Here is a 104,992-nt window from a genome sequence, read left to right as displayed (position 1 = left end):
ACATCCACAAGCTCCTTTAGTACCCATGGGTGCAGCTCCTCAGGCCCCCATCAGATTTTAATCCATTTAAAGTAGCTAGCTGTTCCTTTACCACCTCTTTTCCTATCTGAGGCTGCAGCTCCATCCTGGCGTTGTTTATTCTGTGATGACCAGGTTGGACAATGCTTTCCTTTTGGGTGAAGACAATTGCTATATAAACTATTATTTGCTGTCCAAAATGAATGTTAATTGAATATTGTTAGGAGTTTGTTGTGGGGGGGCAGACTTCCAAAAAAGAAAAAAAGGTCGCTGCCTTTGTCAGCACAAAGGAAACACATGAGCAGATCACTAATATCTGCTGAAACAGAGGTCAGGGGATTGAACCTCAAACCTCTGAGGAAACCTGAGGGAAATGACCTTTGAAGTGATGCAGGATGCAACCTCTGAGCTTCCAAAGGTTTGGGGGATGTTTGTCCATCAAGTCAGAACCTGGCTGCCACTGAAGATAATTAAACAGAGGTCGGGTGGCTACCTGTCAGGGATTCTTTAGCTGTGGTTCCTGCATCGCAGGGGGTTGGACTAGATGACCCTCGGGGTTCCTTCCAGCTGCAGAATTACAATGGTACCTCGGGTTAACAACTTAATTCGTTCCGGAGGTCCGTTCTTAACCTGAAACTGTTCTTAACCTGGAGCACCACTTTAGCTAATGGGGCCTCCCGTTGCTGCCGCACCGCCAGAGCACAATTTCTGTTCTCATCCTGAAGCAAAGTTCTTAACTCGAGGTACTATTTCTGGGTTAGCAGAGTCTGTAACCTGAAGCGCCTGTAACCCGAGGTACCACTGTATTTGGAAAAGAGTAAGGTCATGGGCATCTGCCTCTAGCACCTGTGGTAACACCATCCTACCCCCCCCCCCCGACAATTAAACACTGGAGAATTGTCAGAAATGCTTCCATGCGCCCCTCTCCCGCATTTTATCTGGTATTAGGTTTCAAATTCTCCAGCTCCTTACAAGCCATGAGAGTTGTGTTTATCTAGCCTGAGGCCACAGCAGGGTGGAATCATGGAATCAGAGAACTGAAGACTTGGAAGGGATCCTCAAGGGTCATCTAGCCCAACCCCCTGCAATGCAGGAATCACAGCTAAAGAGTCCCTGACAGATGACCATCCAACCTCTGTTCAAAAACTTCCAATGCAGGAGAGTCTGCGACTGTCTGTTCCACTTCTGAACAGCTCTTACCATCAGAAAACTCTTCCAGATGTTTAGTCAGAATCTCCTTTCTTGCCATCTGAATCCATTGGAAGAGTTATTAACCTGTGCATGGGCTATTAAGCCTGGTCTATGCTGTTATAATGAACCCCAAACTGGCACAGACTAGGGGACAGGGCTACATGATCCTTCCGGGTCCCTTCCTTACCTACAGTTCTCTGATTCTATTAAAAACAGTCCCCACTTTCGCAGCCTGTCTCACATCTCCTTTCCCTTCCCTCACTGTGAACCTTTTCCTGATGCCTCCCCAGCAAAAAGATAAGAGGCAGTTAAATTTATCTTCAAAGATCCCCCTCCCTGACCTGCATCTCAAAAAAATGTGGGTCTTTAACCCCCTGCCCGCTGCCTCCTTCCTCTGCGTATAAATCTTGTCCTTATCGCACCCTGCAAAGAAAAAAACGGGAACGAGGGTGGGGAAGGGAGAACCAGTGGGAGGAAATGCAGCAGGATTTTCTGAGCCAAAGAAAATTTCTGGTTTGTATTAAGGAGGAAGGATGAAAGAGTGCAAAGGGCCCCATGGAGAGCATAAATTAGGCAGGATGGGCCACGGGAGAAGATTTACAGGAAGGCCCTCCCCACTCTCGGAGAAACAACAATGAGACGCACACACAAAAATCCTGCAGTCACAGCCAGGAAGGCACCAAACTGGGCCTTAAAGAATTGTAGAGCTGGGAGGGACATCAGGGGTCATCTAGCCCAACCCCTTTCAATACATGAATCACAACTAAATTCAGGAATCACCACTAGCTTGTCTCCTTCACACCGGCATCACTACCTTGCACGAGAGCTGGCTGGATGCAGAAGGTGTTGTTAGGGATGGGATTTAGAATAAATCTGCCAATATCATCATGCAGTTATAGAAATCTATGGCATGGCTGCATTTGGAATATACTGCGCACAGTCCTGCTCACCTCACCTGAAAAAAAGAGGTTGCAGAGTTGGAAAGGGTTCACAAAAGGGCAAGCAAAACGACCACCTTCCAAGGTAGTCCCTTCCACCGTCAGAAAGCTCTTCCTAATGTTTAGTGGTAATCTCCTTTCTTGTCTTTTCAGCCTGCTGGTTCATGCCCAACAGAAAACTAGCTTGCTCAACTTCCCTGTAGCAGCCCTCTAGGTATTTTATAGAATCATAGAATCATAAGTCGGAAGGGCCCCCCAAGGATCATCTAGCTCAACCCCCTGCAATGCAGCAATCACAGCGAAAGAATCCCTGACAGATGATGGCCATCGGACTTCTGTTTCAAAGAAAAGAAAACTGAGTCTGCCACCTTCCAGCTGAATGGCTCAGGAAGTTGTTCCTAATGTTCAGTCAGAACCTCCTTCCTTGCAACTTGGATCATCAGTTCAGCATTGAACTGAGTCATGACTGGACTGAGTTGCATTAATTATTCTAACATTCTTTGCTGCATTTACCTATCATTGTGTTTTATATTGCGGCAGAGACACAACGTATGTGTTCCCTCCTTCAGTGTTACCAGGATTACTGTGAGCTGTATTGAGCTCAACATTTGCTGTTGGAAATGCAGAACACATATCAAAATCAAATCAAATCAAAATTAACACTTCTGGATGCGAGTCTTGGCAGATATATGCAATGTGTGGAAACAGTACAATTTTTGCAGAGTTATGGTGACATTTTTCATGCACCCCAGTTTTTCCTTTCTTTCAGCTCATTTGCTGTGGTTGCATTCCTTTTGTGAAGGCACACCAGTCATTTATACTTTCTATATTTTCCCGCACTGTAGAAGTTAGGACTAGATGGCCTTTGGGGTCCCTCCCAGCTCTACCAGTCTAGGATTCTATTATTCTTTATATCCTCTGTCCACCAAAATGTGATTCGCCATTTCTTCCCCATTGTTTCTTTTTTTCTCTTCTAAACTATGTGTCAAATTAATAAAGTTTTTTAAAATAAAAATATACTACTAATAAAAACTGAATCCACCCAAAATTGCTCCCCAGTAGGTTTCTAAGGGAAGAGGCAACGCTGCAGCTTTAGTTTAGATTCTGATTCTCTGCATTCTTGCCCAGACTGCAACGATGGCATCTTCTCTGGGTTATCAGTACCTGGGTTGGTAGGACCTTGGTGAGTTTGCATATGAGGCCAGAGGTCACCTTATCTCTTGATTATTTTAAATCCAGCCTCTCTGTTAGGATTCTCCAGGGCCTTGACCCCAAGCAGAACAGCACCTAGTGCTCCTTGACTCAGTCATTCCCCTTTCCAGACAGGTACACAAAGAAACAAGAAATAAGATTCTTGCTGGGTCAGAATCTTGCTCAGCATCCTGTTCTCTCAGTTGTCCACTAGATGTCTCACTCAGAAACCAATAAGCAGGACCTGAGTGCAAACTTCACTCACACTCACATTTTCTTTTATTGTGGAGAACCCTACTTGGCTCTCTCCCCCACAAAATCATCCATGCAATCATTGTTCAGCCTGGGGGTTCAGGGAGGATAAGGAGGTCGGGGAAGGGGTTAGCACTCCCCAGCTCTGTGTCCAATTTCCTCCAATCCCCTGCTTTATTTGTTAAGGAAATGTTGATCCTGCCCTCTGTCATTCTTGACCCCAGGTCAAGAATGACAGTGCATATCAGTATACTAATGCCAGAAGTTAGAGATAATCTCAATACCCAATAAAGTGCTTAAGAGATTGGAAAAATAAATAGTGCTACAGAAGTTGGGTGCCACCCCCAGTGTCTGCTGAGTGGTAGCAAGATTCCAGGGGGTTCCAGGAACTGACCCAGGATCTGTGTTTCCTTTGGAGAATTGAGACATGGCAGAGACTGTCGTAACTTTGAGAAATACGGTTTATTCACCTAGTCACACCTTCAGTCTGCAGTGGAGGGTGACCAGATCTTACGGCATGGTCATCTCAAGCAGAACTTGTCCCCACAGCAGTGCAGCCCTGAAGTCCAAGGCATCCTTCCCAGCCAGCCTTCAGCCAGTCTGCCCAAGATGGATCCCAGTCTTTCTTCTCTCCCTTCTTCTTCCCAGCACACCTTGCCCCAAAGACTCTCTTTTCCTGTCACCTCAAAAGCATACCCCATCACCATGGCAACCTCTGTCTGCCCAGGCCCAAGATTCCTCTTTGATAGGCCATCAACGCCTTTTAACACCTCTGTTCCAGGTGAGGCCCTGGCTTGGCCTGCCGTTTTCCCTTCAAATAATCCAAATAATCGAAAACCTACCATTTATTAATTTCTAGGATTTAGGGGAGGGTCCCCCTCCATTCTATAGCATCATGTTTTAAGCTGATGTCAAAGGGCACCTTTGTAGCCCTGGCCAAACATATGGAGGGAGAGCATCCCATCTCTAGGGCACCAGGCCACTCTAGGGCACTGTGCAAGGCAATTCTTGGGATTCCATGGAACACACCAACCCTGCAGGCAGGACACTGAGATGGGTCCCTTCTAACACTAGACCTGGTAGGCATTCAGTGAAGCTGAATGTTGGAGGAATCAGGACAGATAAAATGAAGTACTTCTTTACACAGCACACAGTTAAACTGTAGAACTCACTGCCACAGGAGGCAGTGATGGGAGGACAAGAGGACCATCAGTAAATGATGATTATGCTCTGCCTCCCTGGTTGCAGGCAGCAACATTGCTGAATACCAATTGCTGGGAACCGTCAGAAGGCAAAGGGCTCTTGTGCTTGGGTCCTGCTTGCTGGATTCTCTATAAGGCACCTGGTTAGCCAACAGGATGTCATTGTCCTTATCCAGTAGGGCTCTTTGTACATTCTTCTGTTCTTAGCAGGTAGGCCGTTGGTGACAGAGAATTGGTAAAACAAGTGTCCCATCTTGCAGGCTGGAAGCCTGAAGACACAGCCTTCTGTTTGCACAGCTGAGGAGGTGGCTGCGCCAAGAAGCCTCCCGGGTGGACAAGGAGGTCTGGGGTGAGGCAAGCATTTTGGGGACAGACCTGCCAAATTAAACTTCTGCTCAGCATTGGTTGCTGGGTGGTCTTATGGACACATCTTTCTTTCCTTTCTTCTGCCTGTTTCTTTCTCTTTCTCTTCTTCTTGTTTCTTTTTCTCTCCTCTTCATTTTATTCTTTTTCTTTATTAGACTCCAGAGATTGTACACTGTTGGGCTGGTGGCTGAGAGCAGCCACCAGGACCATGTAACACTGGTCCTAAAGGATGTACACTGGCTGTTTGTACGTTTCTGAGTGCAATTCAAAGTGTTGGTGCTGACCTTGAAAGCCCCAAACAGCCTCGGCCCTGTATACCTCCATCATTCAGCCTGGACACTGAGATCCAGCTCCGAGGGCCTTCTGGCAGTTCTCTCATTGTGAGAGGAAAAGTTACAGGGAACCAGGCAGCGGGCCTTCTCGGTAGTGGTGCCCATCCTGTGGAATGCCCTCCTGTCAGATGTCAAGGAAATAAACATCTGTCTGACTTTTAGAAGACATCTGAAGGCAGCTCTGTTTAGGGAAGCTTTTAATGTTTGATGTTTTATTGTGTTTTTAATATTCTGTTGGGAGCCACCCAGAGTGGCTGGGGCAACCCAGTCAGATGGGCGTTATACAAACAATAAACTGATGATGATGATGATGATATGATTGATGGAGGGATCCTGGTGGGGGGCAGGGAAAGGTTGGTCTCCCAGGGTGAGAGGCTGGGAGGAGAAAGAAAAGGTCCAATAGCCAAAGCAGCTAGCCATGTCCTGTTTAACTCTGGCCCAGTAAACCAGCCTTGTTTATAGACTACAGTGGTACCTCGGGTTAAGTACTTAATTTGTTCCAGAGGTCCATTCTTAACCTGAAACTGTTCTTAACCTGAAGCACCATTTTAGCTAATGGGATCTCCTGCTGCAGCTGCACCGCCGCAGCACGATTTCTGTTCTCATCCTGAAGCAAAGTTCTTAACCTGAAGCACTATTTCTGGGTTAGCGGAGTCTGTAATCTGAAGCGTATGTAACCTGAAGCGTATGTAACCTGAGGTACTACTGTACTTGGCTGAGTTTTGACAGCAGAATTTCTTTCTTTTTTAAAAAATTAACCAGTGCCATTTGCATACTCTCCAACATTCCTTAGATGAAAATAGGGACAATATCCAACCTCCAGAGACATGCCCATCCTGGTACTCAAGCATCAACAAAGATGAGTGAGAAGAAAGTGGTTTGCTGCGCACATGCGGCTCCTCAGTGCAATTGCAGGGAGACGAGATGATGACCTTTGGTTCTTCCTTGCATGCCTGCCTAGACACCATGCCTGCTCATTCCTGGCCCAGACCATGAAGAAAGTTTCTTCTGGCTGAGGCACTGCTTCAGAAAGTCTGCCCCTGCGACATGCAGCTCCTCTTCTCTCACTCTCTTTTGCAAGCAATTGTCAAGTGACATCCCAAGCCCCGCTGAGCAGTGGATGGGACAGGACTGGGAATTGTTCACAGGAAAAGTCCCCAGAAGGGTGGCCAGCTCCATGAACAATCCTTAAGGTGGAAGGACTTTTTTGGGGGAATCTTAAAAGCAAAGATGGTGGGGAGCAAGCTCTTTTGATGTTCTTGTAGAACCTCCAGGCCCAGAGGAAGTCTATCTCAATTCCTAGGTTCTCAAAGCCATGTGAGAACAGGGTGCTGGATTGGATGGGCCCTTGGCCTGATCCAGTAGGGCTCCTATGTTCTGAGAGCCCCAACTCTCCCAGGGCTGCCGCTGCCCTTTTTACCACAGGCCTGGGAGTTGGAAAGGAAGCCTCCGCTCTTTGCCTCTTTGTTCCCTGAGTGACAGGCCCCTCCTGATGCCGACACCCTTTCTCACAGCAACACCCCACAACATTCCTGTCTTCCTGCCTGCGGTCGCCAGGAGGGCCCCCCCCTCCTTGCTCCACCCTACAGGCAGCTTTGAAGCGGTTCCAGCTCCCAGGCTTGGATCCTGTTCCCAGGCACCTGGAGTGGCAGTCCCTGGGCCTGGAGGGGAGGGCTTGGCATGGCAGGTTGCTTGCTGGGACAGACCCCCCCCATGAGTTTCTGCATGCAGCAGTTGCATGCACGCACCTGACTCCCTCCACTCACGCAATCTGTTAGAACTGAGCACATGGGCATAGCCAGGGGGTGTAAATCAAGTAAATAAATAAAAACACTTAACTAACTGACCAATTGCATCACAAATAACTTGGTTCTGCCCCCCCATCATAAAGCCTCCCCCCAAAAACAAAATCCTGGCTATGCCCATGACTGAGTATGGGATCATCCAGAAAGGAAAATTGATGGAGGAGAGGGCTATTGATGACTGGACAGCTATGCTCTGCCTCCACAGTTGGAAGCAGTGAATGCTTCTGAACACCAGCAGCTGGAAAATGCTTTTGTGCACCAATCCTGATCGTGGGTTTCCCTTTGGGGCATTTGCTTGGCCACTGTGAGAACAGGATTTTGGATTACATGAGGCACTGGTCTGATCCAGCAAGGTTCTTCTTATGTTATTTCCTAAGCTGCAGGGTTGTATCCTGGCACAATGTTGTTCAACATCTCTATAAATGACTTGATTGAAGGAACTGAGGGGATGCTCAACAAATCCGCAGATGGCACCAAACTGGGAGGGGGAGCTAATGAGCCTGAAGACAGAATTGGGATTCAATTTGACCTTACTAGAACGGAGGACCACGCCCAAACTCACCAAATGAACAGTTGAGGTAGTCGGGATGTTTAGCCTGGAGAAGAGGAGACTGAGAGGTGACATGATAGCGATCTTCAGATATCTGAAGGGCTGCCACATGAAAGGAAAACCTGTCAGGAATTCTTTAGCTGTGACTCCTGCGTTGCCAATTATGCTCTGTCAGAAGAGGTTGGAGGGGAAACTGCCTGGGCGTCCCTTTGACTGTCAGCCTAGAGGGTTCATATCAGGTTAAATCTTCTTCTGATGTGCTCCCGTTTGGCTCAGGACCCAAAGACATGTGGGTAGGTGGGGGGGGGACTTGTGTGTCATTTTCAATTAGAGTGTTTTCTTTTTTTCTTTTTCCAAATTAGCTGATGCAGAATTTGGCGGCCAGGTTGCTCACCAGGGCAAGATGGTTTGAACATATTACACCAATCCTGGCCTGATTGCACCAGGTGCCAATTAGTTTCAAGTGCTGCTTTTGACCTATAAAGCCTTAAATGGCTCAGGACCGCAATACCACTGGGACAGTCTAGAGGTGGCATCATGCTTGTGGAATGCTCTCTCATGTGTGTTGTTTCCCATTGGTGTTGTGGCAGGAGCACTCGCCCTTCTTCTGATGGGAAATGCTCTATCAGGGTGAGGGGAGGCAAAAAAATGGGGGTCGAGGAGGGACAGTTGTTGGGAGAGTGAGAAATGTCCCTATTTTCACCTGAGGAATGCTGAAGGGTATGTTTCCAGCAACTGGTATCCAGAAGCCTCTGACCATGGAGGCAGACAAGATCCATCCTGGCTAGTAGCCAGCAATAGCCCTCTCCTCCTCCATGAGGTCTGGGTCCATGAATTTGTCCAATCCTCTTTTAAAGCCATCTAAGTTGGTGGCCACCACTGCCTCCTGTGGAAGGGAATTCCATAGATTACCATATTTTTTGCTCTATAAGATGCACTTTTTCCCTCCTAAAAAGTAAGGGGAAATGCGTGTGCGTCTTATAGAGCGAATGCAGGCTGCGCTGCTATCCCAGAAGCCAGAACAGTGAGAGGGATCGCTGTGCAGCTCTCCCTCTTGCTGTTCTAGCTTCTGGCTTAGCCCCTCAGTCCCTTCCCCCCAGTGGCGTAGCGTGGAGGGTGCAGGGGGGGCCGGGCGCACCGGGCGCAACATCTGGGGGTTAGGGTTAGGGGGCGCAAATCCACGGGTTAGGGGGCGCAAATCCACGGGTTAGGGGGCACAAATTACTTGCCTTGCCCCGGGTCTGACAACCCACACTACGCCACTGCTTCCCCCACCTCCCGGAAAAGCCCCCAAGAGCCACGCTCCCTTTAAAGAGCCGCATGGAGCATGTGTGTGGCTCTTGGGGGCTTTTCCCTGAGGAGGGAGAAGGGCAGCCGGTCAGTGACGGACTGCCTTTCTTCCTCCTCGGGGAAAAGCCCGCAAGCGCCGCACACACGCTCCACTCACCTCGTGAAAGGGAGCGCTGAGCAGAGCCTGTGATGCATACAGGCTCTGCTCAGTGCTCTCTTTAAAGAATTTTTTTTTCTTGCATTCCCCCTCTAAAAAATAGGTGTGTCTTATGGTCAGGTACGTCTTATGGAGCAAAAAATACGGTAACTATGCGATGTGGGAAGAAGTATTTTCTGTTGGGAAAGAGGGAGGAAAACTGACCCTTCTCATTTCATAAGCTTCTATCATGGCCCCTCCCACCCACCTTTTCTCTAAACTCAAACGTCTCAAATGCTGCAGCCTTTCTTCACATGCTTCCTTGTATGGAAAATTGCTCCAGCCTCCTGAACTTTCTGGTTGCCCTTTTCTGAACTGGTTCTTTTATCCCCAACTCTTCCGTATGCTTTAGGAGGGGAGTCTTTCCCCTTCCAGCTTCCTGCCTGGATCTGGGTCTGCTGCCAGTTCTGCCTCTGTTGTTCCTTCGCCTGCCCCAACCTTATCATTACGGGTGTTGGGACCTGCCCAGGAAGAAAGAACAAAAGAGAACTCTGTCTTGCATGGGAGTGACTGGCCGGGCATGGCAGCCTGTGGTCTCTCGTCACCACCAGAAAGTGTTTATATATATATAATTTAATGAAGAACAAACAAGACTAGCCAAATATCTCAGCAATTCACAGTGTGATAGAAAGAAAGAAAAAACAATTGAGCATGTAAAGTAACACAGCACATGGTTATGCTCTGCCTCCATGGTTGGAGGCAGCAATGCTTTGGAGTACCAGTTGATGGAAGCCACAGGTAGGGAGAGCTTTTATTGTGCTTGGATCCTGCTTGCCGGTTTCCCACTGGGGTATCTGGTTGGCCCCTGTGAGAAAGACTGGGAGAGCTCCGTCAATAGAGCATGACTCTTAATCTCAGGGTTTTGGGGGTTGAGTCCCACCTTCCTGCCTTACAGAATATTGGACTAGACGTCCCTCGTGGTCCCTTCCCGCTCTACAATTCTATGAATCTATGATCATAGATTCATTATAGATATGAATCTATAATCAGGATGTTGGGGTAGATGGGCCATTGGCCTGATCCACCTGATCCTCATGTTATTATTACATTCTTGTGACAGCAATGCTTCTGAATATCAGAAACCACAAAGGGGGGGGGGTGATTGCTCTTGTGCTACAACCCTCAATTTCCCACTGGGGCAACTGGCAGCGCATAGTGGTTAGAGTACCACAGGAGGGAAGAGTGCTTTTTTGCTCAGTTCCTGCTAGTGGGTTTCTCTCTGGCTGGCCACTGTGAGAACTGGATACAGTGGTACTTCTGGTTAAGAACTTAATTCGTTCTGGAGGCCCGTTCTTAACCTGAAACTGTTCTTAACCTGAGGTACCACTTTAGCTAATGGGGCCTCCCGCTGCTGCCACACGATTTCTGTTCTCACCCTGAAGCAAAGTTCTTAACCCGAGGTACTATTTCTGGGTTGGCGGAGTCTGTAACCTGAAGTGTATGTAACCTGAGGTACCACTGTACTGGTCTTGATGGGCCATTGGCCCTGATCCAGCAGGGCTCTTCTTATGTGTTCATATTGTTATACAGAGATGCCGTAGATCCCAAAGGGGCCACGGTGGAGCTTTCAGGCCAGGCCTCCCCTCACTGAGAACCTTCCTTTCCTAAACCCTGGATAGCCCTGATCCTGCTTGGCCAAAATGCTGCAGCACTACAGAGGTGGGTGGTGATTCCTGCATTGCAAAAGGCTGGACTAGAGGACCCTTGAGGTTCCTTCCAACCCTACAATTCTGTGATTCTATGATTCATTGCAGGTTTTTAAGCTAAGGTTGGATGGCCATTCACCAGAGATTCTTTCGCTGTGATTTCTTCATTGCAGGGTGTTGGCCTGTTAGCCCTTGGGGCTACCTCTCAACCCTACAATTTTAGGATTCTATGACTACTATGGGGGGGGGGAGCCCATTACATAATCCTGCTGCCTTCTCTGGTCCTCCAGACTCAGCTGCTACATATTGGCCCCGTGACATGCTTGTGGGAATCCTAGCGCATATGAGGTTTCTGCAAATGCAGCCCCCACAGATGTTTATTGGGGAGGGAGAAGATCAGACCAGCATCGAAGGAACTTAGGTGTTTCCCCCTCCCCCTTTTTTATCTTGGATGTTTATGAGGTGGCCAGACCTTGCCTGGTCTGTTTGAACTTGTTGTGAAGCCTGGCTGGGTTTTATGACTTGCTTCCCGAAATGTTTGACGTTGGCAAGGCTGGGCCTGTCTGGGTCGCTCTGAGCCAGTCTCTGTGCTGAGGATCCCAGAGTGGGGGCGGGCGGACAGATTGGCTAATGGATGGACGGGGGGCCAGCGAGGTGCCTTTGAGTCCTCCTAGGCTGTGTGCACAAAGAGATAGAATCAAAGTATTGTGGAGTTGGAAGAAACCCCCTAGCACAACCCCTGAAATCCAGGCATCACAGCTGAAGAACCCCTGACAGGTGTCTATCTGGCCTCTGTTTCAAAACCTCCAAGGAAGGAAAGCCCACCACTTTCCAAAGATGTATGTCTTACTCTCAGATAGATTTTACTGCCAATTCTTCCCAATATTTAGTTGGAATCTCCCTTCTTGTAACTTAAATCCATTGGTTTGAGTCCTAGCCCCCGGAGCAGGAGAAAATAAACTTGCTCCATCCTTGTTTGTTTATTTGTTATCTGCTCCTTGATTGCAACAACAACAACCTTCAGAGCAGGTTACAAAAGATAAGACAAATAAAATCCAGAAAGATCCACAACCCTACTTTAAAACGTACAAAAGTTAAAATACTAAAACAGGTTAAAATTGCTTCAACTTCCTAAGCATCTGGGAATGTTTTTAGCCTGCACCAAAAAGAGTACAGGTAAGGCACCTGTACAGCTGCACAGGTAAGCCATGCATCTCAACACCAGTTGCTGGAAGCCACTGGATGGGAGAGGGCTCTTATGCTCAGATCCTGCTTGTGTGTTTCCCATTGGAGCATCTGGTTGACCCCTGTGAGATCAAGATGCTGGACAAGATGGGCCATTGCCCTGTTCCAGGAGGCTCTTCTGAGGTCACAGAATCTGGCGATTTTACTCTTATCCAAATGAGGGATATATATATATAGGATTACCCAATCAGCTTTTCATCCATTTTATCTCCTCCATCCCAGGGTGGAAGACTTCTCAACTCCTGGCAGCTCAGTCCCATCCATTGACTTCAATGTTTCTACTCTGAGTAGGATTAGCATTGGACACATCCCCTTTGACTGTTATTTAATTATTTGGTTATGTATTATTTAGTTATTTTTCTTATTTATTGTTTACATACTATTAACTTACTAGTAAATAAGTAAGTAAATAAGTAATCGTAAGTCAATAGTAAGTACCAGTAAGTAAGCAAGTAAATAAATAAATAGTAAGGCAGTAAATAAATAGTAAGGAAGTAAATATTAAGGAAGCATTGCTATTTATTTACTTACTATTTACTTACGATTACTTATTTACTTACTTACTATTGATTTACTAAGTACAAGGCTAGCATGGGACATTGCATTCACCAGAATAAATGGTAAAGCAGGTTATCTGGATATTTGTGATGAGATGCAGACAGTGGAGGGTACCATCACAAGAAATGAGAGAGCAAGAGGTGTGATGCACACAACTTAAAAGATATACAGAAACATAAACCTATACCTGAAACCATCACAGACACAAACAGCACCAAGAATAAAAAAGTCTGTATTACATAGATTCCTGCATGGACTAGATGGTTCTTGGGGTGCCTTTCAACAATTCTATGATTCTACATCAAGAAACATTGTCAACCAATTTTTAGATGTTGCTTATCACTAATTTTTCAAGAAGTTTGCGGAAGAGACATATGGCAATATTCTTTTTCTAATGTATTCAATAATTCACTTATTTTGCTATACGGGAGGGAATTGGGGCAGGGTGTGTATTACCCCGGCGCTTTTAAACTGTCGTTTTTATAAGATGTTACAAACTTGTATCTTTTTACCATTACAAGAAATAGATACAAACAAAGGGAGAAAAAAGTGGCTGCCTTTGTTTTTTCTTTCAAAAAATGAGTGTACCAGGCAAGCTTTTCATGTCATGATTTCCCCTATATTCTTTGGAGCAATCAATAGACATGCGGCAGCAAGAAGGTAATTTGACAAGTATTTTTGTTTTATATTTTGATTCTTTCCATGGTTTTTATGAATGACTCACCTGAAGGGGGAGCAGGAGTGAAGCCAGCAGTGGCTGTTCCTGGCCACGAGAGGGAGGTATTGGTTCATTTTTGAGGAGTGCCATTGGCTTCCCTTTAGATAATCCCACTAACAATAATTTTTTTTGGGGGGGGGGATGAATTTCTAGACTCCCTTTAAATGGGACATCCCTGATACAAATGCAAGCAACAAGGCACTGAAAATCTTTACTTTTACATGTTAAAATTGCCCTCAAAAAAGTTATTCACTGAAGAAAAACATAATTCGGGGCTTCAGAGTAGTGTAGTTCTGCAGGGGAGAAGCCATTCTGTAGTGTGGTGCAGTGGTTAGAGTGTCGGACTAGGACCTGGGAGAGACCGGGGTTCAAATTGTCACTTGGCAATGAAGCTCACTGGGCGACCTTGGGCCAGATACTCACTCTCAGCCTCTCCTACCTCACAGGATTGTTGTGGGGATTGAATGAGGAGGGAAAAGACCACATACACCCTTTCACAGAAATAGCGCAAAATAAATGCAATAAAATAAAATAAATAAGAATACAAACCTCAAATGTAAAAAACCAGAGTAAAGAGGTGCTATTATAAAGGTGCTAAATGAAGGCAGGATGGAAATGCAATAAACAAGCAAGCTTGCTCAGAAAGAGGCAAAATCCAAAATTTAAGGGAATGCGGGTCTGGAACAGGCAACCCCCCCCCCAATTTCACCACTGAATTTGATCAGTACTGTGTATGTATAATCCAGGTTGTTCCAGGCATGGAAAGGATTTTTTTTTTCCAGGCTCCCCCCCTCATTGGGAGTCTCCTTGCAAAGAGAAAAAAGGCAGCTCAGGTTTTGTCCAAGCAGAGGCCTCTGTGGACTACAGGTCACGTCATCTGGTTGGGTGGACACCTGTCAGGGAGTCTTTAGTTGTGATTCCTGCATTGAAGGGGTTGTATCAGATGACCCTTGTGCGTCCCTCCCAAGCTGACAAGTTTATGATTCTATGCTGTGTGATCTGGACTGGCAAACTTGGGACATCCAAGGGGTGGTGGTGGTGGGAATGTAGAGGAGGGAGGGGCATGTTGTACCAAGAGACCTGGCCCGGTGGGCAGAGGGCTGCATCTGAACTGGGACTTAGCCCCTGCACCCATTGAGAAAACCCCAGCTCACCCCTAAAAACGTGATTATGAATAAAGTGGAGGCAGTGTGTTCTAGCCAGGTGGGAGCAGAACAGGCTTCTTGTCTCTTCAGGAAAGCATCCTGAAAGGAACCAGGTGAGCTGTGATTCCTGCATTGCAGAGGGATGGGTTACATGACACCTGTGGGGGTCCCTCCCAACCGTACCATTCTATGACTCTAGGCCCATTTGGAAGAGGAGACAGACAGACCACCTTTTTCAGGAGGCCCTGAGCTCAATCTCTCCCCCCCCCACAGCACCATCTTCAGGTGGGCCTGGGCCTGCGCCCCCTACCTCTGAAGCCTTGGAGAGCCCCCAGGTAGCAAAGGCTACTCAAGGGAGGGGAAAAGAAAGAAGCAGGGAGTACGAGCCCCCCCTTCCCTAAAGCAGGAAAGTCTCCACTCTGGCCTGGCAGGCTGCTACATCTGTCGAAGCACCTTGGTGCCGCCGCCAGCCTACCTTGCAGAGCAAGCGTGAGGGAAGCCGAGGAAATGTTTCCTCCTTTATGGTTGGAAGTTGTTTTATTTTTTTTAAAAAAATATTGTGTTTTAATGCTGCAGTCTCCTCTGGGACCAAGGGACGCGGGTGGCGCTGTGGGTAAAACCTCAGTGCCTAGGACTTGCCGATCGCATGGTCAGCGGTTCGAATCCCCGCGGCAGGGTGAGCTTCCGTCTTTCGGTCCCAGCTCCTGCCCACCTAGCAGTTCGAAAGCACCCCTAAGTGCAAGTGGATAAAAAGGTACCGCTTATAGTGGGAAGGTAAACGGCGTTTCCGTGTGCGGCGCTGGTGCTGGCTCGCCAGAGTAGCTTCGTCACGCTGGCCACGTGACCCGGAAGTGTCTCCGGACAGCGCTGGCCCCCGGCCTCTTAAATGAGATGAGCGCACAACCCTAGAGTCGGACACGACTGGCCCGTACGGACAGGGGTACCTTTACCTCTGGGACCATGACAGTGAAGGGTGGGCAGTAAATAAATTAACAATACATCAATACTATACGGAATCTTTTAAACATTTTATCAATATTAATATATTCACAAATGCTTAGTATAGACACTATTATTGCTTAATAAATAACAATATATTGACACCAATAATAAAATCTATAATAAAACAATAGATATCAAAATTAATTAGTATTGCTATATTAATCCCACTGACATAATACCACTAATAAATTATTAACAGTAATAATGATATTAAAGCTCGGCTGCCTCCCTTCCCGTTATCCTGTGAGATAACGGGTCAAGCTCCTGTGAGAGCAGCAGCAGCTGTCAGGACTCGGAGTAGGAATAGGTCTCCTCGTGAGCCGGCCCGTGCAGCGCGCGAGTCAGCGCCGACGCGGCAGAAGCGGTAGCAGCTGCAGCAGGCGCGGGATCGGTCCCCGGGAGCGTCTGCCGCGGCCGCGCCTCCCCGAGCTGGGCGTGGCCTCCGGCTCCTCCCGCCTTCTCCTGAAGCCGTCACTCACGGCAGGACCCGTTCTCCGCCGCGCCGCCATTGGCCGACGCACGGGGGCTGTCCTCGGTGACCGCCTGCTCGCGGGTGTAGAGCGCGGCAAGGGGTGCGCGGCGCGCCAGTCGGGGTTTGGCGGCCGGAGAGTGCGCGGCGTTGGAGCGCAGCGAGCAGGAGGAGCAGCCCGGGAGGGATTGCTTAGCCTGGCCGGAGGAAGAGGGATCGCAGCCGGCTATAGGAGCTGCCTGAAGCCGCCGCAGGAGGCGCCGTGGAGGATCGGGGATTTACTTTTCGCTCGTGGTGTGGATTTAACAGGGGGAGTCGGAAGCGCAGGCGCCGGAAAGCCGGCGGCGGAGGCGGCGGAGGAGGAGGATGGGCCGCCCGGAGGGGACCCACGACGGCCGCCGCCTCCTCTGCCGTCGGCTGCTGCTGGGACTGCTGCTCGCCCTGTGCCGCCTGGCGCCGCCACTGCTGGCCAAGAGCCTCGAGCCCGTCGCCTGGAGCGCCGCCAACCCAAAGTACGTGCAGCCTCGACGGGGACGGAGGGCGGGCTGGGGAGGCTGCCGGCCGAGGCCGGAGCGGGGAGCACCGGCTGCATCTTCAGTCCCAACTCGGGAGCGGCTCCGTCGGGCTCTTCTGTCCAGGAATCCCTTCTGCCGGGGCTGGGTTGGACAGGGCGGGCGCTGGAGTCCCCTTCTCCCCTCCCCGCGTTGTTCCTTCGCCCTTGACCGGCCTCGGAGGGCGAAGCGGGCGCTCCCGCTCGTCTGAAAGGCGCCGGCGTGTCCCGAGTCCGGTTTCGGGTTTTTTTCCCGGGGAGGAGAAAGGGCACTTAGTGGGTGGTTGCATTTCTCTCTTAATTTTTTAACCCTCTCCCCAATTTTCATTTATTGTCTTTGGGGGAGAATGGCACTTCTTTGTTGCTGAAATAGAAAACCAAGTGAGTCCGAATTGCCTGTGTGTTCTTTAAAAATGTATTTTTAATTGATTTTCAATCGCTTAATGAGCAAACAGGAAATATCAAGGCAGCACTGTCCAGATTGTGGAAGACAAAGGAGTCTCCTGGTGTGTGTTGGAAGGGGGGGGGGCGCCTCCTCTTTTCCATCTATTTTTTCTCTGCCAGTCGGGAGTTTCTTTCTCTTAATAGGCGACGGATTAATTCTTTCCCCTCCAAGGACTTGTCTAACTTTCACCCCTGTTAAATGCTACACTCAGGGAACCCCTTCTTCACCCATTCCTCTCCGCTTTAAAACTAGGCTTCTTGAGTTGAATGGTACCCCCAAGGGTCACCCAGTCCAACCCCCTGTGATGCAGGGGTCAAATTGGGTGACGGGTTCTTTTGTTGCAGAAAAGTGGATTTTGGCTTGGCGTATGTGTGCGTGCAGAGAGCTGAGTTAAAGGTGGGGGGCATAAGTGCCACACTCTTAAGGTGTTTGAGGGTTTTTGTAAGGGACCTGCTTCCTTCCTTGGCTTCTGTTTGGGCCCTGAGCACTTCACCTGGGGGGAGTGTCATCTCAGGTTGCACCCAAACTGGATGCTGGCGCCCACTCTTGGGTGTGGCTGGGAAGGTAGTTGTTCCTGGTGAATGCTGTTGAATAGGGCGCCCAAAATTGACCCACTCTGATAATGGAAATTGACCCACTGCAAATGGAATATTTCTTCCTCCCCTCGTCTGGCACCAAGCGACACCTGGGGTCAGGTTTATCCCCTGCCCCTCTGTGGTTTGTGGGGCTACCCCTCAACCTGGCTTGTTGAGAATAGCTGAACCCCAAAACCCAGACTTTGAGTTTTTAGTGAGTTGAAGCAAAAAAGACTATTACTGGCTGCGCCCTGGAAAAACCACTGAGACACCCAGGAATAGATGGTAAACATTGGTGCCAGCATAGTGTTGATTTGTCCAGCAGGCCTTCTGCATGCCGCCTTGGCAGGCCTCTGTCTGTCAGACCCAGCTGCAGAAATGTTTGCCAGGCGTTTGCAGACACAAAGCATCACCCACTTCTCTTTACTGGGCTGTGGGGTTTCCTGAGTTTGACTTTGCAGAAAGTCTCACTAAGTGCCTGGTTTCCAGTCTTCCCGGTTCTCCTTTTCCCCATTAATTTTAACCTGAGATACCTATTGTACTAGCTTGTGCTGGGCAAGGAGGACAGGTTTTGGATTCAGCCCTTCCACTTCTCCCTCATCAAAATGCAAATTGGAACCTCCCTGGGGCAGAGACTTGTCTGTCCCCATAATACAATGTTCCATGGAGTGTCCTGCACATGGCAGCATAATGAAAAAAAACTTTAATAGTGGCAAGAAGCATCCTTGGATGTAGAGAAAAGTTTGTGGGTCCTCCCTCCATGTGATATTTATTTTTTATTTATTTCATAAAAATTACACACTGCTCGATTGTAAAAGAAATAAAAATCCTCAAAATGGCTTACAAAAAAGATAACAAAATGATCTCTGAGTAAAAAGGAGGACGATAGTTTAAGACTGATGAAAAGTTGAAATAACAATAAAACAGATTAAAATTCCCATCAACTTTCTAAACATCTCGAGAGGCTTGTCTATACAGTAATGTTTTTGACAGGCACCGAAAACAGGACAGCGGAGGATAGGCAGGGAGTTCCGAAGTGTAGGTGCTGCCACATTAAATCTAATAATGTAAATAATAATATATGTGGTCAGGCGGCTTGATTTCCAAAAAGCAAAGTGGTTTCCTAAAATGATCACTAAGAAAAATTACCAACAACAATGCAAGACGTACAAAAAATTAAAAACTAAGTGATAATGATAGGAAGTGCATCTTTTTGCACCCACGCTAATGGAAGTTAAGTGGGGGGGGGGTTGGCCCAGCAACTTGGGAGCGCTTAAAAAAGCTGTGCTGTTGCTTATCTTTATATTGTTGTCAATAGCTTTGATAATGTAGCTGTATTAAATAAATAAATAACATAGTTTCTGGGTTCCTGTAAGTCCACTGTTGGGACCTCACATTTTTCCTTTTTATTAAAATAATTGCAGTGCAATTCCAGGCCTGCCTCTGTACTTGGTTTGTGCAAAAGAAATGTTAACAATGGCAGATGTTTCTTTCCAAACAGTCCTCTCAACTGCGAGAGTAAAAAAAAAAAAAGTCCTCTGAGAGATGTTTAGATTCCCGGTTGGAGTGCTAATTATCCAGAGACGTTTGGAGACTGATTTCATCAGGATGTTTTGGGAGCGGCTATCCTTTATCTTATAAGTCTGTTTATCTCTTTTAGGGTGGGGGAAAAAAATCAAGGGTGAACTAACCCTCTGGAGGGCACCCCGACTTTGTCCGTCAGGGAATAAAGCCCGGAAGGTGGAGGGAAGGAGAGGTGGTGGAGGGGGTCATATTCTTTTCAAGTCACATAGTTGGGAAAGGACCCCTTTTCTCCAGCCTTCAAAATCATCATGAGCATTTATTAAATTTATTAGCTGCTACTTTTCTCTGAGCGCGACAAAAAGAATTATTCTGCATCAAGTTGTTGGAAGACATATTTAGATATCCCTGAAAAGAGGAAACTTTTTGATGAAATTGAAGACCCCCCCCCAAGTAATCCAACAGATCAGTTTTTAAGGGTGGAACTGGAATTCGTGAGCAGGATTCTGGAAGAGCCTGAAATCTTCACGCTTTCTCGTGGGGGGGTGTCTCTGTTGGGGAGTGGAGGGTTTCTTTTCTTTGGGGTAGGTGTGCATCTGTAGATACAGTGGTACCTCGGGTTAAGAACTTAATTCGTTCTGGAGGTCCGTTCTTAACCTGAAACTGTTCTTAATGTGAGGTACCACTTTAGCTAATAGGACCTGCCGCTGCGCCACCGCCACACGATTTCTCTTCTCATCCTGAAGCAAAGTTCTTAACCCGAGGTACTATTTCTGGGTTAGCGGAGTCTGTAACCTGAAGCGTCTGTAACCCGAGGTACCACTGTACAACTGGACCGATGTGGGTCTTGAAGTTTCGAGACCCTTTGTGGGATGATTGGTCATCGCTTCCAAATAAAAAAGGGATAGCATGCCAAATAACAGCTAGAAAGTGTCTCTGTGATAGGAGACCTTCTCTGCCAAATATTTTCTTTTCTTTACTTATTCATTCAACATAAGAGCATAAGAAGAGCTTGCTGTTATCAGTGTCGCTCGCCAGATTTCCATTATGAGAAGCTTGCAAGCAGAATTCGAACACAGGAGCAACTCTCCCCTCCTGTGGTTTCCAGCAACTGGGATTCAGAATTGTCGCTGCCCCCTGACCATGGAGGCACAGCTTAGCCATCGTGGCTAGTAGCCATTGATAGCTGTGTCCTCCTCTATGAATTTGTCTCACCCTTTTTTCCAAACCATCTAGGTTCGTGACCATCACTGCCTCCTGTGCCAAGCGAGTCCCACAATTTAACTAAGAAGTTCTTTCTTTGATCTATCCTGAATCTTCCTGCATTCAGCTTCACTGGGCATCCATGAGTTCCAGGTGTTATTTGCACTTTCTCCAGATCACGCATAATTTTATAAACTTCCATCAGTATTCAACAATGTGCCCCCCCCCCCAAACCTGGAGACCAAATGCCTATTTAATTGCATTTGATTTTAAGTCCTTTTTAAAAACAAAGGTATAGTTTGGTAAATGTATTTAGAAGCCTGTGACTTTTGAATGCTTTTGGACTAGATTGCCCTTGAACCCCTTCCAATGCAATTCTAGGATTCTGTGTTCTGTCGATATTGCATATGTAATAAACCAAGACCAGGTTTATTGAAAAGTCGGGGGTTTTTAGGCTGTTCGACTCTCTCGGGACGTTGGGTTGTCAGTTTGTCCAGTTAATATGAAGTCCCAGAGTTGCGAGATCTGGTTCTCAAAGCAAGCCCGCATTTAGGATCTCCCAACAGATGGAGAACTTTTTGCCATGATCGTTTAGGTTGGTGGCCATCAGTGCCTCCTGTCCCATAGTTTAACTAGGTACTTAAAAGAAGCGCTTTCTTTTTTGTCTGCTGAATTTTTCAGCATTCAGTTTTGTTGGATGCCCATGAGCTACAGTGTTAGGACCGAGGAAGGAAAACTTTCCTTTAGCCAGGCATAATTCTTTAAATTTCAGTCATGTCACCTTTTTTCCTCTACGCTTAAAAAATCCCGAATTCTGCAACTTTTCTTCGTAGGGGAGCCGCTGCATCCCTACGGTCATTTCGGTTTGCCCTTCTCCGAACCTTTCCCAACTCTGCAGTATATTTTTAGAGGCGAGGTGGCTGGCACTGTACTCAGTGGCACGTTGCATTCACCATGCTTTCCCACTTTTGGATTTGGGGTGGCTGGAGGATGTGGCAGCAGCAGTCTGTGGTTGTATTGCAGAGCAGGTCGGCAAGGCAGAGAATACCTTGCAGGGGAACATCCTACCCTTCCGTGTGTTTGGAGATCTTGTTAAGTTCCCAGCAAAATAATACGGTCAGAGACTTCAGCTGAGGAAGTCTGTGTACTAAAAGCAAGCAAACTGCTTACGTTTTAAAGACCAGCTTTTCCACACTTACTTCGCTGTAAAGTCTCTCTCTTTCCCCCCACTCTTTTTGTTTGTTTGTTCTGGAGCTTCCTCTGTGAAAACCTGCTGTTCGAAGCTGAATTGGAGCAAACAGCAATTCGGGTTTTCTGTGGATTGCTGTTTGCTCTGATTGAGCTTTCAAAGAGCGGGGTTTTCACAGCGAGAGCTCTGGAGAAAACAAAAAGCATTAAAGTGGACTATGCGTGGAAAGCATGGGGGAAAGGAAGTGTGGATAAGCCTGGAGTTTGGATTCCACCCCCCTTCCCAGATGCCTTGAGAATACCGTCATGAAAACATGGGGGGTTGGGCTAGATGACCCTTGGGGATCCCTTCGAACTCTGCAATTCTACAATTCTATGGAGGTTTGTTTATTGTAAAGCTTTCCGTTTTATTCCATAAAACAGAGAACAGTTATAACGACAGGTGAAGATTGACAGACAAAAAGTGAAGCTATAAAATAGGCACATAGAATGAGACTGGTTGCGCTTGGGTGAAAATAACAATGTCCAATTAAAGAATATCCCCTTTATTTGATTATTCCAGTTTTGTCAGGCTTGAGACAAGGGTTGTTCAGGAAATGATGCTTCTGTTGTATATGTCATATAGAAATGCCAAATCATACAAAAAAAGGCCTGGAGGTTCTAGCCCTTGTTGAAATATCAAATTATGTGCATTTTTCTCCACTATAGCTCTATTACAGAGCAAGTGCTAGCTACTAAGCGTCCAGTGTTAAGATTTTGGGCTGCTTTCCATAGAATTGTAATGACCGTTTGAGCTGCCAAGATCATATATAAAAGCTGTTCTGTTGATACTGGTATCATCGAAAATAATCAGTAGCATTCATTCTGGACAAGAAATAGCAGCTTCTTTAGAAATATTGATCACTTCTGTCAAAATCAAATTCCAAAAAAACCTTGCACTAACTTGCTTTTATTGGCAGTTTTTAAGCAGAGTTTGGATGGTCGCCTGTAGGAGATTCTTTAGCTGTGCAATTTGTGCATTGCCAGGGTTGGACTAGATTACCCTCGGGGGGGGGGGCCTTCCAACCCTTTGATTCTGTGCTTCATTTCAGGAGATTCTCTGGAGCACATAATGGTGGTTCTGCCTTCTCTGCCCCCACCTAACTGGCCTCCACAAGTGCTTTGATTTAATATTTGTTTTCAGAACAAATTGCCTATATCCTTTAAAAAGAAAAACAAGAAGTGTGGAGTTTTCCAACCTGATAGAAATGGTGTTGCACTTTGCGGTGTTGAGAAAATGACTTGAAATGGTTCAAAATTTCATATGATTTAACAGAATGTAGAAAAGATGGATACTAACACCTTAAATAATCTATTTCTATTGTAACCAGCGGACGGAAAACCAGAAGTGTTCTTCCTTTATCTTTAATGTTTCTTATCTCTCTGTTCTTTTCTTCTTTTCCGTTCTTGTTCCTGTCTTGTTCCCTTTCTCTATCCTCTTTCTTGTCTTTTTGATTCTGTGTGTTCCAAATAGTATTTTATTGTATTGTGAAAACTGTAATAAAAATCATTTTAAAAAATGAAATCGTTTCAAATTTCTGTGCACTACTCCTGCCTCCAGTTTTCTTTTCCTCGCTCCGACATAACTTCTGCTACTCTAAAACAGTAGTTTATAACTATCTGAATGCCACCCAATCCAGGATTGTGGGGGAACCTTTAGCTTTTCTTAAAACATCCCTTTGGCTAACATTCTTGAGTTAAATATCTGAAGGAAGGAACAAACACCGCTTTACCAGATTTTACTACCTGTTTTTAAATCTTCAGTTTTATAGAATTGTAGAGTTGGAAGGGGACATCTAGCATTGCTTCTAGGTAAGCAGGCAATCATTTGTTTTGTATTTTGGTAGAGATAATGGAATCGGAGTTCTCTACCTTTTCATAATATTTAAACATTTATTTCTTTGTAGTTGCAGGGCGAAGATGTCTCGAATAATTCATGAAATGCTTACGATTCGTTCTGCGTTTCAAATTCGCTATTGATTCTTGATCGTCTGTTGGAATTTTCCTTCCAGGAAAAGTCCCTGTATATATGCGCGTGTCTGTGAGTGTGTCAGACAGACAGACAGACAGACGCTGGTCTGGTTTTAATTTTATCCCCTCGTGCCTGAAGGGGGAAGTCTGCGTAGCAAATATCTTTCCGGGGAAAGGAGAACAATGGCCTTGCTTGGGTGATTTCAGTCATCCTTTTTTCTGCAAAGCCAGACGGCCGGGGTTGCTCGATTCGGGGTAACGGGGTAACATCTCGGAGCCAAGGGGTGAAATTTTGTGGAGAAGTCATAAGGACGTCTGAAGAACCTGCTGGATAAGGTTCCATCCTTCCATTCCAGCATCCTGTCCACACAATGGCCAATCAGATGTCTCTTGCAGTAAACCAGCAAGCAGGATCCGAGCAACAAGAGTCCTCTTTCCTCCTGCAGTTTCTACCAGCTGATACCCAGAAGGTGCCTCCAACTGGAGGCAGAGCATAGCCATTCTGGCTAGTAGCCATTGATAGTCTTCTCCTCCATGAATTTGTGCATTCGTCTTTTAAAACCATCCCAGTTGGTGGCCATCGCTGCCTCCTGGGGGAGCAAGTTCTGTAGTTTGCACTGAGTGAAAAAGGACTTTCTTTCATCTGCCCTGAATCTTCCAACATTCAGCTTCACCGAATTGCCCACGAATTCTAGTGTTAGACAGGGAGGAAAACTTCTCCCTCTCCACTTTCTCCGTGCCCTGCAAAATTTTTGAAACATCTGTCATGTTACCTTTTACTCACCTTTTCTCCAAACTGTAAAGCCCCAATCACAGCAACCTTTCCTCAAAGGGGAGATACTCCATCCCCTTGCTCGTTTGATTTTCTGAACATTTTTCATCTTTGCGATTTTGAGGTGAGCAGAACTGTGCACAGGATGTTCCAAATGAGGACAGACCATAGGTTTTTTTTTTAAAAAAATGATGTGGCATTTTTGTTTTCAGCTCCTTTCCTAAGGATCTTCCTCAAAAGCCCTTCACTGTTTTCATCGGGTAAATGTTGATCCACATGGGCTTCCATGTGTCCCTTCTTAGAAGTAAAGACTCCAAACAAAGAATAGGTTTCAGGCTGGTTCAGAAAAGGGCAACTGAAATGATCAAGGGGAACTATGGAACTCACTGCCACAGGAGGCAGTGATGGCCACAAAATGGGATAGCTTTGAAAGAGGATTGGGCAAATTTGTGGAGCAGGAGAGGGTTATTGATGGCTTTTAGCCACAATGGCTATGCTCTGCCTCCGGAGGCAGCAATGCTTCTGAACCCCAGTTGCTGGAAACCACAGGAGAGAGGACTCTTGTGCTCGGGTCCTATTAGCTGGTTTCACGCAGGGATTGTTCCCCACCTGACTGGCCTCACTATTCACAAAAATTCAAAGTTCCTTCTTGCCATTTTAGTCAGTAAACCTAGTGTATTCAGTTAGGCGCAGCATAGAGAAAATCTGTTTGGCCAATGTGAGAACAGGATACTGTTTCGGATGGGCCCCTTGGCCTGATCCAGTCAGCCTCATCCTGTGTTCTTATGGAAACCTCGGGAGGGGGAGTTCATTTGTACTCGAATCCTCCTTGCAGGCTTCCCAGAAGACGGCATAAGGTCTACCACTGAGAGAACAGGATGCTTGGCTACATGGGATCTCATTGTGTGCTTACAAGGCCTGATGCTTCTGAATGGCACAGCGGGAGAGTAGCTACCTTGCTGCTTTCACCCTGGTGTATCTGGTTGGCCTCTATGAGACCAGGATGCCTCCCTCATCCAACAGCCATGACGGCCTCTCATTTCCTCAGGTGCTGAGAGGAGTGCAGGGCTTCATGTCGGCCTTGCTCCACTTTAGAAAAGAGGCTGGTGGAGGAGGAGCTGGACAGGAGCCAAGGGCTCCCGGGCCTGGGATCGGGAAAAGGGAAGGCAATAGGTGTTGTTTCACCTGAGACCTGAGACATCAGGTGTACCTGGGCCATACCATTGTCAGGTTGCAGGCAGAGGGGTGGGTGGGATTGCAGGATTGGCTGCTCCCCCTATATCCCTCTATATGGGCTTTCCTTGTGCTGAATCCGTAATGCTGTGGTGCGATTATTGAAAGAAGCGAGGCCTTGTCAGCATAGAACCAGAATTTTAGGGGTGGAGGGGACCCTGAGGGTCATCCAGCCCAACCCCCTACAGTGAAGGAATCACAGCTAAAGAATCCTCAACAGGTGGCCACCCGACCTTTCCCCATATCAGGGAGACAAGAGACGGCAGGTCCTTAAAGTTTCTGCCTCCAGGTTGAGGTGTTGCAGCTTGGGGAAACCATTATTATATTATTACATTACATTACATTTTGTTTTCATTTCATTTATTCAGAGCATTTTCATCCCCTCCCACCAGCCAAAAAGGCTCCCAGAGCAGCTTCAGTGAAAAATGAAAATGAGACATTCTCTGCCCATGGAGGCTAAGAATCTTACAAACAAACAAACAAACACAGCACACAAGGAAAACGGGACGAGGAGGGACCAAAAATATCAGAACTCAGACAGCAGTTTCTAAACTGTTGTTGCTGCAGTGGGCAGCTGCCACAGTTCAGGGGCTGATGGGTCTGCATTTTTTACAGAAATGATGGAATGAGCCTTCTCCCCATCTCTCCCACTGAGGCAGCCTGGTGTACGGGCAACTCAAAGTGATTTACAATATTTTAAGCAAAAACAACAACAACCCAACCCCCCCATACATACATGATAACCAGCAGTGTGTGTGTGTGTATAGGTGTGTGTGTGTGCGTGTGTGAGAGAGAGAGAGAGAGAGAGAGAGAAAGAAAGAAAGAAAGAAAGAAAGAAAGGTGTGTCTTTTCCTTAAAAAAAACCCTATGTTAAAACATCTCACCCACGCAAAAAGGCGATAGATGATTAAAAGCCAAGGTGTGGCAAAAAAGGAATTTTTTGCCTGGCACCTAAAGATGAGTAATGGTGGTGCCAGGCAAGCCAAAATAAACTTGGCCATGATTCCTGAATTTTTTTGAGGGCGGGGAAACAGGGATTGGACTAAATGGCCCTTGGATCCCCTTCCCCATTCTCCCCACTTCCCAATTGTATTGCAAGCTAGTTGAGTAGCCACAGCGTACCTTCCATGGGCTGGAAAATTCTACCTCTAAATGCCATGGGCTTGGAAGCTGGCAAGTGGTTGGGGGTAGAATTCTTCCTTATTTCCTTCTTCCTCCTGCCTGCTGTGGAAAGTAGAATATTGTGGGCTGGATGGATTTTTGCTTCCATCCGAAGTTCTTGAGCAATCATGGAGGGCTGATATGCAGTGGAGTGGACTCCCTCAGAAGATGGTGGATGCCATTCCTTGAAAGCAGGATGGCTACCTGTGAAGGGATTATTGGGCCAGATGTCTCTTAGGCTGCCTTCCAACTCTAAAGTTCTACAACCTGCTTCTTCCTCCCCTGTTTGTCGTTGCTGAACATCCCGCACCTCCTGCCGGCCAGTAGCCTGAGGGCGGACAACTGAGCCCCCTCAGGACTGAGGTCAGATTTGCTCTCCGCCATTTGCCAGAGGCCCTTGACAAAGGTCTATTTACAGTAATGGGCACAACCCTGCACAGCTGAATGCTGTCGGTGCACGATATCTCAATGGGCAACCAGAGTTGGGAAGCTGCCCAGCTTGGCTTTTTATAGATGAAGAGGACAAGAGAGAGCCCCCCCTTATGTCAGTAAGCCCCTTCCCCCATGTGTTGATGCAGAATTAAGAGCCTCCCATTCGCTGCAAGGTGCTCCTTAATCATAGTTGTGTATAGTACAGTTGGAAGGGATCCCAAGGGTCATCTAGCCCAACCCCTGGCAGGTGACTATCCAACCTCTGTTGGATGGAGCGGCTCCCCTGTGCCCCTGTGAGGAAAGGTTGCAGAGTTTGGGACTTTTTGGTTTAGATAAAAGGTGAGGAAAAGAGAAGGCATGATGGAAGTTTATAAAATGACGTGTTGCCTGGAGAAAGCAGAGAGAGAAACGTTTTTCTTCCGCTCTCATAACACGAGAACTCAGTGGGGACATCCCACGAAGCTGAACGTTGGAAGATTCAGGGCAGATAAAAGAAAGTACTTATACACACATAAACTATGGAACTCACTCCCGCAGTAGGCAGTGATGGCCGCCAACTTGGATGCCTTTAAGAGAAGATGAGAGAAACTCCTGGAGGAGAGGGCTGTTGATGGCAACTAGCCAGGAGAATGGCCATCCTCTGTCTCTGCAGCTAGAAGCAGCCATGCTTCTGAATCTCAGTTGCTGGAGACCACAGGAGGGGAGAGAGCTCTTGCACTTCAATCCTGCTTGGGGGTTTTCCATTTGGGCAACTGGCTGGCCTGATCCAGCAGGCTCTTCTTATGTTTCTCTGTTTAATATCTGTAGGAAAGGAGGCTGAGAAAGTGAAGCATGTAATGGCAGGAAGAGATAGAATTCCATAGATTTCCTTTAACAAATCACCTTCTTTTGTTCTTGCACTCAAACCCATAATGGGCATCTGGTCAGCCACTGTGGGAACAGGAGGCTGGACTAGATGGGCCATTGGCCTGATCCAGCAGAGCTCTTCTGATGCTCTCTGCTCCAGCCGGGTCCTGTCCTGCCTTTGCAAGCCTTTCTGAACATTTGCATTCTTCTTTCTCGCTCTGCAAAACTGCCGTCTCTGCCTGGGCCCCAAAGAGGCAGGGCTGCGAGGGAACTGCTTGGTGCGCTCTCCCTTTCCTTTGATTAAAAACATGGTCTCTTAAGCAAGCAGCCCCTGAAATGGCTGAGACAGGGCAAGTGTGTGTGTGTGTGTGTGTGTGTGTGTGTGGAGATGCAGGAGTGGGAGCTATTGGTCTTCACTTGGAACAGGAAGGCAGTTTGCAAATGTGAGTGCTAATTAAAAGAAAGAGTGTGCAATTGCCTGCAGGCCTGCCTGCAAACTCAGCTTGGCTTTTGTGAGGAGTGCGATTCCTTTGTTTAGTTTTGCCACCAACATGATCTAGGTCTCCTGTGAGAGGGAAGCAGGGAGTCCATTTCAGGCCGCCTTCCTCCCAGGAGAGAAGTGTGTTTTTAAGATGTTGCTCACTCTGTGTATGCCCAGACGATCTTCCTTCCTTCCTTTCTTTCTTTCTTTCTTTCTTTCTTTCTTTCTTTCTTTCTTTCTTTCTTTTCGGAGCAAGGTTTGCCTCCCAGTTAAGAGAGCTTGATGGCTGTACATCAGGAAAGGAATTGAAAATAAAACTACCGGTAACCTAATTCCATTAGATAAATCTCTTGGTGCCAACCACACTTGCAATATACTGTGTACGGTTCTGGTTGCCTCACTTGAAAAAGGATAATGCATGGTTGGAAAAGGGCAACCAAAATTATCAAGGGGACGGAGCAACTCTCCCGTGAAGAAACATTGCCATATTTGGGATTTTTGTAGCCCAGAGAAAAGGCAAGTAAGTGGTGACATGCCTGGCATTGAGAAAGTGGGTAGGGAAAAGTTCTTCTCCCTCTCACAGAACACCAGAATTCATTGGCATCCCATGAAGATGAATGTTGGAAGATAAAATGAAGGATTTCTTCACTTAGTACGTAGTTAAAGAACGTCACTCGCTCCCACGGGAGGCAATGAAGGCCACCAACTTGGGTGGCTTTAAAAGAGGATTGGACAAATTCAAGAACAGTGTTATTGGTGGCTACTAGCCAGGATATCTACGTATTCTGCCTGCACTGTTGGAGGCAGCAAATGCTGTTGAAAGCCACAAGAGCAGAGTGTGAATCTTGTGCTCAAATCCTGTTTGTGGGTTTTGCACGAGGGGCATCTATTTGGCCACTGTGAGAAGAGGACACTGGAGTAGGTGGGCCGCTGGCCTGATCCAGTAAGCTCTTTTGTACAAGCTTGTCTTAGCCTCCCCCAGGCCAAGACTTTGCCCTGCAGAAATAGCTTGACCAGAGGCCACCGAAAGGCGCACAGATGCCTGACTTGTCAGCGAGGCAGCACTGAAAAGCTGCCCTTAACTCAGGAGTCCCCATAATTTGCTTATGCTCCTGAAAATGTGCAAGCAGCTAAAAGTGGTAGGAGGAAAGTGTGATCCTGGAGGCTGGTTTCTCTTTTCCTAAAAAGGATCTTAGAATTGTCCAAACCCCTGCAATTCAGCAATCACAGCTAAAGGAATCCCTGACAGATGATCAGCTGACCTCTGTTTAAAAATCTCCAGTGAAGGATAGTCCAGTATTTTCCAAGGGACTGTGTTCCTCTGTGGAAAAGCTCCTACCTTCAGAAAGTTTTTTCCTAATGTTCAGTTGGAATCTCCTTGTTTTTGAATCTGGGTCCTCCCGTCCGATGCTTCAGAAAACAAGCTTGTTCCATCTTCAGGTGGCTTATATCTACAGTTTATGTCCAGGCTACCTGGAAGACTGTATTCCTGCATATGAATCTGCCTGGGCTTTGAGATCTTTGGAGGAGGCCCTTCTCTCAGTTCCACCACCCTCAACTTGGTGGCGTTGCAGGAAAGGGCCTTCTCGCTGGTGGCTCCTCTCAGACAGCTTAGGAACTCCCTCCCCAGAGAAGCCAGACTGACTCCCTCCTTGCTATCCTTCTCCCAGCAGGTGAAAACCTTGTTTCAACAGCCTGCTTGGGGACTGGCTGTTTTAGTGAAACGCCTGGTGCTGTGCTGCTTTTATTGTGATTATATGTTTTTAATAGAGCTTTATTTATATCTATATTAGATGCAATACGGTTTATTCCAAATTATATATGTCATTTTAATTATATTAATGTTTAAGTGTTTTTAAATTATTGCTTCTCCTTCCCTGTGTTTTTAGCTATTCTTATTTTATTTGTAAGCCGCCTTGAGTTCCTTTCAGGAAAAAGGGCAGGGGATAAAGAAATAGATGATGATGATGATGATGATGATGATGATGATGATGATATCACCTCTCAGCTCTTCTCTGAGCTAAAGTGCTGAAATTGTATGATATTGGCTATCTGTAATCCTAACGACTCCTCTACAGGGTAGGACACTGTTTCTGGGCTATTGAAATGAATCTGCATCTGGTCGCCCCCCCCCCCCCCGGCAACTCCTGCTTTCAGAGTCCTTTTTTTGTCTGCCAGTAAAATATATCTGGAAGGAAGAAATGGGAGACTGAACCAGTAACTTGAAAGAAAGCTCACCCAATTAAAAATGTAAGAAACCCCCCTGCAAAGGGTAAAAAGCATAAAATTACTTTTGTTACGAAAAATATATATGCAGTTACAGTGATTCATAGGAAATGCAATAAAGGTTGTATCTCTGCGTAACTGTTGCCAAATACTTCAAAGTAGGCAGACGCACTTAGGGTGAGTGTCAGTGAAATGATCTTGGAGGCGAAGTCCAGGATAAAACCAGTTATAGATTTCCTACCCAGCTGTGATGGGGGGCGGGGAGAGAAAGTTCAGAAACCCCTAATCCGATCTGTGAGTTACTGTGCACAGTACTGGGCAACTCACCTCAAAAAAGACATAGAATTGTGGAGTTTGAGGGGAACCCAAGGCTCATCTAGTCCAACCCCCTGCAACGTAGGAATTCGCAACTGCACTGCAGAGTTGGAGAAGGTTCAGAAAAGGGCAGCTGAGATGATCAAGGGGTTGGAGTGATGCCCTGATGAAGAAAGATTGCAGCGTTTGGGACTTTTCGGTTCAGAGGAAAAGCAGGGAAGTGGCAATATGGCGGCAGTTTATAAAATTATTCATGGCCTGGAGAAAGTTGGAGAGTGAAATGTTTTATTCCTCTCATGACGCCAGAACTCGTGGACATCCAGCGAAACTGAATGTTGGCAGATTCAGGACGGATAAAAGAAATTCTTCCTTAGTTACGCTCCTGCAGGAGGGCAGTGACGGCCACCGACTTGGATGGCTTTAAAAGAGGATTAGACAAATTCATGGAGGAAGAGAGGGCTATCAATAGCCACAATGGCTGTGCTCTGCCTCCAAAGATGGAGACAGCGTATTGTTGGAAACCCCAGGAGGGGAGAGCGCTGCTGTGCTCAAATCCTGCTTGTGGGTTTCCCATTAAGGGCATCTGTCTGGTTAGGCGCTGTGGGATGAAGGCGCTAGCCGAGATAGCCCTTTGGTCTGATCCAGCAGACTCTAAATCAGAGGGCATCTCCACCTGCCTTCCAGCCCCTACCTGAATACTGGCATGTTGGAATTTGAACTGTTTTTCCACAAGGGGTTGCCAGCCTGCTGTGGCCCCGCTCTTTGCTGGGAGCCTGCCGCTGGCATCCCCATATACCTTCTGGGATCCCCTCCAGCCCCTCTAAACCTGTAGAGCATCCCTGATCCATTCCTGCCTTCAGACTCTTTCTCTCTGAGCAGGACTTTGGTTCCAGAGAGACGACTGGAATAATTATTGCAGATCATTTCCCACTTTAACAGGGTCCTGCTGGATTGCTTAGTCTGCTGAACGCATTGCTCATTCTCCCCTCTCAATTTCTGAAGCCTTCCTCATTCCAGCAATTATTATTTTTTTCCACCCAGTGGGATCGTATTTCTGCTTTAAGAGCTTTAAACCCCCTGCAAAGAAACACTCTAGAATTGTTGCACAGAATCAAAGAATTTTAGGGTTGGAAACGACCCCCAAGGGTCATCTAGTCCAACCAACTGCAGACAACGAAGCGTTAGGCAGAACCTTCTGAGGGCAATAGCCATTGGGCAGTGGAACAGGCTCCTTTGGAACAGGGTCCTTTGGAAGGTGGTGCACCTTCCTTCGCTGGAAGTTCTTAAGCAGAAGTTGGATGGCTACCTGTCATGGATGCTTTAGTTGATATTCCTGCATTGCAGGAGAGTGGACTTAGATGACCATTGCAGGTTACCTTCCAACTCTACAATTCTACATTCTAGGTTAGGGTGGTCCACATTTTCATAACAACTAGGCCACAAGAGTACTTCATCAAGAGAGCCAGTGTGGTGTAGTGGTTAAGAACGGTAGTCTAGAACCCGGGGAACCAGGTTCGCTTCCCCGCTCCTCCACATGCAGCTGCTGGGTGACCTTGGGCCAGTCACACTTCTTTGAAGTCTCTCAGCCCCACTCACCTCACAGAGTGTTTGTTGTGGGGGAGGAAGGGAAAGGAGAATGTTAGCCGCTTTGAGACTCCTTAAAGGGAGTGAAAGGTGGGATATCAAATCCAAACTCTTATTCTTCATCATCATCATAGAACCTGCGGGCTGCACACTGCCTTGTTGCACCATGGTGGTGCGGGTGGTGCTGGAGAGTGGCCAGAATTTGACACTCTTCCACCTCCTTTCCAAAGCCCAGAGCCTGCCCCACTTACCAGGCTTTGGGGAAGGCAGTTTGAAGGAGGGAGGGGGGCATCAAATGTTGCGGAAGGCTGCACGTCGGACCACCCTGATTTACATGGTTTGGGCCATTCTCCCTCGAGGCCCACCAGAATATGTTTTGCCCTGCGAGCCTGGATCTGTATCTGCACTCTGAGCATCCCCACTCCCAGCTGTCAAGGCTGGCAGGGTGGTGTGTTTTCTGCAAAGGCCTCCTCTCTCTCACCTCCCTGCCCCCCAGCTCTGGGTGATGGATTGGCCCTTGAAAAGGGGGCCCTCCCACATTCCACCCCATTGAAAAGGGCTTGACAAGTAATGAACTCCCTTTCCTTTTCAGAGGCTCCGAGCTTGTGTGACCTCGTTTCTTTGTCTATGAGGCAAATGTGATTGGATGAGGCCTGCTCCCTCTTCCTTCCTCCCCCCACTCCAGGTGCTGCTGCCCTCCCTCCCCAAAACCTGGAGATAATAGGGCAACTCCGGGTCCCCTTTATTTGATGGGCGCAAACTCCCTGGTGCTAGGGGTCATTAGGAAAGGAATTGAAAATAAAGCTTCCAGTATCGCAATGCATTATACAAATATTTGGTGTGTTTGGAATATTTGGCCATGTCACCTCAAAATGGATATTTGGAAAAGTTTCAGGAAAGGGCAACCAAAACTGTCAAGGGGACGGAGTGACTCCCCTGTGACAGACAGCCACCCAACCTCTGCTTAAAAACTTCCAAAAAAGAAGAGTTGCAGTGCATGAAGAAAGGTTGCATTGTTTGGGACTTTTTAGTTTAGAGGCCATATGAGTAAGAGGCAAACATGATAGAGGCTTATGAAATTATCCGTGGCCTAGAGAAAGTGGACACCCATCAAAGCTGAATGTTGGGAGATTCAGGAGAGTTAGAAGGAAAGACTTCTTAGTTAAACTGTGGAACTCACTTCTGCAGGAGCTCATGACGGCCTCAGACTTGGACGGCTTTAAAGCAGGATTAGACTTCATGGGGGAGAAGGCTATTAATTTCTATTGGCCACAGTGGCTATACTCTGCCTCCACAGTTGGAGGCAGGAATGCTTCTGAATACTCGATAATTCTGAATATCCTTAACACGCCATTTTCAGAATGATTTTACCATCAAGAAAGTTCTTCTTGTTTAGTCTGAATCTCCTTTATTTTAACTTGAATCCATTGGTTTGCGTCTTCTACCCTGGAGCATCAGAAAACAAACTGGAAGGGACTCTGAGGGTCATCTTAGTCCAATGCTTTGCAATGCAGGAATCACAGCTTAACCGTCTAAGTCTTGGTTTCCAGATCCTTGATCATCTTGGTTGCCTTCTGCTGCACACAATCAACCTTGCCAACGTGCTTCTAGAATATCCTCCTTGTAACTTGAACCCATGGATTCCTAATTATAAGAAGGGAAATTCCAACTGTACATCAGGGGGAACTTTCTGACAGTAAGAGCCGCTTGACAGTGGAATGGACTCCGTTGGGAGGTGGTGGACTCCTCTTCCATGGAGCATTTAAAGCAGAGGTTGGGTGGCCATCTGTCAAGGATGCTTTAATTGAGATTCCTGCATTGCAGGGAGTTGGACTAGATGACCCTCAGGTCCCTTCCAACTCTACAATTCTACGATACTTAGAATTTTGGGTGCCCAGAACCAGCACTCCCAGTGGGGTCTGATCAAAGCAGTATAGAGTAGTGCTGTGATTTTTCTTGATCGGGACACTTGAGATCAGTTAATACAGCCTATAATTGCATGAGCCTTTTTTTGCTGTTGGCTTGTGTTAAGCCTGTGGTCCCCCAAGACATCACCTTCCTTTTCACATGTCCTGCTATAAAGCCGGGTGCGCCCCCCCCCCATATTTTGGCATCTGATTATTCCTGACTAAATGCAGAACCTAGCATTTGCCCCTATTGAAATCACCATATTTTTCCACGCATAAGACGCCCCCATGTATAAGACATCCCCCTATTTTTGGGTACTCCAAATTAAGAAAACACCCCTCAGCACTACCTGTGTATAAGACGAGCCCCAATTTTAAACCTATTTTTTTATAAAAAGAAACCTTGTTTATACACAGAAAAATACGGTAATTGGGTGAGCTGTAGCCCAGTTCTCTGGTCTGGGACTCCTTCGCTCCATTTGGGCTTGGAGGTCCCTGTGGGTCATTCTGACCTGGGTATCTCCACTTAGAAATTTATCCCCACATTGCTTATGCTGAATCTGCAACTCTCTGATTTGCTTAATGAATGTTTCGTGCCAGTACAAGCCTGGAATTCGCTTTGAGCGTTGCACATGGCCAATGAGTCACTTATTTTAGAATGAGGAATAAAAATTGGAAACTACATTGAAGCAGGAGGAGGCTGTCTCAGCTCAATGCATCAGCAAGCAGCCTGTTCCTTGAGGAGCCACAGATCCCAGGGGAGGGTCATTCTCACTAAGGGCCCCCAGGAGTGGGTTTGGGCCCGAGTGAATTCCCCCCAGGTCCCCCAACAAATGCAGACCAACTAAAAACCCTTACGTGGGATTTGTAGCAACCACTCCAAGCAACTATGCCCTGCTTATTATACAAATGAAACATGGAATAGGAAAAGAAAACAATTAGCCAGGAAGTGCATATAAAAAATATAAACGTTTAAAAGAAACTTTTTTGTTCTGTTTGCGGTTTTTTCCACAATAGGTTTGTGATGATCCATGTTAAGCATTGGAAAGGCATAAAAAAGTTCTCTAAATTGGCTCCATATTCCGTGTGACAGCCCTTCAGATATTTGAAGGTGGCTCTCATATCCCCTCTCTGCCAGCTCTTCCCCAGAATAAACATGTCCAGCTCTCTCTTTCATGGAATTATAGAATTGGATGGGGCCACAAGAGTTATCTAGTAGTCCAACCCCCTACAATGCAGAACCCACAGATAAACCATTCCTCATAGGGCTTGGCTCCCAGACCCTTGATCGTCATGCTTGCCCTCCTCTGCACACCTTCCAGCTTATCAATATCCTTCTTGTTTTAACACTGTAAGTATTTGCACATGGATATCTGTATTTGCTTGGAACTGTTTGGAACCTCTCCAAATGCTTTTGGTTTGGGTTGGTTAGGCGAGAACTGTGTTAACCTCTAATTTCTGCTGTCTCTCTGAGGGCGAGTCTTGTCTTTGTCTTTTACAAGCTCAGCAATCCCATTTTCCTGTTCCCTGGAGATCTGCTGAACCCACTCAGGTAGAAAGGACATCTGAGGTTTAAAAATAGACCCCACAGAGGTAGAGGCAGGTTAGAGACCTCTCCCGCTGAAAGAAACTGAGCAGATGCAGTCGGAGCCAATAATAGCTCTCATCGTCGTGATTGCCAATTAAATGTATTCCTTTCCATAAAATTTAAGCCCCGCTTGATTGTAGAAAACCTCAAAGCGGTTTGCAAAAAGACTAAAAATCAATAGGATGATTGGTAAAAATGGTTGAAACATTCAATTAAACTAAAAACACACACATCAGCATTCCAGGTAACAGGGTAAGGTTTGTCTTAAACAAAAAATGTTTTTAGCAGGCGTTGAAAAGTGTATAGCGAAGGTGCCTGCCTGATATCAATAGGCAGGGAGTTCCAAAGTTTGGCTGCTTCCACGCTAAAATATTGATTTATTATTACCATTACTATTATTACTATTACTATTAATACCAGTCCGGGATTCAAGATAAAATAGAAGAAGCTCAAAATGCAGGAAATTACATTAAAATGTAATTGCACACTATTAGAAATTAAAATGATATTGAGAAAAATCCATTAGAAACATGGGCAACAACAATAGAAACAGTAAATGGTATAGTGAAGGCATCAAAAGGCAGGGAGTCCCACAGTGTAGGTGGCAGCACAATAAAAGAGTTGAGTTATTACAAATGCAGAATGGGGATTATGTGGTACCTGTAAAGGTCTGCAGCAGTTGTGTGGGCTCCTGTGGGGTAAGGCAATCTCATAGGTAAATCGGTCTTAAATTATTAAGGGCTTTGTATATAGGCAGCGACCATTTTATGCGTGTCCAATTGATATGCAATCACACACTTGTTGCTGCTGACAAGGTAGTGGACCGAAAATAGGGTAGGGCGGAACATGGGTGTGTGTGTGGCTTATGTGTCTTCCACGGATGCGCACTGGGGTCAGGAACAGAACCCCCATGCATAATGGCCGCCACCTGTACCACTTGAACTCATCCTAGTAGCAAATGGAGAACCAGTGCAGATCTTTTGAGTACTATATAGGGATTATATATACAACAAGGCCTTGCAGCAACTGGGCTTCAGAATCCTGCTCTGGCTGCAGCTTCTGGATCCAGCATGACAGAAGCCCCACCAAGAGCCCATTGCAGTGCAGTGGTACCTCCGGTTATGGACTGGATCCGTTCCGGAGGCATGGCCGTATCCTGAAAAGTGCGTAACCGGAGGCGCCCTTCTGCGCACGTATGCACGCGGCACAATTGAGCGCTTCTGCGCATGCGCACGTGGCGAAACCTGGAAGTATACACTTCCGGGTTTGCCGCATTTGCAACCCGAAGTTTACATATCTAGAGGGATACGTAAGCAGAGGTATTCCAGTCTTGAAGGAGCTGATTTTAAAGGGAATGTAAGGATCTTAGCTAAGGGCCAGCAGCGGCGCCTGCAAGGACCGGAAGGAGCCTCTTGCTCGCTGGGGATCAGGTTTTGCAAACGGCAAGCTCAGAATGGTCACGGCCTCCACTTCACAAGGCCTCTCCTGGGAAATGGTTGCCATGGAGAAAATCCTCCCAGTTCACGGCTGCGACAGAAGGCTGGGTTTGTTGACATGCAAAGTTGTTTTCTGCGTGGTGGCGGACATTTTGGGAAACCTCTTTTCTCTCTTTCTCTTTTCCCCTCCTTTCTTCCTCTTTCTCTTTGTCTCCCACTTTCTCTTTCCCCCCTCCCTTCCCTCTCTCCCTCCCACTCACTATCTCTGGTTGAATACAGCCTAGGAAGCACTTCAAATTAAACTTTGGAACTCTCTCCCACAGGAGGCGGGGGTGGCCACCAATTTGTAGGGCTTTAAAAAAGGATTAGGCAATTTTGTGGGGAGAGGGCTATTGTTGGCTTCTAGCCAGGATAGCTATTCTCTGCCTCCATGGTCAGAGGCAGTAAATACTTCCAAATACCAGTTGCTAATATGTAGATTCCTAGAGGTTTTGGCTACTGTAAGAACAGGATGCCGGACTCGATGGGGAAAATGGGCAAGAGACCTGAGCTCTAAGTGCCCAGTATATTTAATAGCATTGATTTGAGGACCACTGTCTGTAACTCATGTGGACGGACTCTTTGCATTGCAATTATATCCCACCTTTTTTCCTCCCAAGGAGCTCATGGTGGCATACGTAGTTCTCTCCCTACAACAGCTCCTTGAGGGAGGTTAGGCAGAGAAGGGCAGTGATTTGGCCCCTAAGGTCAGTCACCCAAGTGAGCTTCATGGCTGAGTGGGGATTTAAACCCTGGTCTTTCCCAGGTCCTAGTCCAATGCTTTAACCACTATAACACACTGGCTTAAAAGGTGCTTGCCCAGATGTGAGGATTTCACAAAAAGAAAAACAACCCTGTTTATGTTTGCCTCAAGAGAATGCAGAACAGAAATGCGACCTGAGGTTTTTCCCCTGCTTCCTTCCTTAAATTCGGCTACACGGGGAAGCAGAATAGTCCGCAATAACGCCCTGAAACAAAGTGCTTTTTAAATTTATTGCATGTTTTTATTTCTTACACATATATCGAGGCACATGGTTACTCAGCGCCTCCATAGAATTCTAGAATTGTAGAGTCAGAAGGGATTCCCCAAGGGTCATGTGGCCTAAAGTCCTGCAGTGCAGGAATCACAGCTCAAGAATCCCTGACAGGTGGCCATCAGGGTTCAGCATTGCAGATGGGGAGAGTGATTCACTATCTGGACAGTCCATTTCACGAGCCTTCAAAGCCGTTTGCTGTTTTTCCCTTTGACTGTCCTTTAATCTGTATTTATGGCTGGATTTATTGAGCTTTTGAATGGTTGCAGGTGCAGCAACTGTTGCCTTACAGAGGTTATAGGAATACTTGCTTGTTTTATTTTGAACTGTGAGAGTCAGTTTTAAAATCTGTTGCTGCGCACTAAAATGAAAGGAAAGAAAGAAAAGAAATCCCCTATAGCTGAATGGGCAGCCCCTTGGTTGGATCACATATGAAGAACTTTGATTTTTCTCTTCTCTTCCCTTGTGTGTCTTTTTGATTGTAAGCCTGTTTTGATGGCATGTAAGGCCCTCTGGGAGCCTTCTTGGCTGAAGAGTGGGGCACAACTGCTGTAAGAAACAAAAATTGGAGAGCTGGAAGGAGATCCCATGGGTCATCCAGACCAACTCCCTGCCATGCAGGAATCACAGCTAACATAAGGCAAACCTTCCTGGATCAGGTCACTAGGCCATCTAGTCTAGCATCCTGTTCTCACACTTATCCCTGTGCGACGCCCACAAGCAGGACCCAAATGAAGAGCCCTTTCCCTCTCCTGTGGTTTCCAGCAACTGATACTTTGAAGCATTGCTGCCTCCAACTGTGGAGGCTGAGCACAGTCATCATGGACAGCAGCCATCAATAGCCCTCTCCTCTGTCCTCTTTGCTGCTGCATCACACTGTTGACTCATGTTAAGTTTTTTGGTCTACCAGAAGACCCACAAATCCTTTCCATATGGAGTGATGTCAATCCAGGAACCCCCAGTGAATGAATGAAACAAGCAATGAATGGAACCTGGTAACCGAACAGGACTGCCCAAAGATCAAGCCAAATGGCTGGGAGGGGTTGATGGCACACCCAGATATGATTTGCAATTGCTCAGTGCTGCCATGTGGTCATGTTGCTGTAGCTGTGATACCTGCAAGGTAGGGGGTTGGACTAGATGATCCTTGGGGTGCCTTCCACATGTAGAACCCTATGATACTGTCACATGATCACAAATCGCAGTGAGTGAAACAAAAGACGTACAGGAGGCTGAAATCTGAAGCCACGGGTGCATCGCCAAAAAAATTGATTGTACGAATAATCTTTGCTAAGTGAAAAAGGCTGTATTTATTTCCTTGCCAGTTCAGTGTATCCTTGAGGAATCAAGCCCTTTTCTGCTGCAGGAGAAAGGTTTTGGGGTTTTTTTTTTGCAATTGGGGATGTCTGGCCACCCTCCAGGAAGACGGGTGACCCCTGTTTTCTGAGGGAGCTCAGTATGAATTTATAGGTGTGCTGGGAAGGCCAAAATGGTGACTAGATCAGCAGCTTGTGTGCCTCCTGCCTGTCTCTGCCAAAACAAACAAGAAGGTTTTTGGCCTCCTCCAGAGTTCCCAACACTTGCTTGGGGAGACAGAGGGAACAGCAGCTAGGAAATCTGGAGGTTTGTAGTCCTCTCTGGTAAGAACCTGCCACTTGCGATGTGTCACTTCACTGTTTCTAAGGTTTCCATGCACTTGAGATGTGTGCAAAACCCAGAACCAGATTTCCTGGCTTCTTGTGAACCTGCACTTTGGGTGGCTTTAACCTCCAAGTCTTTAAAGAGTCCTGTGTTCAGTTCTGGTCACTCCAGTTTAAGAACCATAGAATTGTGGAGGGACACCAAGGGTCATCTAGTCCAACCCTCTTCATTGCAGAATTTACAGCTAAAGAATCTGACAGGTGGCCACCCAACTTCTGCTTAGAAGGATATTGACAAGCTACAAGGTGGTTAGAGAAAGGAGACAGTGTTAGAAACACAGGTACATAAACTAATCACCAAATGCCACTTTAAGCCTAAGTTATGGTCACTACAATGGAATGTCTAGGCATCCTTTCCCCATGGATGAAAATTCTTCTTTCATTTATATATCACTTTATATACTTTTAAAAAAATCTCAAAGCAGTTTGCAACACATTAAAACATCAAACAAAACGATCCAGAATGAAACAAATTCAAGCTTCAAGGAGCATATTTGAGATCCTTCTGTAAGTGACAATTTGCTTTCCCTTATTTATTAACTACTTAATTTATATAGTTGCCACATAGCAGAAGTACTCCAGGAAGCCAGTGTGGTTTAGTGATTTGATTTTGGACCAGAACCTTGGGAGTTCAGTGTTCAAGTCCCTACCCAGTCATGAAGCTCGCTGGGTAACCTTGGGCCACTCCCAACATCCTAACCTCCCTCACAGGGTCTTTGTAGGGAGAGGCTTGAACCATGTAGTCCTTGGAGAAAGAGGTGGGAGAGGAATGCAATAAGCAACCTCTTCTGCTTACCTGGTTAAGAAAATTGGAGGGGCCTGCCAAATGCAGATGTCAGTCACCATCCTGGCACTCAGAGATCTCCATGAGGTCACAGTTGGACCCATGCCAATCGCAAAATGCACCTGGCACTTGGGAAATTTCTAACACCGGAGGGAGATCGAGATGATCTAGGGGGTCTTAGTGGAATGCAAGCCTAACTTTCGTCGGCAGTGTGATGCAGAAGCAAAAAAAGGTTTCTGCCCCATTTTCCCATTGAGGTTCTGAGAGGCCTCAGAACTGGGGAGGACTCTTTGGCATGCCAAAAAAAACCCAAACCACTCTCCCCTGTGTTGGAATAATTCTCATTTCTCCTATCTGAATTCTGCACTACTCCTTCCCTTCTCTCCTCCCTCCTTTCTCAAATCAGAAGCCATAAGCTACTTCAGGGAGGGGACAAAAAGGGGTATTATGGTCTGCTCTTAGAGAGGGAGTTGTTCATCCTGCCGCTTTCTCCCACCTGTTGAATTGCAAGGAGATTTTTTGGGGTGGGGTGCCCACACTTGGATCTCCTCCCCAGTGTTTGAAGTTAGCCAGGCACCAGGTGCATTTTGCTCCTGGTGCAGGTTCAATTGCGACCACGTGGAGATCTCTGGATGCCGGATTGGTGACTGACATCTCCATCTAGCCTTCCCCCTCCAGCTTTCTTAAGCAGGTAAGCAGAAGAGCTTGTTTATTGCATTTATACCCCACCATTTTCTCCAATAAGTAAAGGGTTCAACCCCCCACCCCACCCCACCCCACCCCACCCCAGGTTAATCCCCACAATGACCCTCTGAGGTAGGGTAAAAGGCTGTGACCGACTCATTCCAAAGTCACCCAGTGAGCTTCATGACTGGGGATTTGAACCCTGATCTCCCAGGTCCTAGGCTAACACACTAACCACTACACCACAGTGACTCCCTAGGGTACTTCTGCTATGGGGCAGCTCTATAAATTAATTAGGTAAATCAATATAGAGAAAGTAAAATGACATTTAGAGAAGGAACTGAAATATTTAACTTGAAATATTCTGAATGGTTTGATTTGGTGTTTTAATGTGTTATAAACCACTTTGAGATTTTTTCTTTATAGTGGTATAGAAATGAAATGAACAAAAACTAATTTCACCAGGGGAAAAATGGCACCAAGACATCTCATTCTGGCAGCTGTAACACATAGATTTAAGGTGCCATTTGGCAATTAGCTTAAATATATTGAGTTTCTAACACTGCTCTCCCCCCCCCCCCGCAGCTGGCTGTTGGAGGTTTTTTTTTGTAAATGACTCCAGTGAATTTTGTCACCCTGCTACATTAAATGTTTCATGGCAGTGCAGCATTAAAAGTAGTTTAAAATAGCATACAACAACAAGAGGTAAAATGAGAGAGTGTGTGGTATAGTGGTCAGAGTTTTGGACTAGGTCGGACATTGGAGATCAGGGTTCAAATCCCCAGTTGGACATGAAGCTTACTAGGTATGAACTTGGGGCAAGTTACTGCCTCCCAACCTAACCTACCTTGCAGGGTTGTGGGGATTGGATGAGGAAGGGGAGGACTATGTTGGACATCTTAGCTTGGAGGCAGCAATGCTAATTGTTGGAAACCACAGGAGGGGAGAGTTCTTTTCTGCTCAATTCCTGCTTGGCCATGGTGAGAATAGGATGCCCTATTCTGCAGGTCTCTTACGATGCTGTAGTTCAGGGGTCGGCAAGGTTCACTCCAGCGGAGATCCCTCTGGGGGCCGAATAGTGCACGTGCCCGCAGTTTTCGGCGTCTGCACATGCACAGATGCAATTGCCGTGGGGACTCGCCAAACAGGTGGCTCAGGGGTTGGTTAAACGACCCCCATGGGCCGCTTGTGGCCCATGGGCCTTAGGTTGCTGACCCCTGCTGTAGTGGAATCTCCAGTCCCATAGATTCCTAGGTCGCTTGGGGTATTTGGCCACTGTGACAAGAGTATGCTGGACCAGATGAGCCACTGGCCAGTTCCTACTGGGTCAGTTCTTACTGTACGATTCTATGTTCTTACAATACTCTTTGGAGACTAGACTCCTAATCAAGTTCCCCAACTACTTTTGCTGCCGAGACTCACCCCATCTTCCAAACCAGGCGCTCAGCTGCCAATGCTGACATTAGATGCCAAAGAAATTCTTTGCTTTGGAAGCTGGATGTGTGTGTGTGTGTGTGTGTGTGTGTGTGTGTGTGTGTTTGTGTGTGCTGCCTTCCTCTTTGGCTTTCTCTTGGGGGTCAAGTAAGGAGTGGGAATCATGCTGGGTCGAGCCACCTTCCCATCTAACCTTCCCTTCCCCCCCTCCCGAAAATCATTGGAGAAGGGGCTCCATAGGCCTTCATAAGCCAAATGCAAACAGAGGAACCTGATCCCCTTCTGTCAGATCATTTAACTGGTGTTTGGAGCCCTGCTGCTTTGCAAAGGAATCTATGCTCATTTGGAATTTTGGGTGGTGGGACGGGGAAAGGTTTTCTCTGGCGGGGAGCCTGCAAGAAGAGCCAGAACATGTGTGCGTGTGCGTAAAGCACATTCTCCTTTGTGCTTTCTGAAAGCATAACCAGGGAGCTTGGGAAGCTTTGTGCTTTTGGATGCAGTTTAGGGTGGAGAGAGAAGAGGACTTCTGGTTTCCCTTATAGAATATAGAGTCATGGAATTGTAGAGTTGGGAGGGAGTTCCAACAGTCATCTAGAGAAGCCCCCTACAATGCAGGGATCACAGCTCATGAATCTCTCTGACAGGTGGCCACCCAACCTCTGTTTTAAAGCTTCCAATGAAGGAGAGTTATTGTTATTAACTGTTAAGGTCATCCTGAGTCCTCATTCTATCTTCTGCAGTATTGGTTACCCCTCCCAGATTGGTGTCCCCTGAAAATTTGATGAGCCTGCTGTCAATTCCTTTGGGACAGTAATAGCCAGATTTTGGAATCATCAGATTTTTCTTCTACTACTACTACTATTTCTGTTGGACTTTATTGCCTTTAATCTGGACAGTGCACTTCTGATGATACAGCCTAGAATTGCACTAGCCTTTTTTTTTTTTTTTTGCTGATACAACACACTATTGAATCATATTGACCTTGTGGCCTAATAGGGCCCCTGAATCTTTTCCACATGTGCTTCCTTCAAGCCAGGTGGCCCCGCATCTTATATTTGTGCATCTGATTTATTCCTGCCCAGGTGCAAAAACCCTTCTGTGCTTGCTTTTTCCTTTCCTTCCCAGTCTGGGGTAGGGAATCTCCTTTCTTCAGCAAGTTCCCATTTGCAGGGGAGAAATGTTGTTTATTTATTTATTTCATAAAATTATGCACTGCATAATTAAAAGAAGATTAAAAGAAGAAGAAGAAACACTTCAAAGTGGTTTACAGAAAACTATAAAACAATAGAATTATCAATAAGACAAATCAACAACAATAATTTAATTCTCATTAAGTTAAAGTAACAATAGACTGAGAACAGCTTACGACATGCATCAACTTTGTAAGCAAGGCTTACTTGTAAACTTTGTAAGCAAAGACAAGCAGGCTTGTCCATAAACAGGAGTGTTTTTGCATGCGCTGAAAAGAGTGCAGCCTACCTGATATGAATAGGCAGGGAGTTCCAAAGCGTAGGAGCTACTGCACTAAAGGATCAAGTCTTTACAGAAGCAGAGTGAGGATTACGTAGCACCTGTACCGTCGCCAGTTCCACTGGTTGAAGCAGTTGAGGGAGCACATATGGGATCAGGCAATCGCGCAGGTGTAATCTGGTCCCAAGTTGTTAAGGGCTTTATAAACTAACAGTAGCACCTTGAACTTGGCCTGGTAGCCAGTGGTCAAGTGGAGCACAGGTGTCATATGTTGACAAGGCCTCACTCCTGTCAGCAATCACCCTGCAGCATCCTGAAGGGAAGCCCCACATAGAGCACTTTGCAGTAATCCAGTCTTTTGTGTATTTGGGTAGGGGGCTCCCTCCCTCCTTGTCGATCTCAGCAGAGCCCTGGGGTCTTTTCTCCCATCCCCACCCCCACCTCCTCCTTGGGCAGGCTGGGACTTTAAAACCAGGCCCAGCGCCTCATTGTCTCACTTTTCCAATTATCGCCCCATGTCGGCATTCAGCTGCCTTACGGGTTTTGTTCAGGCGGTTTTTGTTCAGGCTTCCGTCAGTTCTCATCAGCCTCTTTTGTTCTCCCCCCCATTAAACCCCACACCCCACAAAACCTCTTAACAAAGGCCTCTCTTTTGAATTGCCTGTTACCTCATTCTCAGCATGGGGGACCCATTGATGGAGATAATCACATTGACATGCCCATTTTATATTTTTGTGTGTGAGGGGGTTGCTGGATGTGGTAGGGGGTGAGCCAGACGGACACTCTCCACTTCTCCCCCACTTTCCCGTTGGGAGGAAAGTCAGGATGGGGTGGGGTGGGAAGCCGGCTCCAGTCTTAATTGGGCTGTACTCCATGCAGGGTCGTTGTGCAGCCAGCTCCTTGGGGGGGGGGAGATCGGGAGGGGGAGAGAATTACCTGAGATAGGTGGAATGGAGAGGTCATACTCCTGTTATAGGATTGTATGGTTGGGAAGCGCCCCCCCCCATTAAGTCTAGTCCTCTGCAATGCAGGAGTCACAGCTGAAGAATCCCTGACAGACGGCCATCCAACCTCTGTTGAATAACCTACAATTAATCGTAGAATCCGAGAATTGTAGAGTTGGAAGGGACCCAATGGTCATCCAGTCCAACCTCTTTCAGTGCAGGAATCGCATCTCAGGAATCCCTGACAGGTGGCCATCCAATGTCTATTTAAAAGCCTCCAAGAAAGGAGAGCATGCCACCTTCTTCTGAGGTGCTGCTAAAAACTTTGGACCAGTTTCAGGAGGCGAAGCTCTTTGTTTGGAGCCGGAAAATAATTAACTGCTGGGTTATTTGGAGGCCGAGGACTGAACAAACGGAATCTGGGGATCCGGAGTGGACAATGGTGGTCATTAGCCCTTGGTAGCTGGGCCAGGAAATTAGCCTGGTAGGTGCTGGAAAGGGACCCAGTCTTTATTTGGGAGGCGGATTGCGCTCTGGAATTTCACTTGGGGAGGAAAGGGAAAGTAGTGGGGCTGCTGGCCAGAAGTTGTTAAAGAGCAACTGCACAGCTTGGAGGTCTAAGAAAAAGTGTGTTTGACGGCGTGCCAGGAACCTTGGGATTCAAGTGGATCTCCGTCAAGTGTTGCTGTTGCTGTTGAATTATTAACCTACGCTTCACCAGCAGGGCCCCAGGGTGGGTTGCAAGAATTTTTAATACAGAATTAAAAGCTGTTAAACCGCATTATGTTCACAAGAATTGGGTGGGTTCTGAAAACACACATATCGGGTGTCAATGGCTACTAGCCAGAGTGGCTATGCTCTGCCTCCAGGGCTGGAGGCGGCGATGCTTCTGAATGCCAGTTGCTGGAAACTACAGGAGGGGGCAGTTGCTTTTACACTCAGGTGTTTCTTGTGTGTTTCCCATAATGTGCATCTGGTTGGCTGCTGTGAGAACAGGGTGCTGGACTAGATGGGCCCCCTTTAGCCTGATCCAGTGGCTCTTCTTAGGATCTTTAAAGACCAGGGTAAAGAGGTGCCTCTTCATCTTTCTCCGGAAGCTGTACAATGATGGTGCCTGATGCATCTCTGTGGGAAAGGTGTTCCACAGCTCAGGGGCCGCCACAAGGAAGGCCCCTGGCCAGCCCTCCCACCCAAAGTGGAGGGATACCAAGACTAGCTCTGCCAATCTCAGCATCTGAGAGGTACTTTAGGGAATACTTTCAGGTATTTAGGATTCAAGCCAAATTTAGAGGCTGATAAGGGAGAGAGATGTTTTGTTGCAGCTGGGGCAGATGAAGGCATCTGGTTTCACCATTAGAGATGCACCATGGAGTTTCTTCTGTCTGTGCTCCTTCCAGTGGTCATTCCTCCTTTGGTCACTGCTGCAGATACATGACCTGTCTGTCTCTAGGCACTGTGGTTGTCTGCAAGGGATTCCCAAATGGTGGGGTTGATGTTGCCAGCCTTCATATTTCGCTTTCAGACATCTATGTAACACAGAGGTTAACTGCCAATGGTCCTGGTGCCTGAAGCAAGCTCCCCATAGAACATCTTCCATTTGGACATGACCAAGCCAGCATAGACGTTACTGAGACAGGAGTGTAAACATGCTGGGATTGTGGGCTTGGGAGAGCACATCTTTGTTTGAAACCCTGTCCTGCTATGCGATACCCCAAATCTTGGGGAAGGTGTTGAGGTATCGCTCCTGATGGTTGCCCTCCACTTATTTCCATAAAGCAGCGTGCTCAACACACAAGCCTGGTAGACCTTCATCTAGGTATTGGTCATTAGCATCACATTCTCCGATACCCTTTTGGAGAGGTGAGCCATTGCCAGAGCTGCCTTGCTAGTACTCTTGTCCAGCTAAGCATCAATGGAGAGGCTGCTGATTGTGGTGGAGCCCAGAAGCACAAAATCATTTATCATCTCAAGCATGTCGTCACCAATGCTGATGCATGGAGCGCTAACGACGATGTTGGTCTTTGTCAGGCTGATGGTAAAGCCAAACTCTCTGTAGGCTTAGTCAAAATGGTTGACAAGCCTCCGTAGAGCTTCCTTGGAGTATGCTGTCAAGGCTGCTTCATCTGCAAACATTTCTCAGAAAAGGACCAGCCATATGTTTGTCTTGATGCAGCGATGTGCCAGGTTGAACAAACCTCTTTGAATAGATGTACACACTGTCTTCTGTCAAGCTGAAGGCATATTGAGAGCAACAGGGAGAAGAAAATCCTGCAGAGGGTTTGCCTGAGAACATGGCCCTGTTTCACACTGCTCTTTACAGGGAAGGTGGATGAGGATGGGCTGTCATATTGGCACATGTTTTTGTGGAAGCTTAGGTGGGTACCCTATCTTGCTGAGTAGTGTCTTGGCTGATAAGGTCAAAGGCCTTCATCAGGTCTATGAAGATGATGTACAAAGGGCGCCTCTGCTCTCGGCATTTCTCCTGCAGCTGATGCAGTGAGAAAATAATGTTGACTGTTGACCTCAAACCCACTGAAGTTCCTGAGTCGTCTTCAAGGGCAGCTCCACATAGAGTGCATTGCAGCAATCCAGTCTGGAAGCACATTTCAGGTGGTTTAAAAATCCTGTGAATGATCTCACTCTTACACAAGGCACTTAGAGTGATGGTTATTTATGTCTGGGTATCCGATGTGTTGTTGAGCTTACGTTGGAGTAAGCACTTTCACTGATACTGGGCGGTTGTGGGACCAGTTCCAGGCTGCTCTTTCCCCTGTACTCATGAGTCTGGATGCAGATGAGAACTTGCTAAAGAAGGGAGAGTCCCCTCTCCAGACTGGGATGTAAAGGAAAAAACAAGCACCGAAGGAGGATTCCACAAGTAGGCAGGAGTAACCAGATGCGCAAATGTAGGATGGGTGATTCTCAGCTTGACAGCATGACATGCAGAAACGATCTCAGGGTCTTAGGAGACCACAAGCTCCACATGAGTCAACAGTGTAATGCAGCAGCAAAAAAGGCTAATGCTATTCTAGGCTGTATCCACAGAAGTCTAGTGTCCCTCTCTCATAGCACTAGAACTCGTGGACATCCATTGCAGCTGAATGTTAGAAGATTCAGGATGGATAAAAGGAAGTCCTTCTTTATGAAGCACATAGTCAAACTGTGGAACTCACTCCCACAGGAGGAAGTGATGGCTAGCAACTTGGATGGCTTCAAAAGACCATTGGACAAATTCATGGAGGAGAGGGCTATGAAATGGCTACTAGTTCTGCTTCCACTGTTGGAGGCAGCAGTGCTTCTGAATATCAGTTGCTGGAAACGACAGGAGGGGAAAGTGTTGCTGTTGGGCTCAAATCCTGCTTGCAGCTTCCCCACAGTTATGTATTCAGCCACTGTGAGAAGAGGATGCCGGATGAGGTGGGCCGTTGGCCTGATCCAACGAGCTCTTCTTCAGTAATATTCAGTAATGTGCACATACACCATCACTTTCTCCAAACCTCCAGTCAAGTATACTGCTGTTCTTTCCAGCTTTCCCCCCTTGTTCTTTGACTCCATTGGGGAGAACAGCATTCCAACTTAGGCTTTGCTAAGGCTGAGTACAGATCTTTGTCGGAACCAGCCCCAAGGGAGTGTGAGTTTGCAAGCCTGCACTGGTCCTCTCTTGGTCTTGATCCAGCTTCAGGCGGCTTACTCAACGCTTGTCTGGAAAAGGAGACACACAGCCAATCAAGTTCACACTGCTTTATTTTTAAACCTGTTTCCAGTCCTCCATCAAATGGCCCTTCAGCACTTTGAAGACTTGTGCATGCTGTTGCCAAACCCTTGCAGTAATATATGCGTTGCGTGCTCACACCCTGTTTGCAAAGTTCAAAGTGCTGCCTCGTCAAACCCAAACCCTTCCCCACACCCAGGACACCCACACAGCTCTAAGAGGCCCATGGGAAGACGGAAGCACCTGCCCTTAATGCTGCCACTGTGTGCAACTGAATGAAGCTCTACAATTCTGTGATACAATTGGAGGTTTTCAAACAGAGGTTGGACGGCAACCTGCCAGGGACTAAAATTTCTAATCCACATTCAGAGGTCTCCAACACTTGGCTCTACTATGTCATTAAAAAAATTATGTTTCTTAAATTCTGTGCATCATTTTCAAAGCAGAGTTGCTTTCAGTTCAAAAACAGCCTCTTGGAAGATAATCTTGTGAAGTTTCTTGGAATATTTTCAACCTTCATCTCTCCTTCATTGGTGGTTTTTTTCCTTCTGAAGGAAGGTGATCTGTCAGGGATTCTTTAGTTGTGATTTCTGCATTAAAGGGCCCCTTTGGTCTGATCCAGTAGCTCTCTTCTGGTGCTGCTATGGAACCTCCAGGCCCAGAAGCCTTCTACCCAGATATGTAAATTGCTGTGGCATTTGGCCACTGTGAGAAGAGAATTCTGGATTACATGGGCAGCTGGATTGATCTAGAGGGCTCTTTTTATGTCCTTGCCTTATACAAAGATCCAGAGGAACAGGCCTTATTGAAGCAGCTGCTGGTCTCTCCTCCCTGGTCCCAGTCCCCAGGGAGGTTCTGTGTTACCCAGAGGCTTTGACTGGCTTGTGGCGTGAGGGTGTGATCCTGGCCTGGGAATCCTCTCTCGCTCTGCGTCTCAGCCCCGGTCCTTTGCAGAAGAAAGCCCTTAAGGCTTAATTTTAATTTTTTTTTACTGAGTGTGTGTTCTGGAATGACATCGGGAACTGCCTGGATTTGCTTAGGAAGGATGTGTTTGCATGTGTCTATGTTATATCTATGTCATCTGCAATGTGGTTGCCTCTCTGAACGTGTGAATTTTACTGAAGTGGTTGGTGGTGTCTGCAAAACAATGCAAAGCCCAGAAACAAGATTTGCCACCACCCTGGAAATAGAACTCCCGGTTAGCTTCATGGCTGAGTGGGGATTTGAACCCTGGTCTCTCCCAGGTTCCATTCCTCATTTTATCTTTGTGAGAACCCAGCTTTAACCACTGCATCCCTTTTGTCATTTTTTCTCCAATAATGTGATCTGCCCCTTTCTCTCCTAGGTCCTTGGTCTCCCTGCCCTTGCTGAGATAGATAGTCTTTCCCCTCTTCCATCTGATGGCCCTCTACTTATGTGAAGGGTGCAATCCTGCCACCACTTCCAAATCTTCTGTCCCATAGGCCAGTTCCCCTCCAACTCTAGGATTCTGTAATTCTTGAGCTGGTATTCCCCTCTCTGCATTGCAGGGGGTTGGACTAGATGACCCTAGGGGTCCCTTCCAAGTCTAGGATTCTATGAAATGGCTTTACAAGTCAGCCCTTGGGCCCTAATTCCAAACCCTTGTTCCACATGGGTGTTCCACTTGGGAACTTTCTGTGTATCATGGAATTTTAGAACTAGAAGGGACCCCCAAGGGTCTTCTAGTCCAACCCCCACCAATGGAGGAATCACTGCTATATGTTGCTGCAGCTTCTTGTGCGTCCACTTCCACTGCTGTTATCCCTCTTACTGAAGCTCTTATGGAGGTCTTCATGCTCTTTCTTTCTTTCTTTCCCAGAATTCTCTTGCTTGGGCATCCAGGGGGAGGGCAGAGACGAGGACAATCCTGGAACCCCAATGCCTATTTTTTTCCTTTTAAATGAGGTGCCTTTCAAGCACACAAAGGGGACCCCAATGTGATTGGGGATGGAGAGCATTGTTGGTTTAATCAAGTAACAAAATGGCAGCTGCTTATTGGGGGGGGGAGGTTTCTGGGGTTAACCAAAGCATCAGGTTTTCCTTAACCACCGAGGGATTTTCCTCCTCCCAGATTTCCAAACATCTCTGTGTTTGGGGCTGAGAAGAGGAGGGGAGCTGAGTTTGGGTGTAGGGGGGAGCTTAGGGGTTGCCAAGGGAACCTCTTTTCTGCCCCATTGATGCATCTTGTAAATCCATTTAGGGAGGACGTGGAGGTGGGCCCCTTTTGTCTCTGAGCCTCGTTAAAAGTGAAAAAACATGGAGGGGGAAGAAAGGCCTCAAAGTGTGTCTCTGAGGGGTCCAGGGGTCCAGGTCGAGTAGAGAGGGCAGCAGGGGACAAAGGCAGCCCCATAGCCTCTCCTTAGCTCCCTGGACTTTATTAATAGAGGAGTATTTAACCACCACCCTTGCTCCCCAGACAATTGGAGCATTGGGGTTGGAGGGCTGGGTTTGGAGCAGGGTGTCTGTGTCTTGCCACACCTAGCAGCATTTCACCTAAAATTGGAGAATTGGAATTGTCCCCGTGGGCCATTTAATCCAGCCCCGTGCAATGCAGGGAGCACAGCTAAAGGATCCCGGACAGATGGTCACCCAGCCTCTGTTTAAAAACCTCAAATGAATCATAGCACTGTAGATTGGGACCCCCAAGGGTCTTCCAGTCCAACCCTCTGCAGTACACAAATCACAGCTCAAGAATCCCTGAGAGACAGGCATTTGAGCTCTGTTGAAAAGCTTCCAAGGAAGGAGAATCCTCTACCTTCCAAAGCCTGTCTTTCTTTCTTTCTCTTTCTTTCTTTCTTTCTTTCTTTCTTTCTTTCTTTCTTTCTTTCTTTTTTTCCAAACCTCCCTTCATCTGAAGATCGCGGAGCTGTATAAAAATACATACCATAGTAACAAACAAAAGTTCTCCCTTTCCATCGCATTCTAAAGGCTATAGCCAAAAACCTTGGAGAAGAGGAATGTTTTTGCCTGGTGTCTAAAGATATGTCGTGAAGGTGCCAGACAAGCCTCGTTGGGGAGAGCATCCCACAAATGGGGAGCCACCACAGGAAAGGCCTGTTCTTGTGTTGCCATTCTCCAAACCTCTCCCAGAGGAGGCACACAGAGACGGACCTCAGATGATAAATGCAGAATCTAGGTTGGTTCAAATGGGGGAAGACAGTCGTATGATTGTATGGTTGGAAGGAACCGCAAGGGCCATCTCTCAGAAATAATGTGTTGAAGCCTTTAGTTCAGAAGGCATTTGCTGCTGTGATTTAACCCTTTTTTGCAATGCAGGAGAATGGATGGGAGAAGCCTTTCAGCTCTTTGTGTTCAAATCAGGTGCTGATGAAATGCTGAGAGAAGCTCTTTACAGTGCCGTATAAAATATGAGGCTGCCTCTGGAGACATTATTTCCTGTTGGATGAGCTTGATTCAACATCTCCCCCCGCCCCGCCCTTTATAAAACTCATTCCCATTAGGAAATATATTCCCAAGACGTACAGTTATGCTAATAGGCCAGTGAATATTCATGAGCTGATTACAAACACATGGTCACCTGCTGGGTGATTGTGGTTGCTTTTGTGGGAGGTTTAGCACCCTAAAATAAGCAAGACTGAGGATTAATGTTGAGTCGGTGGAGGAAGATGGAAAATCAGCGGGTGAGGTAGCAATTCCAAAAATTTTTTTAATGCCATTGTTGTTTGTGACTCAGAGGAGGAAGAAGGTGGCAGGAAAGGGGGATAAGAAGGTTTTTTTTTAGGTAGATCCTGAACTTGGAGCCAGCAAGCTGCCTGAAGAGGAAGTCAAAAAATTAAACAGTGTTGCTGTTCTGATTCATTCTGGTGGTTCCCAAACCCAGCATCCTGGACCCAAGGACAGGCAGAAGCATTGGAATAATTCTATAGAAATAGGATGCTTTTAAGAGCAGCTGCTCTCCAGATTCATAACAATGTAAGAAGAGGCTGCTGGAATAGACCAATGGCCCATCAAGCCCAGCATCTGGTTTTCACAGTAGTGAAATGCTCCAAACAACCTAGGAACAGAGAGAGAGCCTCTGGCCTGGAGGATCCGTAAGAACATATGAAATGGGGCAAAATAAACAAAACAAATTTCGGTTGGGACAAATGTAAGATTCTGCACTTAGGCAGGAAGAACCAGTTGCACAAATATAAGATGGGGGACACCTGGCTTGCCAGTAGGACATGTGAAAATAATCTTGGGGTTTTAATAGGCCACAAGCTGAACACAAGTCAACAGTGTGATGCAGCTGGGGGAAGGGGGAAGCTAATGCTATTCTAGGCTGTATTGACAGAAGTCTTGTGTCCTGATCAAGGTCATAGTAAAGGACCCCTGACCATTAGGTCCAGTCGTGGCTGACTCTGGGGCTGCAGCGCTCATCTCGCTTTATTGGCTGAGGGAGCCGGTGTACAGCTTCTGGGTCATGTGGCCCCCATGACTAAGCTGCTTCTGGCAAACCAAAGCAGCACACGGAAATGCCGTTTACCTTCCCGCTGGAGTGGTACCTATTTATCTACTTGCACTTTGACGTGCTTTCAAACTGCTAGATTGGCAGGAGCAGGGACCGAGCAATGGGAGCTCACCCCGTTGAACCGCTTACCTTCTGATCGGCAAGTCCTAGGCTCTGTAGTTTAACCCACAGCGCCACCTGTGTCCCAAGGTCATAGTACGGCTCTAATCTGCATTGGTCAGACCCCCACCAGGAGTCCTGGGTCCAGTTCTGGGTGTCACAATTTAAGAAGGATATTGACAAGCTGGAAGTTGTGCAGAGGAAGGCAACCAAGATGATCAAGTGTCTGGAAACCAAGCCTTATAAGGAATGATTTAAGGAGCTGTGCACGCTTAACCTGGAAAAGAGGAGAAAGAAAGGATATATGATAACCATCTTCACTTATCCAAAGTGATTTCACATGGAAGATGGAGCAAGCTTGTTTTCTCCTGCTCCAGAGGGTAGGACCCAAACCAATGGCATCAAGTTATGAGAAAGGAGATTCTGACTAAACACCAGGAAGACCTTTCTGACAGCACGAGCTGTTTGACAGTGGAACAGACTCCCTCGGGAGGTGGTGGGCTCTCCTTCCTTGGAGGTTTTAAAGCAGAAGTTGGATGACCATCTGTCATGCATGATTTAGCTGAGATTCCTGCGTTGCAGGGGGTTGGACTTGATGACCCTTGGGGTCACTTCCATCTCTACAATCCTGTGATTCTATTAATGGAGACAGGATTGTCCCAGCGCAATCTGTTAACGTATATCCTTGGGAGTCCCCAGATTATCAAGCCAGATGCAGCACTTAGGCTGTGAGATCGAATTCCGCTTAAGCCCCTTCTGGGAATCCATAAACCACTGTGTGGAGTGAGTGGGGATTAAAGCTGAATTGCTCAGCGCTCTTCAGAGATTTCATCCTGAGCCCCCATGAGAAGCTGATGGTCATAAGCCATTAGCTGTTGGGCCCCATTTGCTATCTTTAGGGCAGTAGGCCCTCTGTTTTTCAAAAGCCAAGCTATGGACCCCCTACTTTTTAAAATGCTATTATCTCTGCGGTAGTTTTTATGTGAATGGTGCCACCATACCCTCCAACAAATGCAAGTGTAAAAATTGAGATGCACAACTTTTGGGCTGCGCTCCCACATCCCCTGTGATTGCACGGTGCCCAAAACTGCACAAGTTGCACTTTTTTGGCACCCCGAGTTGCATGGACCCACTATGGAAAACCATTGCCTTAAGGTATAGATCTTCAAGCAGAGGAGTCATAGAGTTGGCAGGGACTCCCAAGGGCCATCTAGTCCAACTCTCTCCAATGCAAGAACCACAGCTAAATAATCTGTGAATTTCTGTGCTTTTATAGAATCATAGAAACATAGGGTTGGAAGGGAACCTGAGGGTCATCTAGTCCAGCCCCATGCGATGCAGGGATGATTCTATTATCCACTTGGTTGGGTTGCCCGTGGTGAGCTTCAGGCTCTCCATTGCCCTTAACGCTCCCCCCTATTCTCTGCAAGAGTGTCTGCTTCCTGCCCCCCAAGGCCCCTTGGCCAACAGAGCTTTCTTTGTTTACTCAACTCAGTGGTCTCAGAAGGGGCACTTTCACTTTAACCACCAGAAAACACCTCTAAGAACAACTTAGAAAATCCTCACCTGGCACCTGAAACCTCTTTCCAAGGTGAAAGAGGCTTCCATATCTGTCCCCCGCCCCCCAAGTTTGAGCACAAAGGAGTCTTTGGAGAAAGGAGGGCTCTTGGTCTTGAGCACAAGCACTGGCCAAAAGCAATAGCAAGGAGCCCCCTTCCACACCTTTTTTTTTTGGAGAGGGGGGACACAAGCATATAGGGGAATTTTGCTAGTAGGCAGCTTGATGAATATGTTGACCCAGTAAGATCCATTGGACTTTGGAACAGACAACCTTTGAAGAAGGAGGCACACCTTCCTCCTTTGGAGAATTTTAAGCAAAGGTTAAGGGCTGTCTTTCCAAGATATTTTAGCTGGGATTCCTGCGTTGAAGGGGGTGGGATTTGATGTCCGGAAGCCTGAGTGGACTTTTCCCAGTTAGTTTAAGTCAGTCTACATTCCCTTCATTTCTGCCAGAGTTTTATCACCTGGAGCAAAGATTTTGGGACACAGAAACATAGAATTGTAGAGTTGGAAGGGACCCCAAGGGTCATCTCGTCCAAGCATCTGCAATGCTGGAATCTCTGTTAAAGCATCCCTGGCAGGTGGCCCATACAACCTCTGCTTAAAAACCCCCAAGGAAGGAGAGCCCACCACCTGTTATGAGAGTCTGTTCCACTGTCAGAAAGCTCTTACCCTTAGGAGGTTCTTCCTAGTATTTGGCCAGAATCTCCTTTCTTGTCATTTGAATCTGTTGGTTCAGATCCTCCCAGAGCAGCAGAAAACAAGCTTGCTCCATCTTCCATGGGGCAGCCATTCATATATTTGAAGATGGCTGTAATTCCGTCTCTCCTCTTCTCCAGGCTGATCATCGTCAGCTCTCTCAACTGTTCCTCTTCTTAAGGCTTGGTTTCCAGACCCTTTATCATCTTGGTTGCTCTCAATTCCTCCTTTCAGGTTGGGCCCAGGACAGAACCCTGGTGTTAATCACGCAGGATTGTGATGCATAAAGTCAGAAGACAAATACTGTAGTGTTGGAAGCAACCTTAAGGCTCATCTAGTCCAACCTGATGCGATGCAGGAATCCCAGCTAAAAAATCCTTTATAGGACCCACCCTTGGGTGGGTGGGCAAAGAATCCTCTCCTTCCTTGTGTTCCAGCCCCACGGGTTTGGGTCAAGGGGTGGGGCTGTGGATTTGTGTAATATAATCCCTGCAGAGTATAACTTTCCACAATTACTTTTAATTTGTCTTAATTTTTGTGGATGTGAGTGTTGCAATTCCTGCATTTGGCATTCTAGATTGAGTTTTTTGAATATCCAGTGTGTTTCATCTACATGCACGGGTTAACAAAGCATTTTTAATCTGTTTTTTCAGAGCATTTGCACCCTGCTCTTCATTTTACATGCAGTCAGTGAAAATGAGACAGTCTCTGCCCACGCAGGCTTACAGTCTTTTTTTTTTAACCACACGCAAGAAAAAGGGAGGAGGAGGGAAGAGGAAAAATAAAAATTCTGGCCTTGATTTCTAAACTATTCAGCGGCTGATAGAGCTGGGATTTCAGCAAAGCTGATGGAAAGAGGCTCCTGCTTCCCATCTCTCCCACTGCTGGGTTTTTGTTTCTTTCGTTTCTTTGGACGGAGGAGTGTTCAGTCTTGTGAGCTGGGGCAGAACACTTACGCACCTTATCAGCTGCTTCTGAGAAACAGGCCTCAGTCCCATGATCTGTGGGGTGGTTTCGTGGGTGAGTCACCAGGCTGCCAAAAGGCATGGAAGGGGACCTTTGTACATGGGTGGGGTTTGTCGGAAGGCAGTGAGGAGGGGACACTCTGAATAACTTCCTTTTAAAAGCTCTGGGCAGCGCTGCGGGCTCCGTGTCATAGTTACCTGCAACATAGCATACTTAGACCTTATTTTCTCTTGCCCTCTCTGCAATTGGCTGTGATTCCTGCACTACAGGGGGTTGGGCTAGATGACCCTGGGGGTCCCTTCCAACTCTACAGTTATAAGATTCCTACATCCCCTTTCAGACATTCTGAACATATTCTGAATCACAGGCTAGAGGAGCAGAAATACAAACACAGCCCAGCTCCAAACAGATAATAAATATTTACCTTATAGAAGTGATCCTGAAGTCCAGTTTCTGGAAACTGATGTGGGGAGAAGGCTTTTTTACTCAGACCCTGCTTTCTGGTTTCCCATAATGAGCATCTCACGAGCCACCTTGAAAAGAGAATGCTGGACTGGATGGTCCCCCTTTTGGCCTTATCCAGCAGGAATCTTCTCAAGCTCCTATGGAACCTCCAGCTGCAGAGGCAGTCTATCTCAGTTCCTAAGATGTTAGGGGCATTTGGCCCCTGTGAGAACTGGACTAGATGGACCAATGGCATGATCCAGAAGGCTATTCTTACATTCAACCATTCTTAAGTTCTGCATCCTTGTTGTGCATTTGTGGAAAGTGTTTTCTCTTCACCTCCTCTCCATTTCTCCCCCATCCCCCCTGCTTTAGGAAAGAGGTCATGCCTCACAGCCTGACTGGGAGGGTGCATCCAGCAGTCTGGGCCCACGCCACTATCCCTCCCACCCTCCTGGAGCCCCCTGTTTATGCTCTGCAGCAGTCAGGATAATTTTGCCTTCACATCTGTTCCTGAGTTATCTTTCACCAGGAGCAGATTATGGTCGTTAGCCTAAGTCTGTGTTCTCCAAACTTTTTTTTCCCCTCTGGACCACACTTTCAGAATAAAAATTTGCTTGTGCCACACCCATTTTTTTATCGATAAGAAATGCATTGGAAAGCAAAAAAGAAACAGCTCCTAGCAGTTCTTGATTATACCATAGAACAGGATTACTTTATAATATGATCATGGGATATGCAGCAAGCATAAAACAATGTGGCGACATAAGAACATGAATCATTCCCAAAATGTAATTATAAATGAGCCTCTTCCATATGTACCTTAAATACGTCTACAAACTCCATGAGAGTTGTGAACTTGAATTTGCCAGGTAATCTCGTTTATATTAGGTCTAATTTGACGCAGACAAATTTTCATCTCCTCTTCAACACAAAGAAGCCTTCCTCTCTTCTGAGCAAGTCCACCATAAATGATCATCTGCACCAAGTTTATTGCAGCCCCTATGACAATTAGGTTATCTATACCCAGATATGTACATATGAGCACAACATTAGAAGCAGTCCCCCCCGTAACATTTTGGACATTTATAAAAACTGCTTTTAATGTTTTGTTTTAATGATGTTACCTGCCCTGGGACCTTAAGGCGGAAAGTGGGACAACAACAACAACAATTGTGATTTCTGTATTGTAGGATGTTGGGTTGCAACCATCATAATCATCATTGCTCTAATATCTTTCCTTCTCCTTTCTCAGGTTTGTGTCTGGAAAGGGACTGATCATCTACCCAGAAATTGGGGACAAGCTGGACATTATCTGCCCGAAGGCTGAGTCCTCCAGGCCCTATGAGTACTACAAGCTTTACCTGGTGAAGCGCAGCCAGGCAGACGCCTGCAGCACCATCATGGACCCCAACGTGTTGGTGACCTGCAACCGGCCTGACCAGGAGATCCGCTTCACCATCAAGTTCCAGGAGTTCAGCCCCAACTACATGGGCCTGGAGTTCAAGAGACACCAGGACTACTTCATCACCTGTGAGTCTCCCTGGCTGCACTGTTTGCCCTCTGGTCTTATTTTGCCCGACTACTTTTCATTAGTATATTCATATTTATATCCCACCTTTTCCCACTGACAGGGACTCAAGGTGGCTTTATAGCTAAAAGAGAAACAGCTAGAAACAGAGAGGGGGAAAGGAACCATTAAAAAAGCAATCAAACATTAGTATAATTTTTTTATATACAGGCGTCCCCCCACTTACGCGGGGGTTACATTCAGGGACTCCGCGCGTATATGGGAAATTTGTGTAATGTGGGGAGGGGTGCTTTTGAGAGAGGCTGGGAAGCAGCACTCTTTCAGCTGATAACCGTCCATCCCATTCGCCTTCACCCGGGCTGCAGTGTGCCCTTGCCTGCTTCTGATGATCAGAAACTGGATCCGGGGGTTTGTAGCTGGGTGGCTCCAGGTGCCCAGCGCCACTACAGGGCCTCTCAGTGATCTCCCTGTTAGTCTCTGAAGTTGCTGGAGACGGGTTTCTTTTCATTTTGTTTCTCCCCCACCCTCAAGAAATAATGTTGCTGCCCTTCTTGTGAGGCGGCGAGAGAGAGGGCAAGGGAGGGCGGAGGGACTTTCGAACCCTGCCCAAGGAACACAATTGATACGAGCAAGGGAGGGAGGGGCTTGTGAAGGCATGGAGCATGCCCCCCCCCCGCAAGAGAACCCTGATAGCCGGGAAGAAGAAGGCCAAAGAGAGTGAGTGAGTGGGGGGGCCGGCAATGAGACACTTGGAGCGGCCGTGCAAGCTGTTTTCCCTGCTCCCCTGCTCTCTCCTGCTCTTTCGGCACCATTTCCTGGTTCAAATCATTTATTTATTTCTTAGTGATGCATGTAAATGCAGTTTCACTTGAGTGGAATGCACATAATGGTGTGTGTGTGTGCGTGCGCGCCTGTATCTCTTGTCTGTCTATCTATCAAATATTTTTTAAAACACACACGTATTGTTACAATAAAAATATCACAGCACTAGCCCTTTCTTTAAAAACATTCTGTTCCCAAAATCCTGGTAAGCCCCAGCTCTGGCCTTAAACCTGTCCCAGCCCCAAACCAAATTCCAGTCCTAATCCTAAATCAGATGTAACACCACCCCTATTCACAAGCTGAAATGTGTGTTTGTGTCCCGTGCTTGCAGGCAGGGTCCAGAGTGAGTCTCTAGGCTGGGCCCCTCAAAGGTCCCTGTCGTCCCCGTGCGGTCTCCCCCCCACCCCATGCGCAGGTTGAATGTGGCTGGTCTTTGGCTATCAAGACCACCCAGAATGCAAAAATCACTGACTTTCAATGGCCTCTCAGCCTTTCCGCTCAGATTCAGCATAAAACACACACCATATCATTGCTTTGTGTTCTGTAGCAACACTAAGGGGTGCTGCTCCGTCTTGTCACAATTTTGGCATGACCAGTGTGCATTGTTAGTATTAATCAAAAGTCAAAATGTAAAAGTGGGTTTCGTGTTGCAGGCTGTGGGTCTGAGGCAGGTTTTTGGTGTGGACCAGTGAAAGCCCATTGGTCTAGAGCAGTGTTCCCCAACCTTGGGCCTCCAGCTGTTTTTGGACTACAACTCCCATCATCCCTCGCTAGCAAGACCAGTGGTCAAGGATGATGGGAATTGTAGTCCAAAAACAGCTGGAGGCCCAAGGTTGGGGAACACTGGTCTAGAGGACTGAATGCTGGCTTTTCTTCCATAAGAACAGCCCTGTTGGACAAGGCCAAAAGAGGCCATCCTCTTTTTTCTGTGGCTAACCAGATGCCTCAATGGATGCTTTAGTTGAGATTTTTGCATTTCAGTGGGTTGGACTAGATGACCCCCGGGATCCCTTCCAGCTCTACAATTCTATGACTCTATGAAACCTTCAGGCAGGGTTTGAGCACAAGAGCCCTTTCCCCTCCTGTGGTTCCCAGCAACTGTTATTAGGATGGTTGCTGCCTCTGGCAGCAGAGCAGAGACTCTGTCATGGCTGCTGGCCATCAGTGGCCCTCTCCTCCTCTGTGAATTTGCCCAATCTTTTAAAGCCATCCAAATTGGTGGCCATCACTGCTTCCTGGGGGAGTGAGTGCCATAGTTTAACTGCACTGTGTGAAGAAGGACTTTCTTTTATCTGTCCTGAATTTTCCAACACAAGCTTCATGGGATGTCCACAAGTTCCAGTGTTAGAAAAGAGGGAGCAAAACATTTCTCTATCCCCTTCCTCCATGCTTTGCATCCATTTATAAACGTCTACCACGTCTCTTCTATTGTCTTTTCTCCAAACTGAAAAGCCCCAAACGCTGCAACTGTTCCTCATAGGGGAGTCCATGTCATTTCCTTTTGGTGAAATGTCTCCACATATTCAGCAGGGGTAACTTGGGAGAGAATTGAATATGTGTTTGATAGAGAACAGTTGCAACATTTGGGACTTTGTAGTTTGGAGAAAAGGTGTCATGATAGAACTCCCACCCTTCCTTGAAAAGCTTAGTTTCCAGGTCCTTCATCCTCTTGGCTGCCTTCCTCTTGCACACCTTCCAGCCGGTCATTATCCTCCTCCAGAACCAGACACAATATCTCTATCGTGCTGCCTCTGCTCCAAACCAAAAAGTCTGCTGCGTTGAGCCATCCCAGGCCGTCGTGAGGTCTAGAACAGACCCGAGCCTTGTGTTGCTCCTTGGGGTTTGCACAGCTGCCATGCCGTTCAGCCCCCGCCACCTGCTCCAGTTATATGGCCGAGGGATGCTTTTCCGGAGAGAGTCTCACCCTCCCCCCCCGCCCCCACCCCACCCCCACTTCTGCTTGCCGGCTTCCCCACAGCTGCCATTGCTTCTCAAGAGCAAAGAGTCCCATCGTGCAACATCTCTCTCAAGGGCTCCTTTATACGGGAGGAACAAGGACTTGTTAGATCTGGGATTTCCCTCCTAGCGAGGAAGCCAGCCTGGGGACTTGAGAGCATCTTAGGCGGGAGCAAAGACACAGCCTGCTGCTCGGTCACTTTTAGTTTGGAGGAAAGGTGTGGAAGAGGCAGCACAATAGATGTTTATGAAATTATGCATGGCCTAGAGAAAGTGGAGAGAGAAAAAGCCCCCTCTCCCCCTCAAATGCTGGAACTCATGGAGATTCACTGAGGCGGAGTGTTGGGAGATACAGGACAGACAGAAGGAAGGACTTCGTAGCACAGTGCATATTTAATTTGTGGAACTTGCTCCCCTAGGAAGCCCCAATAGCCACCAATGTGGATGGCTTTGAAAGAAGATTAGACATGGGGGAGAGGGCTGTCGATGGCATCCTCTTCTCAGTGGCCCATCCAGATGCCTATAGGAAATTCACAAGCAGGATTCGAGCACAATAACACTCTCCCCTCCTGCAGCTCCCAGCATCTGGCACTGAAGCATCATCACCTCTGATTGCGGAGGCAGAACATTGCCATTGTTTCTAGTTAGTCATCAGCTGCCCTCTCCTCTGTGAATTCGTTCAGTCCTCTTTTAGAGCCAAGCAAGTTGGTGGCCATCACTGCCTCCTGCGTGAGGGAGTACCACAGGTTAACTATGTGCTGTGTTAGGACTTCCTGAATCTTCCAGATTTCTTTGTTTGCTGCTTTTCAAAGCAGCAGAGAAAAACAGGAATGCATCTCAGAATCAAACATTGCAAATGCAATTTCATAATAGCACCATGGGAAAACAACACAGTAGCAAATATATAACACATTGTAAACGAACAACATTTCAGCAGTGTAAATATAACAAGATTGCATTAACAACATAACACTTTCTGGCGGTCGTGAAAATGAAAAGCGGGCCTGTCAGTTTCACCTATATCTTGGGGTGAAGCCTAATGGGATGCTTGTTTGGGGTGGAGAGCAGCACCAGGGGGCTCAATGTGACGAGCCTGATTGCGATGTGGGGGGGGGGCAAGGATGTGGGACTTAATGGCCATAGAGGTATGTGGGTAGAACAATCAGAACAGCTTCCGTGGAGGCAAGCAGGGCATCACCTGCCCCTTTCATTTTGGGCCCCACATCCCAGGATTTGACTATTTGGAGGATTTAGGACACCTAAAAAGAAATCCATTCTTTACTCAGAGCTTAGTTAATCTCTGGAACTCCCTCCCACAGGAGGCAGGGATGGCCACCAATTTGGATGTCTTTGAAAGAGGATTTGAGAAATCTGTGGAGGAGAGGGCTGTTGAGATGGAGGCAGCAATGCTTCTGAATGCCGCAAGTTGCTGGAAGCCACAGGAGGGGAGAGCATTGTCTCTCCTGCTCGGATCCTGCTTGCTGGTTTCCCATTGGAGCATCTGGCTGTTTAGGACAGAATGCTGAACTGTGTGGGCCATTGGCCTGATCCAGCACTTACGTTCAGATATTCATTGCTGAGGATTCTCTATTGTCAGCTGTTGTATCTCTTCTCCCCACACCTGTGGGTGATTGGTGGCCTGTTGTCTCTGTCTGTCTGCTCCAAGTAGAACGATGCCCTTTCTGCTGTGAGTAGGTCACTTCCTCACAAAGGGCAGGTGGATCCTCAGGCAGAGGGGGAGCAGTGAAAGGTGAAGGGTCTGATGTGAAAGGTTGGGAAGCTGGCCTTTTGGATCCCTGTCAAATGCCTCCTCTCCAGTCTCCACCATATCAAGAGTTGCAGCAAGATCAGAAAAGGGCACCCTCAAACAATCAGATGACTCCCCCAAGAGGAAAGGTTGCAGCATTTGGGACCTTTTAGCGCAGGGAAAAAGCGATGAAGAGGCGGCACAATAAAAGTTTAAGAAATCATGCATAGCCTGAGGAAGGCGGGCAGAGAAAAGCTGTTCTCCTTTTCTCGTGACTCCAGAATTTGTGGACTTCCGGTGAGGCTGAATGTTGGAAGACTTAGGACAGACAAAAGAAAGTCCTCCTTTGTTAACCTATGGGACTCGCTGCTGCAGGAGGCAGGGATAGCCACCAACTTGGATGGTTTTAAAAGAGGATTGGATAAATTAATGGAAGAGGGGGCTACTGATGGCTACCAGCCACAATGGCTCTGCTCTGCTTCTATGGTTGGTGGCAGTAAGGCTTCTGATTATCAGTTGCTGGAAACCGCAGGAAGGGAGGGGCTCTTGTTCTCAAATCTTGCTTGCAGGAGTAGCTCAATCCCTTTAGCTTAACTTGTGTAATGTCAGGCTTTCTGTTCAAGACCAGTAGAAATCTGGAACAAATCTGGAGCCAGCGGTTCCTGCCTTCTGCAGGGCTAAGTGGAGGCAACGGACAGCGAGGGGCTTAGGAGATGGGAAGGAGTCTGAAGCTTGAATGGAACCCCTGCAACACTTTCTGTAGAGCTATAGCACCTGCCTTGCAAGCAGAAACTCCCATCTTCTATCCCTGCTGGCATCTCCAGTTGGGGCTGGGAGAGAGACCCCTGCCTGAAATCCTGGAGCACCATCGCTGCCAGTCAGTATAGACAGTACCGAACTAGATGGACCAATGGTCTGACTTAGTACGAGGAAACTTCCTATCTTCCTTTGCTATCTTAAAGGCAGCAAAAACTACTTAACATATAATGTACACCCAGAACAGCAGAAATGCTGTTTTGGGAGCTGAAGGCAGCCAGGCCAAAATCTGAAATGCTCCAAATCTTACTGGAGAAAACCTGTCTTTTCATAACTTGTTCCTTTACAACTGCAAGGGGCTGGACATTTCCAGGAATTTCCAGGCCTTTTGCTTTGCAGGAATCCTGCATCATGGTGTTTGTAGGCTGAAATCTCACCCTGCGTTGTGGTGTTTATCGGGTGAAATCTGTTAAGCTGAGCTGCTGTTTTGAAGGCTCTGTATACTTTTGTATACAGGTGTCCCCTGCTTACATGGGGTTTATGTTCCGAGCCTCTGCGTGCATCACTGAAATTGCATAAAGGGGGGAGCCCCCCCACTTTAATAGAGAGCATGTGTGGGGAGGAGAGAGACTTATGTGCGCCGCTGGGGCTGCTGTCTGGAAGTTGCTTGAGGCCTCTGCCCAGCATGCCTTCCCTCCATTCAGTGCCATCGCAGCAAGCGAGTGGCCAAGAGCGACTTCCAGGCAGCTGACCTGAGCAAGGGAAAGCATGCCGTGTCATTCAAATTCTTTACTTACTTTGCGGCGACCCTTGTAAAAGCAGTCATGTGCAAGTAGAATGCGCGTTAAGTGGGGGAATGCCTGTATATTCTTTCCTCTAAGGGCAACCCAAGAATTTAAGCAGCCCTGCAAAAGGGAAGCAGGGTGAGTGGATCCTCCATGGCAGTGCTTGCCCAACAAAGGCCCCCATAGCTCAGTGATAGAGCATCGATCTTGAAGGCAGAAAAATCCCTTTCCCAATGGCATCTCCAGGTAGGGCTATAATAGACTTCTGCCTGAGTCCCTGGCAAGCTATTGCTGCCAGTTAGTGTAGACAAGAGAAGCAAGGGTCTGACTCAGTATAAGGGAGCTTCCCATGTTCCTATTCAGCTGAGCCTGCTATTGAGAAGCATGAGGACTGGAATCTTACTTTATTCCTAGCAGAAGGGTCGCAGCTCAGTGATAGAGCATCTGCCTTGCAAGTTCAATCCCCAGTGGCATCTGCAGATAGGGCCAGGAGAGAGACCCCTTAACTGAAAACCTGGAGGGCCATTGCTGCCAGAAAGCATAGACAGTGCTGAGCAAGATAGACCAAGTACTCAATATAAGGCTGCTTCCTGTGTTCCTTTGTCTCTCGTCCTGTCTCATGCCTGACCTTAATCTTCCTTGACTTCTCCTCCTTGCATCCACTGAGCACTGATCCTCAGCCTCTGGGTGGGCCAAAGATCTTCGTCTGATCTCGGATCCCCCGCGAGTCCCAAGACCTCTCTGCTGCCAACTTCCAGAGATCGCCGTAAAAAGCAAGTCTGGACCACCCACGTTTTTGTCTTCCCCTGAAACCTCAAGAGATGTAAGCTCCTCTCCCCTTGCCTTTTCTATTACTGGCAGGATTTAAGCCCAGAGGAAGCTTAAAAGGAGGGTGGGCGGGGGCTGTTCTCTTCCGCTGTGCCCCCCGCCCCTGGTTTCCAAAACCCAGGTGGAGAATCTGCTGCATTTTCTGGACCATGGCAGTTTCCTGGGGCTCATCATTCTCTCACCTGCTGCCAGACACCCTGGGCACAGCTGTTACCCCTCTTCTCCTGCCGGGAACGTCAAAAAGGATATTGTGGAGTTGGAAAAGGTTCAGAAGAGGGCAACCAAAACTATCAAGGGGATGGAGAGACTCTCCGATGAAGAATAGTTGCAGCATTTGAAAACAGGTTGTAGTGCAAATAAAAAACCGGTTGCGACATATGAAGAAATCTTGCAGTTTTTCGGATTTTTTAACTTAAAGAAAAGGTGAGGAAGAGGGGACACAATAGATGTTTATAAAATCATGCATAGAAGTTTTAAAAATGCTCCTCTCTCATAGAATCATAGAATATTGCAGAGTTGAAAGGGATCACCAAGGGCCATCTAGTCCAGCCCCCTGCAATGCAGGAATCAACAAGCCCTGACAGATGGCCATCCAACCTCTGCTTAAAAGCTCCAATGAAGGAGAGCCCACCACATCTTGAGGGAGTGCGTTCCACTATCAAACAGCTCCCATTACACTAGAACTGGTGGACATCCCATGAAGCTGAATATGGGAAGATTCTGGACAGATAGAGGAATGTCCCTTCTCAATGCAGCACAGAGTTAAACTCTGGAATTCCTAACCTCAGGAGGCAGTGATGTCCACCAGCATAGATGGCTTTAAAAGAGGATTAGGCAAATTCATGGAGGAGGAGAGGGCTATAGACCACAATGCTTCTGAATCCTAGTGGCTGGAAGCCACAGGAGGGGAGAGGGCTGTTGTGCTCATGTCCTGCTTGTTGGTCTACCTTTGGAGCATCTGTTTGGGCACTAAGAATGGGATGTTGGACTGGATGGGCTATTGGCCTGATCAAGCAGACAAGTTCTTCCCTGTGTTCTTCCAGAACCTCCAGTCCCAGAGGCAGTCTATCTAGATTTCGAGGCTCCTAGGGGCATCTGGCCACTGTGGGAACAGTTTGCTAGACTAGTTGTCCTCATCCAGCAGGCCCTTTTTAAGTTCTCATGTTTGGGGCCGCATCTTCCTCTTTCTTCTTCTTTCATTGCTCGGAGCTTGGATTTCCAAACAACCGGCAAGGCCTGCAAAAGCCTCATGTGACATTTTCTCCCCATCCTCTTGGAGTCCCTGAAACATCAAGCTTCTGAATGCTAAACGGCTTTCATTAAAAGGCTTCCTTTCTCCAAGGTGTTAGGCAAGGGAGAGGATTTTTCTTTTTAATTTGCTTCCTTGAAAAGAAACGTGAAGGTCCTGGCAAGTTGCAGTGAGCGCACGGGCCAAGTGGTTCGACGGAGCCAAGACGATCAAGTGAGAGAGGATGCTTGATTTGGACGTCTGTCCAGTGGTCAGTTCCTGAAAGAGAACCACGAAGCTTAAGCCTGCCGGCAAGGTGGTGCTCTTTCCTTCCTTGGAGGTTTCTAAATAGAGGTCGGAAGGCCATCTGTCAGGATTTTTGAGCTGGGATTCCTGCATTGTGTGTGGAGGGGTTCAACTAGAGGACCCTTGGAGATCCCTTCCCACGCTTCAGTTCTGTTATTCTTTCCCAGTTCCCTGCCCTTCTGAACATGGCCCCAAACAATGCACCCTGCAACGAGATGTTCTGGCTGACACCACCTTGAACTTCTGCGAAGGTTTTGCTTTGCGAGATACCGAGGTTTTTGAGGAAAAGCACTCCCTCTCACCCCGGTTTTTAGTTTATTTTGGATCCCCTCCCCTTCAAGAGGTTCCCGGCATAGCTTTCCAGAAGTGAAAATTACCGGAAAACAAATAAGCATTCAGATACAAAATAAGATAAAAGCAAACTGCAGGATTTTAAGACTTTGGAAAGTTGCCCCCTTCTTCTTTTTAAAGGTCTCTGTCTTCAGATATCTGAAGGGCTGTCATGTGGAAGGCGGAGCAAACCTGTTTTCTGCTGCTCTAAAGGGGAGGACCAAAACCAATGGATTTAAATTGCAAGAAAGGAGATTCTGACTAAATACTAGGAAGAACTTTTTGAGGGTAAGAGCTGTTCAATAGCAGAACACACAAGCTCAGGAGGTCATGGACTCTCCTCCTTAGAGGATTTTAAGCAGACGTCAGATGGCCGGCCACCTGTCAGGTATTCATGAGATGTGATTTCTGCATTGCAGGGGATTGGGCTAGATGACTCTTGGGGTCCTTTCCAACTCTTGGCTGCCCTCCTCTGCACAGCTTGTCAGTAACCTCCTTAAATCGGGGTGCCCAGAACTGTGCATAGGACTCCAGGTGGTGTGGGGCCAAGGCAGAATAGGTTGCTATTTGTTCCCTTCATATGGACACTAAACTTTTGTTAATCAAGCCTAGGATTGCATGAGCCTTTTTTGCTGCTGCATCACACTGTTGACTCATGTGAAGCTTGTGGTCTCTACTAAGACCACCAGATCCTTCCCACCTGTGCTGCTGTCAAGGGAGGTATCCCCCATCATATAGTTGTTCATCTGATTATTTCTGCCTAAGGGGAAGAACCTGACATTTGTCTGTGCCAAAATGCATTTTGAGCATCTCTGGTTCCTAAGCTGAGAGGCCACGATCCTTTCAAAATGGACTGCAATGTTGCAAGTCTAATGTTGAAAATTATTTTACACATTTGCAATTAACTGTGACTCCTGCATTGCCTAGATGACCCTTGGAGTCCCTTCCAACTCTACTGTTCTGTGAGTGTGTGTTCTAAGGGATTCATCCCATGCCTTTTGGTAAAACTCCCAGGGTGCCTTGCAGACTGTAGAAACGCAATTGGAACTGATGCAGAACATGGAAATGAAAAATTTGCTAAATCACCAAGAAAAAGTATTTGCTTGCACGCACCCCCCCTTAAATATTCAGTTGGATGAGATAAAGGATGAAGGCTCCTGAAGGCAGATGCAAATGTCAGTGCCCATCAGGGTGTTTGAAGTCCAACTGGTGAGGAAATGTAGTGTATTTATATTTAATTAAATTGCTTGCAGGCTGATGTTCTATGAAAACGGTCAGCATGGCATTTAAACTATCAAATGTCTGAATCTAGCCCAGGAAATGAGTTGTTGAACACGCTTTAAAATGGGCAAAGCAGAAGACACTGCTTAAAGGAAGAGCCCTCTGGGTCAGGCTTATCTGGTCCAGCATCCTGTCCTCACAGTGGCCAACCAGATGCCTCAAGAGGAAACCCACAAGCAGGATTTGAGCACAAGAACCCTCTCCCCTCCTGTGGTTTCCAGCAACTGGTATTCAGAAACATTTATTTTCTCTCTGACTTTGGAGGCAGAGCATAGCCATCCTGGCTAGTAGCCACTGATAGTGTGATTCTCCTCCATGAATTTGCCCAATCCTCTTGGTTGGTAGCCATCACTGCCTCCTGTGGAAGTGAGTTCCATACATTAACTCAGAAGGACTTCCTTTTATCTGTCCTGAATCTTCCAATATTCGGCTTCATTAGATGCCATGATTTCTAGTGTTTGCATCCTGCTTGTGGAGTTCCCACTGGGGCATCTAGTTGGCCACTGTGAGAAGAGGATGCTGGACTTGATGGACCATTGGCCTGATCCAGCAGGCTCTTCCTTTCTTTTTATGGATCTTCCAGGTCCAGTGGCAGTCTACCTAGATTCCTTGGGGCATTTGGCCATTGTGAGAACAGGTTGGATGGGCCATTGGCTTGATCCAGCAATCTCTTCTTATTTTCTTGGGTCCGGGAGCCCAAAGGATTTTCCTGTCTGAAATACCTTTCCCCCCAGCTGTTTTGGTACAGATTTCTTGTAGGACCTAAACTCAGAAAGAATTTCATATGATTTACTTAATGATTTTGTTGGGTTTGATCTGAATGCAAAGGAAAGGGAAAGATGTGTGGAGTTTTGCCTCTGCTCTACCTGCGCCTTTAAAAGTACCCAGACAGCTTGCACAGCTGCAAGAGTCATTTAGCCCCATAAAAAGGCCAGCAGCTTGGATTTTGCTGCAGCCACGGCACGTTAATGGTGCGCTGGAGCCCAAATCATAACAGAGACCTGCTAAAGGGAACCTGGGAGGCAGCTCAGAATGCTTAATTTTGTCCAAAGCTTACTGTTTAAGAGCCCCCTTACATTTTATCTTTCGCCAAGCATTCTACGTTCCAAATCTTCCAACCTGCCCAGATCACATTTTGCTTTGAAAGATGGAAATAACACACGCAAACCCCACCCCAAAGTTATAGTTTCGCTGAGTGTGTGGGGAGGAGAGACTGTGCAAGTTTGCACTGATGCACTCATGGAATGGCACCATTGTAGAGTTGGAAGGGACCCAAGTGTCACTTAGCCCAACCTCATGCAATGCAGGAATCAGTTAATAATCCAGACAGATGGCCATCCAACCTCTTGTATTTTTATAGAAACCATAGGAGAGGAGTTGGGCTCTTATGCTCAGATCCTGATTGTAGGTTTCCCATTGGGGCATCTGGCTGGCCACTGTGAGAACAGGGTGTTGGACTAGATGGGCCATTCAGGCTCTTCTGATGTGCTTATGTGGTACCCAAGTGGTGTAGTACTTAGAGTGTCCGGCTTGAACCTGGGAGAGACCAGGGTACCAATCCCCACTCCGCCATGAAGCTCACTGAGTGTGACCTTGGGGGCAAGTCTCTGCCTCTCGGCCTAAGCTACTTCTCAGGATTGTTGTGTGGATGAAAGGAGGAAGAGAAACATGTGCACCACCTTGAGCTCCTTGGAGGAAAAAATGAGGGCTACATAAAAGGCAAAGGGACCCCTGACCATTAGGTCTAGACGTGGCCGACTCTGGGGTTGTGGCGCTCATCTCGCTTTATTGGCCGAGGGAGCTGGCGTACAGCTTCCATGTCATGTGGCCAGCATGACTAAGCCGCTTCTGGTGAACCAGAGCAGCGCACGGAAACGCTGTTTACCTTCCTGCCTGAGCGGTACCTATTTATCTACTTGCACTTCGTGCTTTCGAACTGCTAGGTTGGCAGGAGCAGGGACCGAGCAACGGGAGCTCACACCGTTGTGGAGATTCGAACTGCCGACCTTCTGATCGGCAAGTCCTAGGCTCTGTGGTTTAACCCACAACGCCACCCACGTCCCTGGAGGGCTACATACATTTGCAATAAAATAAAACAGGTAGTATGTTCTTACTCGTTACTGTTGTTCTCGGGAGGCAAAAGTGGTTCTGTGGACGATAGCATGATGCTTACTTAGCAGGCTTTTTTGTGAGAACATAAGGAGTGTCTGCTGGATCAGCCCAATAGCCTATCTTGCCCAGAACTCTCTTCTCACAGGGGCCAGCCAGATGCTCCAATGGGAAACCTACAAGCAGGATCTGAGCCCAAGAGTACCCTCTCCCTTCCTGCAGTTTCCAGCAACCCGTGTTCAGAAGCATTGTTGCCTCTGACCATGGAGGCAGAGCATAGCAACTGTGGCTAGGAGCCATTGATAGCCCTCCCCTCCTCCATGAATTTGTCTAATCCTCTATTCAAGACATCCGGCTTGGTGGCCACCACTGCCTCTTGCGGGAGCAACTTCCATAGTTTATGCACGAATAAGTGATTTCTTTTCTCTGTCCTGAATCTTCCGACATTCAGCTTCATTGGATGTCCATGAGTTGCAGTTTTAGGAAGCGGCTGCATGAGGGTGGGCGGGTGGGCGGGCTTCTCTCCCTCCACTTTATCCAGGCCGGTCATCATTGTATAAGCTTCTGTCATGTCGCCTCTCCAGCACCTTTTCTCTAAACTGAAAAGCCCCATACGCTGTAGTCTTTCTTCACATGCTGCAACCTTCCCCCCACATGGGCATTGTTCCATCCTCTCTATCATCTCGGTTGCCCTTTTCCGAACCTTTTCCTGCTCTGCGAGTTCAGGCATCAACAATGCTGATGTCCATGCTTTGTGTGGCCCAGCGCACTCCCTCCCGCTTCTGCCTCTGCCCTGTGCGCTTTCCGTGTCTAGAAGAATTATCACCCCGGTGCTTCCAAGCAGGGAAAGTGAAGAGAAGTGACCCATGTGATTTGGCTAGAATTCATTTCATGCCTTGCGCTGTAGCCTTAAAAAAAAGAAGAAGAATGCCCTACCTGCCTTCGGGAGCCTTCGTCCTTTATCTCAACCTCTAACTTAAAAGTGTGTTCTCTAACAGAAGTGTCTAGCAAGAAGAGCTGCCTTTTTCTGCCACCAGGAAAAGCGTCCAGCAAAAAAGCTAAACTGTGAAGCTCTAGCAGTGAGCCAATTATGGTAGAAATCCACTGTCCCATCTCCCCCAGCTACTGTTTTCCACCCGAATGACCTTATAAAGCAATTGCTTATGTTGTTGTTGTTAGATTTAGAATTATAGAATTGTTGGAAGGGACCCCTCCAGGTCACGTAGTCCAACCATGTGCGATGTTGGAATCGCAGCCAAAGAATCCCCAACGGATGACCATCTAACCTGCTTAAAAACGTCCAAGGAAGGAGAGGCCACCACCTTCTGAGGTCATAGAAGCATAGAATTGTAGAGTTGGAAGGGGACCCCCAAGGGCCATCTAGTCCAACCCCATCCAATGCAAGAATCACAGCTAAATAGAAGTTATATAAAAATACAATTATAAATAAAATATAAATGCATAAATGTAATTTCAATGCAACGTTCTTTGCTGTCTATCCTTTTTTTTTTTGCTGCAAGATTAGATGAGTGTATATATTTATTTTTTCACACATTCATCTTTGGGATACATGTGCAAACAACTGCTACTGTCCTGAGTTTTATTGTGTTGTTACCTTCCTTAGTGGGTGGGGCATGCAGACCACTATTCTGAATACAGTCATACCTCTGTTACGTTTGTTTCAGATTAAATCTTTTCAGGTTGTGTCCCACGGCAACCCGGAAGTACCGGAAAGGGTTACTTCTGGGTTTTGCTGCTCGTGCATGCGCAGACGCTCAAAATGACATCACACGCATGCACAGAAGCGGTGAGTCGCGACCCGTGCATGCGCAGACGCGGGTTGCGTTCTGCTCAGGTTGCAAATGGGAACGGATCCCTTTTTTATTGGGTAGGGTAGGGTGGGGAGGGGAGCTCTGGGGGTGAATCTGGAATTCTGTGCACATTTCTTTTCACCTCACATCAAAAAGGAAATAGTGGAGTTGGAAAGGGTTTAGAAAAGGGCAACCCAAATGATCATTTTGGAGAAAAGCAAATAAGAGGCAATATTATACAAGTTTATAAGCTTTTTTCCCTTTTTTTCTTTTTTTTTTTTCTTGGCCCCCTCATAACACTAGAATTTCGTGGACATCCCATGAAGCTGAATGTTGGAAGGTTTAGGACAGATAAAAGGGAAGTCCTTCTTGGCACAGCACAACCTTTGGAAGTTGCTTCCACAGGAGGCAGTGATGGCTATAAAAGAGGAATGGACACATTTATGGGGGAGAGGGCCACTGGTGGCTACTAGCCATGATGGCTATGTTCTGCCTCCATTGTGGGAGGCAGCAATGCTTCTGGATACCAGTTGCTGGAGACCTAGGTTTTGGGGGTGGGGAGAGTGCTCTTGTGCTTAAATCCTGCTTTTGGATTTCCCATTAAGGTATTTGGTTGGCCTCTGTGGGAGCAGGATGCTGGAGCAGATGGGTCACTGGCTTGATCCAGCAGCTGGACCCTTCTGATGTTCTTATGGAACCTCTAGGTTCTTGGTGTGTTTGGCCATTGTGAGAGCAGCATGCTGGACTAGGTGGGTCAGTGGCCTGATTCAGCAAGCTCTTATGTACTTCGTTGCTTTGAGCAAAACAGCAATTGATCTCTCTCTGTTGCTCCCAGCTAGGGAGTCCTGCTTACCACTCAGATCTTTGGTCGAGATCTGCCTTCTGTCTGGGACATCTTTTGGAAGGAGTCCATATTGGTGGAACCACTCCATTTCTCCAGTTCTCTGTGACCCTATTTCTCTGCCTCTCCCTCCCTGGGCATTCAGCAGATGAGCTTGTAATCAGAGAAGGAGCCTTTGTCGACCGCACTGGCATTGTGGTTTTAGTCCTGCCTCCCCGAACCAGGAGGTCTGCGGTCTGTGGATGGTGGCTCCGTCCAGTCTATCAAGAACGAGAGATTCCGTCTGGGTTGCTCCAGTCTGGACTGGTGATTGTGGAGGGGAGAGGGGTGACAGAGAGTTGAGCTGCTCTCTGTTCTGCAATTACAGCCACTTTGGAAAACTGGTGGGTTTACATTCACAAAGGATGTCAGAGTTAACAGTGACTGCATGCAAGTTAAACTTTGGGCACCATAATACAATGGTTGAGGTTGTTCCACAGAAAGCTATAGGTCAGTTTCTGCTAACATATAGTGGAGTTCTTCTTAGAGTTATAGAATGGTGGGATTGGAAGGTAAGAGTCATCTAGTCCAACCCCCTGCATTAGTGGGAAATCAGCACCAAAAGACCATGGAGAGGAGCATTGCTGGATCAGGCCAAAGGAGGCGCAGCTAGTCCAGCATCCTGTTCTCACATTGGCCACCCAGATGCCCCACTGGGAAGCCCATGAGCAGAACTCAATTCTATTTTCAAAAGAGAGATTGGATGCACGTCTGCCAGGAATCCTTAGCTGTGATTCCAACGATTCAGGGGGTTGGACCAGATTGCCCTTGGGGGTTCCATGCCAATTGTATGCCTCTACTGGCCCTTTCCTCCTCCTGCTCCTTCTCCTCTCTGCACAGTCCCACCCTTAGTTCTGTGTCTGGGATGCATTTGCTGGAGCCTGGAGAGTACAGACAATAATATTGAAAGTTGACTGAGAGGTTGGTTGCTCCCCTCCCCCTTTTTAAGAAAACCTCTCTCTTGTATTTTTGCTGCATTTGAACAAATTTAGACACCATTGGGATTCATTTTCGGATGGCATATATATTGACCTGCATGTGCAAATTGAGATGGATGTGTGTATGCTGTTGATTGTGAATGCAAGCATGAGTTGGGGTTGTGTTTGTGTGTTTTGCGGGGGTTGCGTTCCAGGTCGTTGCGTGCATCAGTGGTCTCGCGTAACCCAGTTCCGCCCCCTTCCAGGACCGAAAGCGATGTATGCGTCAGTGGATGTCACACGTGCAAAAATGGTTGCCGCCTGTAATGGATTTGCAGGGTTTTTGTTTTGTTTTTTAAATCACTTTCCTACACCTTAAGGTATCCCAACAAGATTATGATTTGAACCCAGATTTCCACCCTACCCCAAGTGCCTGACACTCCATCTGCTTCAGTGCCCTAGTTAACTCAGATGTACCTGTCCCTGGAGATATCTGAATTGGCCACATGGACACATGCCTTAATTGCATTCTGTCAGGACTGCTGTGACACACTTTATGTGGGACTGCCTTTGAAAAGTGCTCAGAAACTGACTGGGGCTTGTTATAGGGAGCAGACAGCTCCCTTGCTGCAACAGTTCCAATGGCTACCAGTCTGCTCCTGGCCACAATTCAAAGGGATAGTTATGACCTATATCTGGAAAGCAGGGTATCTCATGAATCTGCCTGGGCTTTGAGATTTTTGGAGGCGACTTTTCTCTCAGACCTACCCCTCTCATAGGCATGATTGGTGAGGATGTGGGACGGGGCCTTCTTGGTGGCTACTCCCTCGCAACTTAGGATCTCCCTCCTTAGAGAAGCCAGGCTGGCTCCCTCCTGGCTTTCCTTCCGCTAGCAGGCAAAGCCCTTCTTCTGGGTTTATGGGAACTGAGTGCTTTTTAAGGAAAGGGCATTTTAATAGCGCTTTGCCGTTTTTACTAACGTTATTTCAATAAATTGATCTTTTCGATTCTGTTGTGGTTTAATTACTTTTGAACTGTTATATTTTACATGTTTTTCATTTTCTGTGTTTTACCTGTGGGTTTTTCTTTTTTTTTAGAAAACAATTTTTATGAAACTGGAGGTTTCTAAGCAGATGTTGGCTGGCCACCTGTCAGGGATTTTTTAGCTGTGGTTCCTTCATTACAGGGGGTTGGACTAGATGACGCTTGGGTGTACCATTTGAAATCCACCATTCCCTGGAGCACTAGTGCCACTGCTGCCAGCCACACCTCCACTCCCTTTGCACACCACACCTGTGAGCATCTCTGTGCCCCATGCAGTGCCTCTTGGGTGCCACCTGCAAGAGATCAGTACCTGATATCTCTCCTTCCTTTGCACCATCTCCAATTTTTAAATTATTGTTATTTTCACATATTTATGCAAGAAGCAACAATCCGTTTTCAACCACCCCACCTGCCGCAGAAGCACCAAATGCCTATTTAATTACATTTCAGTTGTTAAGATAAGGTATCATTCCACCAGTTCTGTTCTCAGAGGCCCATAACCATGTTTTCCTGCGTTGCAGGTGCATTGATTGATTGCAAACAGGTCTGCATTTTGTTTTGGTTCCTGCATTGCAGGGGGTTGGAGTCGATGACCCTTGGGGTCCCTTCCAACTATACAATTCTGTTGTGCAATACCATGAAATAGCAAGCTGTGCAGCAGTCGATCAGATGAGCAATGAGATCCTTATGGGGAAATTGTTGAGACGTTTCTGAGTAGTACAATAGAGGTGCTATTTTGGCATCCAAACGGATATTTTGTTTTGTGATAAGGCATGTTTCACAAAAAAAGCTTTTTCCTAAAACAAAAAGACTTTGGGGCATTGCCACTTTTAACACCACCATTTGTGGATGAATGAGTCAGTGATGTGCAATTTCTCTAACCCATGGCTGATCATTTCTATTTATGTACTCTACATGGAGTTTTTCCTACTGGGCTGAATTCAAGGCGTTACTATTAATGTATAAAGTCCTTAAGAACTGGGGACCAGTTTACCTGTGAGATCACCATATCCCACATACTTGACCACTTCAATCGGCGGAACTGGCACCGTTACAGCTGTCACATAATGCACATTCAGCACCTGTGAGAATTCATTCTTTTAGTATGGTAGAACCTATACACTTTGGAACATTTTTTGTTTAGGCAACTTAATTTTGTAGAATGTAGAGGGATGTTTTTTATTCTGTTTTCAGTTTACTGTTGATTTTATGTTTTGAAAGAATTACATGAGTCACTTTTAAGGTTCTTTTCCCTGATGGTGTTATTATGGGTTTGTAAACCCGTTTGAGAGTTTTTTAAAGCAAGCAAGCTGTGTATAAATTCTGAAGTAAACAAACGAACAAATTAGACTTAGTAATAATATGGTGGGTGGGGTGTGTAGCATCACCTTAACCCTTACTTAATCTCCTCTTGCTTTGCAGCTACATCCAATGGGTCTCTGGAGGGTTTGGAGAACCGGGAAGGCGGGGTCTGCCAGACACGCTCCATGAAGATCATAATGAAAGTGGGCCAGGGTGAGTTGCCAAGCCTTTGCATGCGATTTCTCCTGTGGTCTGGGAACTTGGTCAAGAATCGGTCCTCGGGACTGGCTGTGAGCACCTGATTCTTGCATTGCAGGGGGTTGGACTAGATGACCCTTGGGGATCCCTTCCAACTCTGTGATTCTATAAAACAGGGTGGTTTAACATGCATGCAAGATGTTTTCTGGTGGACAAGGGAAGAGGGCAGTTTGCAGGCCGCTCTATCCTGCAGCATCCTTGCGGGGTGACTCCACAGCCAGCTCCGAGGAAGGGAATCTGCACTGCTGGGGCTTCTGGGGTGGTAGCTCTGCTGGTTTCTCCTCTCCTTCTGAAGGCACAACTTTGACTAAGGAAGTTGCTGGGAAGAAGGGCTCCCTTCCTTCCTTCCTTCCTTCCTTCCTTCCTTCCTTCCTTCCTTCCTTCCGAAAACAGTACATGCTTGTAAACCCACCCACCCTGCTCAAATGTAAGCAGCCAATTAGGAATGCAAATAACAATATTAATAATAATAATACTGAGGAGTCGGTGGGAGCTTCTGCCTTAATGCCTGTGTCCAAGGTGTCGTAAGGAAGACCTCATTTCGTTAATTGTTCTGTTTGTTTTGCACATACCTGCCCTCTGGGGAATCTGAGGAATACCTCACAAGAGTAAGGGAGATTACAGCTAAAGCCACACAGTAAACTAGCAGCAATTGAAGGGCAGTTATGTGTAAAAGGCAAAGCAACAGGGCCCCCACCAGCAGCTTAAGGCTTCCCTTCCTCCGGACTTTGGAATCTGGAACAGATTCAGTCTTCCACTCTGAGCAGGCAGGTGAGGAGGACGAGGCAGGCGCTGCCCCCCACTTCCTCCAACCCTGTGCTCTCCTCTTCTTCTTCACCGGCTGCATTTATTTACTGGCTTAAGAGGAGGCTCAGAGTATTTTGACTGAAGACTTCTAAAATGGCTGCAGCCAACCAGCAAAAGAGAAAGGGGAAAGAAACGATTTGCCTTAGCTCTCCTGCTCCCTGATTCACCCGATCTTGCTTCCTCCCTCCCTCCCTCCTTGTGGGTTCTGCCTGAAAATGGCTTCTGCCAACTAAGAAGCAAGGAAGTAAGGAAGTGGGCAAAGGTCTAGCTGTTCAAATATCTGAATCTGCTGTGTGTATACAGCGATATTTGGGCGTTTATGTTTGCAGCTAACAAGTGGGCGGATAGGGGGGCCTGCATGTACTTTTCCACACAGCACATAGTTAAACCAGGGAACTCCATCCCACAGGAGGCGGTGATGCCCACCTCCTTGGCTGGCTCTAACATACAAATCCGTGGGGGAAAGGGCTAGCAATGGCTGCTTGCCACTGTGGCTTTCCTCCGCCTCAGCTGTTGGAGGCAGCAATGCTTTTGAATATAAGTTCCTGGAAACCACAGGAGTGGGAATGCTCTTGTGCTCGGATCCCTCTTGTAGGTTTCACATACTAGGCTTTTGGGCAGCCAGTGTGAGAACAAGATGCCAGACTAGATGGGCTCTTCTTACATTACTATGCTGCTATGGAAACCACAGGAGGGAAGGGTGCTCATATCTTGCTTTCAGGGTTCCCATAATGGGCCTGGCTGCTGTGAGAAGTGGATTCTGCGTTAGATGCCCCCCAACCCCCACCCCTGGCCTGATCCAGCAGGCTCCTCTTGTGTTCTTTCATTGTTTAGAGTATCAGCCGCAGTTGCAGGAGCCAAAGAAACAGATTCCTGTTTCTCTGACACTCCCTTTGCTCAGGCTCAGGCGACACTGAGGAGGCAGGGAGGCGAGACCGCAGCAGTTTCTGAAATAGCAGAGAAATTGTCTTGCTCCTCAAAAAAGAAAAGAGGGCAGAGGAACCAGATGACCTGCCAAGTGGAAACCGCATGCAATCAGATCTGCTGCTAGACACCAGACTTTTCCCAGTGCTGCCTCCACCACCTCTGTTCCCCACCCCCTTGTCTGGAAACCCTGCCTCCTTCAGAAGAGAGGGTCCCACCAACTGAGAAGTCCAGGGGCTTGAGAGCACTGTGGCTCAGGATATTTGGGCTTGCACCAAAACCTAATTTCATTGCCAGAATTATGAACTCTCCTTCATTGTTGGTATTTAAGCAGAGGTTGGATGGCCACCTGTTAGGAATTTTTTAGCTGCAATTCCTGCATTGCAGGGAGTTGGGCTGGATGACCCCTGGGGTCCCTTCCAACTCTATGATTGAGCTTCATGGGTACACATTGACTTTCTTTTTCAACAGGTTCAAATGAAAGTTGGTAGTTCAGTGAGACTTTGATATATCAAGTAGGGAAGGGAATATAGCCACCGGTGTATGAGGCATGGCACGCACACTAAGACCCCAGAATTCAGACCAAATGAATCAGTCCCTGTTGCTTTGTGGGGCTTTGAGACCTTCACAGACATTGCACAGCCCTCCAAGCTATTGAATATGCAATCATGAGGACTAGAAGCACAGAGGCCATAGAATCATGTGATTGTAGAGTGGCAGGTCAAACTCAAAGTCAGACTCCTATCCTTTAGTGTTGTATGGATTCCTTCCACCTCTCAAGTGCATGTCACCTGCTTGACTTCCCTGATCTATATTGCCTGCTTGACTTCCCTGATCTATGACACCCAGCAGCAACCTAACCTTGCATGCTCTAACCTTGCATGCTCCTCTGCTGATAAAATAATCCGACCTGGTACTCACCTCCCAAAGGGTCAGGTGCATAGCAAGAGAGATTATGTCCTCTTTCTGGGCCCAGTTTTATCATCCCAATTTTTTCTGTCTTTGTGCCTAGATCCGAATGCTGTGATGCCTGAGCAGCTGACGACCAGCCGGCCCAGCAAGGACTCTGACAATACAGTCAAAATTGCCACACAGAGCCCACGCAACCGGCTCCCACCTGTGGAGGACCCTGGGAAGCCAGGTACAGAGCAGGAGCATAGGAATCAGACCATGAACCCCACAATGCAGGGAAATGTTTGAGACTATAAATCCCATGATGCAGGGAGATATTTCAGACCATATACCCCATGGTGCAGTGTTTCCGTGAAACAAAAGTACTCATTCCTGGAAACACCCAGCCCCTTGAAAGTATAAAGTTATGAAAATACAGGTTTTGCCCACTAGGATCTTCAGCATGGTCAGTTTGGGTCTGCCTGCCTCTAGTTTCCAAAGCAGCATTTCTGCATTAGTCCACAGAGTCATTTTTATGTACGTTGTCTGTTCACAAAATAACTGTTTTTCCTGCTGTAAAAGAACATAGGATGCTACTTTCTGCAGTTTCAGACCCTTGGTCCATCTCACTCTGCCTTGTCTACACTGACTGGCAGCAACTCCTCTCCAGGGTTTCAGGAATTGGTCTCTCTCCCAGCCCTACTTGGAGATGCCAATTGGGGATTGAACCTGGGACCTTCTGCAGGCAAAGCAAGCGCTCTGTCCCCACTGAGCTACTTCCCCATAGGAATAGAGATAGCTGCTTTCGCCATGACCCTTCTTTTAAAAATAAGGCTCCTGTCCTCATGAATAAAGGCCCAATTTAAATAGGAACCTAGGAAGCTGCCTTGGTATAGAGTCACACTCTTGATCCATCCAGCTCAATCTTGTCTACATGGACTGGCAGCAGTAACTCTCCATGGTTTCAGGAAGGGGTCGTCTTCATCTTTTAAAGACAGCTTTTTAAAACTTAAATTTTATTGGACGTGAAACCATGACACCACTGGGACCCACTTTTACGAACACAAAGCTTCATTATAAATCACTGCCAAGGCACCCAGGAAAGTGGCACATGCCAGGAAGTTCACCTCTTGGTCCCTGTTGCAGTCTGGATCTTCCATCAGTCCCTGGATCTCTGCCTCCCTCAGTTTCATTTCAATGCTACACGCTTTCTGGATCAGCTCCTCCCTATTTAGAGCGTTCTTACTGCCTTCCTTGCCTTAATATTTGTGCAAAGCGGCAACCAGGAAACCAGTAGGTTGGTCAAGAGGGTGTGCCGTGGTGTGAGATCAAGAGGGGCTTGGTGCTGGGTGGCAGGAAAAGAAGGGGAAAGTGGTCAGGCAGGGGGTCTTTCTTAAAGGAAAGGAAGATACTAGTTCTCACAAGCATAAAAAAATGTAAACGACAATTAAGTTTCCTTTTACTTCATTCACAGCACTATAGAATTTTATATGATCCTTCTCCACCCCCACACCCATGCCATTATATTTTATTTTTTTCTTTCTTTCGTTTTCTTTTTCTTCTTGAAAAACAAGGATGGGTAATACATAATAGTTTTGGTGACAAACTGTAATATAGTGACACACACACCATCAGGTCAACTAGTAACTTCCTTTCCTTTAAAAGAAAAACAAACACACATGAGCTCGTCAAAATTGCAAGATCCCAAATCGAATCCAGCACAGCACATTTGCAGCCCCTCTGACTGTGGCCTACTGCCAACACACAATCCTGTGATTCTTTAGCTGTGATTCCTGCATTGCAGGGGGTTTGTCTAGATGACCTGTGGGGTCCCTTCTGACTCTGCAGTTCAACGATTCCATGATTAATTGGAGGTTTTGAAACATAATAGAATGCAGATTAGTGGAGAGGGGATTCCTGTACCGAGTTTATTACATCCCCTCCAACAATTAGGTAGTAGAGGATTAGTTTTTAAATTGCACTCTACATTGCTTATTGTAACTGATGGATCAATTCAGCCCTTTAAAAAGATACTGGAATGAGATGTTGGCGCACAAACCCTTTCCATGTCAAAAAAACACATATCCTGCCCCCATTGTTTTTAACAAAACTTTGTTAAGGGTATCAGAGCTTGCATTTTTTCATGCTACTTTATAATAAAACTATGAATTCGGTTCAAAATAAATCCAGCTTCTTTTTAAAGATCGCTAAGGTTAATTTTGTTTGGTTAGTAGATTTAGGTTGATTGCTATTCTAGAAATCTCTTCCAAGCCCAGAGCCAATTCACCAAAGTTTCTTTCCCTCTATCTTTCTCTTTCCTCCCCTTGCACCCCCAGACCACGTCAACCAGGACGGCCAGGACGGCCAGAGCCCGGGAAACGGCTTCTTCAGCTCCAAGGTGGCTGTCTTTGCCGCCATTGGGGCGGGTTGCGTGATCTTCATCCTCATCATCATCTTCCTCGTGGTCCTGCTGATCAAGCTGCGCAAGCGCCACCGGAAGCATACGCAGCAGCGGGCGCAGGCCTTGTCGCTCAGCACCCTGGCCAGCCCCAAGTGCGGCGGCAGCGGCGGCTCGGAGCCCAGCGACATCATCATCCCCTTGCGGACTACAGAGAACAACTACTGCCCTCACTACGAGAAAGTGAGCGGGGACTACGGGCACCCCGTCTACATTGTCCAGGAGATGCCCCCGCAGAGCCCGGCAAACATTTACTACAAGGTTTGAGGGAGCAGCAGCCTTGGAAATGCTTTCTAGAAACTGGGGCTCAGGGGGGGCAGGGCGGCCTCTGCCAGGAACCCCTCCTGCCCGAAACGTGCTTGCGACTGCACTGCACGGCAGAGAGCGGGAGGCGGTCCACCCGCTGCCACGGTGAAGCGCAGAGCGCCCTTGCCCCTCACGCCCTTCTCCCTCTTCTCCAGTAATTTAGTTTTGTAGTTTGGAGATTTTGTAGTTGAGGTGGAGGAGGAGGAAGAAGGACCTCGCCAGCAGACCCTCCTGCCTCGGGAGTGCCGAGGTCTTCGCCGCCGCCCTCCCCCCCAGCACGTACCGCTGTCCGTGCTTGGGCTTTGTGCCTTTTCCCTCGCTCTTCGGACATGTCCAGGGAACGTTGCGGTCGCCGTCACTTACTCTTTCCCTTTTTGTTTTCGATTCCACTACTCCAAGCTTTTATGATTTCAGGTGTTCTCAGGGCGGGGTGTAAATGTGTGTGTGTTTGTGCACGCCAGGTCAGCTGTCCTTAAACCTGGTCTCCAGGATAAGTTGGGAAAGGGAGCTGTTTGCCGGTGTGGCAAAGATGGAGAACCTGCGAAGCGAGGGGAGGTGTCTGGTCCTGACTTTCTCCTGCGACATCAACTTTTTTGTATCTTCCTTTTGAAGTCGCGGAATGTTGGAACTCAGAGTCACTGCCGCCAGCCTCCCAAGCTTCTTTTAACTATTTGTTACACACATAACTCCCCCAGCCGGGAGCTGCACCAGGGCCCTGGAGACCGGCATCCTCCCCTCTCCTCCAATGACCCTCTTTGCCATTTTGAGCTTCTGCTCTTGGACGTTTGGAGCAGCGCTCTCTCTCTCTCCCCGTCTCTCTCCGGTTTGGGCCTGTCTTCTTTATTTTTAGTTTAGAAAACAGAAAAAGATTTTAAAAATTAAAATAAAGGTCTGCAGTAGTCAGCAAGAGACAGACAGAAAGAGGCCCAGGTTCTGTAACAAGCAGGAAAGGAACCTTAACAGGAAAGAGCCCTCACCTCCAGGCTGTTAGGCAATAGGGTCAAAGTTTTGATCATGTGGGTAATGGGTGTTGGGAAGGGTCGTTTGGGATGCTGCCTTGTATCTTGTCCGAGACATGGGCTGCCACCTTCCTCCTGTGCAGGGTCCGTTCAGGGAGAACTGAACCACTGGCTTACAAGGCGTGTTTTGCTGCCGCAAGGAAAGCAGAATCTCAAAGTTCAGCACTTGCGTTTTCCATGGACGAAAAACCAATACAGTGGTACCTCTGGTTACATACTTAATTCGTTACGGAGGTCCGTTCTTAACCTGAAACTGTTCTTAATGGCTTAATGAAACTTTAGCTAATGGGGCCTCCCGCTGCCATCGTGCAATTTCTGTTCTCATCCTGAAGCAAAGTTCTTAACCCGAGGTACTATTTCTGGGTTAGCAGAACCTGTAACCTGAAGTGTCTGTAACCCGAGGTACCACTGTACAGTGAGGCCTGCACCTGCTCTCTAACCCAGTGACCCTAGGCATTAGGAATCAAGCCCACTGTTTTACCCTTTCTAGTGTCCTCATCCTGCTTCTTAGAGCTTGCCCACACTTTTCCTTGGCCCTTATTTGGAATGCATCTTGTACCTATTAATTCCTCTGTGTCTATGCGCTTTCCTTGCTGTTCCACAGCTGTGCCTTGCGAAAATCCAATCTCACCCGCTGATCTGAAGCTCAGGTAAGCAAAATCCCTCTTCAGATTTTCCACATATCTGATAAGATCTGATTCACTGGGTAAGACCGGATTTTCACAAGGTACAGCCGCAGAACGGTGAGAAAAGCTCTTAGACCTGAGGGAATGAATCGGTCCATGATACGATCAAAATACGGTGTCAAGCAAAAATGTGGATGAGCCCTTAATCTCTCTCGGAAGTTGTACAGATAGGGACTGTTAACAACCTTTTTTTTTTCAGAGGCAGGGGGCTCCGGCACTGAAGACCACGTTGCTTCCTGGTTCTTGGCACCAATTAAAATGCCACATGACGCAGTCTGCTTTAAGTTTTGAGGGATTTTGTGAGAACAAAGGGATGCATGTGCAGGCCTGTGCAGATAATCATTTTCTGTTCCGCAGAAGCTGCCTTGAGGTGTGCAAAAGCGCTTCTCTCAGGCATCCCAACATTGCTGGCGTGGTGTGTCCAGCAAGCAGTGAGCTCAGAGGAGTTGACGAACTTTGAGGCTGGAGGGGCGATTCAGTCTCAAATGGTTTTGAGTGACAAAAGCCAGTTGTCTGAGGCCAAGAGGGGGCTGGGAGAGAGAGAGAGAAAGCCGTCACCTTATCCGTTCTCACAAGAGGTCTGTATCTAAACCCAGCAACACCTCCCCCCAAAAACAATTCTGTCGGAAAAGACAGACTTTTGGACCACGTCATCCCTCAGACAAACTCCATATGGTGTGGAAGGGAGAGAGCCCATCACTGATGTCACCCACTAGCCCATTTAGCAACAGCACTGAGGTTCTTATTTGCCCAGGGTGTGGTAAGAATTTTCTTCACCACCACCAGTTCATTACCCAAGTGAGGGAACAGCTTTTAAATAAAACACCGAACCAAGACCATTACAGCAAGCTTCAGCAGATCCAGTTAGGGGCCCGGAGTTTATGAGATACTATTGCAATAGGACAGAGCCCAACTTAACATGGCTGTTCTAGCTGAAGCCCCTTGCAGTCAGACTTCTTGACTTTGAGGCGCATCCTCAGTGGAAGGAACCGCAGCCATGGCTTCCACAACCCCTAGGAGAGTTGGGGGTTGGGGTGGGGAATCTTGCCTGTCCTGTGGCTGGCTGCCTCGCGTGTGGAAGAGAGGGAACAAATCTTGATGGTCGGCTGGCACTCCGGGAATCCTGGCCCCTGTTGCTGTGCACTAGAAGCGGGGCTCAGCTCCTCCTCTGATCACACCAGCATTCCCAGCTGGGTGCTCAGATCAGGGCAGAAGCGCCAATCAAAGACCCTGCTCCAACCTTTTCCTTTTGTCGTCTGGCGACAGATACCTCCCCACCAACCTGTCCCCATGTCTCCAGATGGTTTAGCACATTTTCCATGGGTGGGGAGCCCTGCACTCCACTTGATCACTAACACACCCAATCTGCCTGATCCACAACTGGGCTGTGACGTTCTAAAGGTTTTGGGGCACCCCCCCCAAATGAGAGCCATTTGCCCTCAATTTGTTGGGTTGAATTTGTCATGCCAGAGGCCTTACTTTGTGTAGGGGAGGAGGAACCCCCCCCCTTGCCCCCAGGCCCAGGCCTGGTTTGCCCCCACTACTCTGGGGGAGAGAGAGACACACAGACATTCCTCCATCACACCTATGGGCCCAGCACCCATGCCTCCCTGAGGCTGTAGCTGCCTGCCGTCCCTGCTTGCATCAAAGCCTTATTTCTCCACTTCATAGGTAGATTTTGCTTTCACACTGACTAGGCCAGGTGGTCTCGGAAGGCCTTGAAGGGAGCTGGAGACACCGCAGCAGGGCGCCCTCCACCCCCGTTACAGCTGCCAGCATGCTATGCCCTTAAACCCTCTCTGCCTTCCCTTTTGATACAAACTTCTGCTCAAGGCAATAATCTGAGGCTTGATGGACTTGGGAAGAATTGAGCAGGCGCACATATCACACACCCACACCCAAACACAGCCAGCTAATCTCTTGAGGTCTCCCCAGTTGGGCTACTTCAGCTGCACCTTCTTCATGTCCAATGCAGTTTGGCTTCTTCCTGCCTTTCACCCCACCACCACCGCCCCCACCCCCAATGCACTGACTCTCCCCCCATCTCTATGCAGGATCCGGAAGCTGTTGGTGGGTGGGAAACCCCGTAAGGGCTTTAGGTAAACCTTGCACTTTTTCAGGCATGCTCCGTGGAGATCAGCCAAGGAGGCAGGTTTCTCAGGACTCCACAAATAACCAACAGTCTCTTTTATTATTGTTGTTGTTGTTATTGCTATTATTATTTTTTATTTAAAAAAGAATTGAAGCTTTCCCCCCCTCCTTCCTTCCTTCCTTCTTTTCTTTTTTTTGAAAATCTCTCCATTCCTCCTAATACAAACGATCCCTTTCTTGGTGCCACAAATGCAGGGTCCTTCGAGGCTGTTCAAAGCAGTGTGTTTGTTGGGGGGGGAGAGAACCCTCTGTCTTAGAATGTGGGTGGTAGCAGGGCTGGTACACTCATGAGGCATAGTGAGGCACTCGCCTCAGGTGGCAGGCTGAGAAGGGACAGCAGATTCGGCCCAGAGAAGCACTCCCACCCATCTCCTCTGCTTCTCTCCCACCTCCACCATCGTCTCTGCTGCTGCCACCCCTGCTTCTCTCCATCCTTTTTCCTCTTCCACTCACTGGGGCTTCTCCAAACTGCCTCCAGCAGCAGTGGAGGAGATGGCATGAGGAACAACTGTTTTCTGTTTTGCCTCAAGCGGCAAAATGCCGTGGGCCATCCATGGGTGGTAGATATATCTGCAGGAAATGCCAGCCCCAGGTCTAGACTGGAAGGAATGATGCTAGTTTCAGCCTAAGGTTTTGTGGTTTGCATTTTGCTTCTTACCTTCCCTGCAGCACAAATAGGTTTCTCGAATCATACTGCCTTGGACAAATACATCTGTCCGTTTTCTTGATTTAACTGGCAGGTCAGGCAGGGTCCCAGAGTCTGTTCAGCGACTTTTGGAAATCAATGACTACCAAATCCAGGCTGGCTTTACCATGTCATCACACTGTTTTCCAAGTCAGGGAGAGTTTGTGTCAGACTCAAAACGACATTTTAAAAAGGGGGCCAGGGTTTTTCTTTTGCTATTTTTTTTTAAAGGGGGGCGGTTATAGATACATTTCTTAGATAGCAGATCCTGTGGGGGGAGGCAAACAAGAAACAGGAAGGTATGAAATGGCAGGCTGAACAGAACTGAAATCACTCTCTTTGAATGTGCTACGTTGAGAAACTTGATTTCCTGTAAGAAAACCGTGGAAATTGCATATTCTTCATCTTTGCATATAGAGGGAAATACGTCAAACACACGTACCTGTCCACCACGACATGGGAGGCAGTTCCCCTCCATAAAACTGACATTGCAGGGAATTTTGCCGTCCTCCTGTCCGTGATCCTTGCCACCGTAATCAGTAAGATCTTTCCTGACATCACTTGTTGCCATAGGTTTGTGCGCAATCACTTGCAGGAGGTTCCAACGCCAAGGTTAGTTTTGGTCCTCGTCCAAAAGGGAACAAACTCATCCAGTTGTGGGCAGCCAAATAAAAAAGGGGAATGGGGGAGAGGAGGAGGATCAGATATTTTTGTGTGTGTCTGACTTAATGGGTCCTAAAACAGTTTCTTTGTTGTTGTTCTCCCCACCGCGCCCCTTCAGAAGAACATTTCTTTCTGTATTTTTGAGGTTTTATTTTGTGTAAATATCTAGTCTTTTTTTGGAAAAAAATATAATGTAAAGATGTTTTGTATAAACTCTGGATTATTTTCTGGTTGCTTTTTCTTAGAAAAACAAAACAAAACAAATAAGAACCTAAAAAAAAAAAATAACACACAAGAACGGGTGTAAAACATTTTGTCATGCTGCAGTCCGGCTTAGCAGGGTTCATCCATCAAACATGGGGTGTCATTGCCTGCGTGCTACCCTCCCAAAAGCCAGGCGGGGAATCCACAGCGGAAAAAAACAGTCCCAGTGCAAAAAAAAGGGCATCATCAGATGGTGTTGCAGGGGATTGGACTAGGTGACCCTTGGGGTCCTTTCAAATTCTACAATTCTGTGGGAGAGGAGAGGAGACACGGGATGGGCACTGACCATTTGGAAATCTCTGGGTTGGCAAACAAAACCTCTGCTTGAAAATGGTTGTTTCAGATTCATTTTGGAGTCCTGCATCTGTCACAGTCCTCTCCCCCTGCCCCAGCAGAACTGGATGGCCAGTTTGGATGGGGCTGGAATGGCATTTCATAAATATTTCCAGCCTTCCCTGGAGCTGAAATTCCTTTAGGGTGCTGGTCATTTCCCCCTGAAATTGTTAGGTTCCCTGCTTGCCCTTCAGAAATAAATTGGCTCTGCACAATTTCTAGTGGTCAGGGGGCTGGAATAGATGAACCTTGGAGTCCCTTCCTACAGTTCTCTGATTCCAATATACGGCTTTGTGTTCTGGTTACATTCCCTGCCAGGTCAGACTTGGGAGAGCAGAAGTCACGTCCACAGCCTTATTCCGCTCCTGTGCGAATGAGCACTGTGAAGCTGCAAGGCTCCTGAATTCTGGTAATTGATAGCCAAGGTCTCTTCTTAAGTACAGTGTCTCCTCTTCTCCCTGAATCAGCACTTTTTGCATCCAGCTAGTCCCCCCCCCCCCAAAAAAAAAACAATTCCCCGGCCGCATGTAAGCAAAGCATATCACCAGCCGTGCCCGCCTGGGACTGCAGAACCCCCTTCATTCACGCCAGCCCTGGGAGGTAGGACTGCTGTGCCGATGAGGCTGAGAGAGGAGTGTGTGTTAACGTGTGCTAAAAGCTTAGCCATCTACACACTTCCAAGCCCAGCATCTTTGACCTTTCAGAGACGTGAACCAGCCCATCTCATAGGGGGTTGAGTGTCTACTGTGTTAGTACACACAGCCTCTCAAGAGAGAGTGCCATGCCTTGCACCCATCCACATACATCCTTCGTGAGCCACCTCATCCCATGCCACTTTCAGCTCTGATTCCCTCATTGCAGGGGGTTGGGCCAGATTGCCCTCTGGGACCCATCCAACCCTGCAGTTCTGTGATAAATGCTACCTTCCGTTTTTCCCTTCCCTTGGATGTGAGTCTCCTTCAGTCGCCTGGGTGGTCCAGGTGGGTGGCCCACCCCTGCCAACTCTACCACCCTAATTTTGCAACATCCAGCCAGCCCCCCCCCCCCCCCGTGGGACGAAGGTTTTGAAAAACAGTTTCCCTTTTTTGTGATTTCCCTCACTATGTTTTCACTGGGGGCGGGTGGGCAGGCGTTAGGGGAACTTGAAGCTTTAGTTTAATACCCCTCCCTCACATAAGGGTTTTTCCCCCTTGGGTTTTTATGCTGGGGGTGGGGTGGGGGGCATAGAATGCAGCAACTTAGGCTGCCACTGGTTGATCCCATCCTGGCTTCCAGCATTGTCAGATTTCTGTGCCAGGGGCTCAGGGAATGCTGGGGCCCCTATGGGTGTCATCAAACTTAATGGAACAGTTACATCTTTTTAATTTTTCCTTGACATTCTTGTCACTTCGTAGACATTCATTCAATGCACACAAACACACACACACTGTTCTCACCCAGTTATCATAACATCATTGTCACTGGTAAAATCAGTAATAACGTGATTTTGATTCCCTGGTGCCATGATGGAGCCTGATATATTGTTTAATAAAATATTTTTTCCTATGGAATTTGGTGGTCTTCTGTGTCTTTTGTTGTTGTTGTTCTCCTTTAGAAACTCGGTCAAGGAACAAATATTAAATTTAGCTGTCGTATCTGCATGGCAAGGGTTGGAATAGATGACCTGTTGGAGATTAGACTCACAATTCTATTATTCTTTAGCTGGGAATTCTGCTTTGCAAGGGGTTGAACTAAATGAGCCTTTGGTGTGCTTTCCTACTATATGATTCTATGATTAATCACCCCCCCTTTTTTTTTGGTCAAAGCAACCAAAATCCAAGCACATATATATGTTAGAATCAGCATTTTTAAGGGGGGGGGTCCCCTTAACATTAAAGCATCCCACGCACACAAAGGCATCATGAAATAGGAATGTTTTTGTCTGGGAGCCACTGCAGAAAGGTCCGTTCTCATGTTGCCTTCCTCTAGGTCTTACAGAAGAGGCACATGAAGAAGGACCTCAGATGATGATCACAGAGTCTGGGTCTCATATGGGGAGATGCAGTTCTTGGTGTATTGCGGTCCTGAGCCATTTAAGGTCAAAATCAGCACTTGGAATTGGTCCTGGAAACTGATTGGCAGCCAGTGCAGTCAGGCCAGAATTGGCATTGTATAGCGAGCAACCTGGCCACCAAATTCTGCACCAGACAAAGTTTTTGAACTATATTCAGAGGCAGCTCCATGTATAACATGTTGCAGTAGAGGTTACCAGAGCATAGTTAACAACAGTTAGCCTCTTCCTATTCAGATAGGAGCACAGCTTGGCCACCAGCTGAAGCTGACGGAAGGCACTCTGCACCACTGAGGCCAACCTGAGCTTCAAGCGACAGCAGTGGATCCAGAAGTATCCCCAATCTATGTACCTGCTCCTTCAGAGGAAGTGTAACCCCATCAAGAGGAGGCAACCTCCCATTCATCCATTCTAGGAAACCACCCCCTAACAGTGCCTCTGTATTATCTGGATTAAGCTTCAGTTTGTTGGCTCTCATCCAGTCCATTACCAAGGCAAGACAGCAGTCCAGCACATCAGGTGCTACCCCTGCAGATCTAGAGAGGCCAGAGAAGATGGAGAGATGGCCCTCAAGATACTGGGGTCCTGAGCTGCATAAGGCTTTAAGGGTCAAAACCAGAACTTTGAATTGGGCCTGGAAAATAATTCGTAGCCTAATTGGCAGTACTCTGCATTAGTGGGGTTTGGGAACAGCAACAATTAACATCTGTAGGGCACTTTTTTGAGTTTCTTGTGGTCCTTTGCATTCACTTTAAGATCCCTAAAGGATCATTTGTCTCGTATTTTAATTGTGCCTCTCCATGAGTCTTTGAGCAGAAAGACGATAAAGCAAGGTGCAGTGGTGATAGGAAAAGCCTGCTAAAATGATCAAAGGGGCAAAGTAACTCACCATTATAGAAATCTATGGTGTCGCCACATTTAGAAAACTCAGTACAGTTTTGGCTGCCTCAGCATCCAGACGATGTTGCAGAGTTGGGGGGGAAAGGTTCAGAAAAGGGCAACCAAAATGATACAGAGGGCAAAGCAACTCTGAAGAGGCTGCAGTGTTTGGGATTTTTTTAGGGTTAGAAAAAAAAGTCGAATAGGCACAAGATGTTGGACATAACATTATGTTGGCTGACTGGGAACAGTTATGGACCACAGGTATGAAATTTACGGCATGTAATGCCTTAAGAGAGAATATTATGAAAATGATATACAGGTGGTACATGACACCAGTCAAGCTTGCAAAAATATATCATTTGCCTGATAATAAATGTTGGAAATGCAAAGAGATTGATGGTATATTCTTTCACCTTTGGTGGACGTGCCCAAGGATTAAGACTTTCTGGGAGATGATCTATAATGAAATGAAGAAGGTATTTAAATATACCGTATTTTTCGCCCCATAGGACGCACCGGCCCATAGGACGCACCACGTTTTTTGGGGGGGAAATAAAGAAAAAAAAATTATTTCCCCCCAGGCGCTTGTGGGGCCGGCTGTCCCTGGAGCTTGCGGGGCAGGCAGCGGGGAGAAGCGCTCTTCTCCCCGCCGCCCGCCTGCAGACAAGGTCCAGGGACAGCGGGAAGACGCGCTGCGCCTCCCAGCTGTCCCCGGAGCTTGCGGGGCAGCGCTCTTCTCCCCGCCGCCTGCCTGCAGACCAGGTCCGCGGACAGCGGGAAGACGCGCTGCGCCTCCCAGCTGTCCCTGGAGCTTGCGGGGCAGCGCTCTTCTCCCCGCCGCCTGCCTGCAGACCAGGTCTGCGGACAGCGGGAAGACACGCTGCAACTCCCAGCTGTCCCCGGAGCTTGCAGGGCAGGCAGCGGGGAGAAGCGCTCTTCTCCCCGCCGCCTGCCTGCAGAACAGGTCTGGGGACAGCGGGAAGACGTGCTGCGCCTCCCAGCTGTCCCCGGAGCTTGCGGGGCAGGCAGTGGGGAGAAGCGCTCTTCTCCCCGCCGCCTGCCTGCAGACCAGGTCCGCGGACAGCGGGAAGACACGCTGCAACTCCCAGCTGTCCCCGGAGCTTGCAGGGCAGGCAGCGGGGAGAAGCGCTCTTCTCCCCGCCGCCTGCCTGCAGACCAGGTCCGTGGACAGCGGGAAGACTGTCCCCGGAGCTTGCGGGGCTGGCGGCGGGGAGAAGCACGCGCCTCCCCGCCGTCAGCCTCTAAACCACATTGGGAGACAGCGGGATGGCGGTGTTCCGCCTCCCCGCTGTCCCCCGACCTTGTGGGGCTGGCGCTGCGGTTCTCCTGAAGCCTGGAGTGCATACCGACCCCTCTCGCTCTCCAGGCTCCAGTGAAAGCCTGCATTCGCCCCATAGGACGCACACACATTTCCCCTTCATTTTTGGAGGGGGAAAAGTGCGTCCTATAGGGCAAAAAATACGGTACCTTTTTGAAGAAACCAGAGGCCTTTCTCCTGGGCATGGTCGGCCAAATGGTGTTAAAGAAGGACAGAACTTTCTTTGTATGTATGCTACAGCAGCAGCAAGAATACTCATCGCAAAGTATTGGAAGACACAAGATTTACCCACCAAGGAGGAATGGCAGATGAAGGTGATGGATTACATGGAATTGGCGGAAATGACTGGCAGAATCCGAGACCAGGGAGAAGAATCGGTAGAAGAAGGTTGGAAGAAGTTTAAAGACTATCTGCAGAAACATTGTAAAATTAAGGAATGTTAGAAGGATGCTGGAATGAAGTTATGTGGTTTTAGCAGTAATGTTATAAAGGAGTATGTAAAAATGGGTTGTCAACAGGTGAGAATGCAAAGTCACAATATATTAAGATAAATGATTAAGATAAAAACAAAGATGGAAAGGATTTGCTGAATTAACTAATTGAACTAGAATACAAAAAAGGGAGGTGTGAGGAGGTCAAGGAAACAAGTAAATGAAAGATAAGCTATGGAAAAATTGATTTGTTTTTAATTTTTTAGTTTTTTGTAATTTTTTGTTTTATTACTATTTTCTTATGTTTGTAATTTTTTGAAATTTTAATAAATATTATTATAATAAAAAAGGAAAAAAAGTTGAATGGGAGGATCATAAAAAATCCTAAAAATACACGTAGCCTGGAGAAAGAGGACAGGGAAAGCTTTTCTTCCTCTTTCCTAGTGCTGGAATTCATGGACATCCCAGGAACCTGAATACTGGAAGATTCAGGACAGATAAAGTCATTCACCCAGTGCATCGATAACTATGGAACTTCCTTCTGCAGGAGGCAGTGAGGGCCACAAACATGGATAGCTTCCAAAGAAGATTAGACAAATGTATGGAGAAGAGGACTATTGAGGGCAACTAGCCATGATGCCTTCATAGTTGGAGGCAGCAATGCTTCATCTCGGTTGCTGGAAACTGCAGGAGGGGCTCAGCTCTTCCTTGTGGGTTTCCCAGAGACATCTGGTTGACCACTGTGAAAACATGACTCCAGACTAGATGCGCCATTGACCCAACTGAGCAGGAAACTTCTTACGTTATGGATTTTTGGATTTGCTGCTCCCTTATGGATTGAGAAAAATTGATGTGACTACATGTAACACTCCTGCATTTCAGGGGGTTGCACTAGATGAGCCTTCGGGTCACTTCCAGCTCTTTAATTTTATGATTCTAAGAATTTATATATATATATATATATAACCATGTTTTTAGGTGTGCAATTTTACAGACCGTTCTTTGTCTCATAGTGGGATGTTTGTGCAATGTAAACAGCCCTCTGCTCCTGCTTCAGCATACGCTGCACCTCCACTCCAGATCCATCTCTGTCTCTGGTGACACCAATCCAGAGAATAGCCCCCGTGCCTCTGCTTGCTCTTGCATGCGAAATTAATATGGCAGTCACCACGCAAGATGTGAAGAAAGGCTGAGTTTTCTGTCACATGCAATCTTGGTGGAAAGGATTTGAGGGAATATAAGATGCCACATTTGTTTCGTGTAAAGCAGGTTCCTGCTGTGTGTCAGAAACGTGGGCCAGATGAGGTAACTGTTAGGTGGGTTTATAGCTGGTTGGCTGACCGAACCCAAACTAATGGTTTTCCCCATCATCCTGGGGGGGGGGAGGGACAAGAGGGGTGCTACAAGGTTCTGTTCTGGGCCCATTGTTGTTGTTCAACATCTTTATAAATTACTAGGGTGAAGGAATTGAGGGGATGCTCAACCAATTTGCAGATGACACCAGACTGAGAGGGGTAACTACGTAATGCCTCAGAAAACAGATTTGGGACACAAGATGAATTTAACAGATTGGAGAACTGGGCCAAAACTAACAAAACTTATTAAAAAAATACTCTCTTATCAATTTTGCACATAGTTTAGAAAACGATAAAACAAACACAATGCGGGAGAAATGGTGAATCACATTTTGATGGACAGCAGATGCAGTATAGATAATATTAATATATAGTGTCTCCTCTACTTCATAAAAGGAAATGAGCTGAAAAGAAAGAAAAATGGGGTTGCAAAAATATCAATATAACTAGACAAAAATCATACTTGCCTTTACATATTCCTTAGGTCTGCCAAGGCTGCTTTTGACAGGGACAAATGTCAGGTTCTCCACTTAAGCAGGGAGAACCAGCTGCAGGAATGTGAGATGGAGGACACCTGGCTTGTCAATAGCAGATACAAAAAGGATCCTGGGGTCTTAGTTAGACCACAAGCTTCACATGAGTTAACAGTATGATGCAGCAGCAGTAGCAAAAAAAAGGTCAATGCAGTTCTAGACCGCATCAAGAGAAGTATCAAGGGAAGCATTAGTGCCATACTATTCTGCCTTTGTCAGATCCCACCTGGAGTACTGTGTCCAGTTGTGGGTGCCCCAGTTGATAAGCTGGAGGGTGATTAAAGATGACGAAGGGTCTGAAAACCAAGCCTTATGAGGAACGGCTGTGGGAGTTTGGAGGTAGCATGAGAGCCATCTTCATATACCTGAGTCACATGGAAGAAGCTTGCTTTCTGTTGCTCCAGATGGGAGGACCCAACCCAATGGGTTCAAATGACAAGAAAGGAAGAACTTTCTGTGAGGAAGAGCTGTTTAACAGTGGAACAGACTCCCTTGGAAAGTGGTGGACTCTCCTTTGTTTGAGGCTTTTCAGCAGAGGTTAGGTGGCCATCTGTCATGATTGCTTTAGCTGTGATTCCTGCATTGCAGAGCATTTTTTCAGATCACCCTAGGGGTCCCTTCCAAGTCTACAATTCCATGATTCAATAATGTCCACTGTGCAAGGCTCACCAGCCAGGCAAAGTCCTTCCATGAAAGTCCTTTCCTCTGGAAAACTCTAGAATTTTAGAGACGTTTCTTTCCCTCCTTCCTCCAGGAAAAAAAAACAACCCCCCCCCCAAAAAAAGGAAAAGGCCCACATAGAATATATATATTTTTGCAAAAATATTTCATCATTTCATTTTTGTGGCTGCTCCCATTTTCACCCCACAACGAGCCCTGGAATGAGTGCAGAGATACAAAATGGTGGCCAGGGAGAAAGACACATTAGAAGGGGAAAGGGGTTATTTGCAGCTGCTAGGCATGATGGCCGGGACGCGGGTGGCGCTGTGGGTTAAGCCACAGAGCCTACGACTTGCCGATCAGAAGGTTGGCGGTTCGAATCCCCACGACGGGGTGAGCTCCTGTTGCTTGGTCCCTTCTCCTGCCAACCTAGCAGTTCAAAAGCACGCCAAAGTGCAAGTAGATAAATAGGTACCGCTCTGGCGGGAAGGTAAACGGCGTTTCCGTGCGCTGCTCTGGTTCGCCAGAAGCGGCTCTGTCATGCTGGCCACATGACCCGGAAGCTGTACGCCGGCTCCCTCGGCCAATAAAGATAGATGAGTGCCGCAACCCCAGAGTTGGTCACGACTGGACCTAATGGTCCTTTACCTTTACCTTTAGGAGATTATGGCCATTTTCTGCCTTCACTGTGTTGAAGGCAGCAATGTTCTGAATCCCAGTTGCTGGAAACGCAAGAGGGAAGAGGGCTCTTATGCTTGAATCCCGCCTGCAAGTTTCCCACCATGGGCATATGGTTGTCCACTGTGAGAACAGGATTCTGGACTAGATGGCACATTGGCCTGACCCAGCAGGGCTCTTATGATGCTCTTATGGAGCCTCCAGGCAAAGAGGTAGCCTACCTAGCTTCCTAGGTTCTCAGGGGCATTTGAGCAGTGTGAGGACAGGATGCTGGGCTAGATGGGCCCATCAACCTCTTCTTATGTCTGTATGTCATAGAATGATAGAATTGTACAGTGGGAAGGGACCCTGAGGGGCATCTAGTCCAACCCCCTGCAATGCTGGAATGTCTCTTATGTGTAAAATGTGGCCATTTCCTCGTGCGGACATGCCACCCCCCACCCTGCAATCAGGGAAACCAACGGTGGGATCTGTGCTTCTAAGGACAGCTGTTCTCCCTTGCTGGCTGCAAGCATCCAAGTGGGGCCCCATTACTTCTCTTCTGGCAAGTAGCATCATTCCCCCCTCAATTCCCACGAGATGAACCTGAGTCTTTAGCAGGAGGAAGAAGAGGAGAGAAAGGGTTGAAAGGAGCAAAAAAATGGTTCCTTGGGGTGGGGGTGGCCTGTGTTGGTGTGGAAAGCTGAGTTGAGTGGAAATCCTGACATCTGTCACAGGGACAAAGCCTGCCCCCAATTCCCAGGGCTAGCTCTTTTTCTTCCATTCCCCCACCCCCAAACACCCCAGCTTGGCAGGTGAGGGTCCTTTGTGGGCTTCCAGAAGTCAGTGGCCGCCAGTTTCAAGGTGGGGGTAGAGGCTGGCTTCGTGCCAGGCCAGTCTGCCTTCTGCTCAAGGAGGAGGGGGTCCTTTGCTCTTCACCACACACCACTCCTGCCCCACAGGAGGGCTTGCAGAAGAGGAAAAAGGGGGGACTCCCATCTCCCACTTCAATGGCAGGAAACTGACAGGCAGCCCTTTGATGTTGAAAGGTTGAGCAGGTCACCATGGCAACCTGGCCGCTGGCAAGAGACCTAAAATGCTCCCCCCACTAATCTCTCGTTGACATGAATGTTCAGGCCCCCCCTCTTCTGTCTCAGCACTCAATGGCATTTGGGGAGCCCCTTCCCAGCCCCCCATTGCTTGCCAGTAAAGAGATCCTTTACCGCCTCTGCATTTGGGGAGGGGAGTAATTCCACCCACCCCCAAAAAACCTGCCTCCTTTCCTTGAGCAATTCTGCAGGGGGGGGGAAGGTTTTAGCAGGGGAGGAGGGTGATGCTTTAAAGATTAAAATGATGCAATTCCCTGCTGATAAATTTCCCCGAGCCAGATGTTGCAGTACGGATGAGGATGGCCAGTCTCCTTTCTCCTCCAGCATAATGTAAGGGCTGGGGTGTAAAGTGCATTTGCAACATGCAAGACCTGACCTGACCGCCAACCCTGCAAAGCTGCACTGGGATGTTTATGCGTGGAAGAACCTGGGAGAAGCCAGTGTAGCATAGTGCTTAGAGTGTCAGGACTAGGACCTGTGAGAGAGCAGGGCAGAGATCCCCATTCTGCTGCGGAGCTCACTGGGTGTGATGTTGAGGGCTAGTCGCTGTCATAGGGTTCTTGTGAGGATTAGACTGGGACCTGGGAAACCAGGTTTCAAATCCACACTCAATGAAGTTGACTGGGTGACGCTAGGTTACAGTCCCTGCCTCTCAGTCTAAGCTACCCTTGCAGGGTTGTTACAGGGGCTGGATGAGAAGGGGGAGAACCTATGTGCACTGCCTTGAGTTTTTTGCAGAAAAAAAGCTGGGCTATAAGTGAAAATGAGTAAGTAAGTAAGGCCCTCCAGGCCAGTCATAAGAACGTAAGAATGGCCTGCTTGATCATGCCAATGGACCATCTAGTCCAACATCCTGTTCTCACAATGGCCAGATGCCTCAATGGGAAACTCATAGCAGGATCCAAGAGCCATTCTCCCCTCCTGTGGTTTCCAGCAACTGGTAACCATAAGGATTGCTGCCTCCAGCTATGGAGACAGAGCATAGCCACCTTGGCCTTCAATAGCCCTCTCCTCCTCCATGCATTTGTCTCATCCTCTTATAAAGCCATTCAGGTGGGTGGTCATCTTTGCCTCCTGTGGAAGCATGTTCCACAGTTTCACCAAGAAGTCCTTTTAATTGTCTTTAATCTTCCCGCATTCAGCTTCATTGGTTGTGTTAGGAGAGAGGGAGAAAAACTTACCTCTATCCACTTTCTTTAAGCCATGTGTAATTCAATAAACTTCTATCATGTCACTTCTAGTTGCCTTTTCTCTAAACTAAATGCTACAACTTTTCCTCATAGGGGAGTCGCTCCATCCCCCAATCACTTTGGTCACCCCCACCTCCAAATAAATCCTGGGAACTGTAGTTCGCTCAGGTGCTGCTGGAAACTGCTGGAGGGGAGAGCCACTGTTGCGCTCAACTCCTGCTTGCTCGTTTCCCACAAGAGGCACCTGGTTTGCCACTGTGAGGACACAATGCTGGACTAGGTAGACCGTTGGCACAGTCTAGCAGGCTCTTATGTTCTTACAGTTCTCAGGGGTTTCTGGAAGAGAAACTGTGACTCTTCAAGTGCCTGAATATCTGGTGTGGATGTGACCTCTCTTGCCTATTATATTGCTGGACTAGGGGGCTCCTGGTGCAGGATTATCCTCCACTTAATTAAGTTCAGGTTGTCCCATCTTGATCAATTTGACAAAAGGGCTAATGCACTCACCCATTTGATCCTGCTGGAAGTTATTTGGACTGTGTTTCTCTGCTCTGCTGTGGAACTCAGCTCTGTTCAGACTCTGGTGGGATGTAGTACAGGCATCTAGAATTTCACCTCCACCCCCAATTCTTGCAGGCTGGTGTAATTGCCCCACCCACTTCCCCCAGCAGCGAGCTGAGTGCCAAGTTCTTGCTGCAGAATTGACTGTTGTTGGGACTCCCAGGTCTCTGTGACGTTCCAGAGCCAGCAAAGGAAGAGAGACATCGGTTGATTCTAAAGGAAACAGGATTGTGGAGGCTCTCGGCTCTCCTACTGGGGTCAGGTTTTGCAGGTGTCCTCCTGTGTAGAGAAAATATTTCAGATGCTAGACCAAAGAACCTCTCGAAGGCCCATGAGTGCTTCACTGTGGGGAAGAAGATTGCAGATGGACCCTGCCCCAAGGTCCAGTAAAGAATAATAGAATGGTAGACTTGGACGGACCCTCAAGTGTCCTCTAGTCCAGCCCTCTTCAGTGCAGGAATCACAGCTAAGACCAGGTTCTGATTCTTGGGTGGCCTTGGAGTGTCACCCTGTGAACTGAACCTCAGGCAAGAGGTCTCTCCAAGCAGGGAAGCATAATCCAACCATAAGATCATAGAATTGTAGAGTTGGTAAGGGACTCTGAAGGTCATCTAGTTCAACTCCTTGCAATGCTGGAATGTCAACTGAAGCATCCATGACAATTGGCCACCAAACGTCTGCTTAAAAGATAAATTTCAATAGGGACAAAAGTCAGGTTCTGCACTTAGGCAGGAATAACCAGCTGCACAAAAATAAGATGGGGGACACCTGACTTGCCAATAGTACATATAAAAAGGATCTAGGGGTCTTAGCAGACCATAAGCTGAACATGAGTCAACAGTGTGTTGCAGCAGGAAAAAGGCTAATGCTATTCTAAGCTGCATCAACAGAAGTTAGCATTCAGATCAAGGGAAGTAATAGTAACACTCTATTCTGCCTTGGTGAGATCACACCTGGAATACTGGGTCCAGTAAGAAGGAAATTGACATGCTAGAACGTGTGCAGAGGAGGGCAACTAAGATGATTAAAGGTCTGGAAACCAAGCCTTAGGAGGAACAGTTGAGGGAGTTGGGCATGTTTAGCCTGGAAACTAAGACGTAACATGAGAGTCATCTTCAAATACCCGAAGGATTGTCACATGGAAGAGGGAGCAAGCTTGTTTTCTCCTGCTCTGGATGGTAGTACCCGAACCAATGGCTTCAAGTTACAAGAAAGGAGATTCCAACTAACATCAGGAAGAACTTTCTGGTGCTAAGAGCTGTTTGACAGTGGACCAGACTCTCTTAAAAGGTGGTGCGTCTTCCTTCATTGGAGATTTTTGAACAGAGGCTTGATGGCTATCTGTCATGAAAGCTTTAGTTGTGATTCCTGCATTGCACAGAGTTGGACTAGATGACCCTTGGAGTCCCTTCCAACTCTACAATTCTATGATTCGATTATTCTAGATAGAGTGTATCTGAACCTGGAGGTTCCACAGGAGCATCAGAAGAGCCCTGTTGGATCAGACCAAAAGCCCACCTGGTCCCTTATTCTCTTCTCTCAGAGGCCAACCAGATGGCAAACCCTCAAGCAGCACCTGCAAAAAAGAGCAGCTCTCCCATCCTGTGACTTCCAGCAAGTGGTATTCAGAAGCATTGCTGCTTTTGGCCTTTAAGGCAGAGCATAGACATCATGGCTAGTAGCCATTGATCGCTCTCCCCTCCTCCATGAATTTGTCCAGCCCTTTTTTAAAGCCATCCACCTTGGTGACCATCACTGCCTCCTGTGGGAGTGAGTTCCACAGTTTAATTACTGTATGCGCTGTGTTGAAGAAGTCCTTCCTTTTATCTGTCCTAAATCTGTCCTAAATCCTAAAGAAGGCAGAGAGTGTGTGGAGGGGAGAGCGACTGAGATGGAGCTTGATCTCCTCCTCCCTTGGATTCAAATGATCCTCCGGGCTGGGTGGCCTTTGCTTATCTTGGATATTCGGTAGGGGACTTGGAACTTTTGATGAGAAAAGTGATCCTCCGTTCAAAAGGGCAGTCCAAACAAAGCCCGCAGTGTCTTCCTCTGGAGCAAATCTCCCCCTGGAAGTGTGTCATCCAGCTTGAGGGTCAAGGGGAAATGAATCTCAGGTGGGGTGAAAAGGGGGGGGGATGAGCCTTGATTCATAAATATTCCTGGTATCCTCCCCTAAAACCAACAGAGGGATAATTAGCCATTCATAAGTTGGGGAAACAAACCATCTGCCCTGCTGAGGGCCCTAGAAGCAGAAGAGGTGTGGCTGTAAAGGGTGAGCTCCCCACCCCAAAGAAAAAGAGATTGGATTGCCATCTGTCAGATATTCTTAACTACGATTCCTACATTGCAGGAGGTTGGACTAGATGTCCTTTGGGATCCCTTCCAGCTCAACAATTCTATGATTCATTAGAGCTTTTCAATGGAGGTTGGATGGCCATCTGTCAGGAATCTTTTAGCTGTGTCCTGCATTGCAGGGGGTTGGACTAGATGACCCCCCCAGGGCCAGGGGTCCCTTCCAACCCTAGGCTTCAAGGCTTCTATGACAGCAGTTGCGAGGAAATGCAAGAAAGCGTCAGACGCCTCTGCCGCCACCTGAGAGCCAAGATCCTTTGTAAACAAGGCGCTGCACCAGATCCTGCTTGTTAAACACCGAACGGAAGTAAACAAGCCAGCTCTTTGTGTTGCTCCCAGGCTTGGCTCATCCCTGGCTGGCTCCGTTTCATGCACAAGCTCTCCAAGCCCACGTGGCATCCAGCCGTGGCAGCTGGGAGCCATGTGTCAGAGCGCGACTCCGCTCCAAGGAGCAAGCCCTGCTCGGGTGATGGGGAAGCTGGCAACTTTCCAGGCATATGCTAGCTGATTCTGCACTGGGCATATTCAAGCAAAGGGGATGGAGCGACTCCCCTATGAAGAACGGTTGCAGTGTTTGGGACTTTTTAGCTTAGGGAAAAGGCGAGTTAGAGGCGACATGGTAGAAGCGTATAAAATTATTGCTGCAGAGTTTTGTGCGCCACCCCTAATATCTGCTGAGCAGTAGCAATATTCCAAGGGGGTTCCAGAGCTCACCAAGGGTTGTGTTTCCATTGGGAAATCAAGCCTCAGCGGAGATTAGTATCTTTAAGAAATATGGTTTGTTATTGTTGTAACTTGCATGCATATTTACATCTCTACTTTGGAGAGAGTTCAGAGCGTTGCATCTCTAGAGGGGCTTGTTCCCCACAGCAGTGGAGTCCGAAGAATCCTGCATGCCATCTCTATGCCTCATTCCCAGCCTGCCATGATGGTTCTGGCCTTCATGTTGTTGTTTAGTCATTTAGTCGTGTCCGACTCTTCGTGACCCAATGGACCAGAGCACGCCAGGCACTCCTGTCTTCCACTGCCTCCCGCAGTTTGGTCAAACTCATGCTGGTAGCTTCGAGAACACTATCCAACCATCTCGTCCTCTGTCGTCCCCTTCTCCTTGCACCCTCCATCTTTCCCAACATCAGGGTCTTTTCCAGGGAGTCTTCTCTTCTCATGAGGTGGCCAAAGTATTGGAGCCTCAGCTTCACGATCTGTCCTTCCAGTGAGCACTCAGGGCTGATTTCCTTAAGAATGGATAGGTTTGACCTTCTTGCAGTCCATGGGACTCTCAAGAGTCTCCTCCAGCACCATAATTCAAAAGCATCAATTCTTCGGTGATCAGTTCCGCCCACTTCCTGTCTTCTTCCCAATAACCCTTGCTCCAAGTAACTGCTCCCCATCTGACAGCTTGCTCCCCTTATCCAGACTTCTGTTTTTCAGACGGACGCATTTTTTTCCTGTGTGACATCATGCCTCCTGAAACCTCCCCCTTCCAACTCTGCTCAGAGCTCAGACAGAGGGCCAATGACTGGCCATTGTCCAGTAATTACACCTGGATGGCCCTTCTCCCAGGTGATTTCCTGGTTTAACCTGTGATTTAAGTTCTATTACCTTAGATCCATAACATTATGCATGGAATGGAGAAGAAAAGTCTTTCTTCCTCTCTCCTAACACTGCAACTCACGGACATCCAGTGAAGGTGAACAAGGGAAGAGTCAGGATTGATAACAGAAAATTAAACTGTGGAACTCATGCCCACAGGAGGCAGTGATGTCCACCAACTCAGATGGCTTTAAAAGAGGATTGCTTCTGGATACCAGTTGCTGGAAGCCACACAAGGGGAGAGAGCTCTTCAGGTCTTGCTTGTGGGTTTCCCATAAGCGGTATTTGGTTGGCCACTGTGAGAACAGGATGCTGGACTCCATGGGCTACTAGCCTGATCCAGCAAGCAGGCTCTCTCCTTATGATCTTATGTTCACTCAAATGCTTGAGATGCTATTTTAAGACCTTTGGTTTTTTAAAAAATCAGTATTTTAATTATTGCTAAAATGCTTTCCCAGCTACATATTTTTAATGAGAGGAATAATAATAGAAAATTAACATGTTGTTAATTTTTATATAACAGTGCTATTACACAATTGTACCATTACACGGTAATGGTAATTAATATATTTTAAATATATCTTGGGTCACTGCCATTTTTGCAATGTAATTAATTGCAAGGATTAGGAAAGTTTCTTTTTTAAAAATAGGATAGCATTATGATGCTACAGCAGTGAACCATATATATATATATATATATATATATATATATATATATATATGAGACTCAAAACTGGTTTAGCAGTACATAAAGAATAAGTTAAAAGCCCCTGCCCCACCATGGGATTGTAAAATGGTACTGTACTTGAGATGCCATTGAATACTGCTAGAAGGTTTCCCTCTGGGGCAGGTGTAGTGCACCCACCTCTTTTCACCGCCAATTAATATTGTGGCAGATCCATTCAGCCAGCTGCCCCCAATTAAATATAGTGCACCCACCTCACAGTACAAATTAAACAAATTTCTACAATTTACCACAGATTATCTAGTCTGGCTCTGCTGTCCGTTACAGCAGGGGGGGGCCATTGCATGGCCTCAAGGCCTTTGTCAGTGGTTCTTGGCAACGCCCCCCCGCCCACCATCCGCAGCGCTCACTCTGCCTTCCCAAAGGCTGGTAATCAAGGTGCTGGGCTTGGGGACAGAGGTGTGAGGGCTCTGGTAGGGTCCTAGAGTCCTTCTGTCTACTTCCTAAAACCTAGTTAGCAATTTCCCAGCTTTGGGGAGGATGGAGGAGGTTTTGGGACCCTGCCGGAGCTTCACACCTTCTTCCCAAAGCCCATCACCTCACTTAGCCAACTTTGAGAAGGCGGAGGGGGGGCATCAAATTTTGGCCTTGCTCCCCACCCTGCATGACAAGGCAGTGTACAGCCTATGGATTCTGTGTCAAAGTACTCTTGTGGCCCACTAGGTTTGAACATTTGGACCACCCTACATGGGTATAGCCAGCTAGGTACTCAGCTAGGTAAGTATTTTTATTGATTTACTTAATTTGCGTGGGCAGCTGCCTCCCTGCCACCTCTTGACTATGCCCATGCCACCCTACTTTGGGGCATC

The 104,992-nt window shown here is 47.4% G+C and overlaps 1 protein-coding gene and 1 long non-coding RNA gene across 2 annotated transcripts; one reads left to right on the top strand and one right to left on the bottom strand.

Moving 5' to 3' along the window:
* Nucleotides 1–16,216: 16,216 nt before the first annotated feature.
* EFNB1 (ephrin B1) lies at nucleotides 16,217–88,342 on the top strand. Its single transcript, XM_083596522.1, has 5 exons — nucleotides 16,217–16,626; nucleotides 58,904–59,181; nucleotides 77,402–77,494; nucleotides 80,283–80,411; nucleotides 82,498–88,342. Exons 1-5 carry the CDS (start codon nucleotides 16,481–16,483, stop codon nucleotides 82,884–82,886), a joined length of 1,035 nt encoding a protein of 344 aa, XP_083452648.1. The 5' UTR covers nucleotides 16,217–16,480; the 3' UTR covers nucleotides 82,887–88,342.
* LOC310754600 lies at nucleotides 44,728–56,645 on the bottom strand. The gene is made up of 3 exons (XR_014543911.1): nucleotides 56,212–56,645; nucleotides 54,010–54,256; nucleotides 44,728–49,378 (listed from the first exon to the last, which is right to left on the bottom strand). It is a non-coding gene; the product is annotated as an uncharacterized lncRNA (long non-coding RNA).
* Nucleotides 88,343–104,992: the final 16,650 nt, after the last annotated feature.

Source organism: Podarcis filfolensis (assembly GCF_964270895.1).
Source record: "Podarcis filfolensis genome assembly, chromosome: Z".
Lineage (NCBI taxonomy): Eukaryota > Metazoa > Chordata > Lepidosauria > Squamata > Lacertidae > Podarcis > Podarcis filfolensis.
Note: the sequence above shows the minus strand (reverse complement) of the source record. Positions and strands in the feature narration are given on the sequence as shown.

Coding starts and splice junctions, on each gene's coding strand:
- EFNB1 (XM_083596522.1), top strand. CDS start 16,481: ATGGGCCGCCCGGAGGGGACCCACGACGGCCGCCGCCTCCTCTGCCGT. Junction 59,182..77,401: donor CCAGGACTACTTCATCACCT/GTGAGTCTCCCT, acceptor CTTGCTTTGCAG/CTACATCCAATGGGTCTCTG. Junction 77,495..80,282: donor CATAATGAAAGTGGGCCAGG/GTGAGTTGCCAA, acceptor CTTTGTGCCTAG/ATCCGAATGCTGTGATGCCT.